Here is a 119,192-nt window from a genome sequence, read left to right on the forward strand (position 1 = left end):
AGGCTGACAGTACCTACCGCAGGAAGCCAGCCCGGAGGGAGCAGCCTGTGCCAGCAGGTGCCACGGGACACAAACCGCTCCTCTCTTAACGTCTTCGCTGTACGGAGAGCACTGGGCTTCACAAGCAGGAACGTGTGTGCCAGGGTGACAGACGGCACCCTTGATCCGCAGTCAGGCCACTTCCATATTTCATGCCATGAAACTCCGAATCAAAGACCAATACCTGAAAAACTGGAGCAAGCGCAGTCACTCAGGCAGGGAGGTGAATGGCTTTGCTTTTAGAAGTGCCTCTTCCTGGGAGGAGGAATCCATTGTGTGTCTCTTCAGACCAAGAGACTGTTTTGAGGACTGGAGTTAAAAGGGACTTTCAGACCCGTTCTGTGAGTAGAATAAAGCTGGAATGGGAAGAACCGTGCAAAAACCAGGGATTGCAGCAGCATTCCGGGGCTGGCTGAATGCAGGGAGCTTTTCTCTCTCCTGCTTTCCTTCCCCTCCCTCGGTCGCATTTGTTACCTGCTTCCATTCAGCTGAGAACTGACTGTGATGGGAGACAGAAGAGACAGCGAGATGGTGGCAGGGAGGCTCCAGGGCTCGGGTCAGTTATCGGTGCCGCCGACGGAACCTGAGTGAAGCTCAGGGGTGCCACGGGGCTGACAGCAAAGACTTGGTTGCAGCAAACCCACACCCTGGGTTCTTCACAGCGGGATGCTGAGCAGCTGACGAGAAGCAGCAGGGCTGCAGCAGGGCTGCAGCGCTTCATCGCTCGCAGTCACTCTGTGAAGGCAAAGGTAACTTTCACCCCCCTCCGCAGCAGCCCAGGCAGTGGCTGTGCTCGGAAGCGAGCCGGGCCACTGTGTGACCGGGCGCTGCCTGGGCTCTCTTGACCATGTAATAACTCGTTTGCTTTCTTCTGTTTGATGCTTGCGAAAGTGCCGCTGCAGCGATGGGCTGCACCGTGTCAAATGCAGCTGGAAGAGAACTCGTGTTCTGTGAGGTTGCGCTGCTGCCGCCGTCGTTTCTAGTACAGACTCCTAAAGGTCTGTATGGAATAGCTGTGCTCTGGCTCCTGGATTTATGATTCGTAGCTGATTCTCCACTGCAGACTCCTCTCGTGTCTGTTTTCAGCCTTTGAAAGGGAAGGAGAGGGCTCTGTGTGTGCGTCTGTGTGGATATGTGTGCGTGTTTTAAAGGCTAAAGATACTGGAGGCCCAACAAGAGAAGAGTAGATGTGCTTTGTAACCGGTACAGCACAGCCTGGAGCTGCTCCAAGCCTCATTTGCCGCCTGCGCTGCGGGCATCGTCTGTAAAACAACCACAAGGCCCGATGGATCTCATCTGTCTCAGTTTCTGCTCCTGAGCAGAGATGTTGGGACTGAGCCGTTTGCTGTCCGCCGGGGTGGTTCCCCTCACTCCGCGCTGGGCTCGAGCAGGGTTTTTTGCTCTTTGTGCCCTCATTTCCCCACCTGTACAACGGGAGCAGTTCCTGGCTCTTCACTGCAAGCGTCGAGCTGACTTTGGACGCGCGCGAACCCAGGGCACGGCTTCCATCGCGTTCCACAGCCCTGGGCAGCTCTCGGCACCGCCAGAGCTGCCCTCGCCGCGAACGGAGCCCACGGAGCCCCGGGCACAGGCGGTGAGGACGCCGCAGGGACGTGGCTGCTGCGCCGCTCCGCCGTGACCCGAGTGCGCGCCGGCTCTGCCGTCGCTTGGGTGCCCTCGGACGGCAGGAACGGGGGGCGGGCGGAGCCGGGAGCCCCCGCACGCGCAGACCCCTCCCGCCTCCGGTTCCGCCCCGGCTCGGGAGCGCTCGGAGCCAGCTGAGCGCGGCGCTGGGCCTGCAGCGGCCCCGGCCCCACCGCCATCGGCCCGGGCCGCGCCGTCGGGGCTCCCGAGAGCGCCCGCTGCCCCTCGGCCCGCCCGGCTCCACCGCGGCGCCGCCCCGCCCCGCCCCGCGGTGGGCGGAGCTCCGGCGGTCCGCCACCGTCCCGGCGTGCCCCGCGCGCGGCGCTGGCTGTGCCGCTCTGGAGCGGCCGCCTCACCGTGCCCTGCGAGCGGCGGCGGGGAAGATGGCGGCGGAGGCGGTGGATTCGTGGGGTAGGTGCGGCCCTGCCCCGCCGGCGCCCCCGCGCCGCGGCCCCGCGCTCACCGCGCTCCTCTCCCCTGCAGATGCCGACAGCTTCGAGGTGGTGGAGCCGGTGGCGAAGCGGCTCGTGCCGGGGGTGGCCGGAGACCGCTGGGCCGGCGAGGATGAGGAGGACGACGTGAAGGTGCGGCCGGGCCCTCGCCGTGCGCCGGGCCGGGCCGTGGCCGCGGGGCCGGGCCCGCCGCCGTCTGGCGCCTCGTGTGCGGGGGCCGCGGGCCCGGCGGCGCGGCTCGGCCCGGGCTGGGGCCGCGGGCGGGGCGGGGAGGCCCCGGCGGGGGAGGTCGGGCGGCCGCGGCCACGCGTCTGCGGCGGGGAAGCGCCGGGGCCGGCCCCGGCTGCGGGCGCCCCGAGGGGCAGCGGCGGCCGCGGGCGGCAGTGGCCGGGGGAGGCCGCGCCTGGCGGGGCCCGGCGTCCCCCGTGCCTGCTCCGCCCGGGCTGCGCCGCCGCTGCCCGCGGGCCTCCCAGGGGAGGGAAGGGCGGACCCGCAGGCGCTTTCCTGGCCTGCAGAGGCTCCGGGGAGCCCGCCCGCTGCTCCCCGGCCGGCCCTGGCTGCCCTCCCACCGCCTCCCGCAGCGCCTCAGCCCCGCTGCTCGGAGCGTGCGTGAGGGCCTGGGGGAGCGCTGGGGTGGGCTTTAAAGAAAGCTTTAAATTGGAGCTCCTGGTGTTGACCGGGGACTTGCGCGTTGTCCTTTCCCCCCCTTTGCCTACTTCACACACGCGCTTTGGCCTCATCATTTGAAGATGCAGCAGCCTTACTGGGTGGTTGTGGATGTGGTAGTGCCCGAAGTACTTGAAATAGGTTTATTATACGGCAGGGGGTTTCGCTGCGTTTCACGAGTGGTGTCTGCATGGAATCAGGGTTAAAATGTGCGGATGTGCACTTCTGACGCTTCCAAAAGCTTGTTCCAGCTGCCCCTGTGGCTGGAGGCCGCAGAAGCCTCGGTTTGTGTTCGTATGGACAGGAGGGAGACGATGCCAGGCAGCTTGGCAGGAGCGAGTGCGAGGAATGGGAGCAGGTCAGCTGAAAAGGCCTTTCTGTTCGCAGTGCAGCAGTGGCCAGGCCCAGGTGAGCCGCGTGCTGTTGGTCACCTCTCTGGAGCAGTGCTGCTGCTTACAGGCGGAGGCCACGCTGGGTTTGTTGGTGAGGCCACTGCTGCCACCGGAACCTCTGAAACCAGCAGCGCCGCTGTCCTTGAGCGTGGGCTGAGCCACTGCTTGCAGTGGCTGTGACAGAAGTGGTTCATCTCCTCTCGGAAAAGCAGTGAAGGTGTTGGTGTGAGTTACAAGCTGTCCATTTTCCTCCTTCAGTGTAGCACCACCCACACGCCTCAGCTTCCAAAGGTATCGCACTGCAGCACGCAAAGTAAAGGTGTCTCTGTGCAGAGTGGCTGCAGTCCTTTGTAGTGTGGTTAACGTGTAACTGTGGGCGTAAGTGTGATTTCCCTAGGTATGTCTGTATACACGCACACCTCTCTTAGAGACATTGTTTCTGTGGGGCTTTTCCTCCTGCCTTTGAAAGCCAGGAAGGTCTCTGCCAGGATAGAATGTGTCCAAGAGAACTGTGCTCTCCGGGGTTACTCTTCAAGGACACCTCTGCGTTGGGCTGTGATAAGGACACAAGGTTTTCCCACATGTAGTAAGAATGCAACTACTTAACTCTTTCAGAGGAGTCCTGGTTCAGAGCAGGGGCTGTGTCTGGGGAGGAGGAGTGGTCCAGCAGAGAAAGCTGCTCTGTGCTGCTCCTCTGCAGAAGGCCCGAGGTCACAGAGCTGAGCCTGCCGTGGTTCTTGGCCTCTGGATTCCCTGTTTGCACCTTGGGAAGTGCCCGTGTAAGGTAAAGGACATGGTCTAACCCAGGAGCTCGGTGTGGTTTCTGAGCAGGAGTGGGTTTAGGGTTGGTATTTCACAGTGCGGAATGGGTTTTCTACCTTTGGATCCTGGTGTTTATTTTGGAAGATTTTTCAGGAATGAACTTGCAGGAACTGTTAAGTCGGGAAACTTTGACTTCCCCAGGTTTAAAATTAGCATCTTCATCAGTGACAAAACTCTCTGGTGCTTCCCAGAGCACGAGTTTCCCAGAGGATGGGCCTCCAGCCAAGGAGTTCTCATCTCACTCCTGGGCCATTCCGTGTGTAACGAAGCCAGGGCCACCCAGACACTGAGCTCTGAAGGGGGGAGAGCTCATGGATCTGGTGGGAATCTATGTGCTTGTGTCTTCTGGGTTTCGGGGGCAGAACGTGCATTATTGCATGTTTAAGGTACATGTGATGGAGCATGTGAAGTCATGAGAGAGCTGCTCTCCTCAGGGGCTTATTGACATGACATGAAGATGCTTGCAGGAGCCTCGGTTCAGTTCAGTACACCTATGTACTGCTGGAACACTCTGGCGTAAAGAGGTCATCTTTGAGTTACTTCGTATCAGTGCGAAGATACATCAGGAGAGCAATTTCCCTCCTAGGAAGTTCCCTGGAACTCCTAAACCACAGGAGTAAGTGTGGATGCTCCTCTGCCCCCAGTTACAAATACACTCAGTTCAAATAAGCTCTGCCACCGTGTCCTGTCCCTGCGCAGGCACGTGGGGAAGGGGTGAGCCTGTCATCACATGGAGGCCCTTGCCCATACCGGTGACATGCAGCTACTGCTGCCCCACGGGCAGGGTCAGGGTGCCCTGCTCTGGGGTTTTGCACTCTCAAATACTTGACTTTAAGACCCGTGAAGGACGGGGCAAGGGCTGAGGCAGCAGTAATGGAAGGAGCTATTTAAGAAGTGGGTGTAACAAACTCTTAATTAGATGTGAGCTAAAATAATGCTGCTCCAAATTCAAGTCAGCTCCTTGGAATGGGGAAGGAAGCTGGAGCCCTCCCAAGTGCCAATTAACTGGAGTGAGCCAGTGGATGGACTCGGTGGCTCCCTTGCTTGGGTCAGCACATTGAAGTCCTGAGTGCTTCCACCACTGCCTTCTATTTGCTGTGCTGTAGCAACCTCAGAATTGAATAAATCACTTGATTCAATCAACTATGTGCATTGCTGGGTGCGCATCACGATGCTCAGGACTTACGGGCTTTAAGCTTGTCTGTGATGGTGCCCTGACAGCGTGTGTCATCTGGGGTAAATGAGGTCTTGTCAGATGCCATCTTTTGAGCCTGCAAGTTGAGTGGAAGCCGATAACTGAAGTTTTGAACTCCTGTGAGTTTCCTGGCTTTACCTTGTGGTGTGAGCATCGTGTGGTACTTGGCACGTGCCTTCGGATCCAGTTTAGAGCAGTGATTTCCACATGGGCTTGAATTCGCAGTGGGGTTAGGACAAGAATATGGATTCCCATAACCCTGGTCTAGGGAACAATCAGGAAGAAACTGTGGAATTACTGCTGTAGAGTCTGCAGGTGACATTGGCAGGTCAGCTCTGTAGAAACAGTGCTTCTTCTGTATTTGTTTGAACCATGGATCATCCATTGGGCAGAGGACAGTGGCTGGGAGGTGTGGGAGATGGTGGGCGTAGAACAGTTTGGCTTGGAAGGGATCTTAAAGCTCACCGAGCTCCAACCCCCGCCACGGGCAGGGACCCCTTCCACTGGAGCAGCTTGCTCCGAGCCCCTGTGTCCATCCTGGCCTTGAAGGTTGCTGAAGGTGAAAGCTGGAGGCAGTTAATGCAGACACCGCAGCTGAGCCTGCTTGAAAATACACCTGAGGTCGTGGTGGCTGTTGGAGAGCATTGAAGTGATTTATCTGTGGGAAGAGTCTGCCAATAGCTCCTTGGTGATGAAGGAGCCATCGGTGTGGTGACTGTTAGAGGTCGGTATTCCTGCGTGGTGCCAGACTCCCTGCATGCCCTCTGCCTGCTGCTGCTTCCCCTGCTCCCACAGCACGGTGTTGCCCCTGAGTTACTGTGGGTGCTGATGCGCCCATGACCTGGTTTTGTGACTACTGACACGAGCTTTCTGATTCTTTAACCAAAAGCTGCTGTTTTCAAAGTAAGAACTGGTCCTGAAGCCTCCTGATCAGCTCCAAAAGCCCTTGTACAGCTCTCAACTTCCTCCCCACTTCCTCACTCCATCCATAAGATTAATGGATTTAAAGAGGTCGTACAGGAGCTGCTGCTCTTCGCATTTGTTACCTAAACAAGTGTCTGTAAAAATCTTAATTCAGACTCTTTTTGTAGGATAACTGGGATGATGAGGAGGAAGAGGAGGAAGTAAAGGAGACAGAGGTAAAACAAGGTAAGACTTAAGGCACACATGGCTCTGGACAGCAGAGCAGACGCTGGTTTGTTTGGAGTGTATCTGAAGAATCAAACCCACTAAACGGGGTTGGTTTTGTTCTGACAAAGTGTGTCCTGGAGCTCCCTGGGTTCAGATTCCACTGATGGAGCTCCAGGGATGACTGCGCTTGCTGGGAATAAGCCCTAGTTGTTGAGAGCTTTGGTGTCCATGTGTTACAGAGCCGAAAGTCTCTGAAAAAAAGAAAATAGCTGAAAAAATAAAAGAAAAAGAAAAGCTACAGAAGAAGAAGCAAGAGGAGCTTAAAAAAAGGGTAACTCCTGTTTCCTTCTGGGTCTCAGATGTAGAGGACAGGGTCGGTTTGATGCTTTTGGGGTTGAACAAGCTCCGTAAAGCTCTTGACTATGATAAAACAAACCTCAGTCTTGCAGTGAGTAACATGGCGGGGGGGGGGAATCAGCTTTCATATGTGTAATGGGGCCAGTTACTGAAGCAATGCTCATCTCTGCTGCTCATGGTACAACGTGCAGTGGTGAAAACCAGAACTAAGGTGCTGCTTCCCACTTGTTGTAGACTGTTTGTTAAGCGATGTGGTGGTGTTACCCTGCTCAGGGGCAGGAATAACAGCGTTGTCCCTGTCTACGTTTCTTACTGCAGTTAGAGGCCCCAGAGGAGCAGAAGGAGCTCACCCCAGAAGAACAGTTAGCAGACAAGCTACGACTAAAGAAATTGCAAGAGGAGTCAGACCTCGAGTTAGCAAAAGAAACCTTTGGTAAGTGCGAGTTGGTGCAACCGCAGCAGCACCAGAGGGCTGTGTCCTGAAATCAGCCTGGTGGGGGGTACCTGCAGAGCGAACTGAGCGGGATCTGACTGTCAGCACACACAGGTTGTGTGACTGTGGCTAAAGAGGGGTTACACTGGAACTGCTGGAGGCACGTCTCGGTGATGGGGACTAATTGGAAGAGCCACAAAACCATCTTTAGCACAGGAGGTGCTCTTCCTTAGCAGGTAATAGTAGGGAGCCCATAGGAGAAAGAGGTGGCTGGCTGAAGTTTCCAACATTGCACTTGGACGTATTGGTACTTGTGGTAAAAAGCTGAGTGAGATGAGTGTGTAAAAAGAAAACCAAGAAGTGCTGTCTCTGAATGTTCTGAGTGCTTTACAAGAGGGATTTAACATGGCTTTGGAGGAGTGTGGCACAGCAGAACTCGCTCCAGTGTGCTTCCCTTCAGGCAAACTGTGGCAGGCCAGGAAGAGGGAAAGCCAGCCAGGTCAGAGCAGTGAGCTGGTGGAGATGAAGCTGATTTAGAGCAGATTAGCCTGGTTTTGTGCTCTGACAGCATCAGCAGTGATCCTGACTCACAGCAGCATCCTCCACACATGAAAGCGTGTTTCCTTGATTATAGTGAATTATCCAGCTACTGCTCGGTGGAAATGCTGCTCTGTGAGTCCTTGGCTGAGTACGGGCCGGGGATGCACCAAATACAGCTGCAAAGAACCAGCTAAACTTTGCACTGGGGAGCTCAAGACAGGAATTCTTTATTTAAGGAAAAGGGGTTTCCTGTAGAGCGCATTGCTCCAGGGAATGGGAATAGCTGGTGCAAATTACTACATTCTGGAGTAAAACACCTTTCCACAGAGGCTTGTAACTGGGGCTGTTGACTTTTAGGTGGTGGAAGCAGTGAGCAGAGCTCAGCTTTGGCTTTGTGGAGCTTTGGTGGGGGTTTGGACCCGAATGTCAGTGAGGTTACTGCTTCCTCTGGTGCCACCCCGGGGCTCAGAGCTAATGTCTGTGTAACACCTCTGTCTTCCCGTGCAGGTGTAAATAACACTTGTGGAATAGATGCCATGAATCCCTCCTCAAAAGATGACTTCACGGAATTTGGCAAACTACTAAAAGAGAAAATCACACAGTATGAGAAGTCGTTACATTACGCCAGCTTCTTGGAAGCGTTAGTGCGGGACGTGTGTATTTCATGTAAGTGTCATGGGAGCCCTTGTAGAGCATGCTGCTGCCAGAGCCGGAATGTTCAAGGTTGTGTCAGGACTGAGCTGTGTAGGTTACACTAACTGAAGGAGGAATCCATTCCCTCAATGAACTCCCGACTCCATTCCCATGAACTGTATCAAGGATTGTCTCCCTGTACAGGAGGCTGCTTATCTGGGGACCTTCAAACAGTAACTGTGATTCCAGGGACCAGACTCACTGAGCCTGTATTCTGCTGATTTAAACCAAGTAATTGCCCATCCTCATCAGAGATGCTTATTTCTACGTTTTGGAGAGTGTTGTTGTTGGGTTATTGAGCTGCCTTTGAAAACAATACTGACACAGAATCCTTTTTCTTTTCCTGTCTTAGTGGAAGTTGATGATTTGAAAAAGATCACAAATACCTTGACAGTACTATGCAGTGAAAAACAGAAACAGGAAAAGGTAAGGCTTCTGCAGGGTGGTGCTGCAAGGGCTGGGCTGGTGAGAGCGGTGCTTGGACACTGCTCCAAGCTGCTGGTTATGGTTTGGGAGTAGCAGGAGATTAAATGATCACACATCCAACCTGGCCTTGAGCACTGCCAGGGCTGGGGCAGGCACAGCTCCTCTGGGCACCCTGTGCCTCAGCACTTTAATTCCTTCATTAAATTGGCGATTTCACAGAGCTGAACACCGGATGCTGCGTTTACTTTGTTATTCTACTTGTTTAGAGCCTGGGTAAAGTAGGATGACAGACAAAACATGGGCAAGTCCATGAGGGAGCTGTGGGACACCTGAAAATACCACAGCTTTGCTAGGAATGGACTGTAATTGATGGCATTGCAGGGTGAAACACAGGGTAGGAGTCATGCTCATTGCGTGGCTGTGTGAGTGCTCATACCCAGAGACGTGAGGTGTTACTGGAACTGGGGTAATGACTCATTGCTATGGAGCTGAACGTCAACGTGCTCTTCCTATTTAAGCAGAATAAAGCCAAAAAGAAGAAAAAAGGTGTTGTTCCGGGCGGTGGTTTAAAGGCTACGATGAAAGACGACCTGGCTGACTACGGAGGATATGATGGTGAATATGTACAAGACTTTGAAGACTTCATGTGACATTTATCTCCTTTTCTGTTGTTTTTCTGTTGCCCATAATCCCTTAAACATGTAGCACAACTTTTCTTCCTTTAAATTCTGCCAAATGCTACAATCAGAATTGCAGTATCTGTGCTGGTGGTTTAACTCCAGATGGGTGCCTGGTCACGGCTTAGGCCCAGGATGTTTCAAAGCTATGTAAATTGCAGTAACCCCCCCAAATTCTTATAAAGGGTAACTGTTGCTATTTGACTCGATAGTAACAGCCACTAAATTGGAGTTTCAAGAGGACACAAGTTAATCCCAGCACGGTTCAGTGATTTGGTCTTACCTAAGTGACCTGTGCTGAACCAGCGCAGTTTGCAGCGAGGGTGTGGTGTGCACTTAGTATTACGATTGCTTTGTCTTATGTTAGAGCTTGAGGATTTGGGGTATTGTGAAGGAGAGCCACTAACTTCAGTGTGAGGATCCTGCACTCGAGATGCTGCCTGAGTGGGCATGGGGTGGGCACGTGCCAGGGGGGTACCTGATCGGAAAGGAACGATTCTGTGGCTTGAGGATGAAGTTTAGTTTCCATTCATCTGGATTTCTACTAACGCAGCAGTATGGGTTTGGGATTCCTTAACAGTTAATTGCCTGGTTTAAGTGTAAAAAAACCCAGGACTTCCTTTGGGGCTGTCCTGGGTTGTGGTAGATCTTTCACAACTCGGCCATTTTCTTTCATTTAAAACCAACAAAAACTTGCTTAGCAAACTGCAAGAGTTGCTACAGTTGGGCAAATTGTTATGTTAACAATTACAACATCTGCAGTGTTTTATAAAGCAACTAATTTAATAAAAATCACTATTGAGGACCTCACCCCGGCTGCCTTTGGACCCATTCTTTTAGTGTCTTAAAAGAAGAGGTGGTGAGGTTGCAGTGCTGGGACTCCCAGCTTGGACTAACCACAACAGCTTGGTCTCATTTCTCTTACAAGACTCACTAGCACTGCAGTTTGCAGTAGGGATCTGCTCAGGCTTACTCCTCCCTGCCCAACACATTCTCCTTCTTAGAGGCACAGTGACCTGAACTATGGTGGTACGTGTGTCCCATGACCATACCCCTGACAGCTTTGAGAGAAACACTGCACAGGGGAAGCATTGTCACTGGTGTGCAGCAACCAGGAGGCTCTAAGCTGTAAACCCAAGTTAAGATCTTTGCTAATTAGCTGGGTTGCCATGGCAATGGTGGTTTTGCTGGGGTAGTGTTTAGAGATAGTGGGATCCCATTGCTTAATTTTACTTAGAAGCCATCTGTCTGTGTGGTGCCTCCAGCTGTGAGCCCTCCCCCTGCTCTGGGGCAGGAGTTAGTGTCTGTGTTAGGAGCTCTGCAGGCTGCTGCTGCTTGGGGCATGTACTGAATCCAAGGTGAACCCCAGTTTCTGCCTGAAGCAGCGTCCAAGTCCTACCCTCCCTCCCGCTTTGCCAAAACAGCTCAGCAGCAGAGTGCTTATTGCAGCTCCTGACCCGGTGTCAGAGCCAACCACCCCCCCAAGCATGGGGGGGAGTTAGGATCCGTAAGAATACATCACTACTTTTTTACTCCCAGCAGCAAGTTAGTATCTGCTGTACAGCCCTAAGGGGTTGTACAAGACATTCACTCGATCACTAAGCTAGGAACCAAAACCAGTCTGATCAGATGGGAGCCAAAGCATGGATTATCTGAGCACATACCTCAGCAGAGGAGTTCACAAACTCTCCCACTGCTTCCATCACCACGTACAGGCGACTCTGCGCCTGCTCCTCCAGCTGGTTGCTGGTTTGGACACAATTCCCATGGTGAGCCACAGCCTGACACGAGCGGCTGCTGGCTCCCTCTGGTTCCAAGGGGCTGTCCCTGGCTGCAGGGCCTGGCTACTCACGTGTTTTGTAAACAGATTTATTATACAAAACACAGCTTTAGGTTAACCCAGTCTCAACCCTTTCTGTATTTACAACCACCACCAGTTCTCTGGAGCAGCCTTCACGTAGCAGCACATTGCTGTAAGCAGATGGATAAAATACCTGTTAAAGAGTCAGTACTAACCCTGCGGGAAGCTGGGCTCTAGTTTGACAACATGTCATTGAGGCAGCAGCCAGTCTGAGCGTCCTTCAGGAGCGTGTTCACCACGTCGTAGAACTTGTTGTCATAAGCCAACCTGTAGTACGTGTAGATGTCCTCACAGTACGTGAGCAGCTTCTTCAGGTTCTTCAGAGCAGCTTCAGTAGGTGGGTGTTGTTTAACTCTGAAAATAATTGTACACATACTTGAACTAGAAAGGCTTCACAGTCACCACCAAGACTGATTCGCTACAGACCTCTAAGAACTGCAGTTCCTAGAAAGAGGCTGTGCTCCTCTAAAGCAGCCAGTGGGAAAGAACATTCCAGCTTGTCCACAGAATACTCACTTCTTGGCGATCTCCTCGAACATGCTGGGCTTCAGTGGTCTTTGTTGTTTGAATTCTTCTAAGTACGTGAAGTCTCCCTTGGCGACCACTTGCTGGTATAGAACTTCAGCCCAGTCCGGCACGAACTCATATGCCTCGGCCACAATGGCTGCCTGCAGGGGAACAGAGCTGTGGTGACCGAGCAGAAAGGGGTGGTTCTGGCACAGAGACATTCCTGTATTTAGGATATTGAAAATATTGTAGGTCCCCATCAGGGCTGTGCTACTGTTTCCAGGCTGGCTCCTGACTGGGCAGTATCATGGGGTAACAGTCACAGGCTTGGTGGCCACGTGGCAGAGCTGAGCACTGTGCTCAGGTACTCGCTGTGTAAAATAACCCTGTTCAGAAGCAGCAAGAGATGAGGGAGCTGAGCTCACCTGGTAGAACCGAGGCAAGGCCACGATGGAGTCCATCAGCTCCTGCCTGGTCAGGTTGATGAGCATCGTGCTCTGACCCGTGCTGAGGAAGTGCAGCTGGAGCGTTATGAGCTTCGTCAGCCGCCGGCAGCGCAGGGCCTGGCGCACACAGGAGTCCTGTAGGACACACCAGGAAAACAGGAGCTTGTTTCTCAAGGAAAGTAAAATCTTCCTGACAGCAAGCATGAGTTCAGTTACCCAGCACTTCATCTTCTAGATTACTGCAGGGTTATCACTGTGAGCTTTAAATGAAGCTTCACACACCTCCAGAACTACTTTCATCATAACCACATCAGGTTTTAAATTCATTATAATGTTCTACTCCTGCTAGTCAAGCTCGTGGCCACTCCTAAATCTGGGGAACCCAACTGTAACCCTAAAGAGTAGACCCTAAAAAAGGAACAGTCATCTGCTTGTGGACACAGCAGTGCTACTGGGGGATGCTGCAAGCGATTATTCCTCTGCTCCTCTTTGGCTGGGACAGGGTTCCACATTCCCTCCCTAGCACAGCTTGCTTTGTCCTGCCTGTTCATCTCACTCCTTATGTGCTCCCAGTTCTGTACAGCTACAATTCCATCTCATTTTACCTTAGAATAACTTTCTGCTGCATCAATAAAGAGCGTCAGGGCTTTCATCAGCAGTTTCTTTAAATTCGCAACATCCCGAAGAGACTCCTCTGAAATGGGGAAGAAAAGAACCAATTATTTACAATGTGACAAAGTAAGTTACAAAAATACCTCCTGGTACCAAGTGTGCCCCCCAAGGGGTGCTTCAGAGCAACAAAAGACTGACAAAAGATATTTTGTACTAAAAAAGCACAAAGAAACAGCGCTGACTGCTTGGTTAATGGAGCAAAGCCATTGCTGGAAGCCAAAGAATGTTACCAGGACCAGACAGGCCATCAAAACCACAGTCACTCTGCGTGTCCTCCTCCTGAAACAGACTTGGTTTCCACTCACCCCAGGGCTGAGATTCAATGAGTTTGAGCTGTATGCAAGCAGCGGCCTCGTGATTCTCCCCGATCTCTCGACACATGCTGAAGCACAGGGCTATCATGTTGTGCTTCTCACTGTCCCCGGGCCGGCAGCGCTTGATGTAATCCAGCAGAGCTGTCTTCAGCGTCCCGCTCTGGTCAGATGAAGGAAAATCCCATGAAGATTTGCAGAGCCTTTGTTTCATTCCCATTTTAGTAAATATTTCTGATTGTTTAAATATTAAATATTTCTGGTTTTTAAAACCTTTAACTGGAAGTAAATCCAAAGCAGGACATGAAACCTTTGAGTGACATTGTAAAGCTTGAAGTTTCAATACTGCACTTGGTGCAGCACTGGACTAATTTGAAATAGATGAACTAAAACCAGAACAAACCCCAGAATTAGCTTATTCCTACAAAACTTGACTGAGATTTCCCACACTCCAGCAATTAAAATCCCAGGTAACTCCACTGTGCTGTGTAAATACCAGCTCTGATGCAGCCACACAGTTCCCCAAGCTTCCCCCGCTTTGTACCCCTCCACTTACTGGATCTAACTTCTTCCTCATGAGCACTTCGAAGTAGTGTTTCTCATGCAGCAGCTCAAATATGTAGGTCATCTCGTTGTACCTGCCAATTCCAGTGAGAAGACGAACCTGTGGAAACAGCAGTGAGAGTCTGAAGCCCAAAGCAAGCAGAAACCCTGCTCTCTCTGAGCAGTCAGTGCCATGGCAGGCAGGAGGCTGCATGCAGCAGTGCTGGGCTGGCTGGTATAGATACAGGGCACAGTGAGGGGCACCAGGCAGGCAGATGCTCCCTCAGAGCCATGGAGGTTTAAGTTTTCAACCAAACAACTGCATCCTTTTTACTGTGAGGTGAAAGGATGTAATCTGACCAAATTAAAATAGGCAGCGACCCTTTTAGCAATGCCATCTTTACACTGGGCATGTCTCCAACTCCAGGAATCCTTCCAAGGCAGGACTTAAAGATGTGCAACAGCCCAGTAATGCAAATCCTCACATTTGACCAGCAGCTCTGACATTCCCATCCTGATGTACTTCACTGCTGCCACTTTACCATTCCCCTGTCTCCTCCTCTGTTTTCCACAGAAGTCTTCTAAGAGCTTCTGTGATCTGCACACATCAGACCAAACACGCACTTTTAGCTTCTAGGGCCAGGCCGGACAAGGCAGCTGTCCAGAGGAGGAGGACTGTGTTCATTCCACCCCACCCCCCGGTTCCCCCTGCACTGCTCACCAGCAGAGTTACTGCAGATGTGCACGTGGAACCCTCTGCACACATCTGGATAAACACACAGGGCATCAAGACCCATACCATGACTCCGTACTCTTCATTAGGTGCCAGATACTCATCCGTGAGCAGCCGCGCTGCTTGGAGGACTCGAGTGATCCCCTCCATGTGGCAAGTCAAACTGAAGCAATTGTGAGCCAAGATCAGCAGTTCTGTAACTGAAGAATGGAAGAGCTCAGGTATTTCAGTTAATAAACTGAGGAGGTTAATTCCTGTGCCTTTCTCCACTGATGCTATTGCTGCTGAGGACACACAGCCCTTCCAGTTACAGACAGCAGAACTGGATTAGAAAGTTGAGCTGTTATGGTCTGTCCTATGCAGTTTCAAGTAGTAACAGTTTCTATGACAGCGCGCATCCAGTCTGGCTTCTCGAGCTGTGGAAAGTCTGGGTTTTTCTGGATCATTTTCTGACACATTATTTTATTCCACACACAAAACTTCCAACCTCCTCCCGCAGAAGCAGACTGACAAACATGTAGGAATACACCAGCACCCCACTGCTACCAGGCAGCTCTGCATCTGTGCTCTGTGCTGTGATTTTAACCCAGGCAATGCCATGTTCAGTAATGCACTACTTACATCAAGTATTAATTGCCATTTACTTACTGCACGACAGTTCCCCACGAGGTACGGAGGAAATTTTATCCAGTAACTTCATGCCAACCAACGTATGATCCTGGCAGAGCTTAGCAAGCTGTAGGAATGCCTGACTCTCAGCTGCTGGGTTCACAACCTGTTTCTGTCCTGTGTCCACAAAGAGAGAGTGAGTTATGTCCCAACTGCTACTTGTTAGGGCGAGATTAGCTATGTTAATAGAAAAATAAACCAAACAAACCACTTTAACTTCATCCACACCGAAGAAGGATGCAAATGTTTCATACAAAACCCTATGTAAGGTACACAAGGTTTACAAGCTTTGTACCAAGCTGCCCAAACATTACTGACTATAACCAACACTCAGATATCTCAAGAGCAAGGACTGTTTTGCAGACACAGGAACACCACACTTACAAACCAAACCTGCTAACATACAAGACCAAGCTTCTTTACTACCTCTCCCTTCTGAAGATGCCAGTAGCTCCTGCATGATTTCCTCAGCCACCAGCTCTGCCACGGTGCTGGGCTGCAGAGCCTGTGTGGTGATGAACGCCTGTGCCTTCTTGCACCGCTCTGGCTGGCGGGATGACAGGATGGCATGAAGCAGCTTCTCAGGGTCCTGGGCTGACATCTCACTGTAGGAGCAGTTCAACTCCTAAGACACACACATACACTTAGAAGATCCGACACAGCAAAGGGTCCAGTGTAGAACATCTATTGACCTCTGGTATGACTTGTTAACAATGAGCTGATGCAGGAGGGGAGAGCTGGAGAACAGACAGAACCCAGGTTCAAAACCTGCAAACATCATCTGTCCTTAGGTCAGGTAACGTTCACCTGGGTATCTTAAGTATTAGTGTTCTCCAGATCAGGGTGACACTCTACATTTGAAGTTTAATATTCACAGAGCGGTTGCCATGAACAGAGATATTTTCCTAGCCCAGTATAAACCTTAACACTTGAAATACATAGAAGAAAGACAGGAGCATTTCCTCCCAAAGGAAGAATTGTCTTTTACTGAGTAGGTTTTACTTCTGAGGTTCTTTCTCCTCTTTTCTACATACCACAAGCTCACAGTGAAAAAGACATCCTAGTTTTTACATCGGCTACCTCTGGGAGAGGTGAGGCTCTGTAAATACTCTCCTGTGACATATGACAGCTTTACAAGTGTACAGATTCATTGAAAAATGTACCTCCTAAACACAATGATCAGCTCTTAATTCAGTAGTAGGGACACACACAGCTTCAGGCAAGAAGTGTATGAGTGGTATAAAAGGCAACAAGCCAACCATACAACTACATAGCAGCTCAAACCTAAAGCCCTCCCTTTGAACATCTGAGGTATGCAAAATTCTGTAGGAAAATCAAGGAAGCTCTGTAATAAAGACAATTCTAAAGTCTTCAGCACGCAAACTGCTGCTTTTATTCAGAAAAAGCTAATGCTATGTTTCAAAAACACAAGCAAATACCATGGAAAAGGGTTCTGTACCCTGAAAGAAGTGTTCAGCAGCACCTCTGAAGCAGAAGCAGAGATGGGCTGAAGGCAGTTATGAAGGTCAAGGAGCACACAGGCAGCAAACAACAGTCTGCTGCCCCTCCTGACACTGCCTGGGTCAAATCACTTGGAAGTTATTACCCACTCCTCTGAGCAGCCTCTGAGTAAGGAGCTGTCACTGTGGAGCCTGCAGAGCACTTCTGTGCTAAACTTCTAAGGCAGCTGCTACCTCTTTGTCTCCTCCTGGGTTGGGGTTCATTACGAAGGCATCCCACAACAAAGGCCTGAAGCAAAGTGTGAGATGAACAACATCTGCTTGAAAGATTATGAAAAAGGCACATCAAAGAGAGCCAGGCTGCAGTCTGGCTCAGAGGAGTCAGAGCAGGGGCCTGGTGAGCCTGGGAGGTGAGTTCATCTCAGCACTTCACACCTAAGAAGCATCTGGCCATTTTTCCACACAAAGGTTTGGCCATTTCCTCCTCTGAAGCTTGCCCCAGGCACCCAGTGAGTACTTTCACCACTCATTATTCTTTCCTCCAGAAACTTCCACAGCACAGCTTGATACAAACCACATGTTTCCTCAGTAATGTTACTAGACACATACCTTAGAAAGCTCATATAAACAGAGAACCTGTCTGCAGTAATTCCTGCCATGGACACATTCTTCTATAAGAGCCTTCAGGCTGATAATAACTTGATCATCTGGAGGTGGAGCCACAATGTGTGTCCAGTCTTCTAAGCTTGATGCTGGAAACAAAACCACTGTCAATTCCTTTCTCATAAAGACAGGTAACGCCGACAAGCCTTATTCTTGGAGCTAGACTCCAGATATCAGCAGCAAATACGTAACACTTCCTTGGTCTTTGAAAACTGAACTCAGTAATACCTCAGATGTACAATATCTAGGCATACAAGAACATAAGGATTCAGCAGCTTAGGTTTCATTTATTCCCTTCTGTTTCTATTAAACTTTACAGATGTTAGTATCAGAACGTAATGTTCCAGCTGACAGTTTTCTCATTCAGACTTTGTAAATATGCACAGAGTACTTTATATATCAACATTATCAGCTTTAGCCTTGCTATTAATACAAAACACTAAACCCTTTACAATGTACAAAGTATTCAGAGAATCATTACTTAAAGCATTTCCTTGTTTCAGCTTCAGAAACACACTCAAGATTTACTAGAGTGTGTCTTCCAAAAGCAGGAACATCGATGAAGCTCAGTGCTACTTTACCAGAACAGAAATGTGAAGTATAAAAAAATGAATGGTTAAGAGACTATAGAAACTGTCTACACAAGCACCCTGCCCGCAGCACATACAAGCAATGTACGTTACAAGGCTTCAAATTCCTTTCACCAGCGGGTTTATGAACCAAGGAGATAACCCACTGCCAGAGACCTCATTTCCTGCAAAAATGTTGAGGGAAATTAACACTGTCACAGAAGAGGAGAATCCAGCAGAACCCAACAATGGTATTACTTGTGATGTGGCTGAAGTTACTCACCACTCAGGACTTTGCTGTGCTCGGGTGTGCTGCTTTCAGATGACTTCTCTCTTGCTATAAGGAGAGTCTGAATATCTGGGTGTAAGTTCTCTAGATCAGCCTCCCCTGAGGCCAGAGCTCTGCAGTGCAAAACCAGTGAAACATCTCTGCTGTAGAAGTGGAAATACTGGCAAACACGGCTGGCTTCATGCACGCTGCCTTCATCGAGGAGGCACCCAATCAGAACCTTGAGTGACTGCTCCTCGTCGGGAGTCAAGGTCTGCTGAGACTCTCTGAATGCAAGCCCCTCTAGTTTTAAGTACTCTGGTGTGTTGAGAGCAGGTAGCTTTGAGAAAGAAAATTCCTTCACTAAGTCATCAAAGGCAAGATCTGGGCTCACAGCAACATGGGAGGGGAATCTTGCCGTGCCCGACCCCTCAGCAGTGGGTGATGGTTGTTGTGCAATGCGACAAATCCAGATCTGCTTCTCTATTGCCTCTAACTCATGCAATGACACAGAGTCACTCTTGGCAAGCCAGTGGCCAGCCAGGGTAAGCAACAAATGCCTCTCCATGATGCTGGTTAATTTCTCATGAGCTAAAGATTCAAATACTGTGTTTGCCTGATCGAAAAAGAAACAAGATGCAGCTTTGCTGGAGACTGAGTTTTTCATGAAGCTGTCATTACATTTCTTCCAGAATTCAGTTCTTGTCTGGGTTTGGTGCCACAATCCAACCTCTCTTAAATGATGCAGATCTCTTAGAACCTGCAAAATTCACAGAGAGTTTAAACATCCGTCTTCCCAAAAAAGAAAATTCACATTGGATGGCCAACATAGTGAGAAACTGAACTGAGATTCAGTGTCTCAATATGCAACAAATCCACCTATTTTTCTCACCAAATAAAACCGATTGCATAGCAAGGAAAAAGAGTAAGAGAATAAGGAAAGCTACACTGTCCCTTTCAGCTCAGCACCCACAGCCAACTTATTAGCTGTATTTGCACTTAAAATAAAGAGTGATTTAAAGGAAAAACTGGTTTTCAGGAAGGCTGAGAAGTGACATTCTCAACACTGCCCGTACTGGGAGGAGTAAGAGGTATCGTTATTTAACTGTACCGTACCTCTTGTGTAACTACGCTGTCCACGGGCAATTCAGCCAGTGCTGCTACCTCCCGAGCCAGTGAGAACATCTCTTTCTCTTGCAGCTGCTCCAGAATCGATCTGCACTCACTCTGGAATGTCTTCAGATCAGAACTGGTTAGGATGGAGCGATTAATTGCTATGGAGGAATCCTTCAGGATCTCACTGAGTGCATAGAGTTTCTTCACATAGGGGCCTGTTGTAAGAGAGTACAAACATTTAAAGGCAGATGGCTTTTAAACATGAGGAAATACTGCTGCTTATTTCAGCATGCAACCCTGCCAGAGGAGCACAGATCTTATACTCTAAAGCTTTCATGGGACTGAAAGTCAGTTCTAAATCCATAACTAAAATACTTCTGCAGATAATCTGTGCATTCCTCCACAACACTTGCACGTAATCACTCTCGCAGACTTATACACAGTTACATTGTCCTGACTTCAACTCACTGTAAGGACCACGTCTGGTTGTATAAATCCTTACACAGCATGAATACACTTAAAGTAAATATTTTCAGTCACTCCAGAAACACTCTATGTGGTCTTTAGATTAAAGAAGTACATCAGCTAACAGAGGAAGCCATATTTACCATCAAGCAGAAGACCATCTGCTGCAGCAAGCAGCTGTAAGAGCTTTCCCAATTCATATTCCGTTCTACATTGCTGTACCATCAATTCAAGAAGAAACAAGGCTTGTGATTCCAACCACTGCACAGGGAATTCTGAAGCTGCCGGTTCATCTTCAGTTTTAAGCTGTGTAGATAAAGTCTTTTAAGTGTTGGGTTTTTCTTTTTTTGCAACTATACTCTGCATTTTGGTGGGAGTTGTGCTGGAAATGGAAGGTACTGGATCTGCTTCCTCCTTCAAGAAACAATGAACTGCCATTGCTAAAGGGACACCAATCTATTACAGATGTAAGTTCGACTTCGATTTGAAAGTAGTAAATTTTATGAAAGCGTGACCACAAATTACTCCTGATAATCACAGAAGGGATAAAAGATGCAAGAAGGATCAGAAATGGATAGATAAAATAAATTGCTAGATCAACAGCTCCTGTCATACTTCTGTATACTTGACAAGCATATATGCTGTGTGAGCAGCACATAGGTAAACTGGTGTAGCCCTAGCTTGAATTGCAGGAAGGAAACCCACTAATGACATGAAATGTTCATTACCAGGATATTCAGGGAGCTAGAAAACTGTGATGGAAAGGGAAGAACTGAAATAATTTGTGAAACATCCTGTTCACTATTTTCATATACAACATTAGATCCCATTCTAGTAAGGAAAAAGCCAAGCAACGGCATTTAGGGAAAATGAGTACTTACTTTTGTGAGACTTTCCTGAAACTTGTCCAGTTTTGTTTTAGCTTCACTGTATTTTTTACAGTTCATACACAGTTCATACATCTCCAGGATATGCAGTAAAGGGGAATCCTTCCAGACACAAAACCAGGTTAGAATTCTTTTCTAGAAGTACCTCAATAAATGTAGCATTTATCTTCCTCAGTAGCAGAGCAATAAACTTCCAGTTTATTAAAACTGCATGCAAGGCTGATACATGATTTGCAAATGTGTAAAACTGGAAGAGCTTCCATTCAAGATTTTCCTACTTGATTGGGATTTTCAGTGGACTGCACCCAGGTTATCCAGGCCACAAACAGCAAGACGGAGAATCTGTAGGCTACCTCTTCAACATCATATCAGATACACTTAAAATATACCATTTAAAGGACATTACCTTACCTTTAGAAAGAGCTGGAAGCCATTTAGAAGTGTTCTACTTTTTTGCTTTCTTAAAAACACTTTCCAGATAACTGCCAGGTCATGAAGATCCCACTCATGGTTTTCTGCTGAGCTCTGAATATGGTTTGTTGCTTCAGCTCTGGTAGCATCATCCACAGCAGTAATTACCCAAACACAGAGACAATGAAGAATGTCTGCATCCTGTCAAATGACAAAATGATGGTTTATAGAATAACCTCATTACATACTACTTGGTAAAATGTGTCATAATAGTCACAATTGTTACAAACACCGAGAAAACCCCTCAATGAATCACAGAATCATATCTACCATTGCACATAATTATGCACAACCATCACTTTTTCATTACTTATTCTTCTAAGAGAGGAATAACTTCATCAATACTCACTTGGAAACACGCTGCTAAGACACTCAGAATGGGAGCCTGCTCTCTCAATCCTGCAGTCAAAAGGTAACGTGAAGGATTTGAGTTCCCCTGACACTGAAAAAGGATTTGGAAGAGGCTATCTGCGTATCTGCCCTTGAGCACACTGGCAGCGCTGCTTCCAGCACTCCCTGCAGCAGGACACACACCCGGTAGCTTCTCCAAAGCCAACATCAAGTGATCTTGTAAAGTGGGAGTGAAATCTTGAAGCACAGAAATGACCTAGGAAAAGAGAACCAAAAGCATCTATACAGAATGAGATCCAAAGAGAAAGAGGGGGCAGAAGGGCCAAAGCATTAAATACATAGATAATATAAAGCATTCTTCAATTCTGACTTTTAGAACAATTTTGGAGACCTAGAGAAGTGTTCTGTCTAATAAAATACTGAAGTTCATCCTCCTACATGAAGCTAAAATGCCTCATAGAGGCACTCATTTTTGTCATATCTCTCATACTAACACCACACCATGAAAAGTGTCTCATTAGTTGCTGTTGTGTAATTACACGTTTTTCAAGACCACAGTGAAAAGATCCAAGTTAAATTCCTAGGCCTGCTCGTTATCATCTTGCTTGGAATTCTCCAGTTAGCCTCCTCACATTACCCTTCCCAAATTGCTTTTCATCTTTATATACTGGTAATATTTCATTAATTTTTAAATTACATTCTAAACCAAAAATGGAAGATTTGGTTTCTCTCTATGTTGTCTCCACAATGTAATATTCCCTTGTTAACAGAATCTATTTTTTTCTCTCTTTTTCTCAACATCACAGATGAAGAACACTCTTGACAAACTCTATCTTCACTTAAAATCAGACAAAGGTAGCTTACCTCATCTGGCTGGTAGCTGTACAGCTGGCTTTGGATGATGAACTGCAGCCAGTCATTGCATTTGGCACATTCCCTCAGGTAAGACGTACTCAGTCTGATATTATGGAGTTTACAGAACTGCATTACCAAAGACCACTGCCTTCTAGAGTCACTGCATGTCCTGTATGGGATTTAAAGAGCTTCAGCTGTAATAAACTGGTATTTATACCAGATGTTAACAATGTACAATCTCATCACGTGGCCTGAGATCCACTGCCTGCAAATGGCCACACCAGCACTTCCGTGGACTTCACCACAGATTAAGTCACATTCCATTGTGGGAGCTCCAGTACTGCACCCTGTGGACATTCCCACCCACCACAGCAGATACATTGTCCTACCTGGACAGTGTTTGTTTTGAAATTAAGTCAATGATTTTCCCTTCTCAATGTGCTGCAAGAACCCTGTGGAACAGCTTGTCCTACGTGCTGCCTGCACCTCCTTATTCTTGCCACATACCTCTATTACCTCTAGTATTTGAAATACAAGGACAATACTCTAAATTCAAACACTGTTGTTCAGTTTACTGCAATAAAGCCCATGTGGATATTTTTAGTATTATCTGAACACACAAATGGTAAAATTCAGTGCTCAATGCCATTTGCCAGCATAATCCTTTAAATCATATTTTACTCACTTCTTTATTCCTTGCTGCTCAACTGCATCCCAAAAGGCTTCTTCTAAGGAGGTAAGAATTTCTGCTGTTGCTGCTTTTTCACCATCAGCCAATTTTGTTAACTTTTCAACTGTTTAAAAGAACATATTATTATTTCTGAGATGTTATTTGGGATTAGAGTAAGGGTAGTATTTTCAAAAGTAAAAAACAGTTTCCTAGTTAGGACAAAAAGACACCTGTGGACCTGTGGTTAGAAATTCAAGTTTCTAAAGTTATTCCTAAGATAAATCCTTAGTAATAATTATTATTATAAATTTAATAATTTCATTCAAGCTTTGAACATCTGATTTCACTGCAGCTCTAAGATAGTTTTCAAGTACAAGAGAGAAAAGAGATTTGGTAATGGCCCCTTGTTTAATTCTCTAGTTATATTATCACATTAGGCTGAACCTTACTAAGTATTAAACTAAGCCTTCACCAGCTGTTGCATAGTGTCTGTTAGGTACTCCTGCAGTTCTGGCTGCACGTCACATTACAGTCCTTCTGCCTTGTTTGATGTGCACTCAAAATCAGTATGACACAGGAATAAAAGAGCAAAATTCTCAGCCCTTCAATGGACAGGACACTTTTACTGCATTCCTGAGAAGCATCTTTCAACTCGTCTCTGCTTCTCTTCCCAATACATACAGAGTACCCTATCTGAAAGCAAACAGAAGACACCCTTACCCAAAAATTCTCTTATTTGACTGTGCTGAGAATCTTTATGTCTTGTTTTGTAACTGAAAATCATGTTTGCAACTTTAACATCAACCCTGAGTTTGAGGCTGTCGAGACCGAGTAATTCCAGGAAACAGGCACAGGCTGCTCCTACTGAAGGTGCACTGAAGAGAGAAAGAGCTAAACCGTAGGCTTCATTCCCTGCCTGCTGAATCCTGGAACAGAAAGAGCAACAGCACACGCGATTTGTAACCAATTTCCAAACATGAATATTCCCCCCATAAACAAGTACTTACAAGATTTACTAAATGTACAGCCTTTAGTAGCATGAAAGATACTTACAACCCATAAGTTTCATATCTATATTAGTAACACGTTTCATATCTATATTAATAACACATTTCATACTTATATTTTATCATCTTTGCTGTTTACATAAGAGAAACTGATTTGTATAGAAATGAGGAAAGGAAACAGTGACTAATACACAGCTGCATTCTAGGCATTCTAGAAACAAAGCGATTTGTTCTGATATAACTCCTACTGATTTTGAATATACTTCATAGTAAATATAATACATTCAAGCAAGATGTGTAATTTGAATGTATCCTTTTGACCACATGATTTTGAAGCTTCAGCCAGAACATTTAATTCCTTCAATCTCCAGTAGATTTATCTTCTTAATCTCCAGTAAATTTGCCTTATTAATTTAACTAAACAAAAAGTCAAAGGGGCATCTTGTTTCTACAGTGATCTAGAGGCTCAGGTCCTTGGAAGAGAAGCCTGCCTGTGTTTGATATGACTGGAACAGTTTTCATTCTTTGCTTTCACTGTGCAGATTTATTTAGGCAATTCAAAATAAAGCTCACCCTCACTCAGGTGATATTTGATTTTTATCCTACTCGATGCTAGACTGAATAGACTCCTAGGAGATCTAAAATTTCAAGCGATGCCATGCACACCACCTGATGGCTGTTGGGAAAGATTAAATGTTACTCCATGTGCTAGATTATAACTTTAAAAGAACTATCTGACTGTCATTGTTGAGAAGACTTACGACTGTTTGGGGGATTTGCTCTTTACTAACTGCTGGACCAAAAATGTACCAAAAGCAAATGATGGACGTCCATGGTGCAAATAGTACAAAAAGTCCAGTCGTTCCATTATAGCATATTTGTTCACCAGTTCAGGGGATGAAAAGTGAGGAAAGTCACTTGAGGCATCTAGAAAGAATCATTATTATTATGAGCTAATAAATAGTTGAATTACATACAGAAAATGACTTGCAGCTACAAAACATGAGCTGACAATCAGACACCTCTCCTCTTGCTCTAATTCAGATCTCAGCATACCCAAACCCACTGAAATTCCAATTCTCATTGTAAAATCAGAACTCTGGATCACTTATAAACCCTCAACTTGCTTTTAAAAGAAAATATTGCTTTTCTGTCTCATAATATCTTTAGAAAAAACTCTGTGAAGAGCTTAATGGAGAAAGGGAACCTATTGAGGACTTAATTTCAAAACAAATTTTAGCAAATGACCCTATTTTTTTGGTAAATTTTGGTATTTTTTTGGTAAAAAAAATTGACATTTTGAGTAAGTTTTATCTGCCAAATCACTCCACTGGAAAGTGTTTTATCCCAGGTGCTCAGGCTAGGAAAGCATAGAAAACTTGAAAAGTAACATACCTGACACAGCAAGAGTATTTGCTGACTGCCAGCCAAACAGTTTAGTGGGATCAAAGGGCACTAATGACTGAAAGATAAGAAACAAAATATATTGAGACAGCTTAAGATTTTCACATCAGACTATGGAATATTTTAGGGAGCTACAGTAGCAGAGGATCAGGAATGGCCTGTGCTGCTATCCAGCAGTGATCTACCTTGTGCAGCTCTCTCTCAAAGGCGTATATTTATCTACTCTGCATGATCTGAACACAAACCAGTGCAAGGAAAGGTTTAAACTTTGATCTAGGGCAACAGGGGAAGAACACGCTTAGGTGTTTTCTAAACTGTGATCTTAGCGAGGCCAGCACTTCCCTAATAATGAATAATACATATTATTTCTTCCAGCATTCAGGTTATCTCATACCACAGATCTAAAGTGAAAGGCATTTGCCCAGGAATGTGTTAGGACATTCCAGGAGACACTATCCTTTAATCCTAAATTTCAAAACCATTTTAACTTCTGTAATACTGAACAACCTACCCACTAAATACAGCAAGAGTATCACTGCTCTGTCATACCAGATTGCTGCAGTTAAACACTGTCTGTACCTGTCTGGGGAACAGGGGAAAGCGACTCACACTGTTTAGATACCATTTAAAAACCTGTTCAGAATGAAGCTATAAACTTTAGCTCCAAATGAAGGATTCCAAAGAAACAGCATGTGGTCCCCATCCTCCAGGCATTAGCTGAAAATAAGCTTCTCTTAGTTTACTTTTGTTCTGCCAAAAAGCACTACTGAGAAGCACTCTGTGTACCTGAACAAGATGGTAGAGAGAGATGTCAGGTGGCAGAATTCCATGAGGAGTACATGGTGGAAAGAGAGCAGCTTTGAGCTTGGGGTAAGGAGTCAATGCCATTTTTAGGAGCTGTGGATCAACCTTCTTTAGAGGATTTTCCGTATCTTCATTCTGAAGAACCTGCATTGCAAGGAAGCAAAATGATTCTGTTAGGAAGGAGTAACTGCATTAAGATCATAATAAAACAATCTCTGAATGCACCAAACTACCTCATGGGAACCTGGCATATGGTGACAACACAGAAAAATCCCATTTGCTGCACACAGTACCTGATCAATACCTCCAGGTGCATACATTGTAGTAGCAAGTGCTAACAGTGTACGTCCTTCCAGTAGCATGCTACTCACACTGGCTTGGTTACTAGGAATCAGGATCTGAGCATTTGCTAGACTAGCCTGAAAAATCATCTTTGGATCTGAGAGAAAAGAAGAAAGATTTAATTTCAAGCAAAACCAGTACTACATCATTAAATCACGCATTACAACTGTTCTGTGGCCAGGAAAAATGCTGGTGTTTTGTTGTTAACAGTTATTTTTCTCAATTTACTTCTAAACACAGAAAAGCTGTCCTAAATTTTACTTTTTCCCAATTTTGAACCACAGGTTAACCTACACAGATGGATTTGGATTGAATCCCACAGTTCAGCATCGTATTGGTTAAATTCTTTATCCTACACTGCTCACACTTCCTGAAAAAGCTTCACTTGGGATTATTTTTACCATTTGCCAATGTGTGGCTCTACAAAAGGTGAGATGTTCCCCAAAAAAGTGAAAGGGCAAAAATTCTACTGATTTTCAATGGCAAGAACAAAACCCCCAAAAGCAGACACATAATCCAAGGGGCAGTGAACTCAAAATGCACCACAAGAACTAGAGGAATCTTTACTTTTAACATACATGGATTTTCTTATGAATTTTCCTGTTCATCCTGCTGGGAATGTAACCAAATTGGAAGTAATGATGATCATACACAAAAAAATTCTCACATATCTACAGCCTCCAAATCTTTGTGTCCAGTTTAAGCAGGAACTGTAATTCACAATTTACAGATGAGGAATTAATGCACTTGCAGATGATTTGCCATGGACAGAAAAAGGTTTGCAGCAAAGCAAAGAATTAAACCCAACTGTGCCCCAGACTCAGCAGCATAAACATGGGACCAGCTCCTGCATGGCTGGACTCCTACCTTGTGGGTCACTGGCAGCCCCTCGACACTGCACCAGGAATTCGAACCAGGGATGTGCTTCATGCAATTCCTTGTTATCCAAAATAGGGCAATTTGAAGAAGTTAAACTGGAAACGAGTGAAAATACAGGATTTGTAACCGCCCTCTGCCCCAGTATAACACTGCATTAAAAAATAAGAGCATCTAACTTGGTGCTACAGTGGCTTATTCCATCCACTTGGACGAAAGAGCCAAATGACACCACCCTTCTCCACAAGATGTGCAGCTTTAGCCCATGTGGCATCACTGACATCCCTTCTCTGTTCCTGTGCTTGTTTGCTTCTGTCAACCAAACTAATAGTTTCCAGACCTGCCAACCCCAAACACTTTCTGAAGAAGGGACTTGACTCACAAATACCACTCTGCACAATCTAAGTATTTTATGCAAACTAAAATTGATTATACAAACAAAGCCCCCCTAAAAAGGTTTATTGGCTTTTCTGTGGTCCATTTCTATTTTCTTAATAATTAGACTGTTAGAGTGGAGTTACAGCTAAGGAATTTTAATTGCAAGGTACTCATTAAGAGGAATGTATTCATAGAGTTGGAATACCAAATATTACTTTATCCTTCCAACCCCAGCTAAACCTTATTTAGATGGAAACCAGCAATTTCTTTATTTGTGAATGTATCAAGAGTGAACTCATTGAGAACCTGTGCTCAAGTGAGAGAGTTTCTGAAGAACCAGCTGTCCTGGTGCCTTTAAGATTCTATTGCTTATATAACATTATACTAATTACAACTGTAATTGTTTCCATTGATGGCTGATGCACAAATTCATATTGATGAGACAACCTAAGTAAAGCTTCAGAATATAGCATGAACCCATACACAGTATTTGAGTGCCTGACCCTGCTGTGACCCAAGCAGCCTTTCTTGCCAAACAAGAAGGATAGAGGAAACTCTTACTGCCAGCTATAGAAGTGCTTCATTATTTAAACATGCACAAGATTTGAGGGGTGAAAAGCCTTCATACCTGTAATAGTCTAAGTAAGTGTATAACAGATACTGCAAATTATGTTCTAAACAGTGAAGGACGAAACGAGCGTGGAAGTCCAAACCACCTGCAGCACTGTACTTTGGAACAGGGTGAGGAGTTTGCAGAACTCCCCCGAGGTAGGACAGTCTCTGGAGCAGAAGTTCAAAATCTTCCAACTCAGAAGAGACAAAAACTCCATTTCTATCAGGAAAGAGAGAAAGCACAGGCACTGATGAGACAGTTACCTCTTCAGCAAGCTCTGAAGACAGTTACCTCTGAAGCAAGCTCAAAATAACAAAGCAGGCCTTTCCTTCTTGGGGAAGTACCTTCACTACTGAGGTAAACACAGCTTGCCAGAATACATCTGACAGTATCAAACAATACCACAGTTACTACAGTTCACTGCAGAGAATGAGGCACAAAGAGTGACATGCTCTGTGCATTAAAATGGGCATCAGAAATGTAATCACTGTGAAAGATCAAAGGGCTGATGGAGGATTTTTATTGCTCTCATGTTCCTCACTGTTTTCAGATAATATAGTGCAAGTACAAGACTAAAATTCAATTTATTAATGGATTTGTGCTGTTTAAAAAAAAAAAAAAAAGGCACTAAATACAATATAAAAATTAATATGTATCAAAGATGTTACTAACATGTACTGCTGTAAATACCTGATTTTGGCTTCAGCTAAGACTGGAAGATGTATCAAGGGCACATACCTCGCCAGCTTGTTTAATATGTCATTCCTCATGTAGCTACTACATAACATGTTCCTGTCAATGATGTCTGGAGTAAGTGGGGGCCAGTTAGCTTCTCCACACAAGGCCTGGCTGGGCTCAGATTCTTCAATCCAGGAACAAATATTAAGCCAATCATGCTGGGCTGTCAAGTGCATCCAAAGAACCTCAGGATTGCATGTCTTGAGCTCTGTGTTTCGGAAAGGCAAAGTGATGAAACCAGCACAGACACCACCAAGGGAAATAGTGACACTTATACATGTACATATTTTTAATGAATGGTTGCAAAAATCACATTAAGTATGCTGTTACAGCTTGCTAGAGCTTTATGCTGGAAAAGCTAAATGTAATACCACAGTGTAATAAGCTCTACAAAATGTAGCAGAAGAGGACATTTAAAAGTCCCTTTCAGCTAGTCTCAACTTTTTCTCTACAGGAAAAACACAGATCCTTGCCAGAAGACAACAGAATAAAAGCACTTGTTTCACCCATTTTCACTGACAAAAATTGAATGAGCTACTGTGGCAGCACAAAACTTTATTTATATCAGTGCCACTCCCATACAATACTACATCAAAGACACATTTTTAGTCCCGAATTCTTCTGAATCCTCAGTAACACAACACTTGCCTTGGCGTGGTTTTCTGGGGAGAAGAATCATTTCCTGAATGAGCTCATCCCACCACTGGGCCCAGTTAAACATCACTCTGACTCTCCTATTGGGAACACGATGTCTATCGCAACTCAAGGAGTCCAGAACAGCTGAATGTCTAGAAAGGTCTTGTTCCTTTCTCCAGTTCTTGAAACTGCAATGAAGAATTGCATTAGAACCTTCTTTAGTACTCTTTAAAAAACAGTCTGACAAATAGAGGATGATGCAAGAGTCAACAAATTTTGCCAGTCCATTCTGAAGAGGCCTGTTCTTGCCCCTGAAGAGGGACTTAGCTCAGCTAAAAGTCTGAGAATTCATGCGAGAGCAATGAGCAGAGAATTACCTCATTTTTCCCAAACTGGCATAGCAACTGATAAATACCGTGACATTTTACAATTAACTGTAAAATGGTTTTTCTAGGAGATTGCTTTATTATGGCAATCAAAAATAGAGCAAACATTCAATCTGAACATGTTTCATTTGATTAATAATGCTAATTATATAATTTGTTATAAAAATACTTCATTTATGGAGGTGATGACATGAACGGAAGACTCCTGTTACACTGATAACAGTACATCATGACTTAGTCTGGAAAGAACATGACAGCAACTGATTGTTACATTAATGAGACAAGTAATCAGTTCCCACACTGACCCTTGGTTCTGCAAACGACGACCAGCATGAAAACACTTAAATTACAGAAGACTGTGTTTGTTAGTGCAATAAATCATAAGGAATGAAGAAACCAGCATATCAGAAACCCTATTAGCATTATTAATTAATAATGAGAACTGATAACCCCGCATTACCTGGCAAGAGATTGAATCTCTCTATTTTCTTGGGAGGATTCCGAGTAAAAGCTTTCAACCTGATGCACAAAGTCTATCATTTTCTTCTCTTTCTCAGAAAAATAATTTTCTTCTCGTAAAATTTTCACCTTTAATTCAAATTAAAGTATAACCTCCAATTACAATTTTTATTACTTATAAGATATTAAAGTTGTAAATGATCCTGCAAGTGTAAGCAGTTAACCAACCAACTGTAGGAAATAAAGTTGGAAGCATTGAGTCAATGCACTTAAATTACAAGAGGGCCAGGACTTCCCACTGTGTGCAAGCAGATGGGAACTAGATCAGAGCCAGAACACAGAAATGACTTCTGAATCCATTTTTGCTTTAACTGCAAATACAAAAGAGCACAGGTATGTGAATGGCATGTTCCAGCGATTGCACTGATTGCAGGGACAAACCTGCCTGTTCCCATTCTGAAAGCATGATCAATACAGTTATTTCTGTCAGCATAAATACACATCAGACTTCAGACCTGAGAACATCAGTTGGACAGAAAACTACACTTACCAATAGATCTCGTACGTGTTTATCAACTGTGTAGAAACAGATCTTACGCAATTCCTCCTTCACATCAAAGCCCTAACAAAAAGGAGACACGCATTGTATGCAAACTGTACAAATGCAGTGTGCAGTGTAGAGAATATTGTGCAGTGTACAGAAACTGTACAGTGACAGAATAAAGGCATCTGCTCACTTTCCAAAGCACACAACCTTTTAAAGGCAAGCTGTGATATTCACTTCAGTTACCACAGATGGCATAACCCAGGGGTCTGACAGATGTCTCCAGCATGTCTGGATATGACATGTGTACCCTTTACTACCTGACTTGCCGGAATCACCTTTACACTTTGCTGATCATCACATCAGTCAATACACATAAATAGGCTCCTCAGCATGCTGAAGGCATTAGTGATCAAACAGTTCTTTAAAACAAGTTAATTTTCACTGTAATACATGTATGTGGCAGAATTAACACATCCATAAGACACCTAAATGCTTGCCATCCTCATTTATTTCATTAGTCACCAAGAAGGGTTGAGATCAGAATGCTCACTGAACACCTCTCACCATGTTTCTTAACAGTTCTGAGGCCTCTCTGGTGTTGTCCTTCAGAAGCCGGTCATAGACCAGGTTCAAACCTGTCTGAGTAAATTCCTGAAGACTTTGAGCAGGATGCTGATGCTTCCGGAAGAAAGTCTGGGCCTCTGGCATTTTGTTGTTTAAGATGGCCTCAGCAATGACTTCCTAAAAAAGGGGAAAAAAAGGAACAAACTGATATTAATAATCTTCAGGGTTACTATCTTTATAATCCCCATATTGATTTTTTCCCACATTTTAAATACATTTCCATATCAGTAATTTCCTTAAATATACTTAAAAAGCATTATAAAAAATTGATTACTCATTTTTACCTCTGGGGTCAGTTTTTCCCACATGTGGCTTTCTTCTAGTTCAGGCAGTTCTTCATCAGGATCACTTCCTGTGTGCACTGGATTTATTTGAGGTTGAGGATATTTTCTCAGGAATTGTCTCAGTTTAATAACGTAATCAGTTAAAATATCTGCAGCCTTCTGCAGGAATTCATCAGGTTCTGTCAAAAGCATCCAAGATACCAGTTAAACAGAAATTAACAATACAGTACTTTTAATGCTTGGCAGTGTTGAATGTGTTCTCCTGACTAATAAAGCAGAACACACCTCAGAGGAGACAGCTCTGTCCTGCAGTGTGACCTGGGCAGGTACTGATAACTGCGTACCATTACCAGCACACTGCCAGGACACAGTCACAATTCTCCAGAGCATCCCCTGTCCTCACTGTGTGTTTTCTCCTTCAGGGACAAGTAAATGAGAAATGAATTTTTTAATCAATCCAACCCATCATTACCAGGGTAAGTCCCATTTAAAATGCAGGGACTTTTCAATATAACAACTGTGCCAGAGTAAGCACTCCCACACTCCCACATCCAGTCTGCAACCTACCAGACACTGCCTCTTGCTCCCAGCCACCCCTCAGGTTATCCTGGGATGTGTGACTCTCTTGCCACACAGTTAATCGGACTGGGAAGTGCTCCAGATAAAAAATAACCTGGTAAGCTATTTATTCTCAGCTGTATCAGTTTCTTAAACTGGTCTATTCCATTCTACAGCCACATAAATATTTGTGCCAGAGTATTTTCAGTGATAGCACTGAGAAAAGCAGGAGCAGCTGAGGGCTGCTCATGCCACTTAACAGCACTGCCACCAAGCAGCTAGCAATAGGTGCAAGTCCCATCATGCCATTCTTAGGCATCCCAAAAAGATCCTGTTGATAGTATCCTGGCTGATCTGAGAGCCTGACTGTAGTTGTTTGGGCTAACACAGATACTCTATTCCAGATTAATTTCTCATGTTTCCCTTTAAGCAAGATCTTTCATTCACTTCTTTCTAGCACTTTTTCTGTTGTTATTTCTAGGCAAATCTAGGCTTTTTAGTATAAAAAATGTAGTTGTTCTGACAACTAATGGCACATTACTACATATGGCTCAAAACGAGTAATCTCACCCTCTGTGTGCACAAAGATTTCATCCAGTTGCTTGGTGAGGAAAGTCAAGGTGAGGTTTAGCAGCTGCTCAGAAAAGTGTTTGCTGTGAGACTCCGTATCATTTTCTTTGATTGCTGAGCAAAGCAAGTTTAAAGCTGGCCTCAGCTCTTCCAAATCTGCAACATTTAGACAAGAAGTTAAACCATCTGCATCCCACCATATGTCTGCTCACATAGATTTAAACTTCCAGTGGAAAGTCATAAAGGTATGCTACAAAATGTGTCAAACAATGTATGTAACATGCTTTGCCTTCACATCAAGATGCTTACAATGCGTATGCCAATACCAGAACACAAGCAGAAAACCCCTTACGTTATGTATCATTTCTCCCTTATTTTCCTGAAGTAGAGAAGCTGCCATAGCATCATCCAAACACACAGGGGCACAGGCAATTCAGTCTGTTCTTACAAACACAGCCATAAATACCAAGGCAATTAAATGTAAACCTCTATGTAGCTGAAAGTCTTTTACTTACTTTTCAGGTAAGACTGGGATGTGCTATGAGGAGACTGCTCAGGTCCAGAGCTGGGTGCAGACAGACTGAAAAGACTTTCTTTGCTTTTTAAAAACAAGTTTACTGTGTCTAGTTGACGATTTTCCAAACCTGCCTAGACAAACAGGCAGCAGAACAATTAGCTATGTATTCTAAAATATATACTATATGCTCACTGCTAATATTTGTACTTCATACTTGGTGACCAAGTGAACATGCAGAAAAAAAGAAGACATTTAAACTATGAGTACCTGTAGCCCAAAATAACAAGGTGACCTGGTAGGTAACTGCCATGCTCCTTTAACAGGCTTTGCAAAAACCCTGCCCCCTATCTTCAGAGGCAAAATATTAATTCAGTGATTTATTACAGAGTTTGGTTTGGGATATAAAATAAGTACTGTGAGAATCAGGACTCTGAATACTTCCTTTGGGTTATTCGCCTGTGTTACTTGTTGTTTCAATGGTTTATTTAATAACTAAACCACTACTTTTTGCCCCTAGGTTACTGAGGCATACTTTTAATTGCATCTAAACCCACCATTAACATTGCTAAACTGCATTCATTAGTTCAAAGAAGCATTTTGTCATCTGCAAGACACAAACCAAATTTCTTTACCTCTAGTGCTTGTATGGGAATTGAACACCGAACCCATCCATTGAGGTGACAAACAGCATCTACAACTCCAGCGCTGCCGTAGATCATCAGTCTATTCAGAAACTCTTCTTGAGTTACACCAAAGAGAACTAAGGACAGACCATGCTCTGAATGAAAGAATGAAACCACAATTACAAATAAATCAGCAAGTTACTACACAGCAGCATTTCTAACTACTGCCTCTCTTCCTAAATAATGATGCAAAGCTGCAGTGGCTCCATTTGGATTTCTCCTCAGCAAGAATGCATTAAAAATCAGACAACAGGGGACAGAAAAGAAGAGCACTAAGAAAAAGGCTTTTATCTGAAGGCTACAGGAGAATTCTATAAACCTCCTCACCTGTCAGAAGCAGAGATAGTGGTACCTCCTCACTGCAATCCACATACACACTATTTTTGCCGAAGTGGTAATAGGTCACATCTTGCGACTCAAAATCCCAGAGAGCAAGAGTCAACCCTCTGTCATTTGTCAGTACTACAAACAGGGCTTTAACTCCAGTTACCAATTTACACTCCAGTCTCACTACTTCTTGAGGTGTTTCTCTGGGGATTTGCTTCCATTGCTGTGGTGCATTCCTGGGGTTTGTAGCACTGCTCTGTGATGGCTTGGACAGTGCCCAGGTAAGAACCCATGGAACAAAAGATACAACTGTTTCAGAATCTTCACGGATTTCAGGATCATGATCTTCAAGATGGTTCAAAAACTGATACCAAGGTAAATTCAAGTCATTCACCATATCTGGAGAACCTGGTTTTCTTCTCCTTACTTTATCATACAGCGAGGATAAGTGTGCCTTCCAGGACCTGAGGTGAAGAAAGAAGTCACCTACAGCACCAGGTATCACCCCAAGAATGAGTTTTCTCAGTTAAATAACATGTATTTTAAGCTTATAGATTCCACACAGCACCTTGTATTTTAACCTTCACATGTCCCATTTATTTCTGTGTAAATACTGTTTGCAGCCAAGCTAAATGATCATAGCTGCATTAGCTGACAATGTCCCTCAAGCTGAGCATTTTTAGCAGAATATTTTCTTTTCTCCATAGAAAATGCCCCATCAGTTAAAAAGCAGTGAGATTAAATTAATTCCAGAATTGAGTATTTCTTACATTTGCATCTAGTTATAATTAACATATTTTATCAGTATTAATGCCTCTAATACTAATGGTCACAACACGGTTAAAAAGTTTTACATGAACACAAAATACACATGTGCTCATCTGTGCTAAACACACAACTGTGAAGTACCTGGAATACAAAGATCTGTCAATACTGGTTCAAACTAAAGGTAACACCCTAAACAGCAATTACTATTTGGAAGCTGCTGGATGACATACGTAAAGTTGTCTCGGCCCATTTCCTAACGTCAAAAGATTTAAAGCAAAATGAGCTGATTTTACTTGCCACAACTCCAGTAAAAGAAGAGTCAGCAGTTTGTTATCAGTGATGTAAAGGAGGCAAACCCCAGCCTGGTTTAGAGGTATGTTCATTATGTACCTGTCTGTGCGGAAAGGCAAGGACAGGAGCTGCATGCTATAGTCAGAACTAGCAAGGTCATCCTCATCAAGTCCTTCAGGAGGCTTCACTGGAAGTTTTTCAGAACCTCTCTTACAGAGCAAATGCTCAGGGAACTGTCTGAAAAGAAATAAATGTTAAACTTCACCTCTATCACAGCGCCGGAACTCAAACTAAAAAGCTCAGCACCTCAACTACTACAGTACCAAGGTCAGGCACTTTTTGTTAGTTGTACTCAAACCTTTCACTCAGGAATTCTGCTACAAACACACCTGAAGTACACGTTCAGATCCACCAGGATGGCGCAGTGGGAGGAACTGATGATCACAGCAGCACTGAGATCGTGTGACACTCTCACTGCCGTGAGCAGCACTGCAGTGGTTGGACTCGAGGCCTGATCCTGCACATCCCCCTGCCACAGTGCTACATTGATGATTCCTAGATTTGCACCATCAAAAGAGTCAAAGATGTCTTTAAAAAGCGTCAAAGGAAACACCAGGCCTGAGACTGAGCAACAAAGAAATGACATAGAAATGGAAGAGGGTGAACTGCTGCTGACTTTGTGGTCCATCTCTGCACAACACAACATGTGGAACCCACCTATCAAAACACTGAAAACCATTACTCTGGTGTGAAACAGATTTCCAGTGGCATGTTGAGAAACTACACTTGATACATGACTATAACATTTTTATAGCAATATCTGGCACTTCCCTACACACCCCTTTACTGAAAGCATCTTCTAAACAGACACGTCAATGTCTTTCAAGAAATTTCTGCTTAACCCTGACAGAAAAGAAAAACAACTTTGTATTTCCAGATCATTTACACTGACAGCTACTCACTGCCACAAAGGATACAAATCCAGCCAGAGCTATCCAGCAGGAACAGGATCCCTCTGCAGAAATGGACATCTGTGATTCTTTCCAAAACTTGTCGAGGTAAATCAAGGGTAAAGCAGTCGCTCATCTCTAAGGATGAGTCTTCTCCAGGAAAGGCAAGGTGCACAACAATGAACGTATTGAGCAGCAGTGTGCACTTGCTGTTTTTAAAAGACAGTATCCTCAAAGAGAAAATTGAAGACAGACCTGTAAATGTAAAGGTATTTTAGGGTTATAGTAGTCTGGTACCTTTTACTTGTAAAGGCAGCTCAAGAAAATTGCAGCTCAACTTCATTGCCTCTGCTACCACCTTAATAAAAGCTGGCACAGAGGGAGACACACAAATGACTTGCTTTGGTCTAAATCTCACTTTCTGCACCAGAAGCACTAATTTTACAACAGTTGCCTAAAACAGTGCTGGATTTTTATGCAGAGTACTACAGAGAACACAAAAAGTCACCACAAGACGGTCAGCACTGAAAATAAAAGCTACATTTGGAAATAAAAACACTTTAGCAAGAGAGACTGTTTAACATGTGGAAGATCAAAGGCCCTGCAGTGACTGTGCATCCTAACTGCACACTACATGTGCTAATCACAGAACATGAGCTTGAACACATCCTTATTCTTTGCAGGGTTAGTGAAGACCCTTCTCTGTTTCCTTCCCATCAGTTCCAGGATCAAAGGGGAAGTTTCAGCTAGCAGGGTGCATGATTATCACTTACTAAAGTGTATTTTAATTTCATCTTGCCCAAACACCTCACCCGACAACAGTTTCATTCCCCCCAATGTCATCTTTGAACACAGAAATGTGACTATTATTTTTCACTAATGCTGCTACTGATCACTTCAAGTGAGTGTGACACGTCCCTCCTGTGCAACCCTACTGCCTCTGCTTTTCCACCAGAAGCAGAATTAGAATACTTGCAAACACAGAATACACATGGAAATGTACTCACTAATGTTTTTAACTTCAAGGAGCTTTCTAAGCATTTCTTCCTTACAACTGTGCAGGGAAGCTGGGTTGTATTTTCCATCTTCTAGAGTGAACTCATAGACAAACAGTTCATGACTTTTACCAAGAGCCAGTAGTTTGGTCTTGCCTGCTTGCAGATCATCTTCTGTGCTCTCCCACATGAAGCTGAAGATACAACAGTCAGTATGTTTATTGACCTCACTCTTTCCACCTTCCACACACTGAACAGTTCTGGATGATGGACACTATAATCTTAATCTTTTGCAGTGCAGATGCTGCCCCTGCCCCATCCCTCCCCAACACTAGAAGGTATTTCCCCCCAGCAGAGACTGCAATGCAGGACAGCGCAGGAGGAATCCCTACTGCTCTTCCCCTCAAGAATACAGGGGTTTTCTATCCTAGTGTGTTTCTTTCTTTTAGTCATGCATGAGTGTGAGCAGAGCTGTGCTTCGGGATCTGGACGAGGAGCACCAGCGCTGTCAGTCAGGGAGAAGCAGAGCATTCTGCCCATTCCCATATGCTCTGCCCCACCTTTGCTCAGGCTGAGAAACTCTCCAGGTGTGTCTCACCCCTGCTCTCCTACAAGAGGGAAATGGGCAGAGAGGAAGCACGGAGAGGCCCCTCAGTGAAACCCCCCGGCAGTGCTGCTATTGCTTGTCAGCAGTCACTCAGAACTGCCGTGTGGCCGCGGGTTTGACTCAGCATTAGAAGCTACCAAAGCAGACGAAAAACATCATGTGATGGCTGGCTGTCCCACACAGGCGCCTGCCCCTGCTCAGACAGGGAAGTCAGGGCACTGTGGAACCGTTCCCCAGAAACGCGACAAACACACTCATTCCCTTCTTCGCCTTTTCCCCTTTGCGATCTCCCAGGATGAACACACCCACAACTGAACAAATAACTCGACATAAATCAACGCCCCTCCAGCAACGGCCTTTCCACGGAGCTTCCCGCCCCAAGCCGGGCTCCGTCCGGCCCCCTCAGCCCCTGCCCGGCGCCTCCTCCCTCCCGGGCCGCGCCCTCAGCCCCGGGGCCCACCCAGCGCCTCTCACTGAAGCGCGGCGGTGCCGGGGACCCCGTCCGGCCTCCCCCTGCCCGCCCCCCGCCACTTACTCAGCCCAGGCTCCCGGGAGGATGCAGCCCCGGGTCCGGCCGCCTCCGCCCGGCACCAGGGACTCCAGGTAGATCCCACCAGGGACCAGGAGGCTGCCCAGAGCGTCCTGGCCCCTGCTCAGCCGGACGCGGGCCGCGTCCCGCAGGGAGCCCCGCGCGTCCCGGGACAGGGGCGCCAGCAGCACCCGCAGCTCCCGCCTCGCCCGCTCCATCCCCTCACGGAGCCGCCGCTACCGGCACGCCGCCATCTTGGGCGGGACACCCCTCCCTTCCTTCCTCTCGGCTGACGGCGCTCACCAGTGCCGCGGCGGGACTACAACTCCCAGCAGGCCCCGCGGGCCGGCACCGGGCGGCAATGCCCGCTGGGAGCTGCAGTCTCTCCGAGCGGCCGCGGGCGGGGATGGCGCTGCCGCCCCCTGCGCTCCCTGAGGCCGCTGGGACCGAGGCAGGCGGCTGCCTCCGGCGGCCTGCCCTGCTCACGGCTGAGCCGCCTGAGGAAGCTGGAACCGGCTCCCTCCGACATGGTCCGTTAGAAGCTTGACCGCTGCCAAGCGTGCGGCTCCCCGGGGCAGAGCCCGGCGGGTCGGGGGGTTTGTGCGGGAGCGGACGGGGCTGGCGGCGCCGCGGTACCGGAGAGGGGCCAACAACAGCGGCACACCGGGAGCAGCCCCGCCGGCGCGCGGGCACGGCACCCCTCAGTGGGCGGAGCTTCCGTGGCGTGGCCCCGCCCGTCGCCATCAGGCTCCGCCCCCCAGACGCTCCCGCTGGCGGAGGACGGTGGCCGCGAGGGTCCGTTTCGCGCTCTCCCATGGCGGAGCGGGAGGATGTCGCTGGTGCTGGGGCTGCTGTCGCACACGCTGAACAGGGTGCTGAGGTACTCCGGGCTGCGTAGGGGCTGCCATGCCCCCCGGAGCCACGCCATGGAGCAGGACAAGGCGCTCGAGGTTTACGGTGAGTGTCGCGGGGCTGCTGGGGGGTCCCTCGGGGAGGGCTGGGGCGAGGGGGCTATGGGGCAGGGGCTGTGGGGCGGGTGGTGAAGGAGCGGGAGGCCGCGAGGGGACAGGGGGGCCGCGGTTGCTGTGCCCTTGGCGGGGTGAGGTGGGGGGAAGCCGGGCCGTGCCCGGCCCCTGTGGGCGCCGAGGGGGTGCGTGTGGAGCACTGCGGTCCTGAGGGGCTGGGGCCGGAGGGCAGGGTGCGTGCCCTGCTTGAGGGCTGGGATCGCTGTCAGGGCTGCGGAGGGGGCACCCTTGGGGGGCTGGGGAGCACAGGCAGCGCCATGTGAGGGTGACGCCTCCCCTGGGTGCCTGCGAGCTTCCCCCAGCCCCACCGCCAGCCCCCGGCTGTGGCTGGATGCTGTGACCTTGGGACGGGGCATGGGCCACGGTCCCTGTTAGTGGGCTCCTGAGCAAGGAGCGTGCTGGGAACTGAATCCCTGCTCCCTCTGAGCGGTGGGTGCTGCTGCTGCTGCTGCTTCCCAGCTCCCGGGTGAGCGTGGCGGAAAGGGCTGGGCGCAGCCCCTGCGCTGGGGGCCGTTCCCTTGGTGTTTCATCACCTTAGCCAAGAGGAGCTGGACACACCTGGAAAGGCAAGTCATTCCAGAAGGGTCAGCCAGCAAGCCGGTGAAGGGGAGATTGCTGTTACTGAGTGACTGCTGTTATCGTAAGGTAGAGAGAGGTTTTACCTGTGGAAATGCTGCATTGAGGATCCTGGAGGATTCCAAACACATCATCGAGCTGTGAGGCACTGCTGGCTTGTAGACACTGAGGAGTTTATGCAGCACTCTGCAGCTTTATCTAAAAAGAATGAAAGGGGAAACAGTGGCAAACAAGTAACGAAAAAAGGTGATTTCTAATAAAAGAGCCTTTTACCTTTATTGTTGGTCACTTGTGTTCTGCTCTAGATATAATCCGTACTATCCGGGACCCGGAGAAGCCAAATACTTTGGAAGAACTGGAAGTGGTAACGGAAAACTGCGTTGAAGTGCAGGAGATAGGAGAAGACGAGCATCTGGTTATCATCAGGTTTACACCAACAGTACCTCATTGCTCTTTGGCTACTCTCATTGGTAAGATTCCCGTTTCATTACATCTGTATCAGTGAGTGTAAAGTTAACTTTAGGTTGTTTGAATAATACCGGTCTTGGTTAAAATTGAGCGTTGCTTTGCCAGCAGTTTGACCATCTTGAGAACCCTGCTAGCAATGAAACAGACACAAAAGCAGAGGAAATGTGGTGGCACCCATCTGTTTTCAGCAAGCTAGGGAAACTCTTCAAACAGAAGCTCTCAAATCTAGTGGGAAGTAGCCCAGAATTCCTTCTTCATGTTCTCCAAATCTCTGTTATCTTCCCCTTACCTGCATTACCTTACCTTCATTCCCACACACATACAACAAACCCACGCAAAGCAAGGATACCAAAGAAGACTTTGAACCGTTAGGAGTTTGGAAGCCATTAAGTTGAATGAGAATCTACACTGGCTGCTTTTCCTTTTTTTTTCTTATTTATGCTGAGATTGCATCTGGAAAATCATGTCTGAGATCTCTAAAATGATTTGTTTAAGTGTGCCAAGATTAGCATCTCTTACCATTATATATCAATGCTGAGATTTCCCAGTGCATCTTAAAGATTTAAGGGAAAATAAGTCTTTAATTTAATGAACAAGTACGTGCCTAAATAAACCTTTGCAAGTTTATGCAGAAAGTAAAGTATAGGCAGTAAAGCATTAGCATCCCAAGCACTAGTAAGTTATTTATAGGCTGACCCTGTTAGGAATTTCAGTGGGTTAAGGCTCGGGCCTGAGGATCAATGATGCACATGTCAGATCTTAAACATTGTGCTAATCGTGTTCTCAGCACTTAAATGTCTGTGACAGGCCTGTGATGGCTGTTTGATTGTGAGTTGTTATCAGTGTCCTGTGACCTTTGAAGCACAGCAACTCCTGCTGTTACATGACAGTGCTGTGGGAACTGGTTTAAAGAGCTGGGTAGTGTATGTAAGAATAGAGGCAGTAAATAGTTTGGGTTTTGTTTCCCAAACTTCTCTGTCTGTACAGAGTACTCTTAATTGAGGAGTATTTTCTCTTCTGAGGAATATCTTCTGTTGCTGGTATCACTGGCTCAGCCCAAGGACAAACTGGAGCTGTGGTATGGCTTTGTCTGTGTGTAGCTCATTGCAAAGCCAGGCCTTGTGAGGAAACTGCAATGGGCTGGTGCTGGGGTGTCTCTGAACTTGGATCTCACTCCCAGAGATGAACTACAACACTCCTCTGCTTTCCTGTATCTAGGAGGTGTTTAGAGACCTCCTAAGCTTGTCAGGCAGGTGTGAGCTTAACTGAGAAGCCACATCCAAAGGGTCAAACCACAAACTGTTCAGTCTCCTGTGGCTTGTGCTGCTCAGAACACAAAAGAAGGTTGTCAGTTATGCTGGTTTTTGATTGTTAAATGTGAACTTTCTGAAAATGCACCTCAGACCTTGAATTTTAAAAGAAAATCTCTTCTCTCTTTTGTTTAAACAGGCCTTTGTTTAAGAATAAAACTTCAGAGATGTTTGCCTTTTAGACATAAGGTAAAGTACTTTTTCTAGAACTTCCTTTAAACTACATGAGTGCATGCCAAGCTGTCTTTAAGAGGGTATATGCTGCAGAGTCAATTAAATTCCAAGCTGTGGGGTCTTCTCAGAGCTTGTACTTTGCCTGTGGAGGGAGTGGATGTTGGAGCACAGTGTAGCACCTGAAGGGATCATGAATAGCTTGGTTCTTTCCTTTACGAAAGACCATTTCTTGCTGCACTTCTGAATGCTGGGCTTCAGGGGGATTCCTCCCCTCAGCAGCTGTCATTTGGGTTCTTGCCTGGTGGAAGAGGGTGATTTCAAATCCAGTGTTTCAAAGAATTGAAGTATTAGTGCTGCTGCTCTGAGATGAGGGAGGAGGTTGTCTTGTAACTGTGTTGCAGTGAAGTCTAAGCTCAGCTCTTGCTGCCTATCCCCTTCCATTGCCTGTACACACTTCTAGCAGTGTGAGTGACAAGCACTGCATGTGTGCTGTGCAAGTTTTTCCTCCAGGAATGAGTATATTCAGCTGTTGATGTGTGCATCTAACACTACTGCTCTCCCCTCCAGCTGGAAATCTACATAACTGAAGGTACACATTCCACTGAAGAAGACAGTAAGTGGAGCTTGTGAATGAGTGCTGCCTCAGCCTTGTGTCTGTGTGCTTTTGAGAAGTCCTTTTCTTCCCCTACCTTACAAACCTTTTTTAAATGAATACACTGTCAAAGCTTTAAAATGAAAGAAGCAGAAATCCCCCCAGTCTGTGCTGCTGAATAATTAACATGAAGAACTGCCTGACTGGTTGATCTCACTATCTTAGCATCATCATACAAAAATATATGTTTCTCAATCAATGTTTGAAGCTTAGAGGACATTGGAATTCTTTCAGAGCTGTGGCCCGTCACCGTCTGAAGGAGCTCTTACAGCCTTTGGCCAGGCAGTGTCCCAGGACTTTTTGTTCTTAGGCATCAGCTGTCTTTGTGTGGCAAAAATCAAGTTTTTTGATTCAGTGACTAGAAATAGCACCTGGGCTACTAATTAGCCACAAATTTCACACTTCGTTTCAAGATATGTCATTAAAGCATCTTACGTTCTTTTCCTGAACTAGAAAAGTAACAAAAACGTTTGGTTTCTGGTGGTTGTTTTCGTGACTGAGCTTTCATTTGCGTTGTTCCCAATCCCCTATTAACCCTCTGTACTGTGACTGCTGGCTCCTGAGCACCCTCATACGCTTCTTGTCTTGTCATCCTTCTACTGTGCCTGGCACAAGCTTCTTATACTCGGCCGTGTAACTTGAACTTCCAGTGCCCTATCAGCTCTTGTTCTGATTTCAGTTGGGGCATTATGCAAATAACATCTTCCACCTAAAGAGAAAACTGAGAAGAAACTGCTTCTGACTTCCCTTCTCATGTGGTGTTTTGCAGTCAACAAGCAAATCAATGACAAGGAGAGAGTAGCAGCTGCAATGGAGAACCCGAACTTGCGTGAAATCGTGGAGCAGTGTGTCACAGAGCCTGACTAGCAGCTGGGGCAGCCACACTTACCGTTTTGATACATTTCTTAAAGTATCTTTGTTTAAAAAAAGAGAAAATAATAATAATCAAGGCCTTGAGTTTAATACTTGAGTTCTTTTTATCTTCCATGTTTTTTTAAAAGGAATTGTTTATAAGATAGATTTAAATTATGACGAATTAGTCTTTGGAATAGTGAAGTATATAGTGTTCAGAACTGTGATTTCTGGTGTCCAGAGAAGTATTTTGTGATTAAAAACAGAGCAACACACAGGCATTGCCTTCTGACAGACGTTGTGGTATAAATGCAGTTTTGGGAGGGGAATTTCTACGTTGTTTCAATCACTGCGCTGTAAAAATAAAAGAGATTCTTGTACTGAGATGCTGCTTTCTGAGCTCAGAGACTTTCTCTTTAGGCTTAGGTTTAGCTTTCTGTTAGAGAAGGAAACATTTTGTTCAACCTCCTCGTGGGTGAAGCTGAAATGAATTCAGACAGAGAATTTGGAACCAAAGGGCTGGACTGTTCAAGGTAGATCCTTACTGGGGCACTGTTCCTGCTAAATATTTGTGCTTTTCCAACTGTTAAGTTCATGTTTCCGATTCTGGAGGCTTTGCTTTCTTGTCACCTGTGGGTAAAGTTTTCCTATGGGGCAGATCTTGCCAGTTTGACCCTGCTTTTTCTTAACAACTTCCCCGTAAGGCGGAAGGTGACAGAATCACCCAGCCCTTCATCCCTCTGCTTCCCAGTGTCCTGTTTCTTGTTGCTGCGCCCTCTCTGATCTGATCTGGGGTGTCCCAACTGTTGCCAGCTTTACCAGTTGCTCACTGGGGAAGTTCCCCAGGCTTGGTTTCCATTGCAGCTGTGGATTTGACCATGGATTTACCTTTTCTTGACGAATTAGGCAGATGTTCCTCACTCAGCTGTCATCCCAGTGGGAGTGATGTTCAGCACATGCTGATGCTCCTATACGGCCGCAGGAGGCCCTCGGTGGTACACGTCCAATGAACTATTTGGTTATCCCAGGGGTGTGTTTCCTGGTCAGTGTGGAGTAGTCCGTCCTGCAGCGGTTCCTGAGAGATTTAGTTCCTCTGAAACAGGGATTGTCTGATGGGCTTGAACTTGGTTACATGCTAAGAATTCCTGGGAGTTCAGTGCAAACGCCCGTTGAGATTTCAGGGGTTTGTAACCATTTTAGTGATGAGCCACATAATGCTTTCCTCAAGGCATGAAAGGATTGAGTGGGCTCCAGCAGTGCTGAACATTACACAGCATGGGGGGGGGAGCAGAAGGAAGGAGGGTCATGTGGGCAGGATTTTGGGTGCATGAGGAACATGGGATGTTTCTGCAAACCCAGGAAGACAGGCCGTGTCCCCTGCCCTCGCTCACTGTCATAAAGTGGTAGAATTATCCCTTCATGGTACCAATATTTTGCATTTACAATAAGGAGAAACAACTGCAGAGGGCAGCAGCAAGTCACAGAGCGATACCACAACGGGTAACTGCTCCATCCCTGCCCCGGCTCCCGCTGCCCACCTCGGTCTGCACCCGATTCCCTGCTCCCAGGCAGCTCCTTGTCCCTAGGCTGGCACCTCCTGGGGCTGGGACCCATCGGGGGGGCGGGGGGGGGGGTGTTGGAGAGGCTGTGGACAAGCTGGGAAGTGGAGGAGCTGATGGTGGCAGTGCCTGATCTGAGCTGTGATGGTTTCTGCAGGGTCTTGTCCCTCTCTGCTCATGCCCATTGCAGAGGAGCCACATTTCACAGCGGGCCCTGGGGCATGCAAAGGGATTTATAGCAGCTTCTGGACAGGGCTTGGAGCAAGCTGCTGCAGTGGAAGGGGTCCCTGCCCGTGGCAGGGGTTGGAGCTGGAGGAGCTTGAAGGTCCCTTCCAACCCAAACCAGGCTGGGGTCCTGTGATTGTTACTCTGGTTTTCCAGGCAGGACGTCACAGATCTGAAAGCCGGTTTCCAGCCCCAGATCACCAGGCTCCAAGTGCAAAGGGTCTGTTTGTGTCCTCTCTTCCTGCTCACACCTGGGAGGTCTCCCCTGCCTCCATGGCAGCAGGGCTGTGTAAGTGGATCCTGTCTGCCAAACCTTCACGTGGGAGCGTAACTTACTCCCTGCAGGCAGCACAGAGCCGTGGCTCCAGAGATGGGGCTATTTTTAGCATATGGGTATCTCTAAATATTTACACGCAGTCGTCTGAGCTTTCCTAGAGCTCAGATGCAGGTCGGCAGCTGCAGGTCCTGGGGATGCGAGCGGGGCCCTGCGGGTCCTTCCTCTCCTCCCCTCCCTCGACATGCTCAACAGAAGTGGTTGCTGCGAGCGAGCAGAACGTGCCGTGCCATAGAAAAGCCAAACCAAGATGAACCAGCTCAACTCTTCAAACCCTTTCCTCGCTGTCCTGCCTTTGCTTCTCCGACCCTCCAGGCTGCGCTTGTGAAACCTTTCTGTGTCACACAGGGCTAGAGGGTTTAAGAACAATGGAAATTGAACCGGCTCTTAGCTGAAGAGACATGGAAGGATGGGATGAGCTGTTCCTGGTCTTTGCCTCCTCCTCCTGTGCTTGGGTCCACATCCCTCACCCGTCATAGAATCATTTAGGTTGGAAAACACCTTTAACATCATCGAGTCCAACTGGTTGTTGATGACCCCTCTGGCACTTTGGGGTTTAGAACGCTCCAGCTGAGATCATCTGGTCCGGACAGAAGCACTTTGTAAGGGTTAAGGGCCTGCACAGCGCAGGTGCTCTGATGGGGTGACCCAGATGCTGGTGGAGATGCGGAAGTGGTTCAAGTGTTATTGTTAATGAGACATAAACAACCTCCTCCATAAAACGCTGCTCCCCAGCTAATGAGCTCGTGGTTCCTTCCTGGCTCCAGCTCTGGAAGTGTCTGGAGCTGACCAGGGGAGGCACAGAGTCTGATTTCTAATCTGAAGCCAAAGCTTCCGGCTCCTCTCAAACAAATAAATAGAAGCGACAGCAAAATACAAGCTACAGGTAAGTGCCCTAACACCTTGTGCAGGTTCTCCTGCAATGCTGCAGTCAGGAGGAGTCTCAAAGTGTTTGTGAGCATCATCCTGGTGCCGATTGCTGGCATGCTGCTGCCAGTCACCCATCTCCCAGTCACCCATCTCCCAGTCACCCAGCCAAGGTGGCTGTTTCAAACCTGGATAAATGTACATTCCTGCCTCAAACCCCAGCCCTCAGCCCCAGTTAACCCAGTTGGAGTTGGCAACCAGGCTGCAAGAATGCAATTCCCTGCAACCTCCCACAGCCTAGTGGAGAAACCAGCTGGTTTTCAAGCAGGCCAAGTGAAACCCAGCGGCCAAAGGTCGGGGAGACTTGGACACCCCCATTGCTAGAGCTCACAATGAGGGGAATCCCCCCTTTACTGTGTGCCAAATGAAGCATGTGAGCTCCGCAGCGCTGCTCTTCAATGGCTCTTTCTGAGGTAATGAACCAAAAGTATCTTAGAATGACAAAGTGAATGGTGCTGGTCACCGCGCATCCTGTACCGCTAATGAGGAGCATGATTTAGGGCTTCCCTTCTGTCTGGGCTCTTTGGGAGGCAAGAGGGGAAGGCTCTGCTGGGGTTCTCAGCGTGACCAGTGCATCACCACATTCCCTGTGCTGCAGGGACCTGACCTGCTCTGCACAGACAGGTACTGCAGGAGATGCTCACCAGGACCATTACCACTGCAATGAATTGTTTTGCAAAGCCATTGTAGGCACGGCACATGGCACAGAAGCTGAAGCCTTTCGGTCTGCCAGCATCTTCCCCATCGACCCAGCTCAGGGCTTAATCACACAAACCCCAGCTGCAAACCACAGCTTTCAATGATGCTCAGATGCAAATTGATTGCCCATTTCTGCTGCAGTGAGAGTAAGCACCCCCCTGCTGCTGCCAGGGCCTGAACTGGCTGCACTTAACTGTGCTTTCAGGGACAAATCCCCCAAGGGAAAGAGAAACCCTGAAACCCTGCTATTTCCTTCAGTAACTGTTCGATTTAACACACTGCGAGCTACAGCCATTGACCCCCACACAGTGGCTGCCCCTTAGCCCGACCTGGGAGTGTGACAGAAGCATGGGACGGACGGAGCCGGTGCGAAGGAAACCAGAACTGGACGCAGGCTCTTGTAACGTACAAATTTACACCATGTTGGAAAGGAATAAAACACAAATGGTGAAGTCATGGCTTGTGTTTTACATACAAATTACACACAGGAATTTCCCCTTCTGGGACTCAGTGTTGTTCCTGGCAGCACCGGCAAAGAAATGCACCCTGAGCTGCGGGCCCGATGCTGGGCTCCAGCCTTCAATACAACCAGGATCCCCTCATGGACTCCCAGTTTTGGCCATTCTCATAGCCTGAAGAGTAACACGGAAAGGGATTCTTACCTAAATGCTCCTGACCCTCCTCTCCAGGGACCAACCCCAGAGCAAATCCTCCCAAAGACAGGAGGAATTAACACGTGGCACAACCTGTGCTGGCTGACTGCCACTCTTCATGCAATACTGGATATTCTAGTTAAAAAAGTCAGCTAAACTTAACAGAGGTGTATCTATATACGCAGGAATAAAGGGGTTTAGCTTGTAAGAACACAGGAAAAAAACACCTTAACCAACCATTCAACTGCTGCACCACAACGGCATACAGAAACCCAGGCATGTGAGTGCTCTGCTGCTCACCACCAGGGCAGAGCAGCGTTCCCCTCCTTCACAAACACACCCACTGCGGGACTGCAGACCCATTTGTCATCTCGCTCGTGCCTTGGGGTCCCTGACCATACCCGGGCAAGGATACAGGCAACGGCTTCAGCAGAGAAAGCACGCAGTGGGGAGACGAGGGGATGGAGCCTCTGCGCCTACCATGGGGGTAACCGAAGCCAATGTTTTATTCCTCTGCTCTGTCTCCACATCTTAAATTAAGGCTGTTTAGCTTCAGTGCGTAAACATTTTAATGCAAGTTACAGAAATGGGCTGTCAGCTTCAAGTCCCTTAAGGAATAAAGGCAGTGCTCTAACCCGAGCAGTCGCTGCGCTGCTGGAGCGCTGCGTGCTCCTTCAGCCACGTAAAATAACAATAAAGGTCAGGGGGTTCGTGCTGGCCTGCCAACACCATCGAGAGGCTGAGAGTGTCAAATGATAGCACCATGAGCATGGCTGAGAGGTCTCCCGCAGCTGTTGCTGCTTGCAGTTCCCCATCCCCAAAGCAGCAGCGTGACCCCGGCAGAGGGTCCCGGCTGCCCCAGCACCTCCCGTGGGAGCGGTGGCACCCGCACACCCAGCCCACGCCAGACCTTACTTTCAGACCGATGGTTGAGCACCGTTAGTGTAGCACAGATACAAGAACCCAGCCCTTCCCGGGGTGGAAGAGCACCGTCCGGCACAGCCGCCACTCCCGGTGGGACCCAGCTCCCTCCTCCGCTGCCCCGGGAGCCGCTGTGGGTCCGGGCGCTTCTGGTCCGTGGGGACGGTGCTGTCACCTCCGGGACGCCCGCTCGTCCCCGCGGTCCCGGGGCCCGTGCTGGCGGCAGCTCCAGCAGCACTGGGCATGGACCGTCGGGAGGTGGCACCGGCCCAGGAGCCGCAGGGTCTGGCAGAAGGCGAACGTCAAGCGGTCGCGCTCGCAGGCGAGACCTGGAGGGAGGCAAAGGAGAGAACAGGGTTGTGAGCGGTGCCACTGGTGTCGGATGTGAACACTGGTGTGTGGCTGGCAGAGACAAGGATGGAGGGCACCGACTGCAGAGCCCACCTTCACCTGGGTACCAGCATCCTCATCATTTCTAGCTGCCAGCAGGAGCAACACCTGCTCTGCTCTCTGCAGCATCTTCTCAGGGTAGCAAAACCATAGAGGTTGGAAGGGACCTGTGGAGATCATCCAGTCCAACCCCTGCCAAGGCAGGGCCACCCAGAGCAGGTTACACAGGAACCCAGGTGGGTTTTGAATGTCTCCAAAGAGGAAGATGCCACAACTCCCCTGGGCAGCCTGTTCCAGGGCTCTGCCACCCTCAGCATAAAGAAGTTTGTCCCCACGTTGAGGTGAAACTTGTTGTGTTTTGGTTTATGGCCATTGCTGCTTGTCCTGTCACTGGGCACCACTGAAAAGAGATACTGATCTGCACTGATGAGATCCCCTCTCAGGCTGCTCTTTTCCAGACTAACAGGCCCAGCTCCTGCGATTCCTTAAAGGAAAGATGCTCCAGAGCATCCTTGTGGCCTCCACTGGCCCCTCTCCAGTAGCTCCTTGTCTTTCTTGTACTGGGGAGCCCAGAACTGGACATAGAACTCCAGGCGTGGCCTCACTGGGGCTGGGTATGGGTGAGTGGGGCTGAGCCCAGAGCTTGCTCCTGGGGAGGAAGGTCCGTGCTGGAGGCCGGGGAGAGGTGACAAACTGCAGGGCCGTCTCCTCCCAGTGCCAGACCTCCCCCAAGGGCGGCAGAAAGGACAGACCTCATTTTCCTTCCCTGTGTGTGTTTGGAGAGCCTGCAGCGTCTGGTTCCCTTCCTGCAGGTGTCAGCCCCAGCAGCTCCCAGCTCCATCACCAGCCAGGCCAGGCTCAGTCAGGCGACAGAGACCCATCACCGCCCTGCCATTGTTCATAAGAACATGGAGTCGGTTCAGGTTAACTTTTAGCTTCCTCCTTTTCTTCTTTATATCTGCTTCTTTATATCAAAACGAGCGTGCACCTCACTGAGCCCCCAGCACCTCACCCCATTGTGTGAGACTCATTTAACCCGCATCAGCTCTGGTTCTGCCTCCCATGCAAGTGACCAATATAAATGAGTTTGTGTCTGACAAGGGTTGGTGCTCCCCTGGGCCATCACCCCCCAGTCCCCTCCACTGCCTCTCCCTGGGACCGTGCTAAGCACACACAGAAATGGGGCAAAAATGGGCTTTTCCCTTTCGCAGGACACTTTGCAGCTGGGGAGCATGGGGATGGAGCGGGGGGCTCTCGGTGACCATCACCTCTCACCATCAGCCCTCTGTGAACAAAGGCTGTGCTCAGGGAAAAGCTGTGGCCCCGATTCCCACGGGACGAGCCGGCCGCAGCCGCTGATGTGCAGGATGCAGCAGATGCAGAGCAGAGACTTTTCTCCCCGTTGGGATTTCAGTCAGAGCCCTCCCCGCCCAGCCCCTCCGCAGGGAGCTCGCTCCACGGCTCTAAGCTTAACCTCCTGTTTCAGCAGAGGTACTTCCTCTCTTCCTCTCCAGCGACAGCTCTTTCTGCCCAGCAAGAGCGTCTCTGTGCCCTCAACAAACCCTTTAACACAGGAGCTGCTCCTTTGCCAGTGCTCTTGGACCCAACAGCTGCCTCCAGGCCGGGATTGAGCACTGGATCCCAGCCCCGCAGCAACTCCCGGGCTGGGGGTTGCTCCAGTCCCTGGGAGCTGCAGGACAATGCGGATTTATCCTGCTGGTTGAGCAGAAATCACTGTGCAGCCAGAGCCGCTCGGGAAAGGGGAAGAGCTTGCTCATGCAATGCTCCATTGGGGTCTCAGGGATGGAATTCCCTGGGGGCATCCCTGTGGCTCTGCACAGCATTCTCTGAACCCCCAGGACCTTTCTGCGCTGGGACATTGGAGCACATCAGTACATGGCTTGGAGCAAGCTGCTCCAGCGGAAGGGGTCCCTGCCCATGGCAGGGGTTGGAACAGGGTAAGCTTTAAGGTCCCTTCCAACCCAAACCATTCCATGGCTCTTGAAAGGTGCTGGCACAGCTCCCTGACCTCAGCAACCTGACCTCAGCCATCCCCCCCGCCTGCAGCATTCAGTAATCGTTTACTCTTCACCGGGGCATGACCGCTGGGTAACCCCCCCCGCCCGACCTGAGCTTCCCGTGGGATTCATAACTCACGGTGGTTCAGGTTGCTGGGGTTGGAAGCGATACTGAATACGAGAAACAGAGAACTCGGCCACGGCTCCTGGCAGGCACAGGCATTGGCGTGCTCCGGGGGGTTAATTATTCACTGCAGTGCACGGAACAAGTGTAACAGCAGTAAAACCTCCCCAGCGGTTAGAATGCGGTTAAAAATCCCTCCTGGAAGGCTGGGAATGCCGCCGGTGCTCCGGGGGCTCAGCGCCTGCCCCCTGCCAGCACTGCGGTGCTCGCAGGTCACTGCTGCTGTGCCTCGCTGAGCTGGTCCCTGCGCACCAGCCCTCCCTTATCGCAGCAGCCTTCCTAGAAAGCTATTTATGGATCACAACCAAGTTGCCTCCTGCCTTCCCTTGAAAGAGCTGTGAGGCTGCTGGGGCCTCTCGCTGCTTTCCAGGACCAGGGGTGATGGGTTGGCTCTTCTCCGATCCCTTTCCAATGCGACAAAACCCTGGGTGCCCGTAGGAAGCTCGGTACCTGCACTGCCTGGAGCCATGCAGTGTGAATAAGCCCATCGGTGTCCTGCCAGGAGTTACTGCTCTTTGCACACTTTGTTATCTGCAGTGGTGTGAGCCTGCTGCGGAGGAACAGCGCGGATGGGCTGAGCAGAGGGTGGGGAAGAGCCACCACCCGTGGCTGCAGGCAGGGCCACAGCCCCTCCATCCCCTTCCATGGGACCGGGGGTCCCAGCGTGCTGCCATCGCACGAGGGCAAGGGGAGCTGCCGTCCATCAGGCTCCGGTCAATGCAGCGTCTCAGCTGGGTGTGCGCGGGGTCATGCTCAGGTCTGAAATCCTGGCGGAGCTCCTGAGTCCTCCCTGGAATCTGCTCTTGGGCAAGGGAAGCTGTAATAAGCACTTCATTTGTCAGCTCTCCGCAGAGGTCCCTGCAGAACCGACCCACGTTGCGTTTAATCCTTTTACTGCTGGGTTTTTTCCTATTAACAATTTTTTATGCAATCCTCACACTTCATTTGAACACGGGCTCTGCGAGCCTGTGCCAAATTCTCCTCTAAAGAAATAGCTTAAAGCAGGGCTTTAGCATCCAGGCCCAGTCAGCACATTGGAGACCGAGCCCCCCACTTTTCTGGTTGTTTTTCCAAGTGGAAGCCGCTTTAAATTTCATTTCAGCTCCTGCCATCCAGCCCTGAAGCATTTACTCCTGTGCTGGGGAAAATAAACTCCCCGGAGCAGGTTGTGTGAAAACGGGGACAGGTCGAGGTCAGAGCTGAGCTCAGCACAGCCAGCGAGTGAAGCTGCTGACCTCTGCCCCTGGGGATGCTCCCAGAGCCAGTGCCAGGGTTTAACAAGCGTTATCGCAGGCTCCTGCTCTGGAGCTGCGGTGCCCTCCCCTGGGAATGAGCCCTGGCGAAGGCAGCACTAGGGCTGCCAGGTTTGCCTGCATGGTGTCAGCCCTGCTGCTCCTGGCACCATCACAGGGCTCCCGCTGACCCCCCCGTAGCATCCAGCCTGGGAGGAGGAAATGCTGGTGCTCTCTAAGATGCTGAGAGGGGATTATCCAGTTTTTAGAGTTCCTGGATCCAAAAGAGAGGAATTAGCGTTTCCAAAGAGCTGCAGCCAAGCCAGGACTCTCCCTTCACTCCTCATTGTCTTCCCCTTGCTTCTCACGGCTGCAGGGAGGGGGCGAAGAAGCCAGCTCTGTGAAACGGGTCACTGACCGTGACCTGCCTCACCCTCCAGAATCCCCAGCCGCTTTGGCCACGCTGCTTCCAGAGCTTCCCAGAGGCAGGCAGCTCCGGGACCCACCAAGGGAGTCTTTGCTCCTTCTGCCTTTTCCTAAACACACTGATCAGGGAGGGGAACGGAGCCTGGCAGCAGCCCTGAGCCCTCCTCTAGTTCAACGCGGAGGGAAACCGACTCCAGGCAGGACCCCAGAGCGTAACTGCGGTGGCCGAGCAGGGTCCGTCCTCCAGCCGAGTACCCGTGCTCCTCTCCTTCGCTTGCGCCTTTGCTTTCTCTGGCTGCAGCACTTCAAGGGCAGTATCCCCTCTGCTGAAGGTCTGTCTTCTGCTCCGAAAAATATGCCCTGGATGTACTCCGGAGAGTTTTCAAAGCTAAGCAGGGGTTAACCTTGCATTGCTGGGACTAGGCTTTGCCTCCTCCCTGCCAAGCTGGGCAAGAGGGTCCTGGCAGAGGGGCTCCAGTGTTCCCTGGGTGCCTGTGCAGAGTGCTCCATGTCCACATCCCAGCACCCAAGGCAGAAGAGAAGCAGATTCTTGTGCTCTGCTCAGGTCCATTGTGATTTACGCAATGGGAGAAGCCTCTCCCCCTGATGGAGAAGCATCCTTTCTCCTACATTTAACAAAACCCGGGGAATCATCTCCCAAGCATCTCCCTTTTCCATTGGCACCTGTTGCTAGCAGTAAGTAAAGGGCACTTAACTCCAGCAGCACCTCTCTGTCTTGCCACTTGGACACAGACCTGCGTGCTCAAATGACAGAGAAAATTGGAATTTGCTACAATTACTTCGAGCACGTATCCCCCATGGACAAACGCAGCCACAGGCAGAACCATGGATAATTTCATTTCTCTACTCAAAGCAAGCAGGAATATAACTTTTAATTGCCAATTAGGCTTGAAATACAACCAGAGCCTGAATCATGAGCCCAGAGCAGCACAAACAGCAGCATTTGAAACGGACACCAGGGATTTGCCCTGGTGCTGAATCTGCCTTGAGCACTGCCAGGGATGGGGCAGCCACAGCTTCTCTGGGCACCCTGTGCCAGCGCCTCAGCACCCTCACAGGGAAGAGCTTCTGCCTAAGAGCTCAGCTCAGTCTCCCCTCGGGCAGGTTCAAGCCATTCCCCTTGCCCTGTCCATTCATCCTCCTCCAGTGTGAAGCAATTGCTGCTCCTGTGTTTGAGATCTCTTTGACCCGCTGGATGCACCAGCGCCGGTTCCTCCGAGCACTCACGTGGGACCTGCTGCTCCGCTCCCTTCCAAGGTGGCCATAAACCAAAGGGTAATTCTTCAGCACAGCAATAAACACACTGAGAGGGCTTTCTTCCAGCTCTGACTTACAAGAAATGACCCGGTAACGGGAGTGACCGATGTGGGTGTGAGAGCCCTGCTCGGGCCCGGCCTCGGCACGGTGAAATCAGACAGCAACAGGCTTTCCTGAGCCAGAGCTGCTCTTATCTCCCCGCAGCCCTGCCCAGCTCCAGCGAAGCTGTTCCAGCTCCCACTGCCCTGGCTGTGCTGTCAGGGGGACAGCGATGTCCTCCCCATTCTCTGGATGCCAGTGAGGAGCCGCAGGGCTTTCCCAGCTCCCGAGAGCAAGGCGAGAGCAACAGCTCTCAGCCCTCGTGCAGGTTTTCCTGCACTGGAGTTGCATTTGTTTGAGCTCCTTGTCTTAGAAATGCCCCTGGTCTCTCCCAGAAGCATCACACGGAGGTATCTGGGTACCTGACGGGCTCAGTGCCCCCCAGGAGCGGGGCACGGCCAACCCCAACTTCTCTGCTCACAGCTGGGTGCAGCTGTAAAACGACAGGCACATTTAAAAGTACCCCCTGTGCAACCTTCAGTTCGTTGATGTGCTGGGAACAGAGCAGGATCCTGCTCTAATCAGTTCTGACCTTCCACTGAGGAGAGCTGCTGGCCGGAGAGAAGTTCCTTTGTGCTCAGCCTGTTCCATCGCTGTCTAAAACCCAGCTGCTGGGGGCTGTAACATTCAAACTCTACTGGGGTTACTGCGTTTGTGTGTCCTGCAGGAACACGACTGCTCACGAAGGCAAACATGATTTTGCTGGTATCGGTGCACCCCGTGTTAGAGGCGATAGAGGCTCCTTGCGCTCCTAGCACAAACCCAAGGATCGCTCCAGCCTGCACTCATCTTGTGCAGTGAGGATCCCTTAGGAGACAGGAAAGGGCTGGAGTTTATGCTCATGCCTTTTCTGGGAGCCTCTGCCTGTGGATTTACACATCTGTGATTTCCTGCCATGTGAAAGTCTTGTTCCTCTTCATGCTTTGGCAGGAGATGTTTGTATTTCCAAGAGGCGTTTCCTGCCCCGGGCTGCAGCCAGAGCATTTATGTCATCCTTAATCCAGGATTTTCACATCTATTTCGGTGCTTCCTACACATCTGAGTGGTTTCTCTGGTGCAGCCTTGGCTGCGCTGCGTGGCTCCACAGCTCCCATCGGCAAACCCTGCACGGAAATCTGCCCTTGACAAGCCCAGCCGGAACCACACATCATTTCTGGAGCGAGCCTGAGTAATCAGTTCCTAAGTGCCGATCTCCCCAACAGACCTGCAAATGCAGCCAAACCAGCGGGAGTGGTTTGATGGCTAAAAGCTTCCTGATGGCCAGCAGTCAGTCTCCAGATCCTAGGTAAGCAAAGCCAATGCTTCTGCCCTCCCCAGGATAGGCGTTAGGGGAAACACAGCTGGATACAGGACAAAAACAGCTGAAAGGATGAGGATGGATGTCCCAGGCTGCAGAGGGGGACCTGCACGGAGGTGTGCATCCTCCTATCAATGACATCTAATCCCCTCATCACAAAGCTTTCCCTTCAAGTGCTGTTAACCCCCTGCAGCCCACAGATTTCTGGCTTATATGGAACTGCCTGGTGCCCTGGGATCTACCTCGCTGAGTGACAGCAAGAGGAGAAGCCAAGCGAGTGCCTGCGGCATGGCCAAGCATGGCGGCTGCAGCCAGAGCAGGTAAATGAAGCCGTGGACACTGCATGGCTCTCATGGCACCAACTCACTGCAGGGGCTGCCCAGACAGACCCAAAGATGCTGGAGAACGGCTGCCCCCGACAAGCACATCCCAGCTCGCACTCGTGCCAGTAAAAAACCACACTCAGCCCCTTGAGACCCGAGCACTCCGGACGTTTATAGACGGTTATAACATTCCCACTTAATTATCGATCAGCCGAGCCAGCCTTACACAATTCATGTACAAAACACCCCCTCCATCTTCCCACAGACATCGCTTTCCAGGGGGCTGACTGGTTTTTCCTTCCTCCCCTCACCCCCTTGCTGCAGGCTGCTGCAGTTCCCCATTGGGCAGCACCTCAAGCACAATGTGCCCATTGCCTTTCCCTGTGCCTGGCCCCCAGGCTTGCCTGTGGCACCCAGACTGTCCCGCCCCGGGTGCTGCTGCTGCATGGGGAGCGTAACCACGCTGTAGACAAAACGTTCAGCTTCCAGGAGAGGCGGAAGGGCCACGGGGTGCTGCTTACCTGGCTCGGAGCTCTCGCAGTCCTGCGGGTTGCACTTCTGGGTGCTCTCGGGCCAGGGCTCGTGGTCGCAGAGGCTGCTGTCCTCCTCGGCCAGCCCCGTCTTGGTGTTGATGCACTTGACCTGGCGCCGCTGGATGCCCCCGCCGCAGGGAGCCGTGCACTGCAGGAGCAGGGCAGCCGCGTCAGCCCCAGCGGACCCGTCCCCACGCCATGCAGAGGCACCCGCAGTGCCTCCAGGCCCCGCAGCAGCCCCCGGTTGGGATGCGAGGGCCGGTTCCCCCCAGCCCGTTCCCTGCATTCCAGGCACTGCGCTCACCTCTCCCCAGGAGCCCACCACCCACGTGGTGCAGGGCTGCGTGTTGCAGGGCCGGGTGGTGTTGGGCCGCAGCGGCTCCTCGCAGCGCCCCGGCTCCGGGCACGTCACCAACCGCTCCTGCTCCCCGCCGCCGCACGGCTCCGAGCACTGCGGGGACACGAGCCATGGGAGGGCAAGCACAACAGGAGGGCAACGCGCTCCATGCATTGGGGTCTTCAGGAAACCCACTGCAAACCCACGCTGCAGATAACGCAAACCCCGCTTCCCACGTGGAGCACTCACTCTGCAGCCTGCCCTGCCCCAGTGGCTCCTTTCCTTCTCCGTGCTTGAAAGTGCTCGGGAGGCTCCTGGAGGCAGGAGGATGGAGCAGACCCACTGCAAGGGCTGCTGAAGTCTGCAGGCATGCGAAGGGACAGGCTGAGCCTGCTGCATGCCTGCAGCAAGGACTGGGGGGCTCCAGTGAGGCCCCTCCCTGCAGGCAGCTCCTGCCCAGGTACTGAGCATTCCAGGCCAGGCTGCTTCTGGGCAACCTGGTCTAGTTGAAGATGTCCCTGCTCACCGCAGGCGGTTGGACTGGATGAGCTTTAACGGTCCCTTCCAACCCAAACCATTCCGTGGTTCTATGATTTGTTCTGGGCAAGCAAATGCCGGGCACTGGCTCAGAGGAAAAAGAAGTGCTTGTGCCCAGCACGTGTTGAGCACTGCCCCCCCCGACCCACCCCGCTGCCCAGCAGCCCCCACCTCTCTCCAGGAGGACGTGTACCAGTCCAGGCACGGCGAGCTCCGGCAGGGGAGCTGCGCGGGCGGCTTGTACAGGACAGCGTGGCAGTGGAAGGGCCGAAGCAGCCGCTGGTCTCTGGTGTCGATGCAATGCACGTCCCGAACCTTCGTGCCTCCACCGCAGCTCCTGGAGCACTGCAAAACAACCCAGGCATCAGGCAGGGAAGGGCAGCGAGGGCTGGTGCAGGGGGACCCCTCTGGCAGTGGGAGCTGACCCCACAGACACGCTCTGCCTTGCGCTGCGTTGGGTTGATGCTCAGCCTCTTTCTCTAGACCAAGCTAGAGGAAAGCACAAGCAGCTCTGAGTCTGTTACAGTCCCTCTGAACACAACTGGTTTCCAGCTGTAACAGCAGCAAAGTCTTTACGCGTTGGATAACTGATGATTCCAAGAAACAGCAGCCACCCAGAGCAAAGAGGCTTGCTCCCCATTACTGAGCTCACCAGATTCACCCAACCCCACTGCACATGCCCCGGTAGCGCAGAGCAGCCAGGGTTTTCCAGGACCCCACCGGCTGCATTCCCCCCTACCTTGCTCCAGTTCCCCACACGCCACGTGGAGCAGGGTCTCAGGGAGCACCTCCGAGCAGGGACGGGTTTGTTGGCAGCGGCACAGGCAGCGTCCCTGCCGGTGCTGCAGCGCACGCTCCTCCAGATCGCACCCACGCCGCACGTGACCGAGCACTGCAACACAGCACATGGGCTCCTGAGCCTCCCCTCTCCCGCCAGCCCCAGCGGGGCTGCTCCCTGCTGTCCCCCGTGCCCTGTGCCCGGCCCTGGCCAAGGATGGAAACCAGTGGCCCAGCAGAAATGTTCCTGGGGACTCGCAGGCATCGGGAGGGTGCGGTGAAACCGGGGCGTGCAGAAGCAGGGCTGTGGGATGATGTGGAGAGAGAAGCGTTCCCAGATGCTGTGCCCAGCGCTGCCTGGCATGGCACAGGGTGCCCAGAGAAGCTGTGGCTGCCCCATCCCTGGCAGTGCTCAAGGCCAGGTTGGACACAGGGGCTTGGAGCAAGCTGCTCCAGTGGAAGGGGTCCCTGCCCGGAGCAGGGGTTGGAGCTGGAGGAGCTTTGAGGTCCCTTCAACCCAAACCATTCCCTGGTTCTGTGACTCTATGAAAACACAAAGGTGCCTCTGTGAGCCATGTGCATTTTGTGCATGCAAAAGCAGTGCCCCAGAGACCTGCCAGGAGAGGGACACGTCTCTCACCTCCATCCCAACCATACCACACTCAACAGGCCTCAACACATACCTCGCTCCAGTTCCCGACCTCCCAGCTGGGCATCACAGTGGCTCCCACGGTGGTCAATGGCAGAAGCAAAGCCTCCTCCTTCTCCATCTTTTCATCCTCCCAGGGTGGCAGGGGGACAGGGGTGGGCTGGGATAACTCCTGCTCCCCACCATGGAAAGCAAACGTCCCTGAAGCTGCCCACAGCGAGTGCTCCCCTGATGTGGTGCTGCTGAGTGGGGCCCCATGGGAGCTGTGCTCTTCATGGAGTGATCCCCGCTCCGGGTGCTGGGACACCCCCACGGTCCACCATGCTGGGGGAGACTCGGGGGCTGATGGAGGCACTGGGTGCACAGGAGGGCTGTGAGCTGGAGCTGTGGGCACGGCTGGTGCTGGGGTACCTTGCTGGGTGAGGCCACTGGAGGTGAGCTGGGTGGCTGCTCCGGGCATGGCAGGGGACAAGGACACTGCTGCTGGAGGGGCTGTAGTGGCCACCAGCGGGGGCAAGGTCAGGGGGGTGGGGAGCTGTGGCTGCCCTGCAGAGCCACCATCAGCACCCACGGGATAGGAACTTGCAGGGAGATGGGTGCTGCCAGTGCCCCTTCCCATCTCCATCTCCCACCGCGGTCCCTGAGGAGTGGGGAAGGAAAGATCTGCCCTCTCTGTCCCATGGGATTGCTCATCAGCCGCTGGCACTGTGTGTGTGCCCACTGTCCCCTCTGGCATTTCTTCCCAGCCTTCCTGCTCTGTGGTCTTGGGGGCAGCACCACCAGCAGCACCAGTGATGACAAGACCCATTTTCCTTGAGCCTTCATGGGCTCTCCCTGCAGAACCGGCCACGTGGTGCTCCTCACTGCCGGTGACACCCATCCCCTCGGTGCTCACGTGCCCCTCACCACGGCTCCCCGGCTCTCCATGGCTGTCAGCTGTGTCTGTGCCAGCTCTGCCCCTGCCAGTGGGCAGTGGTGGGGAGGGATCAGCTGGGGAAGGAGCCTGGGGAGCGAGGCCCTGGGCTGGAGCATCCTGCCCAGCACTGGTCCTTGTCGGCACAGCTCCCCAGGGCTCCTCCACGGGCGGGTGGTCATGGCTGAGACTCGTGGTGCTCTGGGTGGGTGAGTGCTCCTCAGAGCGGGGCACAAGTGTTACATCCTCCTCCTCACCCACAAAGCTGGGGATGGTGTATCTGGGAACAGCCGTTCCCGCATCCCCGGGGACCACACTCCGGAGGTCGTTGCGATGAAAACCCTCAGGCTCCGTCTCTCCTTCACCATGCGCAGGAGCAGAAGTGTTTGCTTCATTGGTCACCAGGTGGTCTTCACTTGCTGCTCCTCCCAGGACAGGGGTGTGCAGGACATCAGCTGGCATCTCATGGGGCCCCTCCACATCGTTGGTGCTCAGCCCTGGTTTAGGCTCCCCACCTTTGGTCTCCTTCTCCGTGAAGGGATAGTAAGAGAGATCCTCGTGGAAGTTGATAAAGTTGTAATCGTAGTAAAAGTCATCAACAAAGACATTTCCCTTTCTGGCCGAGAAGTCCTCCTCAGTGATGATATTGACATCATTGGACTCTGGAATATTTGGAATTAAGGGGTTAAATTTAGGAATGTGCTTGCTGGGAATGTAATGGATTTCATTAAATATCTCCCTGCTGGAGGACCCGCTGCCAGACCAGTCCGTGCTGGCACTGTCCGATTGCTTCTGGCACTGTGGCAAGGAGCAAATAGTTTCCGAGCTGGGTCTTTCTGCAGGGTCACAGGCGGCTCCAGTGCTGTTGCTGCAGTAAACAGGGCGCCTCTGGGTCCCATTGCCACACGTGGCAGAGCACTGGGAAAGCAGGAGAGACACCGGAGTCAGGGGTGGGAGCACAGCCAATGCAGGGTGCAGCAGGAAGAGCCGGGAAGGAGCCCATGCCCCTCACCGGTGCTCGCCTCTGAGATACCAAAGCGGGTGCCCAACCATCCCACGTGCCACAGTGCTTTGGGCACAGGGAGAAGGGGCTCCAGGTCCCTCTACCACACTCCCACCACGCACCTAGGTCCCAAGACATCTCCTATGCCAGTGCCACTGATGGCATGGGGTCCCCTGCACCAGGAGTCGGGAGGTACCGGTCACACCAGTAAGCAGTGTTATTGCTGGCCACATCCAGAGCCGGGGCTGTCTCCCCATTGGAGCCCATCCCAGGCAGGGCTGGAACTGCGGGGTGCTTTGCTCAGGGTGATCCCTGACCTGCACTCCAGCCAGAGATAATATTCCCAGGAGATGGCCATGCTGAAGGGCACGGGGTAAGATGATCGAATGGGTCTTTTGTGTGACCTATCACCACGAATTGCATCTCCTCTTCCAGAAGAGAACTTTGTGAAGCAGGGGATAATAACATGGGCGTAGTCCTAGTAGGGAAAAAGCCAGGGTCAATAAGGAGCTTTGTTGAGGGCAACCCCTCCTACAGCATAAGAGTCTCTTTGAGATTGCTCAGAACAGAAGAAACCCACAAACTGGAGGGGATGACAGCAAAGTTTGTGGCTGGGTAAGTAAATCCCAGTGCTACCAACACCACATGTGGCTGCACAAGCCACAGGCCCCTGCAGTCTGTGGTGACAGAGGCACAGAGCATCAGTCACGTACATCGAAGCGCCTCGGACAAGCCAGCCAAGGAGAACAAACGGTCAGCAAGGCGAACAAACCCAGCGGGGCTGAAATCCCTGTTATCTGGATGAAAATGGATGTGCCGAGGCAAGGATTTGATGCACGGCCACCAGCAGATGGGAAGTAAGGGGTTGGGGTGGACTGAGCTGGGCTGGCCAGGAGATGTGCTCCTCAGGCAGTGCATACTGCTGTGTTCTGAGCCCTTCTCATCTTTGCTCAGTCACTGGGACCTGCCCCACTCCCTGTGCCTGTCCTGATGGGTGTCCACCCATGGCCCATCTCCTTCCAGGCAGCGGCTGTCCAGAGCCATCACAGCACGCTGCATGGAGACACACGCTCCTGCCAGGAGACAGATAGAATCATAGAATCATAGAATAGTTCGGGTTGGAAAGGACCTCAAGATCATCCAGTTCCAACCCCCCTGCCATGGGCAGGGACACCTCACACTAAACCATCCCTGTTTGTGTATTAATGGACAACAAACAATACTCCTGGCTGCACTGGTAACTTTGGCAGGTCCATGAAGCTGGGCATAGCTTTAGGGGCCTTTTGAAGGCACTAAGAGCCAGTGTAAGCACTTTGTTGAGCCACCCAAACCTCAAATAACCCTTTAGGCTTTGCAGGCTGCCCAGGCGCTGCCGGCTGCCTCGCCAGAGGGTCTGCAAGTGGGGAGAGAGCAACAACCCCCGTTATCATCACTGGACAGAGAACCGAGCTGCTGGGAAGCTCCCAGGCCCCTCACATTTCTCTACTTCCCGCAGTAAGCAGAGAAATGGAGTCTTCTCTCCTTCCTCCCGGTGGTGGTGGGATTGGAGGAGGAGGAGGGCTCTCGCTTGAAGGGGAAATGGCAGAAAATGCCTGATGTCTCAGGATCTGGAGCACATGTGCCTGGGCTCACAGATCCGGCAGTGCCACCACCGCGGAGGACAGCTGGTGGCTGGGGCTGGCTCCGTGCTGCCCCAGCCCTGCAATTGTGGCTTTCGGGGGGCCCTAGGAAAATATTCCTCACCAGCTCCCATTCAACCTTCAGTTTTCTGGTCACGTTTTGACTCCCTTTGTTTCTTAGCAACAAGCTCCCTTCCCAGGCTCACATTTCTCTCCTGGTATTTGCCTTCACACTGAACACCGGCAGCTTCTGCTTGGATCAGCAGCGGTAATTTTCTGGTTAAACCCCTCAGCCTGTGGCTAAGCTGATCCCCAGCAATACAGAAATAAAGGAAGGCTACCCGGGTGTCCCAGGGCTGTGGTGTTTTATACATGGGGCTTTGGGGCCCTTTCCTCTCTTTTATAAAAAAGGTGTTGAAAAAGGTGGGATGCCCCCATCATTCACTGGGAGCATCCCTGGGGGGTCCCTGTCTGAGCACCCCTGCAGCAGATGCACACACATCGCGGTGCACCCAGATCCTGGCTTGCCTTGAACAACGTGCCTCAGGCCAGAAGTCGCTTTGGCCGAAGCCTCACAAACAAGGGGAAGAGCTGTGGTGCTGGAAAGTACAAGGAAGGGCTGGAAGCCTCTTGCGTCTGCCCTCCTTGCATCAAAGGCACGGAGCGTGGCCACCACCCTGGCGGAGGGAGCAGCGAGGTTTGGAGTCCATGGGGCGGAGGCAAGCAGCCCGGTGCTCCTTCCTCACTCTGAGACCTCCCTGTGCAACGGAATTCCCATCCCTGCGAGCTGGTGCTACAGCATGAGCCAACGGAAACGCAGCCATGAACTCTCCCACCGCCCCCAGGCAGGCTGAGGCTGAGGATGTGTGGGGCACTTTGTCCCCAGCTCCCACCCGCTTTGCAAGACATCAAGACCCCCCCATGCTCCTCCTCACCTCGGACCAGTTGCCCACGGCCCACTGGGAGGGACAGGGGACGTCCCGGGGACAGGGCGCGGTGGCGTCCGGCTTGGCGAGGTGCTGGCAGTCCGCGTGGCGCAGGGCCCTCTGCTCGTCCAGCCCCACGCTCTGGATGCAGAGCACCGTCCTCTTCATCAGCCCCGCGCGCCCGCAGCTGGCCGAGCACTTCTGCCACTCCCCGACCCACCACCTGGGACACGGGGGGGGGGAAAGGTCTGAGCCGGGGGGTGCCCGGGGTGCACGTGGGCTTCGGCAGCCTGCAATGGTCCCCCGGGGCCATGGGGCAGTTAGTTATGGTGCCAAGTGCAGCTTGCGCTCCAGCCCGAGGACAGGGGACAGAGGCTGAGAGGCAGGGATCGTGGAATCAGCCGGGTTGGAAAAGCCCTTTAAGCCCACCCAGTCCAACCGTTCCCCAGCCCTGCCAAGGCCACCCCTGCCCCATGGCACTGAGGCCTCCCCTCCACGGTGTGTGAGCACTTGCAGGGCCGGTGCCTGCAGCCCTGCCTGTTCCAATGCCTGAGCACCCTCTGGGGCAGGAATCGTTCCTCAGCTCCATCTAAACCTGCCCTGGGGCAGCTTGAGGCCGGTTCCTCTTGTCCTGTCACTTGTTACTTAGAAGAGACTGACCCCGCTCACTACAACCTCCTGTCAGGCAGCGGTAGAGAGCAATAAGGTCCTGTCTGAGCCTCCTTTTCTTCAGAAACGGATCAGCCCCTGTGTTGGACCAGGGATGCTCATCTACACGGAGAGGCCCTGCCTGGACGGTGCCTTCCCACGTGGGCAAGGAACACACCGTGGTGGTCGGGCAAGCACAGGGATTTGCTCTCCTGGACCAGCGCAGGGTCTGGGATCCATTCTCTAGTATGAAAACAAGGAGAGGTGCAAACCCAGGGGTGCAAACCGCTGCACGCATCCTGCTGCAACGCAGGTCCTCCCACTCTGGCCACCCCTTTGGACATCAACGCTTGGCCAAGAAGGCCCAAGGGGCAGCAGACCTGGCCGGGCAGGGCTCCTCGCTGCACGTGCGCTGCTGGTCGTCGGGGCGGGTGAGCGCGTCGCAGTGCCGCTCCTCCACGATGCCAGACAGCTTCTCCACACAGTGCACGACCTGGCGCTGCACCCCTGCGGGCACAGAGGGGCATCAGAGCGGGCACCCAGCACCCCTGCCAGCGGGAGACAGAACACCCATAGACACACACACACACACCCCGCTGCTGCTGCACCCCTGCGGGCACAGAGGGGCATCAGAGCGGGCACCCAGCACCCCTGCCAGCGGGAGACAGAGCACCCATAGACACACACACAGAGCGAGGCTCTGGGGCTGTGTCCCAAGAGCAGCCAGCTGGCAGCAGCCCCGCTCTTCCTGGCAGCTTCTGCCCCAGTTCATGGGTAAATCACCGCCAAAGCCCCGTGTCCCCATCCGCAGTGCTTACACGGTGACATTTCCCCCTCAATATGCTGCCTGCTTCTGTCCTCCCTTTTGCAACATGTACTTGACCCCTGCCTTGGAGAGCTGCAGCTCTTAACCACTGCCGACAGCTGAGATTGATGCAACCCTGCTGAAGCTGCGGAGTTGTGAGTGGGGCTGGAGCCCCGGGGCTGGCCCTGCAGGATCAGCTCAGTCTGAGCTCTCCCAAAAGCACGTCTCAGCTCCCAGCATCGCCCAGCCCAGGGAGAGGGGCTCAGTCAACTCCAGCTGCTCGCTCTGGCTGGACAGGGTGAGAATCCTCCCCCAGCTGCCTGACCTGTGCTTCCCCCCTCTTCTGGAAGCCAATCCTTGCAAAGGAAAGCTGGTTTTAAATGAAATCAAGTGCCCTCCGCTCCCATCCTCCTTGGCTCCCCACACTGCAGGGCCCATACAAACCCACAGCAATCAGTTCAAGCGTAAATGCACGTAAAACACCCCGCCAGCTCCGGCTGCACTGCAGCCCTCCTGCTCCAAGCAGGAATCCACCCCTGTCTCCCAGGAGCAGGCAGGAAACATCTCCCAGCACTCTGTGCTGCCTGGAAAGTGTGAGGGCCCTTGAATTCCCTTTTTCCAGTGGCAGCAGCTCTCGAGGAAGCACTCGCTGGTCCCAGCCTCCCCTCTTGCAGTGTGCTAGGACCATCCCCCTCCATTGGCCACCCCAAAAGCTGCCCTGGGGACCCCGGGATGCCCAATGGGGTGGGATGGAGGGAACGCAAGTGTCTGACGTCGTGGGTCAGTGCAGGAGCCCAGGGCTCTGCCTGCACCAGGCACCCTCCTATGTTTCTCCCCGTAACCCCCTGTAAATGATCCCGCCTGGAGAGGCCCAGCCAGGCAGGAGCCTTTCCACACTCCCTGGACTTCTCTAAAGCTCCTTTGTCTCCATCACCCTGACGCCAAGGAACACCCGGCACAGTAACAGGACACCGAAGCGAGTGCTGATACAGGCTGGGGTCCCGGCCCTGCAGTGCGGTGACCGCAGCAGATGTTGCCTTTTTATCCCCTCATCCAAGACCTCCTGAAACCGCAGACGCAGGAATTCCTAAGGCATCCCCGTGGTCGGGGAGCCGGACTCACCGGTGCCGCACGTGGCGGTGCACGTGGTCCAGGAGCCGAAGCGCCAGAGGAACTCGGGCTGCTCGATGGCGTTGTGGCTGTCGGCAGGGCGCTGGATCGTGTACTGGTACCGCACACCCGGGTTGGTCTCCTGGAACAGCAGCTGGGGGGGAGGACAGCACTCAGGAGGTGGCTGCAGGACCTGCACCCCAGCAGCAGCCCAGGACCATTTCATCAGTGGGGTCAGCGAACGGCTGAAGCAGTGGAGGAGCAGAGGAGCTGCCCCTGCTCAGAGCGCTGGGCTTGGGGCAATGTCGGGTAACCATTACAAACAACAGCGAGGACACTGAGGACCACCAGGACTCTGGGTTTTGTGTCTCCTCTGATGAAGAGCCTGGAAGGATTCCCCTGTAAACCCTGCTCAGTCCCACTGATACATACAGCCCCATCCAAGGACCTTCTCAAGGCTGAGCATGGTGTTCACCCATCTGTTCTCCATCCCTTTCCCTGCAGTCAGCTGCAGCAGGAGGTTTTGCCGTGGGGCAGGAATGACCCTCCTGGTGGCCAGGAGGATGCTGGACAACATCTGCCTCTCCAGAACCCTTCCTGAGCTCTCCAGCAAGGGGGGGTACAGCTGGAAGGAGGCTCTGACTGCTCCCAGCCCCATGTGCTGGGGGCTGGTTCAGATGGATGGACACTCAGGTGAACATCGGTCGCTGTGATGTGTCCTTTGGGATGGCAGCACGAGTCTAGCCCAGAGGAGGAGGACTCCAGTCTCCTCACCTCCATCTGTCCCAGGGAGCAAACTCCAGTGATGGCTGGAGACAACACGCGTCTGAAGGGATTTCCCTGATTGCCCCAACTTGAAGCGGGCTCCTGCTGCTCTCAACACCCATGAAGCGGCTCCTGCAGTTGACAGATCCTGCCCAAGCACCTCCCGCCCCCGCTCCTAAAGGCTGGAGTTTATCCCTGTTTTCCTTAGCCTGAGCGCTCCCATTATTGCCAAAGCTTTGTTGTTGTTGGAGCTGTGGCAGGAGCGAGGGCGCCTTTCCAAAACCTCGGCATGAACATTGAATCGGTTTGGTCAAAAGGTTTTAAGTAGCTCATGAATCCCAGAAAGTGCTTTGTGGGTGCTGAGCACGGCAGCATCCCCAGCACCAGCAGCATCCCCGGCACCAGCAGCATCCCCGGCACCAGCAGCATCCCCGGCACCAGCAGCACTTGGCAGATGAGCCCAGCATCCTGTCACATTTCACCCTGAGCCTCTGCTGAAAGGCAAGCGAGAGGCGAAGACTTTGGCTGCTCAACGTGGCCAAGCTCCAGGGTGAGCTTGCACGAAAGGGCTGATGCTGATGACAACAGGGAATGGCTTGAACCTGCCCGAGGGGAGACTGAGCTGAGCTCTTAGGCAGAAGCTCTTCCCTGGGAGGGTGCTGAGGCGCTGGCACAGGGTGCCCAGAGAAGCTGTGGCTGCCCCATCCCTGGCAGTGCTCAAGGCCAGGTTGGACACAGGGGCTTGGAGCAAGCTGCTCCAGTGGAAGGGGTCCCTGCCCGTGGCAGGGGTTGGGGCTGGAGGAGCTTTGAGGTCCCTTCAACCCAAACCAGGCTGGGGCTCTATGCTGGCTCCTGACAGCCATTAGCAGGCAGATCCCTCACCCCTGACCATTGCAGTGGCCATTCCCAGGGGAAGGAATTGCAGAGTTCCTGCACCGCGCTGCCATTCCACTACCCCCACCCCCGACAGTTATAACCCCTGCAGAGCTCACTGAAATGTAAAGCCAGGCTGAAAAGTGATTCCCCAGGCAACTCTTTTTCCATGGATACAAGGTGAAAATTGAGAGAGTGGGATCAGCTCCCAAAATAAAGCCATTTCCAGAGAAGCCCCAGAGCTGCGGCTGCCGCAGCGCAGGAGGGGATTAGCAAATTTGGCTCATATGAAAAGCATTTGCAGGATGCACCAGGTGGGAATTCAAGAAGGGAAGGGGCTCGGAGCAGGACCAGCCTCTGGGCAGCTGCCCAAGCTTGGGGAAGCAATTTTGCCTTCCGAAACCATGGGCAGCCTCCCAGCTGCAGGAAGCAAACGCGCAGAAAGAGCAAAACCTGACATTTCTGGGTTTCAGAGGATTTTAAATGATCCTTTTGGATTTTTACCTTCTGCCTCAAGGGCTGTCGTGAGGAGTCAGAAACTGGCAGCACCCGTGTGTGGGCCATGGAGCATCACCCATGGGCTGAGCTCCGTGCCACGGTGCTGGTGGGAGCGCAGCATTGCTGATGGAGCCGCTGGGCCACCCTCTGTCACCGCAACAGCTCCCAGCTCTCACCACCTCCAGCCCTGCCAGAAGCACCACAGGCTCTTCCCCGCTCTTGATAAGATAGGGGACGGCCTCAGGAAATGGGCTCTTTCCCCTCATGCTCTCTCTCCTGTGTAAATATTTAGAGGAATGCTGCAAAGGGGACGAGGCGTGGGCTGGAAACGCTCCCTGGGGCGGCAGCGGGCGCTTGGCTGCTCCCAGCGCTGGCTCCCGAAGAGCTACACCCTCAGGTGGCAGCAGGGCGCCGGGATGGACAGCAGCAGCTCGTGGGAAGGCAGGAGCTCCATTGGCTCCATCGGCTCCATCCCCTTCCCCACCGTGCATCCCAACCACCAGCACGGCGCAGAGTGTACCTGGATCCACACAGGCTCCACAGTGGGCCCTGGCGAGGTGAGGTTCTCCCAGTTTCCTGTCCTCTTATAGGTGAAGGTGGTTCCTGCCACCCTGTAGTCCCCGTTCCACTGGATGGTCCAGCCTCCATTCAGGAAATACTTCTCCGGGTCCTCGCTCCGCAGTGCCAAAAAATTCCCGGCTTCTGCAACTTCTTCAATCCGGATCTCGCGGGCTCCCACGGGGATAATCCCAATATCAACATAACCTGGGAATGGAACCAAGTCAAAGACGGGGCAGAGATGATCCGTGCCTTTAGGTGGGTCCTAGCATCCCCTGGGTGCCAGCACCATGCCAATCCTTACATCTCCGTAAGGCACCAGCAGGCACTGAGCCCGGCTGGCTCCCTGCTGGGAGAGCCCATTGCAGAGTGAGGCATTTCCCACATGGGCTCTGGAAAGGCATTTATCACACCTTGAATGTGCCCTTGTCACCACACAAAACCCCTTCAACCTCTCCAGACCAGCTCCAGCATGCACAGGTTTGGTTTCAGGCCTTTAGACACCAAAGAGGAGGTATTTTTCTTCCAAGGAGCAAGAAGCGGAATGCCAACGCCGCATCTCCCCATGCTGCTGCTTGGGTCTTACCCCATCACAGTTGAGAAGCTGGGATTAAACACCAGGCTGCGAACAGCAGCAGCGAGCCTGGCTCGGTGTGGAACACAGTGTGTCGGGGATGGAGCTGAGCGCCCTTACCCAGCCCCTCACTGTCCTCGAAGGTCTTCTGGACGGTGTGGCACGTGGAGCCGTCCCCGTGGCACACCCCGCACCGGTCCTCCACCGCGTTGGAGTCGATCTCGTAGTCACAGCCCACGTTCTGCAAGGGCAGCCCCGTCAGCACCCGCGCCCCGTGCACCCCCTGACCCGCTCCCACCGACAGCCGCCAGCGAGGGAGAGGAGGACCAGCCTTGGTCCTCAGTGGTGGGAAATGAAGCCCATGGGATGGGCAGTGATGCAGCCACATCGGCCGCGATATGGGTTTCTCCAGCACATCCTCATGGTCCTGCTGCCCTGTTCATACACAGTGAGGATCATAAGGATCATGTTTTTACCTTGTCCTACCCAAGTTCCTGGGCAGCAGAGCCTGCCAGCAGGTTATGTGCTCAGTCAAGGTGGGAAACCCGCTTGGTCCTTGGCCCTGCTAGTTCTGTTTCAAAACACTTCCCAAAACCCTTTTCCATATTCTGCTAAAACTCACTACACCCCATAGCAAATGATGGAATCACAGAGTCACGGAACAGTTTGGGTTGAAGGGACCTTAAAGCTCATCCAGTTCCAACTCCTGCCATGGACAGGGACCCCTTCCACTGGAGCAGCTTGCTCCAAGCCCCTGTGTCCAACCTGGCCTTGGTTGTGCTCAGTTTCCTTGAGGCCAGCACAGGGATTAAGTAAATCTTTACCACGGATCTCATGGAAGTAAGGAGACTTTAGAAGTGGTGAATGACAAAACGAGTCAGCTCAGCGCATCGCTGTGCGTGAGGGGGCTGATGGGGCTCACCTAAGGGATGGATAACGGCATCCACCTGCATTTCCTGAGCCCGGGGGGGTCCTTGGGCTCCCTCCCCGGTGTGGGACCCACCTTGCAGATGCCGTTGATGCAGAGGTCGCGGCTGGCGTTCATCTCGTAGCAGGGTGTCCCGTCGATGACCGCGTCCCGCAGCTTCTCTGCGAAGTACTCGTGCTCGGGGCGGCAGTGCAGCTCGCAGGGGTTCACTGGGAACGCAACAGGCAGAAACTGAACCCCCGCAGCTGGGGGCCATCGCCACAAACACACCCCGAACCCGCAAGCCCGGGCAGAACGTACAATACGGTGTAAAGACGCTGCGAGGCAAACCTGGACACGAACGGCAAAGTCAAGCCCCCAGCAAGACTCTGTCCCATGTTTTAGATTGGGGCTGAAGGCAGGAACCTGGCAGCGGGCTTTGCCCTCACTCACTGTTGTTGGGCACTGGTGTCCACTTGTAGAACTTCCCTTTGTAGAGCATGGGGTTGAACTGGCTGCACTGGACCTGGCGGAAGGAGGGCTTGTCGGGGGGACACAGCCGGACGTTGCAGATCCGGAACCGCTTCCGCTCCCCCAGGCAGTACCTGCCCCCGTACTTGGGCCTGGCCACAGGGAAGAGGGAAAATCGGAGTCACAAAGGGTTTGGGTTGGAAGGGACCTCAAAGCTCCTCCAGCCCCAACCCCTGCCACGGGCAGGGACCCCTTCCACTGGAGCAGCTTGCTCCAAGCCCCTGTGTCCAACCTGGCCTTGAACACTGCCAGGGATGGGGCAGCCACAGCTTCTCTGGGCACCCTGTGCCAGCGCCTCAGCACCCTCCCAGGGAAGAGCTTCTGCCTAAGAGCTCAGCTCAGTCTCCCCTCGGGCAGGTTAAACCTGTTGCCCCTGTCCTACCAAATGAAGACCTACCACACGCAAGGGGAAACTCCCTTTTTATTCACAGCTCAGGGAGGGTGGGTTTGTACCTGCTGCTAAGGTTTGACCAAGCCCGAACCCACCTGGAGTCAACAGGGAGCTCTCCCAGTTATAACCCACCCATCGCCCTGCTGCAGTGCTCATGTACGGAAGCTGGCTGCGAACCCGACATCCGCTCCGGGAGGACCCCCAAACCACAGAGCGAGCTTTGGGAACACACAGGAGCCATAGCCCACGGCCTTCTTCTCTAAGTCAAAAGTAACAATAGGTTTTTCTCAGATGCCAACAGGCTCCCAAAGTACTGCCACTGCCTCCTGATGCCTTTTCCTTCTGTCACAGCGCTCGCCATGGCCCACGTCCCCATGACCAGATGAACGTTACTTGGCCCCTGATCAGCAGGGTCTGGGCACACTTTGCTGAAGAGAATAAAGTTAATCCTTAGCTTAGGGCTGCGTTTCCATGCCCTGCCCGCGGAAACGCCTGCGGGAGGAGCCTGCCCAGCACGCACATTTGTTCACTGCATCCAAAAGGCAAAGCTGAAGACTCAGCAGCAGCGGCCAAAGCAAACAAGTGCCCAGGGAAGTTCTGCTGCTTCCAGTGTTTGCTCTCCTGCCCGCCCGCCCGCAGCTGTGCTTGAAACACTCCATCAACTGCAACAGCACTTCTGCCACTAAACTCATGTCAAACACGAACCCAGCCCTTGACCTGGGACCGAGACGACGCAGCGCGTCCCGAGGCAGCCCGAGTGCATGTGCTGAAAGCAGCGCACCCAAGGAAGAGAGAGCACATCTGGGCTCTCAAGTGAACCTGCTCCCGCAGCTTTCAGAGCTCCTCAAGCCATTGAAAAGCCACTGCCGCTGGGACGATGCTCAAAAGTCCTTTTCTCTCCCATCCCCCAGGGAGAAAAGCGCTCTGACAGCCAGGGCTTTGGCTGCATCCAATGCAACAGCGATTTGGTGACCACCTGGGGAGCATATGAGGCATCCGAAAAATCCTGGGATGGACCGGGCTGCTCCTTCATCGCTGCCTGGATGCTTCCAGAGGGGAGCCAGTGCTGGCTGCGGCGGCAGCAGGCGGGGTGGAGGCAGCCTCCAGCCGGGCACCGACCAAGGATCCCTCCCGGAATGCAGCGGGGTGATAAACAGCAGCAGGATTTGTCAAAAGGGCTCTGAGTCAGGCTCCAAGAACGGCTGGTTTTCTTTCCTGTTGCTAAAGGACACTGGATATGTTTTGTGTCTGGAAGCAGGGAGTCTTTGCTCTTTGAGTCATATTGCAACCGCTCTCTGCCTGCGGGAGTGACTCGTAACTGGAAGGAGATAAAGCAAACTGCCCTTCCAGAAGCTTCCATTGCCCAGTGGTGGGATAACCTTGGAATGCCCATAGCACTTTAAAAGCACATCATTCAGACCAATAACCACATAAGCACAGAATCCCAGCCTGGTTTGTGTTGGAAGGCAACTTAAAGCTCCTCCAGCTCCAACCCCTGCCATGGGCAGGGACCCCTTCCACTGGAGCAGCTTGCTCCAAGCCCCTGTGTCCAACCTGGCCTTGAGCACTGCCAGGGATGGGGCAGCCACAGCTTCTCTGGGCACCCTGTGCCAGCGCCTCAGCACCCTCACAGGGAAGAGCTTCTGCCTAAGAGCTCAGCTCAGTCTCCCCTCGGGCAGGTTCAAGCCATTCCCCTTGGCCTGTCCCTACAGGCCCTTGTCCCAAGCCCCTCTCCAGTTTCCTGCAGCCCCTTCAGGCACTGGAGCTGCTCTCAGGTCTCCCCTTCAGGAGCCTTCTCTTCTCCAGGCTGCCCCAGCCCAGCTCTCTCAGCCTGGCTCCAGAGCAGAGCTGCTCCAGCTCTCGCAGCATCTCCATGGCCTCCTCTGGACTCGCTCCAGCAGCTCCACATCCCTCTGGTGCTGGACACAGGACTGCAGGGGGGTGTCCCAGAGCGGAGCAGAGGGTTTTGCCATGCCCCATGGGGTGCTAAGGAAGCGTTGGGCTCCTCTCCTGAACAGGGTCCCCCGGAGGGGCACAGGCTCACTTACGTGGGGCTGCTGCACTGCCTCTCTGCGCTCTGCACGCCCGCGCCACAGCTGCGGGAGCAGGCAGCCCAGGAGCTCCAGGAGCTCCAGCCACCATTGATGGCGTCGGGACGGAAACCCACAGGCACGCACTCGCCATTGAAGCACCACTGCCAAGGGACAGAAAACAAGCTTTAAGGATGTAATAACTGACACCGAGTCAGAGAGCCCGGCCGCGGGGAGCACGGGAGCCCAGCACCCCTGTTCCTCAGGAGCATCCGTGCTTTGTTCGCAGGGAGGTACCTGGGGTCAGCAGGGATGTGCCAGAGCCTCGCACACCTCTAAGCAATGGGGAATTCGGAGAAGTTGGGCTGTTTTGAGGATTTGTCTGAGGGAACAGAGCCAAAACTGCCCTGGGACCCCCCAGCCCGACAGGAGAACCAGCAAGGCACAGCCACAGGCAAAGCAGAGGTGTCACAAGGAGCAATGTCTAAGCCTATGGCCTAGATGCTCTGTGGCCAGGGGAGGGGACACTGAACCTAACCATGAGAGACATCTACAGCTGGTTTTGTAACCCTCTAGTTTTATGCTACCTTGGGCAGGAAAACCCCGTTCTAGAGGAGCAACGTGTGACAGCTCTGTCCCAGGGCTGCTGGGGTACATCATCACCCATACAAGGGTGACCAGAGCTGGCTGCAGGCACCTGGTCCCCTCCACAGCCCATGCAGCACCCACCGAGCTGTCATGGGTGCTCCTGGACCCTCTGTGCCCCAGATGAGAGGCGCTTCCCCTGCAGGGGTGCAAGTTCTGCAGAAGAGCACCCACCACTGCAGCAAACGGAGAGCAGGACGAGCCTTGCGCTCTCCTGCCACGGTGATAACTGTGGGTTTCACCTTCTCGAGGCGTTTTCAGCTTCCCCGGCAGCAGTGGGGTTTGGGCAGTGAGCTGAGCCCATCCCTGTGTGCAGGACCAGGGGTCTCTGCTCCCCATTACCTTGCTCTCCCCGCACGCCGTGCCATCAACAGCAGCGTCCAGCTTGGAGTGGCACGTGTTCCCCACCGTGCACCACAGCGTGTTGCAGACGCTCTGCAGGGAAACACAGACACGCAGGACACGGTTACTGCAACGGCATCAGCATCCCTTTACCTTGCAGGGAGAGGGCACAAAGCCCCCACCCTCAGGTTGGCCCTCAGAGCTGCACCAGCCCCTGTTATATGGGGGGGGACCCCACTGCTTACGTCCATGTCGTCGCAGAAGGTGGAGTAGGCACCGTACTGCAGCCGGCACTGGTGGCCCACGTCGTAGAGGACACCCGGGGGTACCAAGGGGTAGTCCAGCACCTCACGGGCTGGGGGGTCATCCAGGCACAGCCCCCAGCCCCGGCTGAAAGACAGAGGGCACAGCAGCGTCACCACCAGCCCCACACCCCCGTACAGGGCTCCAGCAGCGGCCGATGGAGGAACCAAACATTAACTCATCAATGCCCCACCAGGACGAGGAGCGATTAGTGTTCCTGCTGCTATGACCCCCGCTCTCAAACTAACCCCAGAGTTGCTCCAGCACATGGGTGGGCACTTGGGGTACCTGCTCCCAGAGCAATCACCCCGCAAGGCCCTGGGAATAGAGGGCTATGGGGAAGGCAAAGGCAGCAGCAGCTTCCCCATGCAGCTGCCAGGCCAGTGCCTTGCACCCTCCCCTTTTCCCCTCTGAGATGCTCCTGTCAGAAAGCCAGAAATACCATTTTTCCTCGGAATAACCCCCTGGATTTTTGCTCTGTGAACAGGCCCTCAGCCAGGACCCTGCCTTCACCCTTCAAGGGAAGAGTTCTGCTGAGCAAACATTTCCCTGCTCGGAAGCAGATGCTGTCCCTGTGTTCATACATCACCCTGACCGCAGAAACATCCCCCCGGCCACCACGACCCGCGTGTCAATGCCCTGCCGATAGCAATGAAGTTGATTGCCAGCAGCAGAACACATTCACCCTCCTGTCTGCTGCTGCAAACCGCGCTCACACTGTGCTGGGCAGGACAGCAAAGGGATAGCACAGCTGAGCCCGAGGTGGCTGGTGGCAGGCAGCCAGGCTGCGGAGCCGCAGGCACAGCCCTGCATGGGGCTCTCCGCTCCGAGTGCTTTTGCCACCATACTTCACAAACACACAAGCAACTGTCACAGTTGAGCTTGCAGTGTGGATTCAAACAAGCTTGTTTCCAGCACGGCAGAGCCCCTGGCGAGCGTTCCTCAGCAGATTAGATTACTTGGGCTTGTTGTGAGTAGGAACGGGTTGAAATGAACGTGAAACAAGGTTCTTTTTTAACCCAAACCAGTGACACAGAAACAAGGGGCAGCAGCACGGCAGAGCTCCTGCTTGGGGGGCTGGCAGTCCCATAGGGTGATGCCCAGCAGGACCAGCACCCCCTCCTCCCTTCCCATCCCACCCCAGTGAAGTCCACACTGGTAAGCAGCTGCAAGCAGCTCACTTGGCTGGGGACAGCTCTTAGAATACCCTGTATTGTTTAATAAGCAGCTTCCCTTTTGGAAAAATCAGATTGCTTTCAGCAGTCCAGGGGCCTGAAAGTCTCTGTTCCACATTCACAACAGCAGGAGCATCCTTCCTCTCCCAGGCACCTTGGATGGGGCTTGGAGCAAGCTGCTCCAGTGGAAGGTGTCCCTGCCCATGGCAGGGGTTGGAACTGGAGGAGCTTTAAAGTCCCTCCCAACCCAAACCGTTCCATGGTTCTCTGACACTGGTGTTCCTCAGGACAAGCCTGCCTATTCAGGTACTAGCACACGGGATGATGCGCATCATCCCCAAACCACCAGAACCCTCCTTGTCCTCTGATCTGCTTTGAGTCACTTTCTGTCTTGGCCCAGCCTATGGGACAGATCTCTGTCCCAGCATGGGGGGTGAGTTAGATTTGCTGTCAGCTCCAGTGCTATGTCCAAAATCTATTTCTTCATTAAACATTTTACACTCATCCTACTGGTGCCTTCCATTGGCCAAAACACATTTCTGAGCCAGCAAAAACTGGCAGGAGTTTCCCTGTGGCTTGGCAGGGGTATGCAGCAAGCCACACTCTGCACTGAAACCACGCAGGGTCTGCCTGCTTCAGTCCTTCATTAATGAGCCGGGTGATGGAGGGGATGGCAGGATGATTAAACCTCCATCTGGGAGCAGGCTGGGAGGATCTGCAGCTACAGCTGAGAGCAGGATTAACATTCCAAAAGCTCTCGGAGAACTGGAGGAAGGCTCCAAAAAGCCAAGACGGAATTCAATCAAAACAAAGCGGAGTTTGGGAGGAATCAGCTGCACAAACAGGGAATCTGGCAGAACTCAAAGGCAGGGGAAGACCAGTCATCCCCAGGCTCCAGGGAGCGGCTGGAAGGAGCCCATGGAAGGATGATGGCAGAAAACCAGCAGCACTGTGCAAAGGGGCTGAAAACCTGGTTGTCTGGTCTAGAGAAAAGGCTAAAGGGAGGTGAGACAACCTGCAGCTGTGCCAAGGCTGCTGCTGAGATGAAGGGAGGCTGCCCAGTGCCATTGCATGCCTGTGGTGCAGGCAGGGCATCCATGAGACACTGGATCCTGTTTCATAAGGGTACTCCACCAGCCAGGCTGTAAAAGAGCTCATGTCAGTGTGAGGGTGGAGAGCAAAGAGCCCACAGCATCTTCTGACTCCTCCGAGGGTTAGAGGGGGAAATCACGGAATGCCCAAAAGGGCTCAAAGATGCTTAAATGTGCTTGTAAAATAATAAACTTTTGTAAAATAATCAGCATCATCCGAGTGCAATTTCTGTTTTCAAACGCAAGGTCCCTTCCAAGCACATCCTGCAAGCCCAGGTCAGCTGGGTCTCATTTTCTGGCTCATTCCTTCCCATTCTCTTGCCAACATCCTATTATAAGGCACTCATGTCTGTGCTGGCAATGAGCCTCCCCCTTGCCTGGGGGATGTCACAGCCGGTGGAAGATGCCTGCCAGGATCTGCTCCACTCTTAAGGAAGAGCTGCCCCTTCTTTGGGGACAAAGAGACCCAAACCCAAGCGGGGAAGCATCCAGCTGCCCCCTTGCAGCCCAAGGTTATCGCAAGCAGGAAATGCTTAACTCCGAAGTGAAGGTTAAAAGCAGAAGGCCAAGAACACTGAATATGAGAAAGCTCCATTCCACCAAGAGCCACAAATCAACAACCGCTCCCCCTGCATGGAGCCAGGCCCATGTGTTCCAGGATGGGATCTGGAAACGGAGCTCAGCCCCGGGCAGCCTCCCCACGGCCCTCACCCAGCTCTGCCCATCGCTGTTTCTTGCCGATGCTCTCACTGTTTTCTAACCTTCCTGTAGCAAGGAAGGAAAACGATTCCCCAGTGCAAGCCACTGGCTGAGAACCACGCATCCCTGGGCCGTGTTCCTAGGAACTTCATAACAACGGGCTGCAAGCTCAGCCACGGGGGCTAAAAATAAACAGATGCACAGAAGAATCTGGCTCAGCCTCGCTCCCTCACGTGGTGCCTCCTGCCTCCATGCAAACATCAGCTGCAGAGCACCGAGGAAAACTGCACAGAGCAGCGAAGGAAACCTCTGGCTTTATTTGTTCAAGCCCCAAGCCCTGTGCCACTGCCCAAACACTTGTGCTGCTGCTGTGTTCAAACCCATCCTTCACAGCACGGCCTCAGGCAACCAAGGGAGGCAAAAGCATCCCCTGACTCCTGGGTCAGCTCCCACTCACAGACCCAAGCCCTGAGCCACCCCCGGCACCCCCCGAGTGAGGAAGAAGAGGAAGGGAGGACTTACTCGAGGAATCGTGTGATGTACTCCCGGCTGCAGCGGGACCAGGTGAGTGGGGACGTGTCATACAGGAGCTGTGGAGACATGATGAAAGGTCTTTTCCCAACTGGCTCGCAGTCATTGCTGCTTCCATCATGCTGAATCCCAAAACTGTGTAAGAGCACAGCCCCACAAAGGAGAGGTGAGCCGCACGCCGCCACAACCGCGCAGCCGCTCTGCTCCCAGCACGACACCCAGCGCCGGACGCCACAAACCACCCCAGCTCTGGGGGCTCGGTCACTGACACTGTCCCTGGCTGTGTGGGATGCTCAGTGACAGCAGGGACACTGCTCCGACCCCTGCCCCATGCTTTGAGTTCAGCTGTCTTAGCGGAAACTCAGCCAAGCAAAAAGTAATGGGGATATGGAACGAGAGCAGGTTCATTAAACTGAGCGGGTAGGTGTTTTTATGACACAAAGATACCTGGAGCAAGCTGCTCTAGAGGGAGGTGTCCCTGCACGCGCAGGGGATTGGAACTGGATGAGCTTTAAGGCTCCTTCCAACCCAAACCACTCTTTGACTCTATGATTCCATGTTATTTACTATGATGTTCAGGTGGCCTGTCAAAATGTAACTGACATTATGGCAAGCAAATTCCTGTTGCTGATTCTATACACAGGTCCTATTTTAAAACTTCTCAACGGGCAACCCTCCTCTCCAAAGCCTTCAGCATCAGCAACCCGGGATAACGTGCAGCAGACAAACGCCATTTCCCCAGGCCGCCTTGCACCGTGTGATTTTCCTCAAACCCGGAGCAACCCGAAACTTAAATCTGGAGCGAAATTCCCCAGGAGAGCTCTCGTGGGTGCGGAAGTTTGCACCAGTGAGGAACCGCTCGGCAATCTCCTCCCCGTTCCACCCGCGCCTTCTGGAGCCCTGACTGAGCAGCGCAGAGGACAGAGGGCAGAGGAGAGGAGGCGGAAGCTGGTGGTACCTGTGTCCGAGCTCATGGGCCACGGTGAAGGCCAGCGGCAGCCCCGTGTCCTCGTTGATGTTGCAGCTCCTGTGGGGCTGGCACATCCCCGCCACGTGCGACAGCCCCAGGGTCTCGCAGGGTCTGTTCATCGCTGCGCAGATGTCCTTCCTTGGGTGACCAACAGAGACACAGAGCAGAGAGGGGGTTTGAGGCGGGCAGGAGCACGGGATGCATCCCAGCCCATGAGGAAGACACATGGACACGGGCCAAACAGAAGTGAGAATGGAGACATCCAACGTCTTTCCGCAGTGGAAAGATTTACGACCTTTCCCTTCCCCTTTACTCTCCCAGTGTCCCTGGCTTATTATGAAGCCTGATTAATGGGAAGTGCTAGCCAGCCTGGCTACGTTATTCCATTGTGTAAATAAAGCTGATGCTGGGAATAATGAAGCAATTACTACATTGCTTGGGGAAGCACATCCCAGGAGTGCTGTGGTCCAGGGCAGAGCAGCTCCAGCCACCCAGGAAGAACAACTCCATTGAAGTGCAGGGCCTTAAGTGCTTTATTTCTGCTACAAAGCAAACTGCCTAAAGAAGATAAAAGTGTTGTGGGTTGTGAATCATCACACAAACCACCAGGATACCTCCAGCAGCCAAGTCCCTGCAGCCTGAAACCATCAAACTGCTTTTCTTTGACTGCAAGGTGACGAAACTTGGCCAGAGGTATGAACTCCTGCGAGCTTCATGGGAGGTCAGGGGCCTTCTCAGAGGCTCCTCTGCCAACCTGCATTAGCCTCCAAGGGGAAAAGGAGAGTTAATCCCTGTGTACATCTCCTGACAGGATCCAGCCATTCTTGGGTTTGGCAACAGGGCCATGGAGAAAACCTGGTTTGGAAACCTCCACTTCTACTCAGCTGGGAGCTGCCTCCAGGTTTAAACCTGAGATGTGAGACCAGTTCCAGCATCAGGACCAGGCTCCCTTCAGATTTCATGTTACACATCTGATGTGCAAGTGTCCAGGCAGGGCTTAAGCATGGAGAGCAAGTTTTCAACGGCTACCACTGAGATGTCCCCCTGCCTGCAGATGTTTCTAGCTGCCAGAATAGCACCTACAGCATAAAATCAGCACATGGGCACAATACCTTGTGAGCAGGACTGCGACGTCGTGATGCAGGGGATGGGAATCTCCTTTGACGTTGATGCTCTTCTGCCATTTGCAAAAGCTTTTCAAGGTGTTGTCTGCATGGTGGGAGATCTTCAGATCCTCCTGCCAATGTAAATGAAAGCCTGCTGTGATGCTGGTGCTGGATCTGTCTGGGTTTTAGGATGCAGCGGGGAAGGGTCTGATTTGAGACTCAGTGGAGTGGAATTGGGAGTAACTGCCATCAGGATGGAATTGCTCCATATTTATAGGTTGTAGGCTGGGTGGGGATACAGTGCCGGGTGGGGATACAGTGCCGGCTGGGGATACAGTGCCGGGTGGGGATACAGTGCCGGGTGGGGATACAGTGCCTTTCTGCTTTTTTGTCATCTGTAATTCAACCAAAACATTAACTCATCTGGTAATGGGGGTTTAGAAACACTGCAGGAAAATATCCCATCCTGCCTGATGGCAAAGGATGCAGCTGGGAGCCCATCTGAATGGTACCAGGATCCCCGAGAGCCCCCGCTGCAGCTGGGAGCACAAACATCCAGTGATTCACATCCCCCTGCTACCGGTGGTGATGCTGAGCTACCATGAATTATCCTGGGAATCAGACTACAGAGCTCCTCTGGCCGTGCCCCTGACCTTACCAGGGCTGCAGCCCACGAAGACGAGCAAGGCACAGGCACCTGCATTTCTTACACAAACTCACCCAGGCCATGAAGACAGCACAAGAGAGAGGTTACGGGCTTTCAAGGCCGGCTCTCAGTGTATCCCAGCCTGGCTGCCAGGCTGAGGGGGGGTCACTGTGCTTTCTCCTTACCTCTTCATCCTCCAGCAGGATGAGTCGCACTATGGCAATGTTGATGGGGTTCCCAATGCTGGCGTGGTGGAACAAACCTGCCACCTGCAACAGCAAGAGCCAAAGAAATCAAGGGAAAGGGAAAGACCTTGCCCTGTGTCACTGCCGGGAAGGGCTGCAGGGGAGCACAGCTTGAGGGGAACACACCGAGTGTCGCCGGCAGCATCTCCGGGAATTCCCCAAAACAAGAGCAGACGCAGACCTGGGCTGAAGCGTTTGGAGCGTGATGATACCCACACAACACTGCTCTAATCTGGGTAGCACATTGAAACGCATCCCGGAATGCCTGGGGGAACACCTCTGCCTTCACTAATAGAGGTGTTTAGCACCTCAAAGAAAGCCTGACCTCCCTGGGTGCCTTCATCAATCCCAGAGACCCGGGGATGTTTCTGAGGTCCTCTGCCCAATCCCACCCTCTTTCCTGGCCCTCAACCAAAGCTCTCTTCTGAAATGCAAATAGGTGCTTCCCCAGCAGTAGAAGAGCGAACAGACTAAACCAGCTCACACTGATTCATCCGTCTCTTTTATGGCGCCACAAGCCCTTACGGATTCCCAGTGGAGACCCCCACAGTCTGGTTCTCCTTCTCTTAACCATCCTAAGTGGCACCTTCCCAGGACCATTGTTCCTGTCTCTCCTGCTAACCAGGCTAGTGCTGGCACTGGGTCCCTCTGTGGGCATGGCCAGCCCTGAGCATGAGGGACTCTGAGCCTAAGCTCCCAGGTCCCAGTGGATTTCTCCTCCTGTAAGGAAGTTTCCTTATCATGCAGAGGGTCATGGGTGGCTCTCATACAGATTTCAGGGTGGTTTCAGCTTCATCCCTGTGCCCAAGTCTCCCTGCACTGAGATTCTGGCCTCGGGCTCACTGACACCAACCCATCCTCCCATGGTGGATGCAGCACTGAGCAATGCAGAAAAGCCACTGTGTGGTGGGAATGGTCTGTCTGGAGAGAGGTTTGCTGAGGTCCCACCAGGGATGAGTCCTGGCAAGCGCAGTGGTCTTTATGTCTCACAGCCACGTCCCCGAGGAGCCCATGGCTGGGCCAGCAGAGGAGCAGGACTCACCATGTTCATCACGGTCAGCACGTACTTCTCGATGTTCTCGCTCCCGTGGTATTCTATCATCTTGGTGTCTGCCACCACCAGCGTTTCCACCCACTTCTCCTTGCTGATGGAGCGCTGCTTTATTCTTCTCCTCCTGTGCTGCTTCTGTTCCCATCTTTCCCTCCGCTTCTCAGACCTCTCCAGGCTTTCCGGGGATTCTGAGGGATCAAAGGAGGGAAAAAAGACTTTGGCTTTTTGGTAAAATGTTTGCAACTTTGCTAAAACATCATCAGGAGATGCCCGAGCGTGCACCACCGAGAAACAACCCCCAGTGTTTGTGACTGTCACCGCGGGCAGAGACAGCTCCCCAGTACAATATGCTCGGCACCCCGAACGCTGGACTGATGCCTTGAGCCAAATCCCAAAGATCATCGGTGTCCTGGGCGGGCCGGGGTGTTGCAGCACCGCACAGAGATCCCTTCAGCCACACGGAGACTGAGCTCTGCTCCTTCCCATAGATAAACAACGGGAACATTGAGGGGGATGAAAAGGGACCGGAGGAGAGCTCGGATGCTCCTCACGCACACCAGCAACTGGGAATTCTCAAGCAGAGACTTTTCCTGTGACACTGCTCCAAGATCAAGGTCAGGGTCAGTCCCAAGCTGGGTAAAGGCTTTACAAACCACATCCCACACAGTGGGAATTGCTTTTATGACCAGTTTCTACGGGCTCAGCCTTACTTTAACAATGGACTTTTACATTTTATGGACTACACTGTACGTTAGCTGTGAAAGGGAGTTTTATCCCCCAGCCTGAAAAATCCCAACTATCTCGATAATTTGATGCACTGCTAATACCACTGTGACAGCTCAATCGCAACAGCTTCCTTGGAGCTTGTTCCCATTGTGTCCTTTGCTGCTAAGCTTCCAGCCAGGACGTGAAGGTACTGCAGAGAGGAAGGGGCAGAGGGCTCCCAGGGAGGCATTTTCCCTTTGAGGTCCCTCTTAAACTCTTGCCCAGCTGCACACACAGCCTGCCCTCCGTATTGACAGAAGCTAAATAACACCTAACAGCCTAACACCAGCTGGCTGCATGGTGCTTCGCGAAGAAACCCAGCAATCCATCACACCAAACAAAAGGTTTGCAGTAATTAAAGCCCTGCAGACTTCTGGTTTCCTGCCCAGGGCACACTTCACATCCACTCTGCTAGCCCAGATTGCGAAAGGGATTCACACGGGCTCTATTACACCAGTGAAATTCATTTACCATGAACAGACTTCGAAGTCGAGAAGGAGCCCTTACGATTGTTACCGTAGATTAAATAATAAACGCAGATTAACAGAAGAATGCCTGAAAATAACCTGAGTACAGGAAAACCGAAACAAAGCACCAAACCCCTGTTTCTGAAAGCAGAGAGCTCTAAGAAATGTGCGAACCCAGAGGCACTGTGTGACGATGCAGCTCCACTGATGCAGATGAGGCGTAAAGCGCGCGTGAGCTGCTGGGGATGCACTGAATCCCTCAGCACTTGAAAACTTGGCTTTGGGAGTTTCTCCAACCCATCTGCTCTAGACAGAGGAGCAGCAACCAGCAGGAGCCCTCTGCCCCACACAGACTGACTCTGGGGCAGCGGCCGGGTTTCACCCCCAAAGTCCAAGGCCCTGGCAGGTCAGAAACCAGCGTCTGCAAGGAAATGGAAACAAGCCCTCAGCCTCCACGGCATGGGGGGCTTTGCAGCAGGGCCAGGAGGAGATGAGAACGAGAGGCCTGAGGCTCAGCATGGGCTGAGTCGTGTAAGTGACAAACACAAGCAAACACAGAAAATGGGCAGGAGAAAAATAACCGCAAGCCTGTGTGCAGCGATGCCTGTGGCTCGTGGCTGAGCCCTCCTGACCAGCAGCTCAAACGAGCCCTCCCATGATAAAACTGCCTGTGGGATGGCTGCATTGGCACCCCCGGGGCATGGGGCTGTTCCCCATGAGCAGCTCCAGGCTGTTGGACACTCACTCACCAGCAGCATCGTGGTGGTTCACTGTTTTGGGCTGAGGGTTTTCCTTCTTGCCAGCCTACGTGGCAAAGGGAACCTCCAGCAAAAGCCAGACTAAGAGCCAAGAGTGTCATTGATGGATGCCGGAGGTTGAGATGGGAGCTGAATGCCAGGTTTAATGAGTCTGTGGAGGCGATGCAGGGGGTTAAGGCTTGGACCTGCTCCCTTTATGTATGAGGTGCTTCATACGAATCACAGGACCCAGCTGCTGCCGGCTCACTGCAGAACTGCAAGAGGAAAGGGACCTTACCTTGCACACCACAAGTCTCCTGTGGAGCTGGTGGCCTCCTGCCTGGCTCTGCCCCCAGCTCGGGTGCCTGGCGCTTGTATATCCTGTGGGGCTGTGCTGCTCCATCCTCCGGAAAGCTGCTGGGCACTGGCTCGATGAAGTAGTCCTCATCCATGAGCCGGAACACACCTTTCTGGCAGGGAGAGACAAAGCATCACTGTGAAGCTGTCTGCATCTAGCGCAGACCCACAGGAAGAACCTGGGAATTGGAGAGGGTTTGCAGTTGGTATTACGGCTATTTTAGGCTCTAAACTCCCAGACAAAAGAGAACAAACCAGCATGGAGCAATCGGGAAGACAGCGAAAAGCTAAAGAGATCCCGTCACAAAGTACAGATGGGTGGTGAGCCCAATGGGTGTCCGACAGTGCAGAGCTCAGGGGATGCAGGGACGCTAAGAAATGCCTTCTCCGGGGAACCGGGGCACACATAAAGCGGCAGACCATTCCCCCTGCACCTCTCCTGACCTTCCTGGAGACAGCCTGGGGAGCCCAAAGGATGGCTCTGACTGCAGCGCAGCACCAGTGGTGTGAGCAAGCGTTGCACCAACAGAGGTGCTTCCTGAGCAAAACCTCCTCAGATGCAGCCGGCTGCTTCGGGCCTTTTGCAGCACCACTTTGCTGACACAGAGCCACGGTGATTTCAAGACTGGGTAGAGAAGGTTTAAAGCAACTTCAGGCTGAGTTCTGCTCACTGAATATGGGCTGCAGACCCTCTCACAACCTTGCGCTGATGCCTGAGTGAATGAACAACTTCTTCCGCTTCATAAAAACCAAGACTAATCCCCAGCACCTGCACGATGCTGCCCATTTTCACCACACTTTACAGACCTCAGTGATGGTGTTCACTAAACACCACAATGGAATGGGTGTTTTCAAGTGACACAATAGACGGGTGGCAAATTATTCAGTAAGTAACTTCTTCTTTTGCCCTCCTGTCTGTGTTTAATTCACAAAGAGGAGTTTCATTCTGAATGAGCTTTAAGGTCCCTTCACCCAAACCAGTCTGGGGTTCTATGGTTTAAGTCCTGGATTTCCCTGGCAAAGCGCTGACACAACAGCCTTCCTTGGGAAGGTCAGGCCAGCTTTCAGACTTCAAACCCATCTGCCGTGGAACAGGGCAGTGGAGGTGCTCACAAAACCCTGCACAGGAGCTGCGCTACCTAAACACCCCCGGGCACCCAGCACCTTGCTCATAATGTGCTCCTCATCATCCCCACACGTAGTACTAGAAGGCGGAGGCGAAATGAGAACTGCTCCTTGGGAATTCGATCACAAACAAGTAAACACTCCCGGAGAGTTCCCAACCCGCTGGAATCCATGGGAAAACTACAGTCAGCTCATCCCCAGCTGCACCAAACCTACGGGATGAGGATCCCGGCTCACTGCGTCGGGAGGAGCTTCGCTATTGCTTCCAGCAGCAACAAGGCTTCCCCACAGCTCCTGCTCTGTCCTGCGGAGGAGGGATCTGTACTCACCAGGCCATCGCAGGTGCTGAGCGCGGCCGGACCCCCCTGCAGCGCCCGGCTCCGAACCTCCCCGATCATATGGCAGGAGTTGTAGGGGTGAGACTGGATCTTGGCGCTGGCGATGCCCCCGAATCGCCTCTCGGTGACGAACCCGGGCGCCAGGAGGTTGTTGTTGAGGCTCAGGTTGAATTTCAGGGGTTGTCCTTTGTAATGCAGTTCATAGAAGGCAGGAAACTTGCTCCTGGAGGAAGGGGACCTGCGGTGGAGGGCTCGGTGGGCCAGGTCGTAGGACAGGAAGGAGCCGCTCTCGTCCACCTTAATGGGGTGAACGATGTCGCTGCTGGAGTACGGCGGAGCGGGCTCTGGGGAGGAAGGGGTCCGGTGGTTACCTTTGGGGCTCATTCCCCCTCACGCTGAACCCCCGGGGCAGCCCGGCGGGGTCTGGTACCCAGACAGCAGCTGGACCTGGGAGCTGGCGTCCCCGTGCCGCTGGGGGGCACAGCCAGAGCCCCACAGCCATGGGGCGCATGGACCCCGCTGGGTCCCGGTCGGGCTCCCTGGGAGAGGGCGCGGGTCAGCGCTGGAAAGGATGGAGGCGGGGGTCCCGCAGCTCCCGCTCCCACACGCACATTCCCGTTGTTCCGTTACGGCTGCGGGTTACAGGAACCCAACCCAACCCACGCAGCCAAAAAACGCCAAAACCCCCCCAAATCCCAGTGTGAAACGGCGCTCGGAACCCGGCCCTGGGGACAAGCATCCCCCGGCTGGGTAGAAGCGAGGTAACCGCGGGGAGCCGGGGCTCCCTGCCCAGCCAACCAGCCTGCACCGCGGAGGGCACCGGCGGCTGCCCCGCACCCGCGGACACCCCCGCGCGTCCCGCCCGCTCCCGCCTCCCGTCCCAGTCCCGTTCCCCCCCTGCTCCGGACCTGTCCGCTCGGTGCCTCCGCCCGGCTGCGCGCCCGCGGCCAGCGCCAGCGCGGCGGCGAGGCTGAGGAGCGCGGCCGGGGCCGGCATCGGTGCGGGCGGCGCGGCGGGGCTCGGGCACGCCGGCGGCGGGCGCGGGGCGCGGCTCCGCCTCTTAGGGTGTGCGGGGAGGGGGCGAGGGCAGCGGGAGCCTCCGGGCAGCCCGGCGCGGCCCTGGGGCGCCCCCTGGCGGTGACGGTGAGCACCGGGGGGAGCCCCGTGAGAATTCGGTCGAAGAACGAGAAACGGAGCCGGGGCCGCGGCTGCCCCTGCGGCGGCTGTGCGCGTGCGCGCGCGTTAATTGCTTTAATTACACTTCCCGGTGATAACGAGCTGGCAATGGAGAAGATTTGGTGCTAATTCCGTAGCCCCTCGAGGGCGGCTCGCGGCGCTGCCGGTCCCGGGAGCGGCTGTACCCGCTGCCGCCGGCCCCGGGGGATGAGGTCGCTTAATTAAAGCGATGCTATTAAGTATGCAAATGAGGCCTGAGCCCCGCACGAGCACGCCCGCTGGCGGCCGCAGCGGGGATTGGGCAGCACTCGGGGCGGGGGGGCGCTGCAGAGTAGCACGAAGGCAAAAGCAGCAGTCAGCGCCCGGCTAGCTCAGTCGGTAGAGCATGGGACTCTTAATCCCAGGGTCGTGGGTTCGAGCCCCACGTTGGGCGGAGTGGCTTTTTTGATGCCTTTTTTCCCCCACTCGCTCTCCTCTCGGTCCCCTCAGCCAAACCCGCGCAGCAGAGCCGCCATGCCAGCCCTCCGCACTGCGGCTGTGGGCACGGAACTCCAAGCCCCATCATGCCGCGGGGGAGCGGCGGGAGCAGCGCGGCTGCGCGGAGCGGGGCTGGGGTGGGGGGGGCCGGGGCCGGCCGCGCCGAACGCGGCGGAGGTGGTGAGGCCCCCGCGGGGAGGGGGCGGGAGGAGGCAGAGTCACTTATAAATGGCGCCCAAGCAGGACCCCAAGCCCAAATTCCAGGAGGGTGAGTGCGGGGGGGCGCGGAGCGGGGAAGGAGGCCTGAGGGACGGCCGGGAGCGGGCGGCGCCGGGCTCCGGGGCCGCTGAGGGAGCCCGGCGGGTCCCGCTCCGCGCCTGCAGCGCCCGCTGTTAATGCCGGCTCCACTGCCGGTCCCGGCCGGGGCTGGGTGCGCCGAGAGGGAACAAAGGGAAGGCGCGGGTGGTGAGGAGAGCCCGGTGAACCCGCCGCGGCTCCCGGGGCTCGGCCTGTGCCGCGCTGCGGGGCCGCTGTCGCGGAGGCGGCTCCGCGCAGGCCGCTGGGTCCGGTGCCGGGCCTGACCCGGGGCCGGCCGGGAGGGAGGGAGGCGGCTCTGCCCTCGGGCCTTCCCTTTGTGCCGAAGCGGAGGGGATGCGGAGCTCCGCCCCGCGGTGCCCGCGGCCTCAGCCGGGCCCGGGGTGCGCCCAGGGTGTGCGGCTCCTCGGCGCGGAGCGGGGTTTGGGGTTGGCTCTCGCTGCTCAGCCCCGACAACGAGAGAATACGTGGGGAAGAAGCGAATTCCTGCGGTCTTTGTCTGGCTTCCTGTGCCTCTTCCCGAGCGAGGAGAGGTGGGGCCTTCCCATCCCCTGTTATCCTAAACAGGCGTCGTTTTCCTGCAGCCGGAGGCACTCACTGGCGTTAAAACTGCAGAAATCTCCCAAATCTGCCAGGTTTTTATTTTACTGAGTGTCAGGCGTGGTTATTGCTTAACCTTCCTTGCAAGAGAGCTCAGTTAGGGATCCTCATGCAGGAGGATTCATGGGAGCAGCATTTGGACTGCGGGTTATGATGGAATCCATATTTGCAACAAAGCACCAGATTCTTGCAAGTTTTTAGGTGAATAAGGCTTGGAATTACGCTTTTTAGGAGACTTATTTTGCAAACATTGTGGGTTTTAGGTAATCGTTGTGATCGATAGTACTCCATGTAAAAGAAAACGATAGAGAAGGGAAAATAGAAACCAGCATCCTCCTTTCTCCTCTGCCGTCCCTCACTCTGGTTTCCAGGCAGGGCTTCCCGCACGGGTGTGATTTGTCTTCAAAAGCACAGTTTGCAGCAGCACCGCTGGAAGTTGGCCACGCTGGGCAGCTGGAACAACACTGTCCCTGTGTGTGCTTCGTGGCTCCTGACACGGGGATGTGTTCGGTCCTGCATCAGCATTCCGTGCCATGCAGTAATGCCAATGGAATTGTTAACCTGCAGAAATAATCAAGATTCTAATGTATGATTCACATTATAGTAATAAATGTGCAATTAAGTGAGCTGCAGAAACGAAACCTAAGTAAAAATCCAGGCTGAAACTACGTCCACAGCTGTAGGAATGTGAGCAACCTAAATTTAGTACAGAAGGTAATGTTTTTAGGCTTTTTTCCACACTGTAAATGTGTTTGTGATCTCAAATGCAACATTAAAAGGGAGAAAAGTGTTGTGGATAAATCTTCCTGCAGGCCTGAAACCGAAATGCTTTATTGTCCATTGGTTGCAACATGACCAATGGAAATTATTTTAATTGCAGATTTTGTAGCTAAATGCACATCAGGGAGCAGGAGGTAGACTTTGAAGTTGTCTCTGTTTGCTTCTTTCACAAAGCAAAGGGGGAGGAGAGGACTGAATTTGTTGTGAAAACCTGTAAGAGCCAGGAAAACCTAACTGTCAAGCTGGAGATACAGGTACCCCTTGAAATGAAGGGACTGATGCTTTTATGTAGGCGTGAGAAGTAAGATCACCATTGGTGCAGCTGAGCTGGGAGCTGTAGGTACTTGAGGTGTTCTGCAGCTTGACACCAACTTTTCTTTTTTTAAAGCAAACAGAAGAGTCTCAGATGTCAGATTTAATTCTGAGTTGCTTAAGGCAGTTTTTGTCATCTTCTGATGAGAATTCAGTGCTTTCTGGTCTGTTCTGAAGGTGGTAGTTAGCATGACATCAGTGGGAAGGCTTCATTGGTAAAGGGCATTCAATTTCTGTTTGCAGAGTGAGCGTCTCTCAGTGGAGGGTAGCTTTAAACCTATAGCCCAAGAACTGGTCCTTCCTCTGTCCTTGTCATTCCTGAGCTTCTCACAAGGAAGAGCATGCGGGGTTCTGTCACTGGTTAGATGGACTCTTCTGAAGGCTGCCTTCCTGATAAGTACCTGCATGGTGACTGCCATGGCTCTTCTGTCCACAATGTCCTGGGCAGTGTATTATGCAGCCTGTCTCTCTGAAAATGAGGTACTGCAGCTTTCCAGAAGGAAACATCTGTACTCAGATATCCTGTGTTAAGTACATTCAAATTCCCACAACGTAATCACACAATAAGACCTTGCCATTAAGGAGAAAAGAAAACAGGCTGAAGAACAATCTCTTCCCACTTAAAAACCACAAAGTGAACATTTTTTTTCTTGCTGTTGCACAAACCTGGCATTCTGTCCCACAGGTCGGATGGAGGAACAATGTCGGGGTCTCTCTTCCTGACTTGCTGAACTAGAAATACCAGGTGGTGAACTTCCTGCAGGAAAAGGAGTACTAAGGACACTTCATAGAATCACAGAATGGGTTGGGTTGGGAGTTCCACCCCCTGCCATAGGCAGGGACCCCTTCCACTGGAGCAGCTTGCTCCAAGCCCCTGTGTCCAACCTGGCCTTGAGCACTGCCAGGGATGGGGCAGGCACAGCTTCTCTGGGCACCCTGTGCCAGCTCTTCACCAGACCTCTGATTGTCTCTTGCATAAGAGTGAATCAGCTTCTCAGATCAATACCTGCCTTTGAATGTCCAGGTTGATGCTGGACTCATGCTGTGTTGTACTTGATGTGTTTTACAGAAATGACACCTTGGTGGTGTTCTAAGATGTTTGTCTGCAACTTTCTTTCAGGTGAACGGGTGCTTTGTTTTCATGGACCTCTCCTTTATGAAGCAAAGGTATGTGTGCTCACTTGCTGCTGCAGGTGGTTCTCACTGCTCAACAAGATAATAAGGACTGTCTCACTAGATTGGATTAAGGACTGAAACTAAAATGAATGAAAACCTGGTAATGTAGAAAATAGGTTTTAAATCCTGGAGCTCTGTGTTATTTCAGAAAACCCAGTGCTACTATGCAGTTATTCTGGTGAACTACTAAAGGCTGGGTGGGCTTGTGTGCAGAACATCCTCTAAACCTGTGTTCCCAGAATGCTGGAAAGCATTTGTGCTCATTGGATGTGCTGCTGGTGCTAATGCATGAGCTAGTAAGCTGCAGTTTGAGCTTCGTCAGAGGTGTAGGTAACTGAGTACAATCAGTGGGCTTCACATGGGACCACAGTGCAGAAGATAAGCCAGCTGTGTCCTGGGCTGGATCAGAAGAACAGAGACCAGCAGGTCAGAGGAGGTGATTGTGTCCCTTTGCTTTCTGAGACCCCACTTTCAGCACTGTGTGCAGTTCTGATATCCTTAACTTAAGGACATGGAGCTGTTGGAGCAAGTCCAGAGGAGACCACAAGGATGATCAGGTGCTGGAGCACCTCTCGTATGGAGACAGGGTGAGAAAGTTGGCGCTGTTCAAATTAGGACAAGGGGCAATGGATTCAGACTTAAACAGGGGAGATTTAGGTTAGATATAGGGAACTAATTATTTACTGTGGTTGGAATAGGCTGCTCAAGGAAGTTGTGACTGCTCCATCCCTGGCAGTGTTCAAGCTCAGGGTGGATGGGGCTTGGAGCTAACTGCTCTAGTGGAAGATGTCCCTGCCTGTGGCAGGGGGTTGGAGCTGAATGGTCTCTAAGGTCCTTTCCAGCTCAGACCGTTCTATGGTTCTACTGCCGCTCTTTCTACTGAATACAGTGTTCTCTCTGTGGCTGTGGAGATCCATATCATTTATTTCACTTTTGAAGACTCCTCTACTTCAGGCAGCTTACCTGCCTGTGAGGTAGGGGCCTGCATGTGAGCCAGCTCTCTAGTGAATGGCTTTGGGCAAACTGGGGATAGGGAAGTGGCTTGTTTACTCTTCTGGTCTTCCTCAGGGGTTTCTGATCCTTATTGTGAATGAAGGTGTTCCTTTGGACAGCTGAGCAGTTGCTCATGTGCCCCCCCAGCCCTTCCATATTTGTTCCCAGGCAGTAACTTGTGGTAGAGAACTTACTTTTGGCTGTGAAATAACTGCTGGTATTTCAGTCACTTGCATGGAAATCTGTGCATGCTTGAACTCTGGAGGCTGAAAAAGCAAAACTCATTCAGATCTCTCTGTTCTCTTTGGTACTGACCGAACTTTCTTCTCTGTTCCAGTGTGTAAAGGTTGCCATAAAGGACAAGCAAGTGAAATACTTTATCCATTACAGTGGTTGGAATAAAAAGTAAGTATTGCATAAAATGAAAGCAGTATTTAATTTCCTTTATGGGAAAATGAAGCTTTGTCAGATGGAACACAAGCTTGCTTGATGGATGAGCCCTGCTGTGTCCCTGCTGTTAGGAGTTCATTTCTGAAATAGACCTAGATGGTTTTATGCATCAGCCAATGATTTATAGCAACACAAAGAAAACATTGTCTAACTAACCATTTCCTCCAGAGCTTTGCTTGTAGAGACAAACCAGCTCAGGGCGTCAGGAGAGTGATGGGAATGCTTTAGTATAGCAGTCTGTTTGTTCTAGTTTGAAAATAGTCACTGTAATTCCCCCTGGCAGAAATAGCTGGTGCAAAAACTTCCCTGTTATGTGTTGTAGGAGAGACAACCCCTACTGAGGTGGAGCAAAACTCTCCGCTGAGGTACACAGTGTACTTCACTCTGACACCACTTCCGCAGCAAAGGTTTGGAGGAGCGTGCCTTACAGAAGGCTGTATTCAGAGTGGGGAAGGCTCCCTGGTTTAGCCCTTCACAGGGGCAGGTTTAGCCTGTATTTCAGTTCTTGCCTCTCATGCGAAGGTAAAGATACTTTAGCCCCTCTGCAAAATGGTAGGATTGTAGGTGACAGATTGCTGAATAAATGTGTCTCCATGAAATACATGTTGAGCCCACACTAAAGGTGAACACTTTCATGAGCTTGTTTCATTTATGTACTTGTGTTTTTTTTCTTTCATTTAAATTCTGTTCTGCCATGAGGTTTTGAATTTGGGCAAAATGGAGTTGTTCTTCTTAGTAATTAAAAGCTTCAGCTCTTCAGACTGTACAAGTCATTCAGAGAACACCTCCCTCTTCGGGTTTGTTCCATTTCGGTGCTGCAGACTCCAGTCAGGACTCTCAGTCTCTGGTGTCTCGATCTCGCTGACATGACTAAAAGCTGAACTTCATGTTTTAGTGTGTAACTTGTTCAAATGCACCCTCACACCCTGCCAGCAGATAAACGTTTTACTGTAAACGCCTACAGTTCCAGGAAGTGTAATTGGTTCTTCTGGAGGCTGCTGTCTGTCAGTGAGGCAGCATAAATGGGATACTTCCTCCCCTGTTTCTCTCTGATGGAGGGAGCTGTAAGTGATGCCATGACTCCTGCTTTCCTTGCTTGCACTGTTGGAGTTTATTTGCCTTCAAGCTTCCCATTAACTGCATTAAAAGTGGCATTGCTGCAAGATCAGACAGCTGGGGCAGTGTGAATCCTTACCTTTGGTTCCTGTAATTATGGCCCTTTGTTACTTGTTAATTGCTTGACTTAATAATATTTTTTTTTGCAGTATCAACAGTTAGGATCCCAAAGAGTTTCTTCATTGTACAGATAATGTTCTGCAGTTATATAGCACTTCTTTTGAAGGTCCCATGCAGCTGTACAGGCAGGAGTAAGATAAGTGGCTTAAATATCTAACTAGAGCACTATCCTAAGCACAGTACAGCTGGATGGGGTGGTTCTCTGTAACTCTTGGATGCTAAGCTTGTCTTGCCTTAACGCTCCTGGAGACCTTGTATTCCTGTAGTAGTATTGGTTTTCCCACCTTGATATTCCAAGACTGAGAGTTGTTGCCATGAAATGAAAATGACACAGAACTTTTCTCATGTAAGCTTTAGTTTGCATCCTTTAGAATAACTTGGCCACTTTTAATGTGTTCTATTTGAAATAAGTTGTCAGATTGCTTAGATGATCCACTCTTTGTCAAGTGGAATTCTTGCTCCTAAGGGCAATTTCCCCAACACCTGTTCTCTTAAATCGTCCACTTCAGATTCTTCAAATATTCATGCCATCTTGGTTTCCTTCACAGACAGAAATCAGAGCTCTTCTTCTTACAGTAAGATATTATTGCTGAATTTGTTAACCTATAAAATGTTGGAATAGCTAAAGGAAACTTGCTTTGTAATACAGTTATGGCTACAGGTGTCCCATCATTTAGTAAGTGTAGGTTATTGTTTTTCTTTCCTGAGCTGTTTCTTTTAAATGAAAGCCATTCCCCCCCCCTCCTAAATTGCCCATCCTTCGAGTTTGGGAAACTTTGGAAATGACCGAGGGTCCCACTTCCCTAGAAAACGTTACAGCTTCAGTCAGCGGGGAATGCGTTTGGTAACTTACGCTTCCAGTTGTGCCAGTTCATCACCTGACACAAAAGCAGAGTTCAGCCTCCAATTCTGTGAAGCTTTAACTTGACTGTTGCGTGTAGAATGCAGTTGTGTCATGGTTTTGAATGATGGTTTGATTTCTGGATTCTTATTTCAGCTGGGATGAATGGGTTCCAGAAAGCAGAGTGCTCAAATACGTGGATACCAATCTGCAGAAACAAAAAGAACTTCAAAAGGCCAATCAGTGAGTATCGTTTTAGAAGTCCTTGGCAGTAAGTAGGGTTTTTTATAGAGCTTCAAGCCAACAAGTGTATATCAAGGGAAGTTAGTGAGTTTAGAAATGAAACAAAACACTTTCAAAAGGTGTTCCTATGTTCATCTGCTGTTGAGATGCTTTGGCTCACAGAGGTGCTCTGATCAGCTTCAGGACACCTATAAATACTTTGATTTTTATGAATGCTAATCTTACGTCTCTATAATAGAAATGCTTTAATCGAGAGCTTGGTTGACGTTTTTCAGCAGCACTGTGATGCTTCCACATGATTCAGAATTAGGATGGTGGGAGTGGGAGGAAATGGCTGTTCACACTGCCAAGTATTGTATGAAGAAGCCTAAATCTTTCAGATAATGAACTGAATTTGTTCCTGCTCATGACACACTGTTTCACAGATCCATTTACTACACATTCTCTAAATGTTTTGCATGACCTGGTTTCCTTTGAGGGGAGAGGAAAAGCTTCTTTTCCCATTAAAGTTTGATTTATGAATTAATTCTTTTTAAAGGGAACAATATGCAGAGGGGAAGATGAGAGGTGCTGCTCCGGGGAAGAAGACTTCTGGGCTGCAGCAGAAAAATGTTGAAGTGTAAGAAGCTTTTGTTTTATAAAACCCCCTAAAGCCAAAATCCCCTCCAAACTTTTACCTACCAGTTTCACTATTGATCTTTAAAGAGGGTATTTTTAGAATGGTTCTGCAGGCTGAACTACATTGCTTCAGACACAACCCATACAAAAGCCATGTCTCTCTTTTGTGATATCAAAAGGCCTTTGTTGAATTACTTTATGAAAACTGTCTTCTAAGGTTGTGCACTGTTCAATGCTGAATGAAGGGACTGAGTAGACACTAACGCTGCTTTTTTGCACTCTGTTCCTCTTAAGTTAGTGAACTGGCACTCAAAGTGGTGAGTCCTCATAAGACTCGTGTATCTCAGTGAAATTGCTTTCTATAGAGAACATTACAGTTCTTCCAGTCTGCACAAGCAGTTTGGAATAAAATCCTTAATGCCTTGCCTTCTTACTGTACAGTTGTTCAAACTGCATTGCAAGAGTCTTTGTTTTGCTGTTTTTGACAAAACTAAACCCACGTGCTATTAAAAATGGTTTGGAATCTTAAGAGACCAGAAGCAAGCTCAGACATTTCTTAGAAAAAGGAATCTCAGGATGTAACTGTCAGATTTCTTTCATTCCATCCTTTTTGTTTTTCAGAGTAGGCTTCTATGGTGTGATGTGTAGAGTCTCATACAGTCAGTACAGCTCTACTGTACTCATGTGCCATGCAACTTTTCTGTTTGGGTATTACTTCACTTAGTGATGATCATCATCATCATCATTACTGTTGTGATATTCTGACCTCCTGACTTCATTTATGATTCTAGTCTTCGTGAGGAAGCTGCTGAAATGACATCAGTTCTTATGAAGGGCATTTGGCAGCAGCCTCAGATTTCATGTCTCATTTATGGGCAGCTTTATGCTCTGAAATGTGTATGGTTGACCTGGTAGTGGGTACAGAAACATGTTTTTGCTCTAGATCCTGAATGCAGATTTCACATTGGCATTATTGGCAGCCTGGGCAAGGCTGGAAATTGGCTCTTGGTCCTGAAATGAGGAGTGATGGAGCTGGCTGTAATGCTGTGTGCATGCTCCCCTGAGGTCTGTCACTGTGGGTGCTGAGGTGCTTTACCACCACCAGTTTGGGGTGCTCCGTCAGCACAGGCACCTACTGACCCCTTTGGCTTCATTTGAGGCTGAAAAAACAAAACAAATGCCTGTTTAGGCAGTTCCTAATGAATGTCATTAAAATCTAATTAAAATAGATCTAAATTATGACTGTTGCTAATTTGGCTGCTTAAGGGGTTGCTGCACCTGAGCTGTCGGCATTTTAGTCAGCGGGCGTAGGATTAATTTCATGTGTAACTTTGACACATTAGTGATGACTCAGTTGTAAATGTCTACAGTTTGCATTACAGAGAGCATCCTGATAGTAACTTCAGGACTGGGTTCCCTACACTGCCAGCTTTAGTCATCTTGGTAGTTCAGACTGATTGCACTGGGATGAGTTACTTGCTGGCTGAGTAAATGTTAACCTGTGCTTGGAATCAAAGTTGGCTTCATCTCCTCAACCACACCTAATAATGTGGCATCCAGGGGAGACCCACACAGCAAAAATGACTTGGACTTAAGCCTCTGTGTAACTATGAAGCTTGAAAGCATGTTGCCAGGTCTGTCTTTACTCTCTGGTTGAAACCAGTTGGGGAAAGGGAGTGGCTTTGCTTTTTGCTGTCATCACTATCCTGAGCTTCCAGCACAGCAAACCAGGCAATAAGTTAATTCTCTGAAACTTCTGTTTCATGTTGATTGGAGAAGTTAATTCCTTGATGGTGGATTTTCAGAGTTGCAAAGGAGAAGAAGGAAAACTCTCGTCATTAGAACAGCAGTCTGGTGTTGGGAAAGTTATTTATGACAGGGTCCCATATGCTTGTTGCACTGATCTTGCTCCTAGTCTCTAGCCATTACCAGCATCCGATGTATCCTTCTAAATTAGACCTGTGATTCTTTCCATGAAGTCTCCCTATTTTTCTTCTCTATTTGGAGGCTGAGGGAGAGGAAATACTTTGATTTACCCTAGCATGATGTGGGGTTGAGATGCTGATGTATTATTGATCAAACTACTGGTGCTTATGTCCTGCTACAGCTAAAGGCAAGATGGCTTCTGAGGAATCTCAAAATCCAGTTCCTAAGTAAAACTTGTGGATTGTTCTCTTGTTGTAAATCTAAGGGCATTGTAGATACATAAAGTACTGGTGGTGGGGAGGGGGAGAAACTGGTCCTGCAACTATTCTATTTAGGCCTCAAAATTTACCTTTTGTAGCATTCTTGGAGGATGGAGCAAAAGGGAAGGTAACTTAGAGGTTGAAACTCTCTCTTCAGATAGCCAACTAGTAATGGAAAGGAACTAGCAATCTAAGCACAACTTATCCTCCAGGAATGTTCAGTAAGACTATAGTATGCTGCTAAAAAGGTAAATTTTTGAATCTTAAATAGATTCTCTTTAAGGCTAAACACGAGGTCTGACATTCTTTCCTTAACTCAACCCCCATTGTGCCTAGATTTTTCAGACGAGATGGAGCGCACACAGTTTGCTGTTTGGAGACCCCTACAATCTCGACGCGGTGAGTTAAGGATGGATTGTCAAACCAGGATTTTCATCCTGAAATCCAGATCTCCTTCCTTTCATAGATTTCTTTTAGAGACTCTTAAAGTCCTAAGTTGTAATAATGTAAGCTTTGGTAGCAGTTAATGATAAGTACTGCGGTGTGTTGTTTTGGGGTGGTTTTGTGTTAGTTTTTTAAGCCAGTACGGGCTACCAGACTTCAGTTTCTCTGAAATGTCTGCCTTTTCAGTTGGGGTAGGGTACAATATGAGGAATCAAATGCATTCAGTGTGTCCACTCTTTAAAAAGTGAGGACAGCTGACTTCAGATTTGGAAGCTGGGTAGTTCTAGAACATTGCATTGCTCTGCATGCTCACTGCAGCCTGGTTTCTGCTTCTGTGGAAATCAGTGACAGATAACACAGTCCTCTGGAAGTCTTGGAGCGAGGCTGCTACAGGACAGTGTCAGAACTATGAGGTGTGAACTTGCTCCTTAATGTGCTGTATTTTTATTGTTGGCTGCAGTCTGTTCAGAGGCTTTTGAGGTTTGCAAGCAAGATTGGAACCAACAGAAATATGCAAGAAATGCAGGTTGTGTACCTGTGTTTTTAAAATAATTCTTCGTCTTAGGATAACCAAAAGCTGCCATAGAGAACTTCTGTATGGTTATAGCAGGTGGCCGAGGATGAAATACAACCCTACAGCTACTGGCTTATCCAGACTTCCACATGTAGCTCTGCTGAATTCCAGCTTCTAAGAGTTTCTGCTCCCTTTCATGGGCTTACTGTGATTAACCTACAAAAACCAGTACACAGTCAGTTAATGGGTGCTTGGCAAATAAGAAGGGCAACTGAGAGTGTTCTGGAGGGAAGATATGGCACTGAATAACAAATGTGAGAACAGCATCTGTTTTTAAATGATCTATCTGCAAGCAGTCTCGTCCGAGATGCTCTCAAAACAGCATCTCCACTTGGGAGTTACCATGTTTTCTTGTAACAGAAGTCTTGTTCTTAATCTGAACGTATTTCTCAAAAGCATATGCTCCTGCTGCATGTCTCGTGGCATCCTCTGCTGTCTCTGGCACAGCCAGTAGCTCTCACAAGCTACTTCAAGTCCTCCAAATGTCAAGCAGCGTATGAACGCTGCCTCCATGCCAGTTGTCTGGGGCTGTAACAACACGACAGCGGCTCAAGCTGGAGATTTTCCACACCTCTTCTGCTCTCTAATGGTCACCAGTAACATGTACTTAGGGATAACCAAGTGAGTCACATCTGGAATGGTGCTCTTCCCTATATACTCTTCTTGCTTCTAGCAGTCTGTAATTAAGGGACTTCAGAGCTGGAGGCTGTAGCCGTGTGATGGGTTTAATAACCTTTTGTAGGACTGTGTTAAATTTATCTATTAGCTTCTGAACCCTTTGGACTTCTGGCATCCCATCATCTTGTCACAGCATGTTCTCATTTTAATTCAGTGCTGTGTTGCAGAGGAGAGGAAAGATGACTCCTCCTGCCTCTTTAATGCCTGCTGCTTCGGGTTTTGGTCTTTCATCTATCTTGAGGAAAGATTGATTAGTTCTTTGAGCTTCACCTCTAGTGCATTTCCCCTCTCTTTCCTGCTCAGTTGTCACCTTGAGAAAGCTCTTGTCTGCCTGGTTACTCCTGGCATAGAAGCTGTTGTACACTGCCAGCTATTCTTTGTTCTCTTTACCTCTTCCTCATTTTGCTGTGTGGCTTCTACAGTTAGTTCCTGATGAGGCACAGGAGACGTGTATGTAATCCTGGCTCTGGTTTTTATCCTTTTGCTACTAGTGTTTAATTGAATCTTCATAGGAATCCTGCTTCTCACAGCTAAGGTGAGAATTACTCAACCAAGCTGCTTGAGCAATAGCAGCTGATACCATGCTTTTTTCCAGCATACTTCCTTCACACTTTGAATATACTTTTTATTACCATGCACCTCCTATTAGGACTCTATTCTGATTTCATATAGCTTAGTTTGCTCTATCAGTAAACTGGTGCCTAATCTCCTTTTTCTGGCACTGTTGAACTCACATGCCAGAGACCAAGTGGCAGCTACCTTCATCCTGCTGCCCATACTAAACCAGCTGTTGCAGGGAGGTTCTAACAGGCCTCCAAGTCCCTTTAAAAGGTGCATGGATTTTGGCAGAGTAAAATACTTGTTATTGTCCACAACGTGTCTGTCTACCTGCTCATGGACTCCTACCTGTTGTGGAAGAAGTAAACCTTCCGAAGTCTTGGGGTTTGTCCCTGGTGTCATTTGTCTGTGCAGTATTCTGTTTTCAAAGCTGGGTTTATTTCCTACGGACAGTTCCCAAGACGTGTTCCAGGAGACACTTCAGACACTTCAGTTTAGAGCTCTGAGCATTAACACTCTTCTATAGACTCACAGAATCGTTAGGGTTGGAAAGGACCTTCAGGTCATCTGGCTTCCTGAGGTGGTACCTGCGGTTCTGTGACAGATACTTGATTGTCTTCCCTCTGATCTGCAGAAGGGTGAAGTGCAGTCTTCTCTATGTTGTCTTCTCTGGCATTCTCCTCAGTCGTGCCATTTGATCATGAGCACAGTCCTGGTTTGGATGCTGAGACTGGAATTTCAGTGCTATGCTCTTGTGGCATGGGCTGCTTATTTTCCTTCCCTAACCCTGACCCCTTTGATACTCAGCGTTTCACTGTTGTGAGCTGTTCTGTGAGCTGTAGCACTGTTTGGTTTCTACTGCTTCTCTTGTTTCTGCACCATTTCAGATGTCAGTAGTTCAGTTATTTTTGGCTTTCTAATTCAGACTCACATGTTGATCCCATTCTTGTTAGAGCTGTGTCTTGCCCTGCTGAAATAAACCTTGAGGAGAGCTGGAGTAGCTCTTGCCAGAGCCGATTGCTCGTGCCCTGCTTTGGGGAGGTGACGTCTGGCTGCAGTGGGATGCACCCTTCACATTTGAACTGTGAGATCCTTAGCTCCTTGCTCCTCTGCTCAGTCTGTTATTTAACACTCTTTCCACTGAAGCTTTCTTGAAACTTCCCATGCTGCTTTTTAGTTGTCAGTTTGTGGTGGAAAGTGCCAGTCAGAGGAGAAACGTGGATGAATAACAGCAGCTGAGCTGGGCTGTGCTTGCTGCACTGAGAAGTCAATGAAAGCTTGATGCTGCTTCTGTGCAGCAGTATCAGGCTTGCTGTTTGTGATGTGGTTGTGAAGAGGCACAAAAGGATGTGTTGTAACCTATCCTAGATATGCTTCATCTTGTGTCGCTTCAGGACCTGCATTCCATTTGTTCTTGCAGGAAGGCATTATCTGCCATCATGAGGAATGTGCATGGTGCTCTTCAGCTGTATGTCTCAAATAAGAGTCTGCCTGGTGTGATTAATGGGCTGTAGTTATCTGACATGCACTGCTCATGTCAGGCTGTAGCTCTGTCTGTGGGGCTGTCTATAGCCTCCAAGATACAGATGCTGCATCTTTTCCTGCCATGCCTCTGGTGCTGTGTACACAGCACCCTGCGCAGCAGCCTTCACCTTGTGCAGGTGTTATTCCAGGCAGCCTGCTGTACAGGCAGAAGCCTGCCACATGCTGATGTTTTCTCTCTAACCGTAGCTCTTTCTGCTTGTTCCCTAACTCAGATTTGTGTTCTAGACTTTGCAGACAGATGGCTGCTTTGGCTTGAAGCAGAAGCATATGACTTGAAATGTAAGGAATGAGGTGGGAGTGCACAAGCAACTGCCTAGAATGGATTGCGATAGACTGTGCTCCAGTAACGTAGATGTGGTTTACTATCTTAATTGCAGTAGTTCTTTAGGTACTTTATATAGCCTGTCTGTTCCAGTTTAAGACAGTGCTTCTAGACTAATGCTTGACATTTTTATCTTGTTATTTTACTTCTGGAAAGAACTCTGTGTTCTTTCTTGTTTAGGTTTGGAAGAAAAGACTTTCTCTTCAATACCCAAGTCCGTTATCAGTGACTTAACTTGGCAATTGTTCCCTCTTCCTGAAGAGAAATGCTCTTTATTCTGCCCACAGTTTAAGCCTAATTAATGCTTGTTTGACTTGAAGCTTGAAAAAAGTCTGACACTTGCTATCTGCAGACCTTCCTAGAAACTCTGCCTGCTTCCTGACCCAGATAAACCCAGTTCAAAGCCTGGATACAGAAGTCACTTGAGATAGTGGTGCATTTCCAAGGAAATAATCTTGCTCTGGTAAAGAGTTTTATCCACGCAATCTGCAAGAGGTTTAACTGCACTCCTGTTAATAATGAGCAGATTGAAACATGATGAGTAGTAGTCCTCTGAATGAAAATGTTCTGGTTAGCAAATATAGGAAATTCAGGTAACAACAAAAGTACCTGTTATAGGACAGTTTAATTTGGTCATTGATCTTTTGACCTACCTGAATATCTGCACGTTGTGTGCATTGTATTTCAGGTGTCCTTAAGTTTTTGGAAGTACAGCTTTTAATTTAGAATAAAAGCAAAGGCTGAGGGTAGACTTTAGAGAGTGGGAAGTGTGCGAATTGCAAAGAGTAGCTGCGGAGAGAAGCATTTGGAAGAAAATAAAAATGAGGGACAAGGCTATTTAGTGTTGTTCCAAATATTCCTAACAAGTGGCAAGTGTAACTGTGGCTTCCCCTGAGAGCTGGTGATGGAATCGTAACCTTCATGTGCATAACTCTGAGAGTTCTATTTAAACTTCCCTCTGCTTTCCCAGCACTTGGCCCTAAGTGATCCCTGAAACATGGAAAGAAGCCACCTACAGATCTGGTGTGGTTTGCCAAGAGCACTTGGGAAGTAGGAATCGGGTGTTCCTGGCCTGTCTTCTGGGGGCATAGGTTTAAGTTTAGTGATTCCCCAAAATCAGGTGAGTTCCAACCCTGGTACCCGAGAAATCCTGTAGTGTCATAACTGTGATGCAGTCAGAGCTGACATTTTTCATGTGCTTTTATCTGAATACCCTGTAGGCCACTGAGCATCGCTCATTGTTCTGCACTTAGTGGACAGGTTTTTTGCCTTTATTCTTTTGATTCTTTTAAGTACCATTATCTTTTATATTTTCAATAATTTGTGTTCTTCTTGCAGGAAAACAAAAAAGAACAAACAGAAAAGTAAGTATGGCTTTATTTTGTATGGAAGTGGATATCCTTAGGGAAGGATTCTTGCTTGAGGCAGGTTTAAGGTCTTATTCCAGTTAAGTTTACTTGCTCACACCTTGTGTTGTTCCTCCTGGACTTGAGTTGTCTCTTCCTCTCGGCCAGGAGGAGTGCATCCTTTCCTGGTTTGTACTCAAACTCCTTGGTCCTGAGCTCTTGCAGACTAAAAGCAAAGACCAAAAGAGCCATGGATCTGTTGAAATAATTTCATAAGTCAAATTTATGTTTTCTTACTGAGATGGAGACGTGAAACATCTGCAAAGCTGAGCTGCTGGCTCCGAAAACTCTTCCCAAGAGCACTGCAGATACTGACATTGGGTTGGTGTTAGTGCAGAAACCTCCATCTTCAGATAAGTGTGAAGAGAGCAATTTAAACTGTCACAAATGAGTGGCACCGCCAGAACACAGCTAATACTTCAAACAAGTGAAGATGTGACCTGAGAGAAATCTGAGTCTTACTTCTAAATCCTTCCTCTAAATCTTTACCGGTGTTTCTTACTGACTTGCCTGGTTCCTTCAGCAGTGTCATGTGTGTGTTCTGTACAGCTCCAGGGATTGGAGAGGGGAGCAGTACCAGTGAGACTCCTCAGCCTCCGAGGAAGAAGAGGGCTCGAGTAGATCCAACAGTTGAAAGTGTATGTATCCCTCATTCTCGCAGGGTAGCTGGAAGGTTGCTTTGCTCAGAAAGACAGCAGTATTACATCCTGCAGCGTGGAGTGCTACGACTTGCAGGACTGAGGTTCCCATGTGGCCTTGAAAAACCCAAGCCATTTCCTTGTTCCTTGTGGAGCCTACAGGAATGACTGTAGGAATTCCACAGACCGGTTGTGCGTTTCAGTTCTGAGAACAGGGAATAGGGATGACTCCAAGCTTGGGCAGGTATCTGACCGTGATTTGTCTGGCTTCATTTGTTTCCAGGAGGAGACATTTATGAACAGAGTTGAAGTGAAGGTGAAAATCCCAGAAGAGCTGAAGCCGTGGCTGGTGGATGACTGGGACCTGATCACCAGGCAGAAGCAGGTAATGGGGCAGAGGAGCAGAGTTAGAGTTTCATCCCCTCTTGAAGTGCAGTGCAGGGAGATCTCTCGTAGAGTTTGACAGCAGCCTCATGGCTTTGCTTGGCAGCTCCATGCCAGCTGGGTTTTAACCAAAGGTTACCTGCGAGTAGGGCTGTGGCCCCGCAGAGTTGCATGTGCAATAGGCTTGGTCTAATCAAGCTCAAGCTGGAAAGGCAAATCATTTTACTTATTTAAGCTTTAATTGTGTTCAGTCTATGCATGCTTGGCCACTGGAATGTTTTGAGCAGTTTAGTGAGCTGGTGGAGGATTGGCTGTAGGCACATCACGTCTGGTGCCTGTTTTACTTCAGCTCCTTTCTGCCTTGTTTACCTGTCACTCCCTGCCAAGTTCTGCAAGTACCTTGGGTTGTTCCACAGCTCTGACAGCAAGTTGTCACTTAGCAAAGTGAGTCAACTTCTGCCAGGCTGGAGCCATATACAGCTTCCTGAGAGAGTAAATTAAACTTCGCTTTCTGTTTTAAGCATATAAAACACTTTCATGAGCATAAAATGTATTAATCATTACTTGTGAAACCACTACTAAAATTGGCAAGAAGCATAGAAAACAATACTGGGTTTCATTGCTTGCTAGACTGCAATTGTGTGCGCTAACATACTGCTGCTCCCAGGTACTGCCTCCATTCTTGCGATCCCAGACACACGAAAACTTGATTCAAGTCCTGTGTAGATAAGCAAGTTCATCCTTGTGTGCATTGGCTTAAATTTAGCTTGCAGATACAAATATCTTTTGTTTCTGTTTTGTTTCAAATATCATTTGTTCTGTTTTCCTTCTTTTGTAGCTCTTCTATCTTCCTGCCAAGAAGAATGTGGACTCCATTTTAGAGGATTATGCGAACTACAAGAAATCGCGAGGAAACACGGATAACAAGTAAGCAGTGGCCAATTCAAACCTTAACTGCTTGTTCTGCTGCTGTGGTTGGGCTTGTATTTCATGGAAAATTTAGGAAGGTTGTTAAACATGTCCCAGCCCCACGTCCGGCTTCTCCATCACCTTGGGTTTAGAATACGGAGTGTAGAAATCTGTGAGGAGGCAATTCAGGAATGCTTTCTGGATATTATTTCTGCTTCCCCCACTTCCCCGAAGCCCTTTGCTAAAGGAAGCTGATACAAGGCAGTGAGTAGTTCTCCACCCATCCATTTGAGCTCCGGCTTCCCATGGTGGGTGAGCACAGGCTCAGCAGCACTCGCTGTGTGCGAGCTGGGCAGACTCCTCTGAAGAGCTACCAAGCAGATGACAACGTGTTTCTGTATGAGTGGATTCTCCTGGAGGTAGTGGGGTGGAGGCCAGGGAGGTAGCCAATGACTCGTAACACAATCAGCTGGGCAAAGCTAATTGCTTTGAGTGATAGCTTTGAAGATCTTGTTTGTAATTATCCAGCAGTCCTGACAACAAACAAGGGGCGGTTATTCCTGGAAGAAGCTTTCCTCTTTAAAGGGAGACCAACTAGAAGTGTGCAGCTGTTTTCCTCCATTCAAGAGGAAGCTCATTACTGACTTGTCAGGGTGCTTGAATGTTCTTTTATCCAATTGTCCTAATGTCTGTCCCGAATTTGTTTGCGGGGTGGAGTGTGGGTTGTACTCCTCCGCCCTGCAGTCACTGCTAATTCCTGTACGGTTCCTTGCAGTGTTTTCTCTCTTGCCCAGGGAGTACGCTGTCAATGAAGTTGTAGCTGGAATTAAGGAGTACTTCAACGTCATGCTAGGAACTCAGCTCCTCTACAAGTTTGAGAGGCCCCAGTATGCTGAAATCCTGGCAGATCACCCAGATGCTCCCATGTCTCAAGTGTATGGGGCCCCTCACCTCCTGAGGTTATTTGGTGAGTAGCACCTCCGGGGACTGAAGAGCAGCAGCCACAAGTATCCAGACCCGTCCTTTTGCCATCGTGAGTCTCAGTGGGTGTGAGCTGCAGACATTTAACAGGTCCCTGTGACACCTCTGGTTTCATTCTTTCCTTGCTCCGTGTACCTAAAATATCCAGAGCCATTCAGGGCTTTGGAATGGAAATGGATTTCCAGCAGTCCTGTTATTTTGAGTGAGCTTGTATATGTTGGAATAGATTCCTGGGCTGCTTTTATATGCAGACTGCAAGGTTGTAGCCTATACTGAAATCCTTGTGAAGCTGTTGTTCATGACTAACAAGTGCTACTTCTTTTGACACAGTACGAATTGGTGCTATGCTTGCTTACACTCCTCTGGATGAGAAGAGTCTGGCTTTGCTCTTAAACTATCTGCATGACTTCTTAAAGTAAGTACTTGTACAAGCTTCCAGCAAGAAGGAAGTTGCTCAGTAGGCACAGGCTGTTGTGATGTGGCCTGTTTTCAGTGTACACACCACATACATAATCCTGGGCCTGCTTGTGAGGCCTTCACTTAGGATTTCAGCTCAGCTTTCTCAAGCTGCTGTACCATGACGTGTTAGGAGTGGTTTTAATTCCTCTGCAGTTACACTGACGTTATTGCTACTTAATGTGTGTTTCTGTATCTGTTAGTCTGCACTTTTAAACTGTCCCAGCCTGTTACTTGTTTCAAAGGAAAGGCTTCACCATTTTCTTGTAGCTGCTGTACAAAGCAGGTGACAATTACAGCAAACTGTTAAATTACACAACAGTCGTTCAGTGACACTTGGGCAAATGTTAGAAGCTGATGACCCTTACTAAGGTTATTTCTGGGGCAGGCAGTGCCTGTAGCTTCAGTACCCTGTGGTGCTGCAGACCTGTTGTATTTAGGGTGAAAGGCTTCTAAACCAAATAATCAGCTGATTTCAGCCGGGTGATGGAACGTTTCCTCGCTGCTGTCAGGGTCAATGTGCTGTGGGGTCAATGTGCTGCTCAGGTCACCTGGAGGCATTTCCTGAATGGGAGATTCGAGCTGAAATTGAACCTGAGTTTAGTGCCTGAAGTGTCACACTGTGTCCCACACATCTGTTCCACGCTGCTGGAACCTCATATGGTGCTTCTGCAATTGATTTACGTGCGTATGAGGGGCAGGGCTGTGGTACAGCACTGCTGAGCCATGTGCCAGCTCCTGGCATCAGTGCAGCCTTTTGCTTTTGCTGTCCTGGCAGATCCTGGTCAAATTTACTAAAGCCATAAAGTTCCATGTGTGATTGTGTCATGCGGAGATGCTCTGTGTTTCCATCCAAGGCTTTAGTTGCCTGCTGACAGTGTTTGGCAACATTGACTTGTAAATAGAACTACAATGGACCGGGTAAGCCATTGGGAGCTGATACAGAAACCGCTCAGTAAATCGGAGTTGGCTCCACAGCAGAGGTGGTCTCGGACAGCCCAAGCACAGGGCAGACCTGCCTAGAGGTGGTCCCAGAGTCGGGTGTAGTCGTTGTCTTTTGGGTCAGTCTGAAGTAAACACAAGTGCCCAAGAGCTTCACGGAAGTGTGAAGCCAGTGACCAGAAAGCCCTGAGTTACAGAATGGTATGGATTGGAAAGGACCTGAATATGCATGCAGTGAGCAGGAATGGCCTCTTGTGCCTGGCTGCTGCTGCTGGTTTGCTCTGGCTGGCCTTTGTTCAGCCATTCAGGCTCCCTCTTCGTGCAGACAGGACTTCACAGTGCCTGAGTCCATGTCCCACCCCCTTGAGTACAAGCAGGAGTAAATGAGCTCTTGGTACAGCAGCTGACTGCCCTCAGACGGGAGCTGTTTGATGCTGTTGGTCCTGAGCCCTGTGTGCTCACCAGGGCTGTTTGACAGCTTGCTTGGGATTGAGCTTTTGGCAGGAGCTGTCAAATCTTCATTTGTTTTCTGCAGCTGATTCCTTGGTCAAAACCCGTTAGGTTTGTACTCTGGAAATGATGGTTTGTGGTCTTCAGCAGACGCCGGACGTGGCGCTGAACAGCAGAGACTTCAGGCAAGGAGGTCATTTCAGCTCTATTCTTTTCCATAGGTATTTGGCCAAGAATTCCTCTGCCCTCTTCAGTGCCAGTGACTATGAAGTGGCTCCTCCCGAGTACCACCGGAAAGCCGTATAATGCCGCAGCGACACCCCGGTCCCTGCCGCTGCCCACTTCCACATCTCCTCCTTCACCCTCCTCTTGCACAAATTATGTAGATGTCAAGTGAGTAAAGTTGTGTGTGTCAAATGGAGCTGGCCTGTGCAGGGTCTCAGGACCTCTTGTCCCGAAGCTGGGAGTTAACAGGAGCTCTCTGGTGTTTCTGGCTTGCTGCTGGTGTTTGCCTCCGTGGGATGTACAAAGGATGCGTTGTGAACCTCATTGTGTGAGCTCTGCCGTGCTCGTAGGTCTGTGCTGATGGGAAGGTTTGCCTCACTAACCCAGACTCAGACCCGGGGGATTGATTTCACCACCCTCATGTGAGCCAGTGCTGCTGCTATGGATTCATCCGGCTTCAAACCCATTTACTTTCTCGGTGTTGGAAGTGAAATGTCTGGTCCATAAACGTGTGCTTTGATTTCGGTAGTTGAAGGACTGTGACTTTTTATATTCTAACAATAGCAAAATGAATTCTCATTGTCGTGTCTTTCACAGAGGCTGTTTTACAAACCTTCCAATAAACTTTTTTAATCTCAGATCTTGGACCGTTGTGTTTGCATCATTCAACCTTTCTGCCAGTGACCCGGCACTGCGGTCCGTGTGCTGAGCGTGGCACAAGGCTCTGCAGTGCCACCCGGGAGCTGCCGTTCCAATTCAGAGGAGCAGGAGCTGAAGCCACGCTCCCAGCTCCGGTGGGTTCAGGGCGTTCTCAGGGATCGCTCTATAGTCCGTAAGTAGGGATCTGTCCGTTGCTTCCCCATTCCCAGTCTATTTTATCTGCGTGGTGGCATCTCCTGTGGGAAGCTGGAGGCCTGCGGGGGTCACTGGGACTGGCACTGCTCAGGCTGCCCGTTCGGTGCTGTTCTGGAGCTGTTGCCATTCCCAGTATTCCCAATTCTTGTCTTGGCAGCGCTGCAAGAAGAGCTGTGGCAAAAGGAGGTGAAGACACGGCCATAAGCAGCCTGAACCGCTGCTGACACCGAGGGCCTGACACTGGTGGTGGTGGGTGGGTGACTGCCATGGGCAGGTTTGTGTTGCTTTTGGCTTTGGCTCCGGTATCAGGCACGTAACCCTCGTCTCAGTGCTGCGGGCTCCGTGAGCTCACGCTCCCGGGAAGGTCACTGATGGCACTAGCTCTGGGTACAGCGCACGTCTGTCCTCTCTGCCTTTTGTTTCTCTTGTTTCCCTGGGTATTTCCTAAGGGAGCCTGCCTGTGCTGGGGCATCCTGACGTTGGGAACTCGCTATTGCAGCCTCTGTGTGTGCGAGCCATCTCCTGTTCAGGTCTTCTGGCTGCACCTCCTCCTGCCCTTAGGCCTATTGAGAGGCTCCTCTGTAAGGGCTCCCTTAGGTGAGGTTTCCAGGGCCTCCCACCCGTTTGTGAGCTCTGCTGCTCGCTCCATTACTAAAGCCAACACCTTAGCCCCAGATGAAGGGAGCTTGCAGGACCCAATTCACTGCACGGGGCTTGCTCTCTGTGGCACATCCTTTCCTACCAGGATTCCAGATCTGGAGCAGCCCTGGAAGTGCCTTCATCTCCTGTGGGTAGCAGGGCCCTGAGCTCCCCCTGCCCCTTTTGCCCAGAGCGCAGCGTGGTTTGGGAGCAAGGAGCGAGGTTCGGGGTCGGATCCGTTAAAAGCATTGCGTGCCTTGGCTCTGCTCGCAGCCGCTGCTATTTCCAGGCAAAAGCCCAGGCTTTAATCACTGTTATTGCAGGAAACCGCGGTATCTGGGGAGCAAGAACGGCCCCGCCGCAGGGCTGGCCCCGGGCTCTGCGCCCGTGCCCTGCCCCGGGGCTCCACCAGCGCTGCAGCCCCGGCCCAGGGGGCTTTGGCTGCAGGAATGGGGGGGTCCCAGGGTTTGCTCCCGCGGTGCGCGGCCTCCCCATGGACGGGACCTGCGCGGTGCCCGGCCCCATGGGCCGGGGGTTGCCTGCTCCTGATGGCTCCTGGACGGGGGAGCCCCTCCGAAGCTGGGGTGTGAATTGTCCCCTCCCAGGCAGCAGCTCCAGGCTAAGCTCAGTTAAAGCCCTGCTGGAGCAGAGGCTGTTTCCGGAGGTGAAGGCTTTAACATGGGCCTCGTACCCACTGAGACACGCGCACCCCGTGCTCCGAGTGGAGCTGCGCCCGTCCCTGTGCGCCTGCCTCGTGAGTCCCCGGGGAGCTGGAGCCGCGGACCCACGGCTCCTGCCTCCGTCCTGGTGACAGCGCCAGTGATGGGGCTGCAGGAGCTTCCCTGCCTGGGGTCCCTCCTGCTCCTGCACATGGCCAACGGGTTTGTGGGAGGCTGTGGAGGAGCAGCGGACACCGATGTGCCCCTCGGGGTGACTGCGGCTCGGGGGGGGGGAAGGCAGCGCTGCCCAGTGCCTGTGTTTCAGCCGCGCATCCCGCCCCATGCGCTGTTTCACCTTTTTCCTTCCTTCGCAGCCGAGGAAATTCTGGCCCCGTCAATAGCAAACTGAGACGATGCTGAAGAGCGCTGCTGTGGTGCCCCCAAACCAGCTGCTTCTCGCTCTGGGCCCGGCGCTGGTGTGGGTCTGGCAGGACCAGGACCTGCTGGGGCCTTCCCCACGTGCTCCTTGGTCCCTTGCTGGCAGGGACAAGGCCTTGGCAGCGGCCGGGAGGAGCTCCTCGTGCTGGCTCTTTCTCCCAGGAGCTCCATGTCAGAAGCTCTTCCCTGTAATTCGTTCTGATGCGTCTCAGCCCCAGCCTAACCTGTGCAGCAGCCGCAGCCCCGCCTGCCACGGGTCAGGAGTCACCGCCTCACGCTCATCCTTTCATATTCATTCTCTTATTCATCCTTACTCGTCACTTTAGTCAAGAGGAATAAAACAGGGCCCTAACCCAGCATCCGCAGCGGGTGTAAGGGTGCACAGAGCTCCTCTCGTCCCCTGCTCGCGAGGGCCCCTCTGCTTTCCAGCACTTGCTCTTCTCCTCTTCACACAGCAGAGCACTCCCAGTGCAGCCAGGCGCAGTTCCACGGGCCAGCGTGGGGTTTTCCATCCTGGATGACGCATAAGCGTTAACTGGGGGCTCACAGCGGGCTCTGGGTTTATTCCAACAGGGGAAAGCCCAGGCGCCCCAGAATGATCCCAAACTGGTGCCTGAGCCGCTCCTCTGAGCACCTGAGGGGTGAAATCCGTGCTCCTGCTGCAGGAGCAGGGGAAACCGAGGAGGAGGAGAAGGCGCTGAAGGAGAACAGGCAGTAGGATGAGGGCCTCTTGTATGGCTGCTGCGGTCCAGCTGCAGACCCATGTCACGGGCTGGGGAGGATGGGACCTTAAAGCTCCTCCAGCTCCAACCCCTGCCATGGGTGCTGTGTTCATGCCCTGTAACCCTGTCACCAGGCCGTGCGGTGTGGAGCGATGGGGTGCTGAGGCCGTGGCACCCATTGGCACGGCTCTGCCTTTATCACGTTGGGGATCATGTCTGTAAGCTGCTCTAATTCTGGCCCTGAGCTCCCCGCACGCAGGAATGAGGGAGTGCAGGTGTAAAATTAGCTGCATTATTTATGGGCTGGCGGTTACCAGTGCTCCATCCATCGCTCTGCCTGCCCTGCTCCATGCCAGCCGCCGTCCTCCCAGCCCAGGATTAGCCTGCCATCGACCTCTGCTTATCCAGGGGGAGGTCTATGGGGAAAGGATGCCATTCCTGCATTCAGGAATTGATCCGTATTAGGATCAGTTAAACATAGCAGCCTTTCATTCTCCATGGCACTGGCTGGGAGAGCACACTTCCTCCGCGATGGGACAGGTACAAACAGTGTTTCTAGTCACTGCCACAGCTGGGGAGAAGGCAATGTGAAATAACATGGAAATGTCAATCAGCATTAGCTGTCATCCACATTCCATTAACGGGAATGCTAAATGTGCCGGGATTAGGGTGGCCACAGGCTCTTTTCCTGATGTCTGGGTCTTGTGCTCCAGGATTTCAGCTTTTCCTTCGATAAGAGTGATTGCCTTTTCCTCCGCAGTACCAACAACAGCATGCCCGGATCCAGAGCAGCTCTGAACCAGCACAGGCAGCAGCGGACGCTGCCACCACGCCATGCTGCAGGGGCTGCCTCGTGGTGCGGAAGCCTGCAGAAGGAAAGGAAAGTTCCTATCACTTTGTATTAGGCTGTTCAGTCCCTGGTTTCAATGCCTTTCACTGTCTGCTTTATCCTGACCCACATCTACCACGTCTTTGTGGTTAATACTGAAGTAACTCACGCTCCTGTTACCATCCAGTTGTGCGTGCAGGGAGGATGTGGGCAGGGAGCGGCCTGCTCAGGGTGGAATTTGAGGGGGGGGGGAATCCTGATGGATTCCTTACTGCAGTGGTTTGTTTGCGCCTCTATTCCCATCCGCCGGCCGCGCAGGAGGGAGCAGGAGCGGTGCTGTGCAGGGCGCTGCGCAGGGCGAGCAGAGGCGCTGGCTGCAGAGGCCACTCTTGAGCTCCAGCAAGGAGGAGTTAGAGTGGAAGCTGCCCTGGTAGCAGGACAGAGGCTGCTCTATCGATGGAGCTGCGATGCAGCCCGCTCCGCCTGAGTGAGCAGACAGGTCCCTTGGAATGACCAAGCACAAGCGAGACGAGCACTGACGCTGTCAGCGGGGCTGGAGTCTCCCCAGCTAAAACCAGCCCTGAATTTAGGAGTCCTAAGCCCTGGTCCTGAGCACAGAAGCCAGGGGAGCGAGCCCTTGGAGAGCCGGTGGGATGCTCGCAGGTTACGTGGTGTCGGGGGAGCTGGAGGAGCGCTTGACTGTCGAGACTTTGTCGTGCTCTGAGTGCGCCTGGACGTGAAGGGCAGAGGAAAGGGCTCCTTTCACAGCGGTTCTCAGGCTCTTTGGGTGCTTTTGGGTATTTTTCTTTGTCCTCTCCTTTGAAAGGACAAGACTGAGAAACCCCTCCCCGAATAGCTCTGCCAGGGCAGGGCAGGCTCGCGTTACACGGCTCCTGAACCCGCCCCGCAGGTATCCATTGCCCCGTGCCCTGGCTGTGTCCTGCATGCTGCGGGAGGCCCCGGAGCCGGGATGCTGGGGGCTGCCTGCATCCAGGGCTGCTCCGAGGCTGCGGACTGCTCTGCAGCAGCTCAGCTCCTGAGTCTCAGTGCAGATTGGAGCCCAGCATGAGCCCAAGCTCCTCTCCAGAACCCAGTCCCCCTCACAAGAAGCTCACGGCCCGTTACCACCGGCCAGCATGCAGGAGGAGGATGTATTTTGCGCCATGTACAAAGAGCACCGTGAAGTGCAGGAGCTGGCAGTGCCAGTGCGAGGTGACAGCCACGTGCCAGCCCCACTCCTGCCTGTGTTTGTGCATCCCCTGTCTCCATCTCCCCTTCTCCCGTGTTGCTGTGGCAGGTTCTGCTGCTGCCTCAGCAGGAGGAAGGATTCAAACCTGGTTCCCTGCTGACCAGACCAGATGGAGAGCAAAGTGTGGCAGAGATAATGAAGCTGTTTGGCGAGGCTGGGGGAGCCGTGTAGTGTTCCTCTGGCTTCAGGAGATGCTGCTGCTCAGGATTGTTGTGGGAGACACCGTGGGTGCTATTATTATACCGCAAATCCATGCCTGGATGGTTGCTAAACTGAGACTCTGCTTGCTTTGCTCCTCATCAACCTAAAAATGAACCAAGGACCTCTCCTGTGCTGACAGGAGCTCCCAAGAGACACAGTGTGAGGCAGCTACTGAAGGTCGAGGGGCTCTGGTTTCACTGTTGATCCATTTGAGCTTAGACAAGGCTCCGAGCTGCTGATGGTCCAACCCAGGACATCATACTCACAAGGATCAGAAGCTCAGGAGGAGCTTTCGCTTTGCTGCTGATTCCATCACTAAAGCTTTGGAAACTGCATCGGCGTTGCCTTGGAGCCCTGCTTTCCAGTGCAGCCAGCCAGTAAACCCAGCCCAGCGCGGATGGAGCAAGATGTGCCAGGGACAAACAACTACTGCAGTAGCTCCTCTGGGCTGGGCTGGCTCCCCACACACAGAGCATCGTCCCCATGCAGACCCGTCTGCAGCTCTGCTCGTGTTCAGGTGGATTTGCAAGCTCTGTGTTCCCTCCGAGACATCTTTTTTCTCTCTCTTTTCCACTGCAAATGAACCAGTTGTTAAACGGGAGTGTGGTCACTCCCTGCTAGCCTGTTCTATCAGGAGCATGAAGGCATTTGGGGCCGGTTAAGTTCCGTTTGATCTCCACGTTCCTTTAGGCTCCTTATCACTTTCCTTTATCCCTTCTATTTGTCTGTCCTCCCAGTTACCGTATTTACGGTACAGCTTTATCTCTGTGTCCAAACCAGACCATTGCTTTGTCTCACTGTTGCTATTTCACTGGGTACCACCCCAGAAGCACTGGTGCAGGCACGGAGGTGCTGAGGTTCTCTCTGCCTCTGCTCTGAGCCAAGGCCAGGATGAAGCAGCCCCTGGGGTTCCCCATCAGCTCTCTGCAACGAGCCAGCCACTGAAGCGTGCTTGTCAGGGAGTGTTCACAGGGTGAGCTCAGGCTCTCCATGTCCCAGATGCTTGTTCTGCGGTTCTGCCTCCAGAGCCATTCCTGAAGTGCTTTGCTGTCCCTCCAGGCTCGCCCTCTGCACAGTGTTTGCTGTTCCGCTCGCTGCCATTCCTCAGGATACTGCGGCACCTCGGAGCCCTGGACACACGCTCCTGTGCTGCTGCATCATTTGATCGAAGCTCCCACTGCTACTGCTGGTAAACAGAAGCAGCAGCCAACCCCACTGGTGTTTGTGCTGTGGGCAACCCGAATCTAGCGGCAGTGATTTCCTGGTGCACGCGTGAATGTGAGGAGTTTCTGGCACGTCGCTTCACCCACTTCTGTTTCGGATTCCGTCCCCACAGCGTTCGCATCCTCGGGTACAAGCACAGTGCGTGGCACTTGAATCCAGGCCCAGCTCTGGGGTCTGTGTGACACACTGACTTGGAAACTCCGCTCCCTTGTACTTGTTGGGATGTGCTGCTGAATTAATACAATTCATCACGCAGATGCTGTGGAGCACAGTGCTAAACACAGGTTTACTGCTGCCTCTTGGAGCTGCTGCCCCATCACAACTGCACTTCCCTGAAAGCATATTTGCTTTCCTGCAGCAGCAGAGGTGCTTGGCAAGGCTTGGAGACCCGAGATAAGCTTTCTGTGTAAATCTTTCCTAGTGTTATTCCAAAATCTTCCCCTTAAAATGGGAACTGGAGCCCCATGGAGCCATGGAAATGAACTGAACCACTGTCCTGCAAACACGTGCGTGTGGGAAGAGCTGCTCTGCCTCAGCCTTCATCCACAGCCTGTGCTTTACCCGCTCCTGCTGCCAAAGCAGCTCGCCTTCCCTTGGGGTGTTATCTTCTCTCGGGGTGTGTAATGACTCCATAGGACAGGCTGTTCTGTTGGCTGTCTCGGCAGCAGCCCTGGTTTCTACACCCACTTCTGACCTGATGGAGGGCTTTGGAAAGCCACATCCCACCTGTTCCCGTTCCAATCGCTGCCCTCTTGGTTGCGCGCAGGCTGCTCTCCATGGGCCCTGCTCCCTGCGCAGGGCTCAGTGTTTCCGTGCCTGTCTGCAATAGCCGCTGGTAACACCCGGGAGCAGCCAAGTTGGCAGCCGGGCTCCTGTCAGACTTGGCTCCCCGGAGGCTGGCACAGGCTTTGTTTTCCCCTCTGCCGGGCACGGGGCCAGGCTGGTTCAGGAGCACAGTGTGTAAGCCCTGGCTGCACGGAGGCTGCCGTCTGAGCGTGTTTCCTCCCTGCTCCCTTTCTTGGAACCCAGAGCAAAATGGGGGTGAAAGGAGGAACACGAAAGCTTGGGCGCTGGGTTGCTGTGGCTCTGTTGTTGGACGCTTCCTGCTGCTCGCCTGTGCGTACCCACAGCGGGTCACTGCAGGGAGAGGTGTGCTGTGTCCGGTGGTGACCCTGGCCATGGGATGGGGAGGAGGATGCCCTCAGAGAACAAGGCCTCGCTGTACCCATGCAGCAAAGGCTGTGACTCTTCATGGAGCAAAGGGGGATAAAATTACATCTTCCTCCATGCGTGTCTGGCATGGAGATTCATTTATCTGCGTGATGGAGGCAGCAAGTGATGCAGGAAGCAGCTGGGTAATTCAGTGACCAGGTAGGAACAGAAAGCGAGGAGCGTGTTTCCCTTTCAGTGATGTTGGGGTGTGAGTCCGTGTCCTGGTACAAAGTGACTGGTCAGCGAAGTGCCTGGGGAAGGGTGACACATTCAGGCTGATCTGTTCTGCCCAAGAACCAAAGCTCGCTCAGGCTCTCCCACAGACAGATGCTGGTCTGTGGGAGGGTGCCCCCAGCCAGCTCCTGGGTGGCTGCAGGGAAGAGCTCCTGGAGCAGGGCAGGAGGTCCCAGAGCACAGCCTGTATGGAAACCTGCTGCTCCGCTGTCTCACGAGCTCACAGAGTACCACCCTGCTTTGTGGAGTGTGTGACCCGCTCAGCTTGGGCTGCTTTGGGACTGATTCAAATACTTCTTGATGGTGGGTAAGAGACTTGCACAGCTGCTGCCCTTCTAATGAGCAGAAAGGCTGACTTTGGCACTGCGACTCTGAAAAGCCTCCACCATGGCGAAGCCCTCGTGAAGCCATTCCTTCCTCCTATCTCACTGTACGGTTTGGCTCCAGTGGGTTGTCTCGACTGCTGCATGTGCAGGCCAGCACCGCTGCTGTTTCAGAGGGACTTGCCAGAGATTAATTAGATCCCAGGCCTGTTAGAGAATGGGCCAGCAAATTGTGTGTGCCATGAACCCAGTGCTGATCACAGACACTGCTGGAACAAGCACAGCCCTTGTGTTGCTGCGAGGGCAGGTTGTCACAGAAATGAAACGTTAGAGCAGATGCAGCCTGTGACAGTTTCTGGGCTACGTAAGCTGCTTGTTTAGATCAGGTTTAGCCATGGTTACTGAAAGGGCACTGAGTGGGTACCAATGTGCAGCTCGGCCGTGCCCAGCAGTGCTCAGGCCACCCGTGGGGTGGGGACAGCACAGAGTGGTTTGTGTTGGAAGGGACCTTAAAGCGCCTCCAGCTCCAGCCCCTGCCACGGGCAGGGACCCCTTCCACTGGAGCAGCTTGCTCCAAGCCCCTGTGTCCAACCTGGCCTTGAGCACTGCCAGGGATGGGGCAGCCACAGCTTCTCTGGGCACCCTGTGCCAGCGCCTCAGCACCCTCACAGGGAAGAGCTTCTGCCTAAGAGCTCAGCTCAGTCTCCCCTCAGGCAGGTTCAAGCCATTCCCCTTGGCCTGCCCCTACAGGCCCTTGGCCAAAGCCCCTCTCCAGGTTTCCTGTAGCCCCCCTTCATGTATTGGAAGACTGTTTTAAGTCTCCCCTGATTTGGGAAGACAGTGGAACAAATCTCCAGCAAGATCTCCAGATTTCCGTGCCGTCTGTTTGTCAGCAGTGAGGTGACCTTATCTAACCACCCTCAGGTTGTGCTCTGCTGTTTGTGCCCAGGCAAAGCAGTCACAAGCCATAGCAGATCAGCCTGTATTGACTTGTCTCACAGGAGAGCTGGGAGAAAGTCTGTGCAGACAATGAGGCGAGAGAAGCCAAGAACCAGCAACAGAACGATGGTGAGAGCGTACTGCAAAGTAAGCGAGGATATATCTAGCTAATAGCAGAGAGGGGATGGGACGTGGAGAGGGGTGATGTAGTGGGAACTACACGCCAAGAATGTAAACAGCAGCAGCTTGAATCAATTTGGAGACCAAAGAGAGGAGACTGGAGAAAAAGGCTGTGGTGGATGTGTCCAGAACCAGGGCCCAGTCCTGGTGCTGTGGCCAGAGGCAGAGCACGCACATGTGCGTGGGCTGCAGGGCTATGGCCCAGCTTGGACTGGGCAGTCCCAGGAGGGAGATGCAGTGTGTGCTGTGGAGGCAGTGAGATGAGCTGGGCTCCCTCCTGCATCTGCCTGACCTGGATGCCAGTCAGATGTGCAAGTCAGCCCCTAGTAATTTAACGTGAAACATCTTGTTCCTGCGCTGACACGTGCAGCACTGGGGCTGGCAGATGGTGTCCAGATAGGGAGCTTGCTGCTTCAACAGCAGCCAAAGCAGGGGAGGCTCAACTCTGGTTGCTTTACCCTGCACAGGGGTGGCCAGGGAGAAACACGGGGTGGCTGGGACCAGCTTCACCCACCATCCACCCAGCAGGAGGAAGCTGCTTCCTGAGGTTGATGCTGTCCTCTTACCGCAGCCTCCAAAGAGCAGAGACCAGTGTGTGATTATCTATGGAGAGGGAATGGCTCTGGAATTGGTGAGCTGCTATGGGCAGCTCCTTGCACTGACATTATAGCGAGGAGTCACTGCTTTCCCTTGTCCTGGAGTGACTCAGGAGGAGCTTCCTTCAAGCAGCATAAATACGGGGGAAGGAGGAGATAGCTCCTGAAAGCTTGGTCCTGAGAGTTCCTATTTTATAAAGCTGAAACTTTCAGAAATGAACCTCATTTTTAACAAACCAGCTCTTTCTGTGAGAGCTCATTGGGCAGCGGTTCCCACCTGAACACCCCAAACCAGCCCATCTGCGCCAGGCTGGGAGCGCAGAGGCATCCCGGGGGGAATGGAGGTGGCTCCGTGGGGAGAACCCCGCACTCATTGCATGGCGTCGAGAGCAGGAGCATCTCAAGAGCTCACCGCTGGATTTGACCCCTTTTAGGTGAGCTTAGGCTGGGGTTTGGATCCTATGGGATTTCGGTGCTTCCCGGTGCCCCTGATGTGCACGGAGTTCCGCTGTGTGTTTAAAGACCGTTCTCTCGCCCTCTAAACAGGCCACGCACAGGGAAACGCCAGTATCTGGGCACTCACCTTACCTGCACTGCTTAAAACGCAGGGACCATGAGCTCTCCTGTATCAGACACCCCGAATAGCTCAGACCCAGCCGCGGCGAGCAGGGCTTTAGAGCTCCAACACAGCCCCTGGGCTGCAGTGAAACAGTCTCGAACCCTGCCTGAGCCCAGACCCCCCCGGCGCCGGCTGCGGCGTGTGCCAGGGCTCTGGGCAACGAGCGGGACCACAGACCTGGGGCTGAGCGAAGCTGCGACCCAGGCAGCGAGCTGCCCCCTCAGACGTTCCTTCGGCAGCAGGGACGTCGTTCCAGCGCTTCAAACGCTGCCCCCGCCGCCC

At 51.3% G+C, this 119,192-nt stretch overlaps 5 protein-coding genes, 1 long non-coding RNA gene and 1 other non-coding gene across 12 annotated transcripts; 5 read left to right on the top strand and 2 right to left on the bottom strand.

The window, feature by feature from the left end:
• The first annotated feature begins 1,978 nt into the window (after positions 1–1,978).
• EIF3J (eukaryotic translation initiation factor 3 subunit J) lies at positions 1,979–10,277 on the top strand. Of its 2 annotated transcripts, none has more exons than XM_065688806.1 (8): positions 1,979–2,094; positions 2,167–2,267; positions 6,302–6,359; positions 6,581–6,672; positions 7,017–7,131; positions 8,179–8,337; positions 8,717–8,790; positions 9,309–10,277. In XM_065688806.1, the coding sequence occupies exons 1-8, from the start codon at positions 2,067–2,069 to the stop codon at positions 9,438–9,440; spliced, it is 759 nt and encodes a 252-aa protein (XP_065544878.1). In that variant the 5' UTR covers positions 1,979–2,066; the 3' UTR covers positions 9,441–10,277. The 2 variants fall into 2 exon arrangements, with proteins under 2 accessions (XP_065544878.1, XP_065544879.1); XM_065688807.1 differs by having other exon boundaries at positions 1,980–2,094; positions 9,312–10,277.
• On the top strand, positions 2,557–5,158 carry LOC136019051 (uncharacterized). Its single transcript, XR_010614725.1, has 2 exons — positions 2,557–3,977; positions 4,602–5,158. It is a non-coding gene; the product is annotated as an uncharacterized LOC136019051 (long non-coding RNA).
• SPG11 (SPG11 vesicle trafficking associated, spatacsin) lies at positions 7,883–39,141 on the bottom strand. 2 transcript variants are annotated; one of them, XM_065688805.1, is made up of 41 exons: positions 38,884–39,141; positions 37,754–37,935; positions 36,774–37,001; positions 36,186–36,384; positions 35,896–36,033; positions 34,738–35,201; positions 34,360–34,505; positions 33,726–33,858; positions 33,211–33,366; positions 32,083–32,261; positions 31,739–31,915; positions 31,178–31,249; positions 30,629–30,756; positions 29,795–29,970; positions 29,147–29,354; positions 28,424–28,627; positions 27,409–27,515; positions 26,493–26,638; positions 26,182–26,343; positions 25,387–25,453; positions 24,753–24,918; positions 23,705–23,910; positions 23,000–23,108; positions 22,324–22,483; positions 21,643–21,715; positions 21,458–21,507; positions 21,049–21,249; positions 20,632–20,739; positions 19,894–20,056; positions 19,286–19,500; positions 18,185–18,929; positions 17,279–17,421; positions 15,636–15,834; positions 15,189–15,326; positions 14,607–14,740; positions 13,821–13,928; positions 13,259–13,427; positions 12,887–12,975; positions 12,261–12,416; positions 11,845–11,996; positions 7,883–11,682 (listed from the first exon to the last, which is right to left on the bottom strand). In XM_065688805.1, exons 1-41 carry the CDS (start codon positions 39,093–39,095, stop codon positions 11,502–11,504), a joined length of 7,149 nt encoding a protein of 2,382 aa, XP_065544877.1. In that variant the 5' UTR covers positions 39,096–39,141; the 3' UTR covers positions 7,883–11,501. The 2 variants fall into 2 exon arrangements, with proteins under 2 accessions (XP_065544877.1, XP_065544876.1); XM_065688804.1 differs by having other exon boundaries at positions 21,458–21,715.
• Positions 39,142–39,544: 403 nt separating this feature from the next.
• CIAO2A (cytosolic iron-sulfur assembly component 2A) lies at positions 39,545–44,320 on the top strand. 2 transcript variants are annotated; one of them, XM_065688809.1, is made up of 5 exons: positions 39,545–39,834; positions 40,784–40,948; positions 42,396–42,445; positions 42,998–43,043; positions 43,762–43,838. In XM_065688809.1, exons 1-5 carry the CDS (start codon positions 39,708–39,710, stop codon positions 43,779–43,781), a joined length of 408 nt encoding a protein of 135 aa, XP_065544881.1. In that variant the 5' UTR covers positions 39,545–39,707; the 3' UTR covers positions 43,782–43,838. The 2 variants fall into 2 exon arrangements, with proteins under 2 accessions (XP_065544881.1, XP_065544880.1); XM_065688808.1 differs by lacking the exon at positions 43,762–43,838 and adding an exon at positions 43,852–44,320 and having other exon boundaries at positions 39,552–39,834.
• Positions 44,321–49,330: 5,010 nt separating this feature from the next.
• Positions 49,331–87,079, bottom strand: ADAMTS7 (ADAM metallopeptidase with thrombospondin type 1 motif 7). Its single transcript, XM_065688218.1, has 24 exons — positions 86,985–87,079; positions 86,068–86,420; positions 84,555–84,726; positions 82,279–82,475; positions 81,177–81,260; positions 80,352–80,476; positions 79,228–79,377; positions 78,261–78,404; positions 74,716–74,860; positions 74,471–74,563; positions 73,502–73,647; positions 70,985–71,154; positions 70,628–70,761; positions 69,745–69,865; positions 69,013–69,257; positions 66,369–66,510; positions 64,822–64,948; positions 63,803–64,016; positions 59,367–61,163; positions 58,646–58,798; positions 58,078–58,251; positions 57,337–57,483; positions 57,021–57,180; positions 49,331–49,581 (listed from the first exon to the last, which is right to left on the bottom strand). Exons 1-24 carry the CDS (start codon positions 87,070–87,072, stop codon positions 49,424–49,426), a joined length of 5,439 nt encoding a protein of 1,812 aa, XP_065544290.1. The 5' UTR covers positions 87,073–87,079; the 3' UTR covers positions 49,331–49,423.
• Positions 87,080–87,612: 533 nt separating this feature from the next.
• On the top strand, positions 87,613–87,685 carry TRNAK-CUU (transfer RNA lysine (anticodon CUU)). The gene has a single exon. It is a non-coding gene; the product is annotated as a tRNA-Lys (tRNA).
• Positions 87,686–87,871: 186 nt separating this feature from the next.
• On the top strand, positions 87,872–108,629 carry MORF4L1 (mortality factor 4 like 1). 3 transcript variants are annotated; one of them, XM_065688236.1, is made up of 13 exons: positions 87,872–87,997; positions 90,857–90,903; positions 92,243–92,310; positions 94,589–94,675; positions 95,214–95,294; positions 97,816–97,878; positions 102,939–102,964; positions 103,556–103,644; positions 103,928–104,029; positions 104,867–104,955; positions 105,732–105,904; positions 106,249–106,333; positions 107,988–108,629. In XM_065688236.1, the coding sequence occupies exons 1-13, from the start codon at positions 87,958–87,960 to the stop codon at positions 108,070–108,072; spliced, it is 1,035 nt and encodes a 344-aa protein (XP_065544308.1). In that variant the 5' UTR covers positions 87,872–87,957; the 3' UTR covers positions 108,073–108,629. The 3 variants fall into 3 exon arrangements, with proteins under 3 accessions (XP_065544308.1, XP_065544309.1, XP_065544310.1); XM_065688237.1 differs by lacking the exon at positions 97,816–97,878; XM_065688238.1 differs by lacking the exons at positions 87,872–87,997; positions 90,857–90,903; positions 92,243–92,310 and adding an exon at positions 94,140–94,166.
• Positions 108,630–119,192: the final 10,563 nt, after the last annotated feature.

This window comes from Lathamus discolor, chromosome 8 (assembly GCF_037157495.1).
Source record: "Lathamus discolor isolate bLatDis1 chromosome 8, bLatDis1.hap1, whole genome shotgun sequence".
NCBI classification, from domain to species: Eukaryota; Metazoa; Chordata; class Aves; order Psittaciformes; family Psittacidae; genus Lathamus; species Lathamus discolor.

Excerpts from the sequence above, each read along its gene's own strand:
- CIAO2A (XM_065688808.1), top strand. The coding sequence starts at position 39,708 with ATGTCGCTGGTGCTGGGGCTGCTGTCGCACACGCTGAACAGGGTGCTG. Across the intron at positions 39,835-40,783 it reads CAAGGCGCTCGAGGTTTACG|ATATAATCCGTACTATCCGG; the intron begins GTGAGTGTCGCG and ends GTTCTGCTCTAG. Across the intron at positions 42,446-42,997 it reads GTTTGCCTTTTAGACATAAG|CTGGAAATCTACATAACTGA; the intron begins GTAAAGTACTTT and ends TCTCCCCTCCAG.
- MORF4L1 (XM_065688236.1), top strand. The coding sequence starts at position 87,958 with ATGGCGCCCAAGCAGGACCCCAAGCCCAAATTCCAGGAGG. Across the intron at positions 90,904-92,242 it reads CTCTCCTTTATGAAGCAAAG|TGTGTAAAGGTTGCCATAAA; the intron begins GTATGTGTGCTC and ends TCTCTGTTCCAG. Across the intron at positions 104,956-105,731 it reads CGAGGAAACACGGATAACAA|GGAGTACGCTGTCAATGAAG; the intron begins GTAAGCAGTGGC and ends TCTCTTGCCCAG.
- ADAMTS7 (XM_065688218.1), bottom strand. The coding sequence starts at position 87,072 with ATGCCGGCCCCGGCCGCGCTCCTCAGCCTCGCCGCCGCGCTGGCGCTG. Across the intron at positions 69,258-69,744 it reads CGAGGACAGTGAGGGGCTGG|GTTATGTTGATATTGGGATT; the intron begins GTAAGGGCGCTC and ends TTCCATTCCCAG. Across the intron at positions 64,949-66,368 it reads CACCGCCACGTGCGGCACCG|GGGTGCAGCGCCAGGTCGTG; the intron begins GTGAGTCCGGCT and ends CTGTGCCCGCAG.
- SPG11 (XM_065688804.1), bottom strand. The coding sequence starts at position 39,095 with ATGGAGCGGGCGAGGCGGGAGCTGCGGGTGCTGCTGGCGCCCCTGTCC. Across the intron at positions 20,740-21,048 it reads GCTTCCAGCTCTTTCTAAAG|GATTCCCCTTTACTGCATAT; the intron begins GTAAGGTAATGT and ends TGTGTCTGGAAG. Across the intron at positions 14,741-15,188 it reads TCGTGGGGAACTGTCGTGCA|TTACAGAACTGCTGATCTTG; the intron begins GTAAGTAAATGG and ends TCCATTCTTCAG.
- EIF3J (XM_065688806.1), top strand. The coding sequence starts at position 2,067 with ATGGCGGCGGAGGCGGTGGATTCGTGGG. Across the intron at positions 2,268-6,301 it reads ATGAGGAGGACGACGTGAAG|GATAACTGGGATGATGAGGA; the intron begins GTGCGGCCGGGC and ends CTCTTTTTGTAG. Across the intron at positions 8,791-9,308 it reads AAAAACAGAAACAGGAAAAG|CAGAATAAAGCCAAAAAGAA; the intron begins GTAAGGCTTCTG and ends TTCCTATTTAAG.